A 117968-nucleotide genomic window follows, 5' to 3' on the forward strand; every position below is an offset into this window, starting at 1 on the left:
TATCCAAGTATTTCCACTGTTCTATTCTTTCTACTATCACTTGTCCATATCCCGTTCTATCTAATGCCTAATAGAAAAATTTCCAACCATTTTCCAATTCAAAATCTTCTTTGGCTACAATCTCGTACAACATTTTGCAAGTTTCCAAACGTCATATCCAAAGCATATCATAAAATTCCATTCATAGTTAAAATGCCTTGTATAAAGCAGCCCATTAATAAAATTATTTTTGGTCGCCATACACAATCTGGAGAACAAGTAACGAAATCCGATGTATTTTTTAAGCAAAAGGCCAATAAACTTCACACGCATCCTTCTCAGAATGCATTAACTTATACGCAATCCCAAAACGCACTTCAGAGGATGGCAATCTTTTGCGAAATTTATCTAAAAATTTACGGCATTGGAATCGTGTACATATGTATGTATGTATCTATATCGAAAATCCTTCAAACACTAAGTAAGTAATAAACGATCAAAAGATTATCGTTATCAATATGTGTCAAATGAAAAAAGAAATAACAAGAATTGACTAAATACATATTTACATAGTTAGTTGGGCTAAAGTCTCTTGTGTTACGATTAATTTTAATTTCACGCAGACTCAATCATACCAACTTACAATTTAAATAAACACATTTTCATATATGGAAATATAAATTTCAATTACGTCCAAACTACAAGAATGACATCTTCAACATGTTTATGATCAACTAATATGCTTTATGTAGATAATATCTGTCTACATATTTGTATATATGTATAAATAATATGGGTGTTTATGATGTTTTAGATTTATATTTATGTACATATAATCATTATGATTTATATCTCACATATACATAAATATATAATCATATATGATTTATGTATATATACATATATACATAAATCATATATGTACATATATGATTTATGTATATATAGTTGTATATAGCATACGAGTTACAAACACATCTAAATATAAAAGTTAAAATAAAACCTAAAATTTCAAAAAAAACGTAGTCCTTTCTAGCTTAAAATATGTATATGTATTTAATATCAGGTTTGTTCAAATATATTGTATTTTTATTAAGCCGAAAGGTTAAGGATCGCTGTCACGCAAAATTCGCATCGCCATTACCTCCAATATCCCATGAATATTACATGAACCTCTCGTTGTGCCTTGGGTCATTATCATTAAATTTGACACAGATGGTAGAATTAAAAAAAAAATGAACACTCGCATTTCCGCCCTTATGCAATGCAGTTTAAGTCATAAAACAAGTATCGTATTAAAATATCAAAACCATGACGATAATTTATTAAATAAACTTAGTGATATATTTACTTTTTTTGTCTTTTTAACGCTAAATTTACCTACTAAAGCTTAACCAATGTAACCAGTGCGATGCGGTGCAAACGATCGACAAGCGCCAGACAGACTGAACCACAGATTAACGACACGTGTACCTTATGCGTGCGCACTGCTCGCACTTACACTAAGCGAAATCTACCTGTGCAATCTATCATTCGTGAAGTTGAGAATTGCGTTTAAAGCAGCCATCCAGTTAATCTGTGGTTCAGTCTGTCTGGCGCTTGTCGATCGTTTGCACCAAACCCAACCAGTGATGTCCCGAGACTATGTGCCATCTTCTTAAGAGATATGGTTGAAATGAATATTTTTTTCATAATTATGATATCATAGAGGGTTTGATATTGATAGGGGTTAGGCTTTTTTTTAGAGAATGTCTGGTGTAGAATATGAGCTCAATAGGTCACTGTTCGAAGAAGAGTATCTTTAAAAGCTTACAAAAGTCATATAGTTTTTCATATCTTCGTCTAAATTGTGGTATCAAAATATACCGACCAACACGAAGATATAGAAAAATCGCGCGATTTTAAAAACAGATATATCTCCGTATCTCGAGCCAATCAAATATTTTTATTACCAGATTCGTGTTCACTGGGCATAGATCTATAAGAAAAGTCATATCTCTTCTCTGAACCATTTTTCGTGTCGAACAGTGTAATTATACTTATATATGTACATATTGCTCATACATATCTTGAAAATGACTCTGACTAGATTGTCTTGCAAGTAGATTGGATCATAGTTTTAAATATCGAAACCTAGAGGGCGCCACATGCACTATTGAATGAGGAAACAAATTTGTCGCGAAATATCGATTCAACTTTCAAACGCCTACGTCTCGTCATTACCCAAGCGATTAAATTTTGCAACTGATACGAATTGGTGACCCGCTATTTATTAAAAGAAAACGAAAATGTCAAACGGATTCTGCAAAACAGCGCTTGCCCAATGTTCTGTTTATGTACATATGTACAATATATGATATGAGTTTATATGTAGTACCCGGCGTCGCCCGATTATACATATTCACATTTATAAATAACTTGTTTTTAAGGCCAAAGAGTGTGTAACCGAATGATTTTGGATTGAGAAGATTGGGCGACCCAGAAAGGATTGGAAGATCTATAAAAGGCTGGGTCTCCGGTTGGAGCAAATTCCAATCGCAGTTGAAAATGTGTTCTCGTAACTGATTTGACTTTGGGACTCCAAGTCGATTTTGAAAACATGGCAAAGTTTCAAAGCGATCGGAAGAATGCTTAGAAAAGGCTTGTTAAAAAATTGGAAAAGAAGAAAAATAACACAGATTTGTTTAAGAATTATTAATAGTTTTATAGTTCCTGACCCTGATTTGTGATGATTTTAATCTCCAAACTTACTTCAAAAGTACAGCGTACTCTCGATTATACGGATGCGGATTGTACAGCTTGCGGGTTATCCGTGTTTGAAATAAATTCTTTTTTTTTTTTTTTTTGAACGAGACTACATAATAATGAGTAGATTTTGAGCATTGGTTGATCAGTGGGATTTATTCATTAGATGTGTATTTTTATTTGTTTATTTAATTATTTTTTGCATTCAATTATAATCTCTTACAAACTCGCAAAACAATTTGATTTCTGGTCTTATAACTTGTAACATTAGGCAAATTTTTACCGCCTAATGTTTACAAGTTTAAGTCAACGAATAGACCAAGGTGTCATATCATCATTGAAACGGCTTTACTGTGCTGATCTTCTAAAAACTTTTGCTGAGGAAAATGATGATTAGATCAAATGCTAATCATGGGCCTCGAAACTAAAACTTTTTGCTCAAAGCCGACATACATACATACATGGAATCATAAAAACCTCGAATTTTATAAAATTCGGAAACCGTTATTTTCAGATAGCATTATTGCACCCAAATTGCTAAAATCACAATAATAGTTAAAATGGTTTTCGTCTACAACTCGTGTGGATCACAATAATTGTCACTGCAGTTAACAATTGTGATCCACACAAGTCTCACTTTCACGCAAAAAATTTATTGTTCTCATTTTCCAAAAAATACACATCTCTTGGTGAATGTGGGGTAGTCTCAATCAAGTTCCTTTCGAATTGATATTTTTTATTCTAATTTTGTGTGTACATCCTTAATAGAAAAAATAGACTATGAGACTTTCACCTATTGTAAACTTGTGGTTTATTCAGGAAATTTATTAAAATTTTTACTCGCATTAGGAAATAATTTCAGCGTCTAAGTTTGGACTAAGAAATTAAGAATACTAATATTATATTATCTCATAATTAACTAAAGCTCGAAAGTATTCTTACACGGTCGAAATTCAAACGCCTATTCAATCGACAATATGATATAACGGAAGTTCACAATAATATTCACAATGTAGATTCTAGATACGCATAATCAGTTAACAATAACAAGTTATATAATCGAGTGTGTTTGGATAGTTCAAAGTGGTCCATAGCGGCATCTTTCAGATCTTGATAAAGACGTCTAGTTAATTAGAGAGATGAATAAATTTCAAATAAAAATCTATGGTTTTGCAAATTCATAAGTACATACATACATATGTATGCACATATGTAGTTTTTACGTTACCGTTTTGGTAATTTGATTATTTTTGAAAGCGGCTAGATCAGTATTTCAGCACTGAAGATTAGGTCCTATGTATGTAGGTCCTATCTTGACAGATATCGATACGCTTCGTGATTGACCTTCGTGCTCTGAAAAATTCCAAAAAGGAAATCAATAAAATGATCTTTGCAGAAATTCCCATGAGTGACTGATGATTTAAAGCCATATTGTTTTATCTTTTAAAGTTAGATTTGCAAATTAGCGGTCATTCCAAATGTGAACCTTTAGCAGGATGCTCAATATATGTATGTACATATATGTAATGCTACAGATTGATAGAATGTCCAATAAAAGATTCCTGGTTCAACTCATACTTTGTGCACATCCTTTGGATTGGCTAAATAAGAGTTATCTAAATGCCCAATAGCACAATTAATCCAAATGGTAAATGGATTATTTCATACATTGCGATCGCGCAAACGATAATCTTTGCCACAAAAATCGCGAATACTAAATATCTGGCACTCGAGCTTAAGTTAGGATGAGGGTTCAAGTGGGTAGCTCTTGATGGATGGAATTTTCAGGTGCCAAATATTCCGTGATCAAGATCGGTTTGTTCAGAATAATCACTGAACCGATCCAAATAGCACAGAATCACACCTCCGAAAGTAAAAATAAACTAAAAACCCATAGATGAAGGTATGTATGTAGAAAAACGTTCCACTGGGCTCAACTGTACAGCATAAGCAGACTTAGGGCGAAATTACACATAAATATGGGTTAAACCGTTATCGATCACTGTCAGGCAAGGATAAATACAAGGATACAATTTTACCGAAAACAATCCAGGGGGTCATTTTGGGGTGGAGCGTGCGGGGCGTTCCATGAACATGTGCAAGGCACGGCCCATTTTTTTCGCATGTTTAAAATTATCTAAAAAAAATCACGTGCCACGTGCATCACAAAAAATGGTTCACTATTGTCAACCTTTTTTGTTACTCTCTTGCTTTGGAGGATTGTGAACCATTTTTATGGGTAAATGCAACTTGGCCGCCGATCTCTGCTTATATGTTATAACCAGCAGCGTGGTCTAGTGGTTAATGTTGAATTATTTCGTACTTGATGTTACGAGTTCGATTCGCTGTCGAAGTCTCGCTGTTGGCCAGACCTTGGTTTGTCAAGGTCGATCGTTTCTTATCAGAATTTGCCAATTTTTCTGATTTTCATTGAAACGATTCCTGTAAAAATTGGCGTTTCCTTCCCAATTTTCTGTTGCGAACCTTTAGTTATTGTTATATCTTAGGTTTCGCCATATTGCTCACCATAGATGTCTCTGTGGTTGTTATCGAATCTAAAAATTCGTATTGTTACATGAAAGTTATTCATTGTTATTTATCGTATTAATACGATGTTTGTAATATCTGACCATAGATGTCAGATATTGTTTAGATTTACATGTATCTATGTAATAATTACGTGGACCAGGAAGGCGCATTTGAGGTTTACCTGTTAAGCCTTCCTGGTATATTTGTAAATAAATAAATAAATAACAATTTTGCAATACTCAAAACTAATCTCTTTTGAACTACGGCTCAATGTAGACAAAGATTTTTGATCCAATTATATATGCATTCCAAGTTTCTGAAATTATCTAAGACAAGCGTACGTTTACCTCAACTGGCACGTGGTTTTCTGTGGACAGATTGGAATCTTGCTTTCACCGGTCCTCTTGTGTTTAATTCACCTCAGACTTGCAATTTTAATAAACCCGATACTTTACAGATCATCTTCCTCTGGAAACTATCCAGTCTTTGCTTATCTGTTCCCAGACCTGAAACTCAAATTAATTAGTAAAAGCGGTCCAGTGACCCGTTTAACAGCCATTGCAGATCGACAACTTGACATTGATAAAGCACAAACGGTGCAACGTAGCCAATTGGTCTGCTCTAAATTTTGATTTGTTATCACTTGCATTGTGTTTGAACTCCCTTTGTTTCCAAAGAGTCTTCTAGAAATAATTTTTTCTGAATCGTTATCAAAATACAGAATATTAATATTTCAAATTGTACAAATGTAGAATATTCAAATTGGGAATAACCATGTGTCAAAACAAGGGGGACCAAAAGCACCCAATCTATTATACCCACTGACAGATCTACCGCTTACTACGTTCTTACCGGTTCAATGATTATTCCGCACAAAGTGATCTCGCACACGCTAGTAAAATCTCAATCACGGATCATCTGGAACCCTAAAATTCCATCTATCGAGAACCCACGCGAACTAACATACTAACGAGAACCCGAGTGCTAGATATTCCGTATTCGCGATTTTTGTGGCAACGATTGTCGTGTGCGCGATCGCAATGTGCGAAATATATCTTACATTTTGTTATCCTCAATTCAAATATTCACCACTATTATTATACTAATTATATTCTATATTTTGACTGCCTACCAAACTACATATATTTATTATTCAAAATAATACACCCTGCTAGTAGTTTGCGTCGTTCTATCATATTATATATCTAATATGTAATTTCCAAAGAGACTTTGTAAGTATTGTTGGTAAAGAATCGAAAACAAGTCAGTTTCTATGAAGTTTGATTGGTTGAATATTTTTTTCGATTCAAATAAATTTAATAGAAAAACAAATGAATATTTACTATTAGATTCGCCATGTTTAAGCTTTTTATATTGCAAATACTGAGCGAAGCCGGGTAAAACAACTAGTGTTCTATAATATATAGCATATTATCGCACAAAATATAATGTGTGTTTATGTATGACTAATTTGTCATGAAAGTATAATATACAAGTCATAAACATGAATAACAAAAAATGAATAACTTGTTAAAAAAATTATATACTTATATAATATAATACATATATTATAACATATCTAACTAACATAGCACAAAGTTACTATCATGAGCTTCCGTATGCTAGATTTTATGGGTTTCAATAATAAATAATTGAAATCGTCACACAACCATCACGATTGATTGTTGCATTTGTCGTTCGGAAAATTTCCACTTGGTGAGGAAAATTTTTAAATAATAACAAGTTTGGGCAAAAATACGGAAAAATTTCAAATCATCAATTGTGGTTTACCCATAAGTTTCGTACAGTGCACATAAATGATGCGTCACATAATGCCGTGTTCACACGTTCACTTTTCGTATTGTGAATACCTATTTGAATAATGTTGCGATTTAATTTTTTTAAATTTAATCGATCGATCGAGATTGGTTGAGGTAGTTTTTGCGCACTATAATTCAGTTTGGATCCGGAAGAAAGATTTTTAATAACACTGAGCAACAAAAAAAATTACCAGAGCGGAGACTAACCAATCTTTACTTAGTTTGACCCACTGAATTCGAATATGATAATGATTTTAGTTGGTTGGTGATCGTTTACGAGATATGAGCGTTAAAAAAAATGCGCGGTTTTTACACTTTTTTGGCTTTTGCGGTCTTTAACTCAAAATCTAGTATTGTTGTGCTCAAAGTTAGTATTGGAATCAATAGTCAGATGTTTTTTCTATTGATTGTGATTTTTTATTGTTTTAAAAAACTTATAACTAATTGTCTAGTGAATTTTAAAAGTCAAAAATATATATTTTTTTACGGATTTTTTCTCCGTGCTATTTTGCGTTTATTTGCCGATTTTTTTTATTTCACCACGTTTATAAGGATTGGTTTTCTATCCTAATTTTTTTTTTTTATCTAAACGTACTAACTCGAGCGGTTTTTGCGTAAGAAAGACTTTCGTTCTGTTCCCGTATGCGTATAACAGAAGCGTTTATGCAAGCGAGATGGCAAGTCCGTCGCTTACGCGCGTGTGGTGGGTCTGTCATTTGCCGTTTCGCTTGCATCAACCTGGAGTCACAAATATCCAAGTCTGACCATCAGCATGACAGATAGACTCAGAATAAATTATTTTCAATCGAGACCGACTCACCTCTCGGTGCTAGGGAAAAGACCAACCACCGAGCCATGCTGCTAGCTAATATACATACATATCTACAATCGGGTCTGTCACAAAACTGTAACGGAAAAGCCACATGTAACACAAACGATGTTTCAAAACTGATTAAACAAATCACAATCTTTCTCCTGAATCCAGCTGAAACATATTGCACAAAAACTACCCCAACGAGTCACTCGAGAATTCACCCCACAATGCGTGCATAATTCCAATCGGACTGTCACAGAACTGTAACTGTCATGAACACTCTGTCTCATCATCCGATCGCTCGGAATCTCTCTCTCTCTCACATTCCAGATACCAAAGAGCATCGAAAAGTTATTATCGTAGAGCACAGTTCGATCATGAGAGTTATCCGAACGCGGCGTGCGACTTACTCGACCGATCTGGCCTACAATTCCGTCGCGTGTGGACAGGTTCTGACATTGCACGACTCTCTCCTCGACTCTTGACTTGTTGATTGTTGTCAGTGTCAGTTGTTGTTTGTCCGCGGTTCGAACAGCATGTGTGGAAACTAATATTGCCAATCCACCTGACCACGACAAGTCGGTTGCACATCGGGCAAAATGAGCGCAATCGAAGACAGTCCCTCGCCAAAGGTACAGGTTATTTATTACTTGCTGCCCTAAATAGATACCCCACTATCTGTCGGTTTCAACGTGGTCTACATGCCCACAATATGGACGTGGATTTGTTGAATGAACTTAGCCTTCGTTTTTTAACATTGCTTGTGTACTTGGTGAATTTATTTTGTACTATACTAAAGCAAAATCATAAAGTTTGATAACTATTATTGACATTGTAGATTGTTGCCGCTGTTGCTCTTTTACGTTGTAAAAAAAGAATACGTGAAGTTGCTGAAAAATGTTTAGTATTTAATTAGTCATGTTTAAACGGTTTATATTACAAATACCGAGCGAAGCCGGGTAAAACCACTAGTCCTAATATATAATTTCGAAAGAGACCTAATATAATAATAATAAGAATCGAAAATAAATCAAAGTTACTATGACGATCGTTGAATATATTTTTTTTTTCTAATCAAATAAATTTTATAAAAAAACAAATGAATATTCACTATTAGATTAACCGTGTTTAAGCAGTTTATATTTTTTATTTTATTTATTGAAAAATCAACAGACAAGATGTACATAGATATGTATAAAAAAACAAATAGTAAATAAATAATATATGTAACATCCGAGTCCAATAATAGATTTTTACAAAAATGAAAAAGATAAATATAAGGAAAACAAATTAAAAAGTAAAGAATAAAGGCATGACAAAATATATTACAATTATATTATATTATATTATATTATAATATTACAAATACCGAGCAAAGCTGGGTAAAGCTACTAGTCTAATATATAATTTCGAAAGAGACTTAGTATGTATGTGTGTAAGTTTTGCTTTGTAGAATCCATGATGTTAAATTTAATAAAAAAATAAAATAAAACTATTTAAATAAATTTAATGAAATTTTTACTATTAGATTAGCCATGTTTAAGCGGTTTGCATATATATTAAAAATACCGAGCGAAGCCGGGTAAACCCACTAGTTGACTATATTTTCGTCGTGGTGTAACCTTTTATCAGATTTTGAGAAAGAAATCCTTCTTCTTACATTTTTTTACAATATGTACTCTTGAAGAGCATATTCGAATTCGAAAGTAGCCGGTTCGTCATGATTTCCAATTTTTTTTCAGTTTGCCATTTGTAATGTAATGTAGTGTTTATTTTTCTTTAAATAGCATAACTTGCTTTTTTGCACCACGAAATTTTTTTATAAAAAGCAGTAGTATATTTAGTACACGTAATATTTATTTATTTATTGAAAAATGAACAGACAACAGATGTAGAGATGTAACAAAATAACATCTCAGCCCAATTAGAGACTTTTACAAATTACATAAAATGGTACATAGAGATAAACAGATGAAAAAGAAAAGAATAATAAGGCGAGGTAAGAAGAGGTATGTAAAAGCTAAAGCATGACTAAATAAAACAGTGTGACAGAACAGAAACAAAGTGAAATTTATAAAATATAAATATAATAGAAATAGATTTATATGTATTACGTAGTTCCCATGGAAATAAATCAAAGAAAGAAATGATGATGATAATCTTGTACAGAAATGTCTCAATGATAAATTAGATTCTGGCAAATATGTGTATAAAAATAAATAACAGAACTAATAAAAATATTAAAAACAAAAAAAAATCATTTAAATTAGCCGAATTACCCTTCGGTCTTTGAGCAAGTGAAATTTGGAAATAAAACCGTCCAAGTTAAAAAAATATATTACATCAAAGTTGATGGTTTTAAATTGAAATTTTTATAGTGGATAAGTAAATATTCATCTTTAAATAGTAGATATTACAAATAAAAATTTATAATAGCAAGAAAAAACTAGCATTTTCCAGTTTCAACTGAATTTGAACTCTTTACTGAAAGATGTTGTATATGTGCATATTTTTCCATTGCCTATTTGTTAACTTTTAGGATGGATTGAAGTGAATTGAAAATACACCGATGATCGGGATTAATATTTTTTAATTATGTACATATACATACATATGTATGTACGACTTAAAACTACTACGCTCGTTAAATTTGGCAAACTCTTTCTGGTCTATTATGATGAGAACCTATTTATTTATTCACTCAGCTTTCATGCGACGAGTCAGTTGATTAAGCAAAAAATAAACATTTTTAAGGCGCTATTTTTTTCAATCATTAATGACTCTGGGATTTCCCTTTACCTGACGCAATCGTAATTACTCTGCCGGACTTCAAACGTTTTATACACACGTATAAATAGACACAATGACAATTACACTGTGGGTTAATATTACTTAATAATACATTTTTTTTAATTTATGGATTTATAGGCTGAATCAAAAGCTAAATACATACATATACATCGCCGTTTATGCAATTTTTTTTAATCCATCTCATCTTATTAAAGGTTTTGCAGTCTTTAATTCAAAATCTGGAATTTATGTGCCAAAAGTAAGTATTGAAATCGATAGTCGGATGTTTTTTTTATAAATTGTGATTTTTATTTATTTAAAATACGTATAATTAATAAATTATCTAGCGAATTTTAAAAATCACAATCACAATCAATAGAACAAATATCTGACCAATACTCATTTTTGTTTGTGAAGTAAAAAGTGTTTCAAACGCTCATATCTCTTAAACGAAATAAAGCCAGCAAAAATCATTATCATATTTGCACTTTGTGGGTCAAACGTAGTAGAGTTCCGCTCAGGTAATTTATTTTTTTGCTCAGTGTTATTGTTACGTCTAAATCACTGCTAATCATTGATTAAAGTTTCCACACTCAAAATCTGATGAAATATCAATCATTAATTTTATTAATCACTTGAATAAGAATTTTATATAAAAGCACTCCCATTTGTACGAACAGTTGATTCATAGTTAGAATCTGTAAAGAGTAGTCGAATAAAAGAAATATTATAAAATATATTTTTTTTAACCCCACCTCTGACCGATCACATAATTCGTGTAGTAAGATAATTATTACAACCTCGCTATTTAATAGTGGATTACTTAGACAAAAAGCATGACCTTACATTTTATAATATAAGAATACGCATATGCAAACCTAATTAAGACACATCGTGCTTTGCTTACTTGATTTAAAACATTACACAATTCGTATATTATATATACAAGTATGTACTTCTGTGATTCACTGTACAATAATATAAATTGGCCTTTGTTTTCCACAACCTAAAATTTTGGAATTCCTTGAATATATAATATAACCATTGAGTCCTTTAGAGGAGTATAAACGATTCAAGTATTACAGAAAGGAATATATAAAAGAATAATATAATAGTACATATATACTCCGTTCGACCAATGCTCGCTGACTGAATCAGATTTTCTAAATTTTTCTTCTGCTTTAGTATTATTAGGTTATAATATTAACAAAAATGTTTTTTTTTGTATACATGTATGTAATATCCTTATGAAATGATGCCAATGAATGAAATTATACAAGATTTAGGCTTTTTATTGATTTATTATGTTCGGCGAGCGTTATCCCCCACACACACACACAGAATAGCGTCTTTATATATGTATATAATAAGAATAATATTCTCTTGTCAATTCTGCTTAATATTATCCTGCAGTATAATCGTCAGTCAAATGGTTTGTTATCAAATCTTTGGTTGGCGGAAAGATCCACCAAATTGCACTGAATGGTGGCGCAATTTCGAGAAGTCCTAATTTTTTAAATGCGCTCAAAAAGAACTTACGCAATAGAATTTCACAAAAAAAGGTTAGCAGCCTCGGATAAAATACAAATATCTCTTGACGCTTTTTTGTGGAATTCTATTGCGTTAGTTCTCCTTGAGCATCTTTGAAAGTTTGGATGTCTCGAGAGTGCATTTTTCCGGTCACCCAAATCTTTGATCTTTAAACTTTTAACTTACATACATACATATGTACATACCAACCTAAACTATGTACTTATTTCGAATAGCGAATAAGTGCCTTAAATCCACACATAGATCTTGTATTAGTAAAGCATACATACATATGTATGTATATATGTACTCTTGTTTAAAATGAAATGTATTAAAAAAAATGCGCATTTATACTTTTTTCGTATTCTTGACCACGGTTGAAGATTTGTAACTTTGCAAAATATTTTGCAATAATTCTGAATCGAGGTGCAATATTTTCGCCCACCGAGGATTTTTTTGCGCAATTTCTACGCCTGTTGAAAATGCATAATGCCATGTGTGTGGCAACATTTCTTTTTAAATACGCGCGTGGACAGAATTTGAATATTCGTTCAGTTCAAATTTCGCTCAACTGTGCCAAAGTTTGCATTTTATATTTACATACATATGTACACACATACATACATGCATATATATGTATGTATACTATTACCTACTGTACAAAAGAGCGTATATCATAAACTGCATACTGCTTTAACGATTGCTTTAATTTAAGTAATAAACTCGTTTGAATGCCATTAAGTACAAATTTTAGTTATTATAATGCATGTACATATGTATGCATATATAGCATACATATTATGAACCTGTAATAATTCAATACATATAGCCAAAAACTCCGTTTATCTGCGGCTTTCAAGTCAAACGCGACCCTTTGCGTGAAAATATGTGGCTTTTAAACATAACAAATGATATTTGACTAAAGAGAAAACATTATGTTCTGTTGGAAAATCAACCAAAAAGCTTGAATTGTAAAAAATTCCCAAACCAAATTCGCTTGATGACACTTTAGCTGGGTATTTTTTTTTATCATATAATATCGCTATTCTGTGTGTCTGTCTGTTTGAGATAACGCTCGCCGTACTATAATAGTCATTTCGATTCCACATACATACATACATACATATGTATATCACTGCTAAAACGTATACGAAGATATAATAACAAAAGAAAAAACTTATACATATATACTAATCGATGCCAATATTTCCGTTTGGCTGAGAATTTACCGCCATCTATTGAAATATTTTTTAAATAATTAATTAATTTTTCTATGGGTGTTTTATATTGTTTATATGTAGGTAGGTAAGTAGTCTTTTCATATTAAACAATTAAATATAAATATTAAATAAAATATATTTAAAATGTATTAGAAAAATATTCGACCGAATGCGTATCAAACACAGATGTGGCGTGGGAGGTAGGTTTCAAATTATTTTTGTGTCACAGTTTTTTTCATTCATTTACCATTTTCTTATACATTTACAATATACGTAAAAAGGAATAGCGACGAAAAAATGAATTAAAACTTAATTGTTTAATTATATCGGGTACATATTCGACCGACATACAGGACCGACACATTTCTTTTAATTTTTTTTTATGTAAAAACTTAATATGCCAACACCCATGCGATGATATTTCATCGGGCACAACCATTGATGTATAATACACATAGATGGGCCCTGACGTGTGATTTTGGTCGGAGATCTTGTCTTCACTGAGGGGTGCGGGGGGTTTAACTAGCGGGGAAGTTGGGTTTTTTCCCTACGGTACCTACCTACCTACTAAAAGAAACTGTGCATGCGCCATGTATTTTGCATGCACCAAAAGGGAGACCAGTATAACACGTGAGGGCGGATCTAGTGTATTATACATCAATGGGCACAACACTAGTAAATTATAAAGACCCACGCCATAATCACATGATATTACATATAAATATACAAATTTGAATTCAATTTATTTAATTGATATTTTCTACACAAGTCGTATATAACAAGTTGTGTTTATTGTAAGAATTTTTAATATCATGTAATTATTTGTAATTCTTGTATTTTTGTTCTTAATCTGTGTAGTGCACTTGTCGCTTTGGAGTGCACTACACAGATGTTCCGTGATTGAGATTTTAGTGACTTGCGCGAGATCGCTTTTTGCGGAATAATCCGTTTACCGCATGAAGATATTTAAATTGGGTTTGGTGCAAGCGCTCGACAATCACCAGACAGACTGAACGACAGATAAACTGGATGGCAGCTTTAAACGCAATTCTCGTCTTCTCGAATGATAGATTGCACTTATTTAACTCGCCAGAAAGATCCAACTCAATTTTAATAATTACCATTTTAATAATTGCATCTGTGCACATCGAAAGGTTACTCGTCATCTGATGTGCAATCAATCATTCGAGAAGACGAGAATTGCGTTTAAAGCTGCCATCCAGTTTATCTGTCGTTCAGTCTGTCTGGTGATTGTCGAGTGCTGGCACCGCACCGTTTTAAATTATGTTGCGTTGACAAATATTAAACAAGATAGACTTTAATATTGACAGTTTAGGTCAAAATCATTAAAAGTACGTAGTACTCGAAAGACAATTGTGTGTCGAGACGACGTAAATGATTATTATTATTATTATGCAACTTGCATTCACGTGCGAGTGTCATAATCGATAATTGCAACCGGAAAACATTTGAAAAAAAAACACAGTTACCTCTTTCAAGGACAGGTGTCGCAAACAGGTTGTAGAGATGAAAAGTTGACTCATATTCATAGATTAAATTTACACACTCTTCAATTTGATAGTCGAGTCACCGTGCGATATCTACATACATATAATATGTATGACCCACATTATGGGACTGGAGATCCATACATACATATACTACTCAAATGAAAAAAAAAATGACGTACTGACTGCAGTTTGAGAGCCTTTACTCAGATCGGTGTAGCAATAAAATAAAATAAATGGAAACGATAGAAAAACAATTAAAAAGCATCAAATCGGTCAAGTCGATACACTCTCAAGGTGAGTTTGTCGATTTAATTTTTTTGTTCGATTTGCTGAAATTTTATTTTTAGTTTATTTTTGGCCATCTTCAGTGTTTGAATTTTGTCATATCAAGGTCGTAAAGTTCGAGTAGTTTTATGGTGCGTACGCACCAAGCCAACGAACGGCCCACAGGCCAACTTTAAAAACCAGTAGCGTACAAAATATCGAAATAAAAATTAAATTTAAAAATTGAAATTAAATATCAAATTTAAAACTATTATTATTATATTAAAATTAAATTTAAGTATCAAAATAAAATTATAATCATTATATTAAAATTAAAATTAAATATTGAAAGTTAAAACAGAACATGCACAATTTAAATAAATTTTCGAGATTGACCTAAAATTAGATCACCAACAATCACATACAGGTAATCCTCGACTTTTGTTTGTCGAAGATGTTTTGACTTACGAAGATACGCACTAAGATCGAAAAAAAATCAAAGAATTATTATTTTTATTTCCCCGTAATGCGCAGTTACTGAGAATATATCATGTATTAGTATGGGTGATCCAACGATTTTTGCTAACCCGGGGTGTTGTCGGTCACATTAAACGGATTTTTTTATTCTTCAATTGTTTCTCTCGTCGAAATAAATCAAGTAATTAAATCATTTCAGAGGTAAAATTTATCGGATAATGTGTGATTATTAATTTTATTTCGACGAAAGAAAAAAAAACCCTTTGACAAATCACCGACATCCAACACCGCGTTTTTTTATGAATTGTTTTTTTTATCGATCATCCAAGTGGAAATACAGTAACATCTCGTTACGACTTTAACAATATTTTTTTTCGCTCGTACGCAGAGAAATTATAATATTTCTCTGGTTTTAAATGCGGTATCGTCGTAATTCAAAACATTGTTGTAATTCAAAACATCAACGATGATCTAATTTTAGCTCAATCTCGCTCTTTAGCTTGATTTTGATATTTAATTTCAATTTTAAAATTTAATTTTTATTTCGATATTTTGTACGCTACTGCTGGTTAAAAAGTTGGCCCAAAATCGTCGTTGGTTTAGTCCGTAAGCACCATTACGTAACGGAATTAGCCCACGTGCGTAACTTTTTGACTTCCCAACATTATGATCCTTTTTACAAGGCTCTTTTATGCCTCACTTCGCAAACGATTGAGCTAAAGTTCACAGAGAAATGTTCGTCGTTTTGAAACTTTGCCATTTTGCGCGGTTAGGTCAACGATAGAAATTTCAATCGATTTTTATAGTTTGATGATGAAAAACTTATATCCTTAAATTATAATTTATCTGATCCACTTCTTTTTTCAAATTTTATTAAATTTATTATCTAATATATAATTTCGAAAGAGACTTTGTATGTATGTACATATGTATGTTTGTTTGTTTGTTTGGTTCAATAAAAAACAAATGAATATATTCAAATAAATTTAAATAAAAGAAAACTATTCAAATAAGTTTAATAAAATGTTTACTATTAGATTGGCCATGTTTAAGCGGTTTATATTACACATACCGAGCGGGTAAAACCACTAGTACAATATAAATGCAAATTCAAAAAATTGTTGCCAAGCATTAATACATTTTATGTTGAACGAAAAATAATCATAAATGTAATCGCGTAAAGAAAAAATATTCTGACGAAGGGTATGTTCATTGTACAAAACAGGTTCAATATTTTTATATTATACATATGTACATCACCAACTGATATATGTACTATCTAATATTATTATAATCACTGTTCATGTGCCTACTGACCCGAACGTACTGACCGTTTATTATAGTTACTGACCATTTATTATAACTGGCCAAAAGCATTTATGACAACGTACCAATGAGATGCAGACTATTAAATAGTGCCGAATAATTTTAACTTGGGCGACGCCGAGTATAACCGCTACTGAATTATCATAATAATTTAAATCTGAAAATGCAAAGTCGCCATGCTGCGTTGTTGGTAATGTTGATTTTTTTTTTTGTTTATTGACAAAACTGTACATCAATTCTGCACTCGTTGAAAAGCGGTCATCGTGTCACAGAAGTGACGAGTGTACTGATTTCATTTAATTGAGTTTGTATTTCACCGGTGCAGATTTTATTTTACGTAGTTATATACATACATACATACATATATGTAGATCAAATATAATAAGTCACGAAAACTTCATTATTCGTTTTTTTAGGCATCCATAATTCCGTAAAGCCACTAAATTATATAATATGTATCTAAATTCAGTAACGACTAATCATTAAGAGGGCTGTACACCCAAAACCTTAATTTTGTTGCCGTTCCTTTCTTCGATATACATATATATTAAGTGAATGCGACAATATATATCAATATATATATTGAGTGAATGCGACAGATGCGCTTCAACCAGATAAAACGTATTTTAAATTGACAAAATCGAGGTTTCGTATTCTCCTATTTTCTCCTCCGAAACTGGACCAATTTTAAAAAAAAAATCTTTATCGGTATGAGAAAATTTTTTTTTTAAATCGACCTTTAAATAAGCACGCTGGATTCTTTTCGTGGGTGTAAAAAAGAGGCGATTTTATTGATGTTTGGCGGCTCCTAGCTCCTATAAAAAATAACTAATCAAAAAAATAAAACGATAAATGCAACCCAATGGTAGATATCTGGTAGTATATATAGTATATAATGGTAGTACCATAATTGAGGAAGGGAAAAGTCTAATACGTTTGTATGGACAAGGCGCTGGTGTCCAGCCCTCTTAATATAACTGGAAGTAGTACTTTACTCTAAAGAAACGAGGCTGTCTTTGTTTTTCTCAGAAATCTTTTGGTTTATTGAAGCCATGATAGCCAGCAGCATGGCTCGGTGGTTGGTCTTTTCCCTAGCACCGAGAGGTGAGTTGACCTCGATTGAAAAGAATTTATTCTGAGTATATCTGTAATGCTGCTGGTCAGACTTGGATATTTGTGACTCTAGGTCGATCGTTTCCTATCAGAGTTTGCCAATTTTTCTGATTTAATTGTTGCAACGGTTCCTAGTTAAATCGGCTAAATAACAAACATGTCACCACTATTAGAGTATGATTAAAGTACAAAAAAAATTATGTACAAGTTAAAATTCATAGATGTCCCGATAATTTCGAGTTTTCAGTGTCTCGTAATTCAGCGACTTATGTAATAAAAATGCTACATTGTTTGTAATTGGCCAGGAAGGCGCATGGGGGTTTACCTGTCAGGCCTTCCTGGTATATAATAAAAAATAATAAAATAATGATGTGAGTACAGAATTATTTTATTTTTAAATGTACAAAATTATCCAAAAAAAATTAAAATCAAAGTTAAATAATATCCAAAGCATTGGACGACAAACTTTTTTTTACAACCAAAAAAATACAACGAGCACGAATATAATGTTGAATATAATTTCTCCGTGAGGATAGTCCTATTTTATATCATTTTTTGTTTAACATCTTAAAAAAGTAAAAACTCAATTATTGTTTCGAACGTATATTGATGGGGAAGTTGTGGACAATCAAGTTTTTTTGCGGTTGTATTGAAATGTTTGTACTTTCTTTTTATTATTTTCGAAAGCGACAACAGGACTCTCGAATCGAATTTAGTGCATCCATATTTGGCGCATGCTCGATACCATTAAACTTAACTGAAAGTACAATTTAAAATGAGTTTAGAATTATATTATGTACACATGTATGTACATATGTATATGTATATTCGTGAAATTGCTCATTGTAAGTTGAAAGTTGAAATGAGCATCACCATAGTTAATTAACACATGTATGTGAAATGTCATTCATTTAAATGTAGTTTAGTTCCAAAAAAAATCACAGGAGACGTCACTATCTATTTTGTTTATTTCATGAATTAAACAAAGCAATCCCTGCATATTTCATGAAGTCGGCAAATATATAAAAAAAATCACAAGTAAATAATGGTTCATAAACTAAGCACAGTTGATGTAAAATAGTGGATCGAGTAAAGAAATTCTAAACGACTAAAGATTTTCTGATAATATCGCCTTTGAAAAATCGAAAATTTATTCATGGCTTTAATAAAGGACTTAATAAAAGGTTACATTATAAAAGGCTATATTATAATACAACTTTTATTAGATTTTATATTGATAAAATCATTCCACTATTCTTTTTATTCACATCGACCACTACATATGCATATATAGCTAAAAAACAACACTTTTACTCTTTATTATTATTTTTATAGCTAAAATTATATACTCAATATCAGAAAATTAACTTAATATTTTCACTATCCTGATGTTGAAAGGAATTAATGTACATTTCAATTTTATGGGCGAAATAATCATTGGCTTACTTTCTAACTGTTAATAATCTTAAATGTGTTAATTTACTGATTACTTTCTCTGGTTCTGTAATATAAAACATAAACATTGTATATACATACCTATGTAGAAGCTAAATACGTATTAATTTTATAAAGTGTCATCACAATCGAGCGATTACGATGTAAAATAAATTTACGACGTAAAAGTATTTTTATTACACTAATTGTACATTCAGATAAAATGATAATAGAAAATTGTCACATGCAGATACATACATATGTACATATAATAAAGATAACGCATAAATAGGGAGATGATGATTTAAGAGTGTACTCAAACTAATTGCCATATTATTCCAAAATTTTACAATGTATTTATTATCCGATTGTTTCAATCTCCGGATTAAAATTCAACAATTAATGCAATTAAAAATCTACAATGGAAAATATTCAGACACTACAATAAAATCATGCCGATAACGTATAGCCTCATAAATTATTAATATGGTAATATGTACATATGTACATCGAGTTAAATTGGAATAACAATTTATGTGAAAATAAAAGATTTTAATGACTTTTGATTCATTTCAAGATAAATAACAGGATATGGCTGTAAAGCTCTTATCTCTGATTACATTCATCACAACGGATTATACGAATGACTATAGTTATAAATTAAAAATATGATGAATACTTTTACAAACTTAATAAATTTGAATTGTTACATAACTAAATTTGAATTGTTTTGTTCGAATTCCTCATCAAATTCCATGTCTTTCGCAACCTATTCTGTTTCCAGATTCTAAATCTGCTGCTTTCGACGTACAATTTAAGCGTATTGTTTATTTAATGTCTACGTTATATTAACCGCAGTGTAGATCACTTAAGCCATATATATTGCCAATAAGAGGTCAAGGTTTCAAATTCCGACAGGAATCGAGTAATTATTCGAATTTTATACGCTGCTGGCAACATCTGGTTGGTTACTATATCCAGATCGATTGTGTCCTGTTAGAATTTGCCATTTTATGTTACTTAATTTTTTTCGAATGAATTTTAATAAATTGGAAAAACGGAAATTTTAATGAATTCAATAAAGTATTTACTGACCAAACTAATTAATTTTATGACCGAATTTTGTATTTAATTACATACTTTAATTTTTGACCATTTCATTTAAAAATTATTCACCCATTGTAATTAAGAGGGCTGGACACCAGCACCTTGTCCATACAAACGTATTACACTTCTCCCTTCCTCAATTATGGCACTAGAGAAATTATTTTTTGATATGCTATGGATATCCACCATTGGCATGTTTCTGTGGTTTTATTTTTTTTATTAGTTATTTTTTATAGGAGTTAGGAGCCGTTAAACATCTATAAAATCGCCTCTTTTTTACACCCACGAAAAGAGTCCAGCGTGCTTATTTAAGGGTTGATTCTTAGAAAAATACGAGCACACAAACATAGAAAATATCTTTCTCATACCGATGATGAAATTTTTTTTAAATTGGTTCAGTTTCGGCGGAGAAAAATGGAGAATACGATACCTCGATTTTGTCGATTCAAAATAGGTATTATCTGGTCAAGGCGCAACTGTCACATTCACTCAATATATATATATATATATATATATATATATATATATATATATATATATATATATATATATATATATATATATATATATATATATATATATATATATATATATATATATATATATATATATATATATATATATATATATATATATATATATATATATATATATATATATATATATATATATATATATATATATATATATATATATATATATATATATATATATATATATATATATATATATATATTGATATATGTATATATTTTCGCATTCACTCAATATATATATTGAAGAAAGCAACGGCAACAAAATTAAGGTTTCGGGTGTACAGCCCTCTTAATAGCTGACGAAAATTTTTACTGTCATGGTAATCTTTGAATTTAAGCTAAACGTGTCAAAATATAGTTCATTTCATACAGTGGCGTAACTAGGAAAATTAAGCCTGCATACAAATGTTAGAAAAAGGCCCCCTTTAGTATTTTTGTAATTAAAATTAAAATTTTAATTAACTTACATAATTTAAATGTTCTTTTTCCTCGCCTTCAAAGGCGCAAAGTATGCAATTACATATTTCGAAGACATATTATGTTAACATCGTTTATATAGATAATTGCAGACAATTATTATTACTGTACCATTACGGAAAAATATTGAATGTCGTGAGAAGAAGAACAGATGGGTGAAAATTCGACACGCAATGTGTTGCGTATCAAATTTAGAGCATAAAATTTGAAATAGTGTTTTCAATAGAAATTAATAAATCATTTGAATAATTTTAAGAAGGCTTTCAATGTTTTTATTTGAACACCTTTTGGGTTCCTAAATCTAAAAGGCCCGCATGCACCGCATGCTCGTGCGTAGTTACGCGCTTAATTCCATATTTAAATATTTTTATTGTTATGAAATTGCATTAAAATCTTTAACAACAAATTAAGGTTTATTTATAATCAAAATTTAAATATAAGTTTCGATGATAATTTCAACCCCATCGACCGATCGAGATTTACGAATACGAATCCGAAAAAGGACACAAGAGCAAAACATGATTCACGAATCACTTATTGGGACATCTCGGCTTGGGTTCACCGAACCATCGAGCTAACAATAAAAACAAAACCCTTCGGAATTCGCTCTGACCGTTGAAATTTACTTAGGACACCCGTATCTCGATAATATATTGCATTGCTAAATGAAAAAGAAAACCAAAACCAGCTTTTAAACTTTGTTTATATCTCTTTCCTACTTCAGGTCATTATTATTATTATTCAAGTGCATTTATTTCAACTGGAATTCGCAAAAGACGACGCATTAAGAGGGCTGTACACCTGAAACCTTAATTTTGCTGCCGTTCCATTCTTCGATATATGTATATATTGAGTGAATGCGACAGTTGCGCTTCGACCAGATAAAACGTATTTTAAATCGACAAAATCGAGGTTTCGTATTCTCCTATTTTCTCTTCCGAAACTTGACCAATTTTTAAAAAAATTTCATCATCAGTATGAAAAAGATATTTTCTGTGCAACTATGCGCGTATTTTTTTTTAAATCGACCGTTAAATAAGCACGCTGGACTCTTTTAGTGGGTGTAAAAAAGAGGCGATTTTATTGATGTTTGGCGGCTCCTAGCTCCTATAAAAAATAACTAATCAAAAAAATAAAACGATAGATGCATCCCAATGGTGGATATCCATAGCACATTTAAAAAAATATTTCTCTAGTGCCATAATTGAGGAAGGGAGAAGTGTAATACGTTTGTATGGACAAGGCGCTGATGTCCAGCCCTCTTAACACATTCAATTTATACTTTCAGAAATACTCCTATCCTCGTTCGATTGGATTCATTATCAGCAATGAGTTTTGCGAGAGGTTTTCTTTCTATGGCATGAAAAGTAAGCTATGTCTGCACATACACAAGTATTTGTACGAAATTGTTTACCATTTTTGAATGATTTTCAGCGATCCTGTCCATCTACCTGGCTGCAAAATTGGCATACTCAGACGACGACGCTGTAGTAGTCTACCATGTATTCACAATGTTGGTATACTTCTTCCCTATCTTTGGCGCCATGATCGCCGACAGCTGGCTGGGTCGCTTCAAGTAATAACATTTCACCCAAGTTCTAATCAAAATATTCCTTTAAGTCGCAAGTACAATATGTATTTACTATATTTGTTTTATTTTTCAGTACCATCGTCTACCTGTCAATTGTATATTCGCTGGGGAACATTTTAATATCGGTGACTTCAATACCTTCACTGGGTATACCGCCAAGGTAACGATTAGAATATGCGAATATTTCACATTCAAAAATGCTTATTTACTGTTCATATATGCGAATTTGCGTATGCCATTGTGCGTTGTTGTATTCTATTCTATTGCCAGCGATCATACATACATACATATAATGCGTGCACTTTAGATTAAAAATCCTAACCGTTTTCAGAGAATTACTATGCACTATCAAGCTATAAAGAGCTACTTATATTTAAAAAGATGAGCTATATATAAATAATTTATAAAATCATAAGGTTTATTAATGAATGATTCTTAAGAGGGCTCGACACCAGCGCCTTGTCCATACAAACGTATTACACTTCTCCCTTCCTCAATTATGGCACTAGAGAAATTATTTTTTAATATGCTATGGATATTCACCATTGGGATGCATTTATCGTTTTATTTTTTTGATTAGTTATTTTTTATAAGAGCTAGGAGCCGCCAAACATCTATAAAATCGCCTCTTTTTTAAACCCACGAAAAGACTCCAGCGTGCTTATTTAACGGTCGATTTAAAAAAAAATACGCACATAGTTGCACAGAAAATATCTTTCTCATACCGATGATGAATTTTTTTTTTAAATTGGTCCAGTTTCGGAGGAGAAAATTGGAGAATACGAAACCTTGATTTTGTCAATTTAAAATACGTTTTATCTGGTCGAAGCGCATTCACTCAATATATATATACATATATATTTATATATATATATATATATATATATATATATATATATATATATATATATATATATATATATATATATATCGATATATATTGTCGCATTCACTCAATATATATATCGAAGAAAGGAACGGCAACAAAATTAAGGTTTCGGGTGTACAGCTCTTTTGATATTGGATCATAAAAATCTAATTTAATACTAAATAACCTTTTATTATTTATACTGAACGATGGATACTGTCCGTTTAATATAAATACTGATCATTAATATTTAAATATTGGCAGAAATAGACTAAAATACTTACCAGTAAATTGCAAGCCCTACCTATATAAGTACATCATCATCATCTACAGCTATTCACAAACCACTGCTGGATGAAGGCCTCTCCAACACGCTTCTACTCGTCCGTTTTGCGCAACTCTCATCCATCTCACCCCACACATATTCTTAATTTCGTCTACCCATCTTCTCTGCGATCTTCTTTTTACCCTTTTGCATTCTCTCGGGTACCATGCAAGCACTTATTTTGTTCATTCTTCTAGCCACGTTGGCATTTCAATCTCTTTAAATCTCTATCCACCATGTCCACTACCCTTGTCATACTTCTCACCCACGTGTTCATATAGTAAAATTATCATGCAATGAAATTTGTACTTACATAAATCTTACTGTTTATATTATTAACTAGATGTGTGTAAATAAAATTATATATATGTATTATTTGACATTCAAGTATTAAAAATACATGTTTATTGAAAACCTGAAATGAAATCATCATCATTACGGTCAATAATGTCACAATGATGTAAACAATGTCACAGATAATTCATTATGACTACTGGTACAAGTGAATAGAATGTGTTTAAAGATGAAAATCCTTCTGGAAAACAGAAATGAGCATCTCATATCGCTTTATTTCGACCTCTGCTTATAAAGATATACAATTTATCTCTTTTTAGATGTAGTCTAATTCAAATTTCAGCGATTGCTCTCGTTACTGATTTCATTTCATAGTTGCACTTATGCGCTGTTAAATATACAATAGCATTGCATTTGATTCTTTCGAAAATTGTGATTTTGTATTCACGTTTAGGGCATTCACAATAATTGGACTGTTGCTGGTTGCTGTCGGCACTGGCGGTATAAAACCATGCGTGTCTGCATTCGGTGGAGATCAGTTCAAAATGCCTGAACAGGGGAAACAATTGGCCACCTTCTTTTCACTCTTTTACTTCGCCATCAACGCCGGCAGTTTCATATCGACCTTTGTAACTCCCATTCTGAGGCAGGATGTACACTGTTTTGGAGACGAAGACTGCTATCCACTAGCTTTCGGAGTGCCTGGAATATTGATGATAACTTCTATAGGTATAAATGCTGTATACTTAGTTTTACATTTATATAGTGGGTTGGAAAAAATTAGACGACTATTATCTTGAAAATAAGCACTTTAAATGAAAAGTAGATATTAACTAGCTAAATAAAAACACAACTTCATCTATTCATATAACGTTCATAAACAAAGTAACAAACTATGTAAATATAAATAATAGTCAATTTTTGTAGATAATATCACTCAATTAAGATCTGCCTGATATTAAATAAACATTTTGTATTGTCAGACATACATAATACATCATTTTCTCAGAACTTTTTTGGAATCTCTGGAAGGATATTAATTTTTTCCACTCAACTATTTACATACAAGTAATATGATTTTTTTTCAGTTATATTTATATGTGGTAAATATATGTACGTAATCAAAAAGCCGACCGGAAATGTGCTAGTGCAAGTGTTCAAATGCATCGGAGTGAGTCTTCCATTTTCTTTTCCGTTTCTATTTATTAAATTAAACATTAATAATAGCAATGAATTACATTCGAAATTAACTTTTAGCATGCGCTATCAAGACGGCGAAAGGTGAAGAAGGAAATGAAGGTAGAACATTGGTTGGACTATGCTGATGATGAATTCGACTATATATTGATCAACGACATCAAAGCAGTTCTCAAAGTGCTGTTGCTGTTCATTCCATTGCCTGTATTTTGGGCACTTTTCGATCAACAGGTACATATAATCAACAAACCGGAGATGTATTATTGAATTAAGTAGTGCAAATACAAGTCACCAGTTCCATTTTGGGTTCTTTTTTTATAATCTCAACACGAGATGTATCCAAATTCCTTTATTTTTGATAGTTGATGTATCCAGTTGAACACATCAACTATCCTTGCAACTTTGATAATTTGAGCCTTACTATTTATTATCTTACGACTGCCTATTAAGGATACATATGTACATCCTTATTCCATACATTTTAATTTTTTAAATTTAAGAAATGAAAAAACGTAATCTTCTAAGAAGAAACTATAGGTTTGAGCTTTTCTTATAAGAAAATTATTATGATTTGTAATCACATCTACCCTGATAAGTAGAGATAGTAAAAAAGGTTCGGCAAACCTTTAACAATGCATTTACAACATTTGAACAATAAGTTTAAATGGTAATAAATGTTTTCAGTACATATATAAGAAACGTATTCAGAATACAGCGGTATAATTTTAATTCCGGAGATATAAATGACTAATGAAAAGCTTTCATAAATAATATGTAAATAATTAAAATATTTAGGGTTCCAGGTGGACTTTCCAAGCGACGCGTATGAATGGTGCCATCGGCAGTTTCATATTGAAACCTGATCAAATGCAAGTTGTAAATCCACTGCTAATATTGCTGTTCATTCCTCTATTCGAAGTGGTAAATATTCGTATCGTGTTATATAAAATGCAAATCCAGGACCGCATGCTAAATCCTATGATTCTTCGCAGGCCATTTATCCAGCGCTGAGATGGTGTCGTGTGATCCGCAAACCTCTGGACAAAATGATCCTCGGAGGGATGCTTGCAGCCATTGCCTTCATTATATCAGGCATCGTCGAATTGGAATTAGAGGTTACGTGTATGATTCGAACATTGCATTGATTTTTGATTTTTAAATGCTTTTTATTATTACGAAATTATGTTCACAATACATCTTATATCTATTTTAATAGATATAAGATGTATTGTGAACATAATCTACTGATCTACTGATCATTTTCTATTTTACAATTTAATTTAATTTGGTTAGTAATCATAGTATTATATTATTCTAATGTTAATCTATACAGCATAATAGGAAAAAGAGCTCAAAAACCTATTCACAATCCTTATAAATGTTCATAATACATAATATTAATTAAAGACTCTCTAAAGTCGATGACCTAAAGCAGATTGTGTTTAGGTAATCTGTGTTTATACCTGAAGGGTATAGACATTTTGTTGTAATCACCGAGACTCTTCACAAGTGTGTTAGTATGGTTATTAGTGATTCTGTTATAGAATCTACTGGTTAGTTTGTTAGTAATGGCTGTAACAAACGGAACATTATATATGGCATGCAGTTTTTTTAAGTTAGTATATATGGGTGTATTATAAATTATTTTTAGGGATTTATTTTGTATTACTTGGAGCTTGGAAAGATTAGTATTCGAGGCGTTATTCCATACAGGTGAAGCATAGGTTAATAATGGTAATATGAGCGCGCGATATAATTTTATTTTATTTTGAGTTGATAAAGAACTATGGCGATTAAATATTGGATATATTGAGGATATACCCCGCATCGCCTTGCATTTCGCTGCCTCAATGTGAGGTGCCCATCTCATTCTTTTATCGAACGTTACTCCTAAATATTTTATTACTGACTGCCATTTCAGACTTTCTCCAGTGGGGATTTCGAACATTGCATGAGAGTAGTTCTAACTATTAGAAAACAAAATGAAAATAAGAATTTCTCATATGTTTGAAATATATTTTTTAATTCACAGAAAACATATCCCGTATTACCAACGTCTGGAATAACTCATCTGAGAATGTACAATGGATATGACTGCAAAATGACCGTTACGGCAAATTTAGACAATGAAAACCAGAAATTTGAAATCGAAGCGTTGAGTGCATATGAAAACAAAAATATTCAAGTGAACGGCCAAAAGACCGTAAGTTATAGCATCACCGGCACTAACTGTTCAGATTTTACACCGATAGAAAATAACAATTTCAGACTAAAGGAACAAGAAGCGATTTCATATTTTGTATACAATGGCAGTATTGAATTCGAAGATAACAGCGATAAAAGTTCCAATGGTTTTCCTATTATAAGGTACAAAAATAATGTACATATGTACAACATTTCATGGTATTAACCTTTTGTAATATTTAGGGTACTGAAGAACTTTGACACTGGAGAGACATTGCGATTCGTTGATCCTTCTACTGAAATTGAGGAGTTAGTTATAAACAATAATAGTATTGAACGCTACGATATAAAGCCATCCATGTACAACGTATACATCGGCCAAAAACTAGTCATTGGAGAACAGAACTTGGAATTGGGAGGGGTATACACAATCATCCTAAACAAGGACAAGAATGGAGAATATGTAAGTATATAGTTAGACAACTATGAAACAATTGTATGTTATAATTTCAACATATGATGATAGATTTGGGTGTATCTTATCATCTTTTAAGTAGATTTTCAAGGCATTCTATTGTGGCCTAAAAACTTACCATGATATTAACCATATATGTATGTATGTATGTCTTTTCTAGTGAACAACATATTGTAACCATAGTTTATAGAAGTAAAAACAAGAGTAATATTCATTTTATGTATTTAATAATTCATGTCTTACAGTTGAAGTGTATATTTCAGTTGTAATATATTTTGAATAGTTGGAATATATTCCATCTAACCTGATACCGACTATCATTATAGTTGAAATGTGTTTTCAGTTGTAATAATTGCGAAAATTATATTATAGCACCTCAACACGTATCATATACGGTGACCGGCAAAATTCACTCGAGATATCCGAACTTTCAAGGATGCTTAACTAGAACTAACTATCTAACTTTTTGTGGAATTTTATTGCGTGAGTTCTTTTTGAGCGCCTTTGAAAATGAAGACTTCTCAAAACTGCGCTACTATTCAGTGCAATTTAGTGTATCTTTCCGGGAACCATCATATACATACGAACATTACTCTCGAAAATGGCAATATGTATATATTTAAAACGTATTTACTTTACAGAAACACAAAGCCATTTTAATAACACCACCAAATTCAGTGCACATGCTGTGGTTATTGCCGCAGTACATCATCATCACAATGGGCGAGGTGATGTTCTCCATTACTGGTCTCGAATTCTCTTTCACGCAAGCACCGTCGAGCATGAAGTCTGTCTTGACAGCCGCTTGGCTGCTCACAGTGGCTTTCGGCAATTTGATAGTAGTGATCGTGGCCGAAACTAAAGGTTTCAGCCGACAGGTAATCAATCATAAAACAACGATGTTGAATCAATGCAAAGCCGCAGTTCATTAATTCAAATAATATTTCAGTCGGACGAATTCTTCCTGTTCGCCGGTCTCATGGTAGCTGATATGGTGATATTTTTGTTGATGACGTTGAAATACAAATACGTCTCCGTAGAAAACGACAGCGTGAGCGACAACGACACGCTGAATTTGTCAGAAACACCTAACGAGAAAAAAGGCATTGATAATCAAGCAGTTATCAGCGACGAAAAACCCAATTAAGTATTTGGAATAGTATTATATAATAATTATTCGATACACTAATCTCGATTTACTGCAGATTAACAAAGACAAATCTATCTATGTAAATTCTGAATCATTTATAGCATTTTTAAAAACTTTTTTTGTCTTTGGATTCAGAGAAGTTCAGCATTTTTTTTATCCTAGTAAATCGATAATGTGATGTATAAATCGTTCCAGAAATATATTACCTATATTTGTATATATATTATTTATAATACGGGTGTATTTTGACGGCGTTTTCCAAACATTCTTACCAGGGCTTAGTTTTCATTCATGTCAAAATTCAATTTTGTGGTGCATCAACTTTTTTTACAAATCAGGTTTCTCAAAAAAAAAAAAACTTGTAAAGAATTGTCATAAAGTAAACAGTAATAATGATATAATAAAATAAAATAAAATATGTTATAACTTAGTACATTTTTTCGCCCGTTTGAAAAACGCTGTATTGGAATGTGACTGAATGTAAAAATTGTAGTTCATAAGAAATTGAAATTGCTTGTTTTATTAATACTAGATATTATTATATATTCACATAACAACTTATTATATGTAAACGCACAAAGTGCTCTATTATTTTTCATACAAGGTAAAATGTATCTTATAAATGCAAAGAAAAGTTATGAACTTTACAAATATAATTAAAGAGTCGTTTAGAAGAGTTTTAATTTATAACATCGCCGTATTGATTTTTCCTTTCTTGATCCGTTTGAAGTTTAGCTAGTCTCGCTGCTTCGTCCACTCTACAAAAACAAACATGGTCAAAAATTGAAAATATGCATCAAAAGACATTTGAATCAGTACGGTGGAGTCAAAGTCCTGATATTTTAAGCAGATTCGAACGAAAAATTTAAAAATCGAACTTTCAATTTTTAATTATTTATTTATGTCTGTATATGGTATTATTATATTTATATTATACAGGTATATACATTTTACATATATTACACAACATCTATGATTAAACATTGTACATATATGTATATACGCATTGTAAGTAATATTCAAGGTTAATTACAAACACTGATTAACAATCATAGAGACATGAACAAATTTGCAGAATTTTATAAACCAGCATATAATTAGAGATGCTCTAAACTCGAATTTTGCGAGAAATAGGACAGGATTGCCAATTTGTCGGCACCGATTCAATGAAATCAGTTAAATTGGCAAACTCTGATAGGAAACGATCGACCTTGGAGTCACATATCCAAGGTATGGCCAGCAGCACAGCCAGGGATTGAACCAGTGACAATTTAAAGCATTACACGCTAGCCATTGATCTATGCTGCTGGTTACTGGTATAATATAAGAAAGGAATATGTCAGGTTTTATAAGTCTATCGCGAGAGTGAATCATCATTGCCAAACGTTACAGTTCTGAGACACGGTATTAACACTTTCGTCTTTTTCTCGTGTTTATTTAATATATCAATGTAGAAAAAATGTTCAAAATTAAATTATTCGTTGTATTGTTTGGTGAAACCAGAGAAATGTTATAATAATTATTATAACAATTCCCTGGGTGAAACTATGTAACTACATATAGTGTGTACAAAAGGAAAACACACAGAAAAAAAATTAATATACTGAAATTTAGATACGTATTTGGAGTTTTAATATAGGAGTCGGATTCTCATTTATTTAAACGAAAGTTTGTTTTTACTCACTTGTAAGGTTGAGATCTACGCAGAGAATGCTCATCTCTGTTCTGTCTGCGCATATCATCGTAAGTTAAAGATGGCGTATTTGGAGTCAGGATATCGCTCATTGGTTTAAAACCTAAAACAATCAATTATCAATATTTAAAGAAGTCCATTACATCACTTTACAATTAGTGAGGTGTTCTTTTAATTATTTATTTTTAATTCAATTTTGAAAAAAAATTAAAATGATGTGTTTATATAAATTAATCAATAGTTGAAAAGCTATAGCCAATATTCCAGATTCATTACATCTGCTATATGTAAATATGTATTTAATATATATAAGACAACATTGATTACCTCCATCTGAAGGCGATTGAAAGGAATCTTCCAAAGACACTGATGGTCTATCCATATCCAAATGGAGCGATGAATTACTACTTTGGGTGTCTTTATTTTCGTTTTCTTGTGGGCTAAACATGATCGGTTTATCATAATCCGAACCTGAAAAACTACATACAACGAATTACGAATATGCAATACACATGTACATATGTATATATATATGTAGGTTTTTCATTCCAAATTGATCCTTTTTCATTTAAAATTGATCCTTTTTCATTTTAAAATTGATTTAATTTCAAATTAACATTGAAAAGGGGTCAATTTAAAATGAAAAAGGGTCAATTTGTAATGAAAAACCTGTAGTATAGTTAAAGATATCTAAAACGAAATTGTTCTGTCGAAAAATATCACCTGTTGGGAGCAAGATTCGCCCTTTTCCTTAACATATTCCCAATTTCGCTGTTCGGTAGCTCCATTAACCGTTCTGCACATATTTTCCGGTAAGAAAGTTTTCCCAATATGTATCCCAATATGATCGCGCCGGCCACTTTAGGCGTCGCTCCCAAGCGAACGCTGGGTTTTAAGAAACCTGAAAGATTACATTATTCAAAAAAACAAAATTGTAAACAATGATGAAACGCCTTACATATGTATATATATATATATATATATATATATATATATATATATATATATATATATATATATATATATATATATATATATATATATATATATATATATATATATATATATGTACATATGTAGTTTCTCCAAATGGAGCCAAACCACACAGTAATTGATTCATAGCTTTGTGAATACTTTTCGTACATTATAAGAACCAACTTATGTATATTATTCATGCATATTAGCTCCATTGGGCGAGAATACATCTATATGGTAAATAGACATAGTATAGAATTCGCAGCAATGGCATAACGACAACGCAATATAGACGCAAGCAAACAATATTAACAGACAAAGGTATATGTAGATTTCAAATGAGAAACCTGATTTGATGGCGGAATAGGTGCCGATACCCAATATGCCCGAGAAAGGCAATGATCGCTTGTAAAAACTCTCTTTGCCACATTCCTGTAGTACGCGCAAATCCTCCGGCGAAAATTTCAAATTCTATAACAGAACATTTATATGTTTTACAATTTAAGAAATAAAATAAATATTGTGAAACTACTCAAAGCTGAAATTTTTACATATCAAGAAAAACTCCTATAATTGTATTGCGCCAATCAAGACTTGGTGAGCCAAAAATATTTATTTCAAGCAGAAAATAAACTTGTTTGAAATCAAAACAATGATTATTTCAATCAATTCATTTTTATTATATAAAAGAATGCGGTCTCTGTGACGGGCCGGAATGTGAAATTACCGAAAACGCAAATATCGGAAGGCAAAAATCGAAAATCGAAAGATCTAAAGTCGATACATACTTGCGTACATACTCACTTAATTTGCGCGAGCAGGATACAACAGGAACAAGAGGAACAAGCTTTTCCTTCCGTATTCTGCGCGCGCACATTAATACGGGATGAAAAGCCTGTTCCTCTTGTTCCTGTTGTATCCTGCTCGGGCAAATTAAGTGAGTATGTACCGTTTACCATGCACCATTTTTTTTTGATCTTTCGATTTTCGATCTTTGCCTTCCGATATTTGCGTTTTCGGTAATTTCACATTCCGGCAAGTGAGGTAGACCCAAAAGAATGATATATGTAATATGTATATAAATTATTAGTGGCATTGACTTCATCAATTTAAGATTCCCGATAAAAATGGCACCTGATAAAGCATTCATTTTAAAAACTTAAAGTAAAATTAGTTGATTTCATTAAAAATACAATAAAAATAATAAAACTATTAAGTTTATAATTAGTAAAAAAAAAATCAGTACAAAGTGCACATTCGTTTTTGGGTCGCAATTTGAATGATGTCAAATGAATATAAAAATGTTGATTCTTTTAAAATTTAATCTTTTCTATAAATTTAATATAATACAATGAGAAATATTATATACAATACTATTATTTTTACTTATGTCGAAATCGTTAATTTTTCAATAAAAATTATTACATTTATTATTATAGATCTGTTGAATTTAGATATAGGAATTGAATTCACTAAAATACAATCGAACACGCTATACTTGGTCACACATTACTCGATACTGGTACAAGGGTCAATTTTCAAGTAAAAATCGTTTTGTCACGCATTGTTCGCACTATTCTGCCGTTTTTGAACAGATCGTAAATAGAGGGGATTGATGATTAACATGGTGAATATATGTCGCATTGAAGGCATTCAAAATCTTTGAGCTATTTAACAACGTCATATGTTTCCATGCCATCAAGTCATACTCCCGACAGGGCTGCATTCCAAAATGTCAATTTGCATTGGATTCATACTTAAAAATATTACCTTCGTATTATCTGAGCAATTCGAGTCAACTAAGAGCGTGTTTAGAAAGGCCACCGTTTACCACGATTAGACGAATTTATAGTAAACATGTACATATATCATCCTTTATTAGATCACATATAATTTGACAAAAAATAAATTTTCCTTACTCTTACAATTGACAATTACAAAGTATATTTGGACTAAATGGAGTAAAGCACTCGGAGTTTTTATTGTATTTATGTATATGATAGTAATGAGCTTGTAGCAGATATGATGAAAATACTCACAGCATCTTGCATCGAATTAGAACGAATGTTGCCCTCATTAATACTTCGTGACATTCTGAAAACGGTGATTAAAGTTCTATCGGCTTCTTTACCCGGCCACTTTTAAGGTTAGTCTTGTTGACAGCCACAATACTTACGTAAATGTTGAATTACATTGAACTTAACAGAATATAAATCAGGCATGTATGATATCAGTAAAAATTTTACTTCAATTTGAATCCAAGGGTATTTAAATGACTACATATAATATACATATATAAATTATATGTTTCATCGAATTATGTGTGTCGAATTCCATTTTTATTTAATAATGTAAATACATGTATATTTTATCAAAATGTACGGGGACCAAAGTCTAAATTTGCAAAATTAGGTTCTAACTCGGCTGCACAATGTGGTGATATCCTGGGGCTAACACAAACTTGGTTAGACAACACTGTGCATGATGTGGAATTACTGGACGGAAGATACTCAATCTTTCGTAAAGACATACATGCCTATGAGGGGTGGAAGAGTTTTGCTAGTAATAAAACGCAACAAATATATTACAATCTAAAGACTTGATCGTTTGGAGAGAAAAAAAATGAATGTGTGTGGCGTAAGTTGAAATTTAATTACAGCTGGTTGAAAATCGTGTTCTCGGGGCTTCCAAATTTATAGAAAATGTCTTCTTATATATATTTTTTAAATTTCCTATAAAAGACAGTATGTCAGTTTGCGTGCGTGAATATCAATGGATGAAATTTTCGGGTGTCAGATGTTCCGTGGGTAAAAAGACTACTAGTCATATGTAAATCAGTCACAGGACAACCGGTCGCACTAGATCGGTCACACGTGATGACCCGTCACACTAAAACTGGCCACACCCTAAAATTGGTCAAGAGAAAACTGATTGACCGATTTTATGGTGTGATCAGTTTTATCGTGACCAATTTTAGGGTGTGACCAGTTTTAGTGTGACGGGTGATCACGTGTGACCGATCTAGAGCGACCGGTTGTCTTGTGACCGGTTCACATTTGACTAGTAATCACCGAACCGTTCCGTGATCAAGATTTTAGTGGTGTGCGAGATCGCTTTGCGCAGAATAATCACCAAACCATAATTTATTATATTTGAAGACAATCGTGCAGAAGTCTCGCAGTCCACTGATTTTATGACTGTATATTTACATCGTTCCACAGAGTCAATTATACGATTTATAAACGCCCAAATGGTAATTGGATTATTCGTCACATTGAGGTGGTCACATAGACAATTTTTGCTATGAAAATCGCGAATACACAATATTTGGCACTTGAGTTCTTGTTAGTATGATATTTATCGTTAGTTTGAAGGAATTTTCGGCTGCCAGATTTTCCGTTATAGAGATTTTAGTGACTTTGTGACGAGTCGTTTGTGACCAGTAATCACCAAACCCGCCCAAATACTGGTTTATTCAACAAACTTTATTGCAAATGCAGTCCGTAACGGAATTTTTTTAACAATGGTAACACCAGGCTTATCTGTCAAAAGCTTTTTGTGGTCGCGTGACACGTTTTCGCTTTCACAAATTGCGACTCGTTTCTGTCGCATTTGATAAGCAAGGTTCTTATTTGTTTATGAAAACTCAACATGCAACCCAATAACTTCTCCACGGTGCACTGATGCCATTTCTATAATGGTAAATATAATTTTGCATGTCACTTTCTATTGTAGTATGGTTTGCATTCCATAAGCTTAATCTAACCTTAGCATAAGTGGAAAACGCCCCCTCATTAAAGTGAACGGGCAGATTCATTTCATATTACTAATTCGAAGTAGTCAGTTACCTGCCAGTATCTTCAAAGTGTGGCCTATTATATCTTAAACATATTTCTTATATTTTTTACTGAAAAATTACTTATTATATAAAATATAAATTTAAAAAAGTCTCGCACATATCAAAAAGTTTGTACTTCGTCGAATTTAGTATAGTTAGTAATTGGAATATGTTGAAAAATAATGTATTGAAACCAAATCATGAAATTTTAAATATTCTACAAGATACTGTCCGGTTTGAAGGAAAAGGTTTTATTCATGTACACAAGATACATGTAAAATTACACTTGTCTTATATACGAATAAAAAATTTGTATCATTAAAAAAAAATTCAGATGTAACCAATTCTATGTATTTGAGGAATATAAGAAGTATAAAAAACAAAATTCTATAATGAAACATATGCACGTACATCAGTGGCGTATATTGGGTGTGTGCTAGGTGTGCGGCGCACACCCGTGAAAACCAAAGACCACATAAAGTAGTATTTTAATACAAAATAATGTGTTGTTGTATAAACAGGCATTGATGTGTATGGTGTATTTACCGCGTGCGCTAAATGTATGGTGTATGGTGTGGTGTGCAGTCTGCAGCGTGTTGTGTGATGTGTGTATGTAGTTTGTGCGCCGCGACGAGAGAATACCTATGCCGTGCAGCAAATTGGTGGGTTTGGTTGGAGTGTGCAGGCGGATATTCGCTTGCATAGGTTTGTTCGCGATATTAAGACGTACGGTGTGCTACGACTTCAGAGCACCGCGCACCGCACCACTCGGCAATTGACCGAATGCGATGCGACACGTGGTCTCGTACTTTTTCGCACATTCGTATTTTTATGGTCATATCTCAGTCATACCTCTAATAACTAATAATGGCTAACAGTGTTCAAGACATTTTAACTATTCCGTTTTCAAATAGAAGTTTTGAGATAAAATTAAAAATAATTAAAGATGGGAAACCGTGTCCGTCTCTTCCAAATTTATCCAGTTTGCATAAAGAAAAAACAAAAGTTTACACTAGACATTTTTGCGTTTCAAATTATAAAAAATTCGAATGGATTACAGGCTGTGAAATTCGATCCAAACTTTTCTGCTGGCCATGTTTATTGTTCTCCAAAGATATTAATGTGTGGAACAAAGAAGGATTTGCTGATCTCAACCATTTGACAGCAGCACTGAAGAAACACGAAGGATCGCAGGCACACGTTCAATCATTTCTTTCCATACAAATGTTTGGCAAACAAAGAATCGACGTATTAATTGACAGTCAACGTAAAGTCGAAATAAGTCGACATAATGAACAAGTTAATAAAAATAGAGATGTTTTAAAACGAATTATTAACGCAATAATCTATCTAGGAAAACAAGAACTGTCCCTGCGAGGTCACGACGAGTCATGTAATTCCGTAAACAAAGGCAATTACATTGAATATCTAAATGCTCTTCGAGAATATGATTCTGTTTTAGATACTCATTTAAATACTGCTACTACCTTTCGTGGTACTTCTCCAAGTATACAAAATGACATAATCGAAGCAATCGCTCATGTTATTAAAGTTCATATAAAAAATGAAGTAGAGTCAGCAAGTTTTGTTGCTATTATTCTCGATGAAACTTCAGATATAATGACAAAATCACAGCTCTCAACAGTTTTACGTTTTGTATGTAAAGGCAATGTACATGAACGGTTTATTAGTTTTACAGACGTTAGTGCTGATAAAACATCTAATGGTCTATTCCGTCACGTGGTGAACATAGTTGAAGAATTTAAAATTCAAGACAAATTGGTTGGACAGACTTATGATGGAGCAAGTGTAATGAGTGGACACGTAAATGGTTTGCAATCCAAAGTCCTCAATGCTTATCCTTTTGCTCTTTTTACACACTGTTATGCTCATGTATTGAATTTAGTATTGCAGCAAGGTCTTTCTGATATTAAAGAAAGTAAATCATTTTTTCAAACTTTAAATGGATTGTCTACATACTTTTCAAAATCTTCCAAAAGAGTATTCACCCACAAGGTGGAATTTTACATCTCGTTTAAGTAGCACAGTACAACAATACAGAAGTCAATTTACAGATTTTTTTCGACATGTTATAGAAAATTGTGAATTATGGGACACAGATACTGTTATAAAAGCACGAGGGTTTTTAGGCTTTTTAGAGGATTTTCAAACAATTAAACTTCTTCAATTTTTTTCAAAACTGTTTGGAATAACTGATGTTTTGTATAACATTCTTCAATCTAAATCTTCGGACGTTTTATATTGTTGTAAAAAAATTAATGATGTTTTGCAGCAACTGAAATACGAAAGGGATAATAATTTTGAAATGTTATGGAATAATTATTTAAATGAAAAAAATGATGATCATGATCGTAGGCCACAAAGATTAAAAAATTATTCAGAAGTAGAAGATAAAACTTCATTTCGTCAATTATATTTCAAAATAGTTGATAGCATAATCGCACAAGTCGAATGTAGATATTCTTCACTTTCCAAATTAGAATATTTTCACCTTCTTTGTAATGATAAATATGACGAATATAAAGAAAATTTTCCAAATGTTTTAATTAATAAATTAAAAGATTTTTATGGATCACTGTTTGATTATATTCGATTGAAAAACGAACTCATTGTGCTATATTCCAGCTCTGAATTTTCAGAGAAACCTGTTCATGAATTAATACAATTCATGACAAAAAATAACCTCGAATCTGGTTTTAAAGAGGTGTTTAAGCTGGGAGAATTAATATTAACGATACCAAGCAGTACAGCTTCAGCAGAACGTTCTTTTTCGGCGCTGAAAAGAATAAAAACTTGCTATAGAGGTACGCAAGGTCAAGATAGATTATGTGGCCTTAGCTTAATTTCAATAGAAAAAAAGTTATTGGTGGAATTAAAACAGAAAGACACATTCTATGCAGACGTGATTGAAAAGTTTATGTCTCAGAAACGTCGCATTGAACTTATGTATAAATAACTAATAAATTAAACATTTTTGTAATGCAAAACGAGTATTTTTTTTTAATTGCTAATTTTATACCCTATGCCCTACGGCATACACAGCACACCCGGTATTAACACCCACCGTCCGCCACTGACGTACATACACATTCACATACCGGCTATGAGAGCATTTTCGATACAAGATGAGCGCAAATGTAGGGAAACTTACATAAGATAAAAGTTCTACTTCCAGCTGTCGAATTTTGTAAAAAAAAAAAATTACTTAACATCACTAAATATTATAAACATAAAATATCAAGAAGATAGAAATAATTTAAAAAGTCATAATAAAATAATGAAATATTGTTTTAAAAAAAATTACTATTTCCGGTTTACGAATTCTAACCAAAACCTTATCAACTCTATGTTAGTACATAAAGAATACAAATATAAATTTTCTGTTTGAAATGTACGTGCAGGGGTGTGGCAAACATTGTGTGGTCACAACATTTTGACCTTTTTTAAGATTAAAAATTCCCACTTCTGGTTTATTAAATTTAATGATTTTTTTTCGTTTTCATCACATTGATACAAGGATTATAATTTAATTTTACCGTGAAGAGAATACATATTTAAAGGGACGAAAAAAATAGCGGAAGAAAAATCGAATGAGTATATTTACTACCATTTCCAGTTGACGGGTGTTCAACAAATTTTATATATAACTTGGTATTAAGCTTAAAGTGTTAGATGTGAAATTCCAGTTCAATACATTAACAGGTTTCTGAATAAAATATAAAAAACCTTGATCCTCTAAAATAAAAGCACTACTTTCGGTTGAGGTAAAAATATTAGGGTATAAAATTTATAATTTCCATTATATGTAAAAAAAATTCTGATTCGGTTAGCTGTTTGGGAGATAATTGAATTCAAAAACTTAAAAAAAGGACACCTATAAGGGGAGGTACCATTTCCGGTCAACTTAAAAATTTTAAATTACCATTTCAGTAACCGATACTAAATTTCAGTTCGATAGGACTAACGGTGGTCAAAAAATCCCCAAAATACACTGACACACACACACACACACACACATTTTTTCTAGATCATAAAAACGTGATCAGTGATCGATTCTGAGTTCGAATCATTCAAAATCTCGCGTTTGAATTTTCGCATGATCACAAAACTTCATCTATTGTTTTACTACGTACATATTTATAATACATAGATAAAGTGAAAAAAATGTTTCGCTTGTATTTTAGTTTCTAATTTTATTTTAATTTTACGGTGAAATTTCCAACATGGACCGCAAAAAAAAGGTTGAATTTTGTAAATAAACCAAATTATCAGTTCTTATCTGAATATACTCGATATTTACGATTTGCAATATTTTAAAATGTATGTATTATCCAATCATACTTACATATGTTTACGTGTTACATATTGACATTAACAAATAAAAGCTTAAAATGATAAAAACGATGCTTTAATTCTAATGTATTTCCATTGGTAGTCAAATTTTACACGTATCAAAGGCACTTTTCATGAAAATTTTCAGGTAAACGAGAAAGTTTCGCCTTTCACAAGTTTTTGTCTGACTGAAGCTTTACCATATCATGTCACATACATTTTTATTATTTTAGGTACAATGTTGTAAAAATAGAACGGAATCCGTTAAAAAGGAATTATTTAAATATGTCAGCAGCAAATCAATTTGCAAAGGTAAATCGAAGCTTTGTATGTACATATGTAATTTTTTGTGAAAGACATATATCTGACTGTATAATCCGATTTTGTAGCTATTTTTTCGTTCGTAAACCAATTTTACTGTTTATACGTGTATTCTATATTTAGCTCACTTACATATTTATCTAGAAACTGAGATTAAGCTTAAAAAAAAACAACACTATGAACACTGGAAATTTATCAGAAATTGTGATAATTTTAACTTTATCAGAAATTGTGAATAAATAAAGATACGTATGAAATAAGGAGGGAGTGCATTTGGACGAATGAATGCCGTTTTAAAAAATGCCACTTTGCCTGAAGAAAACGATCTCGATCAATGTGTTCTGCCAGTGATGATGTATGGATGCGAAACTTGGACATTGAACGCCAAGATACTACACAAAGTCCAATGCACTCAAATAAGTATGGAACGCTGTATGCTTGGCATAACGAGGAAAGACAGGAAATGGAATACGTGAGTGAGAAGTATGATAAGGGTAGTGGATATAGTGGAGTGAAGAGATTGAAATGGCAATGGGCTGGCTTCGTTGCTAGAAGAATGGACAAAAGAAGTGCTAGAATGGTACCCGAGAGAATGCAAAAGGGTAAAATGAAGACCGCATTGAAGATGGGTAGACGAAATTAGAAAATCTGTGGGGTGAGATGAATGAGAGTTGCGCTAAACTGAGACGAGTGGAAGCGTGTTGGAGAGGCCGTCATCCAGGAGTGGATGGTGAATGGCTGATGAACTTGTAAATATGTATTTACATAATGTAAATATGACAAGCTTTTAAAAATCCAATAAAAAAAACCAAGTGTTCTTGAAGATGTTAATAGAACAATTTATTTGTGATTAAAAAATATCACATTGGAATATGTGTGATGGGTATTTTTTGGGTCTACGTGACAAGCCAGAATGTTAAATTACAGAAAACACAAATATCGGAAGGCAAAGATCGAAAATCGAAAGATAAAAAAAAGGGTGCATGGTAAACGGTACATACTCACTTAATTTGCGCGAGCAGGATACAACAGGAACAAGAGGAACAGGCTTTTCCTCCCGTATTAATGTGCCCGCGCAAAATACGGGAGGAAAAGCCTGTTCCTCTTGTTCCTGTTGTATCCTGCTCGCGCAAATTAAGTGAGTATGTACCGTTTACCATTCACCCTTTTTTTTGATCTTTCGATTTTCGATCTTTGCCTTCCAATATTTGCGTTTTCTGTAATTTAACATTCTGGCTCGTCACGGAGACCGGTATTTTTTATGGGCTAATATTTTCTGCCTCTGCTGTGTAGTTTTGCCTTAAAAGAAGTAGTGCTACAAAGAATAGACAGTCTGTTAAACATGGACTTTCAAAATTTCTCGGCAACCTAAGGCTCAAAACAAAATAAGTATGGGCTACAGATCCTTAGATAGGAGCCACCAGCTTATTATGTAGTAGATGATAATAAATAGGGGTGCGAAATTACTTTTTAGTACCCCAGTAGTACGAGTACCTTCTTAAGTAAGGACGGATAGGTGCAAGACTTGTAAGTACAAAAAAGAAAGATACCGAACTATGTAGCTCAAAAATATATCCTTTCCAAGCAGTTACTCCTACTACCCGAATACTTAAAAAGTCGAGTATTTTGGCATCCCCAGCTATAATTAGACAATGAAGCATAAATGATGTAGGAAAATTTCTATTGTCTATTGAATACTCATCGGTTCGCTGAAATTTATCAAGGCGTTTTATACTTTAATATGCGATATGACGTTTTAAAGGTACTTCAAAAATATTAAGTTATGAACTTTTAATCAATGACAGTTTTTCCCTTCTTATTGTGTTGCTGTTTTAAATGTTTAGTGTCATAAAACGATTGAATTTTAACGATGTGCAATTATAGCCCACAGGTCGAGTCACTCATCGGACAGATGGAGAACGTGTCGATTCTGATACTATACCATCACTGCAGCAGCATCCACCGAACCATGGAACATTCAATTCTACAACCTCGATAAGAAATGGTATACAGTTTTGTAATGCATAACAATGTATGTGATTAGATGATAATATGTGTGTTATGTACTGCAAATAGTTAATTTTTAAAGTATACGTGGTTTTATGTGTAATTGCTTATGACTGAGTACATATGTAGTTGCAATATGTTTTTATTTTGTTTTGTTTGTTCATTTAAATCAGTGTTTACATAGTGGTTGTGGAGTTCACGAATTGTTTTCTGTCATATTTTGGTTAAATCGTCAACTATCACACAAAACATTACCAACACATGTGGACTAAGTCTTCAAAATCAATGCGTAAAAGTTTTAAAGGTGGTTTTAACACCTTTTATATAAACAGCAGCGTTCTTATAAATAAGTCTTAAAGGATGTGGGTCCGACTGAATTTTTAAGATAAGTTTATCGATTCATATACATATTTATGAATGTGACTGCGGCAACGTGTCAAGCCATTTACATAGTACGCTTTGATAGCTGCCAGGAGAGTGACAAATGTGAATTGGCACATATTGTGAACAATCGAATCATTCAGAACGTTAAAATATGCTATGGATTTTAAACTAACATGATGTCGTCACAGACTTTACTCTGTTGAAATAATCTTGTTTTCAGATTTGAATTAAAAAGATATTAAAATGAATGTTAAAAAAATTTTAGAATTAAATGAAGATTAAAAACTTGTTTTATATCAGGGCTGTGGAGTCGGAGCATTTTAAGCAGAGTCGGAGTCGTAAAAAATTAACCGACTCATACTCTTTTTTATTATTTTCTTGAATTAATAGCATTGCGGTATGCGTCAACTTAGACTCCACTAATAAATTGAAATTTATTAATTTATTTATAAAAATCATTTAAATTCCACGTATTTTGATGTGTTATGGCCAAAACAGAATTTAATTTTGAATTGATTTTTTTTTTGTATATGAAATTCATACACATACACTATGAATGGACTTATTTTTAATTGATACCTATTTCATTACCAATAATTAAATTATTAGTGATTTTTTTAATTCCTTTAAAATTTTATATTTTGAAAATAGCTATTATTTTTATTATTAACAATTTTGTATGTTGTCAAGCAAAGTTGATTTTATTAAAATCGTTCAAGTTGGAGTCGGAATTTAGAGTTGAAACATAAAATAAAGTCGGAGTCGGTAAATTTTGAACTGACTCCACAGCCCTGTTTATAATATTAAATTAATTTGAATTTTTTTTATCTTCGCTTGCTCACGCAAATGGAGTATTGATTATCTATAAGTTTTATATATTGAAAAACATGAAATTGATTGTATTTTTATCTTCTAGTTACTTCTGTAAAATATTCAGGATCTGTAGTGGGTGAGTTAATTTTTTAAAAATTTTCTTATGAATTGAAATGAGCGAAAGATTCAACATAGTTACAAATATAAAAGCCTTTTGTTAATTTTTTTCTCTTGAAAATGACACAATACACATTTCTAAGACTTTCCTTTTTAAAGGTTTTTTTTTATAATATTTGATTAAGTTTGAGTTTTATCATTGTACCTGCTTTTGAGAAATCGGTTGTCAAATTTATGACTTATAAATAATAAACATATATTTTTTTACATTATAATGAATTGTCTCCCCTTTATTACAGTAAATCGTTTCAATGAAAAAACATAAGTAAATAAATCTAAAAATTCATGTTATTTTATATCATGCTTTTTTACAGGGGAAAATGACGATTGTAAACAAAATTCGAATAATAACAATTGATATTCCAGACTTTTTTACATCACCTGGTAAATTTACTATAAAAATATCGTTTACCAAACTTTTTGGTAATACGCATAATCGTCGGTCGATATGTATACAATTAAATATGCCATCTAGACATGATGTTATTTGATTTATAAATCTAAACAACGACAACCGATTTTGTTGGCAATCTTTCAATGTGTAGAATATTTTTCTGAACGACAGTTGGTAATGCTTATGTACGCTTGCGCGATGTCCATATGCATGCATGGGGTATGTGTGCAAGTGTAGGTGTATGCTTTCAATCGATATAAATGTATGCCTCCACAGCCAGATGACTCTAGTATTGCCACAATTCGTAGAATTACGTGTGTATTTTTTTATCGATCTCAAATACTGTAAAGATAAATTGATAAGAACGTTAAAAACAAAATAAAGCAGGTCATAATTGGGGGTCAATCAATAAGTGAAGGTTATTTGTTTTTTTTTTTTTGAATTTCAAAGAAAAACAATATATATATTCGAAAATGTTTATGTTATCTTCAAGCTTATGGATGATTTATACCCAACTTAAGCCCGCGTGGCTTTGGGCCGTTCTATTCCAGTCATGAAAAAAGAGGGTTTTTTGAAGATTACTTATTTTTTTATTTTATTAAAGTAGCAATACATTTCGAAATTTCTCAAAATTATTTAAATAATAATCGAATACTGTACTCCAGTCGCAATATTTGCTGAAATAGGAGTTGCTTAAAATTTGTCATTACTTTTCATTATTATTTAAAAATAATTGGCATGCAAATGAATTTCTCCCGTTTATCATATATTTGTCACCGCTTATCAATGTATCAGTTTTTTTACACACATTTTTTTTACGAAAAAAATTAAACCACAACAATACAGTGACATTTTTCTTCTCTGGTTGAAAATTAGCCGCAAATATTAGCCACAAATATTAGCCACAAATTATTATCAGCCGATCGTCCAGTGTCGCATTGAAAGTGTGCTTTTCGCAGTGGCCTTCTATACTATCGCGACGGCTTCTACTACGACAATTATTCTCCTACTTCATATCGTGACTTTGAAATAGTATGTAGCCATAATCTTTTGGGTTTTCTCGATTGTTCTTCTTCCTCGCATCTCAAAGGGGTCTACATCACGGGCCCGAAAGTGAAACGCCCGAAAACGCAAATATCGGAAGGCAAAGATCGAAAATCGAAATATCAAAAAAAAGGGTGCATGGTAAACGGTACTATGTATATATAATATACATATATGAGTGGCATGCGGTGAAATTATCTCTCTTTTTGTCATACAGCCTTGTTTAATGTGCGCGCGCAGAATACGGGAGGAAAAGCCTGTTCCTCCTGTTCCTGTTGTATCCTGCTCGCGCAAATTAAGTGAGTATGTACCGTTTACCATGCACCCTTTTTTATCTTTCGATTTTCGACCTTTGCGTTTTCGGGCCCGTGAGGGAGACCTATGTATATCAAAGATACTATAATAGCGTCTGATCGTCCATTTAGCTCCGAGGTATCGAACGAATGATTGACATAATCTGTCGTTCAAGTGCGGTTTACCTAATATTGTCGCACACTGTTGTGAAGTTTCGGATCGCTCGGTTGTTGTATAGTGCGGTCAGACTTTCAAATCTTTCGCGCATCACCAGTACTGCGCAAACACTGAACCGTGTGACGTACGTTTTCTGACATTGACAGATGTATGAACCACCACACACACACACACACACACACACACACACACACACACACACACACACACACACACACACACACACACACACACACACGCGCGTCGAACATCCGCTAGATAGAGAAGGGAAATGTCACTATTGACGCGTCATTTATTTTTTTCGTATTGCAATGTGTTTACATATCGCTTTGTATGAAGTGTGGCAACACTGAGCATCAGAGGCGCAGTGCGTGGCGGGCCTTGGTCCCGTCATGACGTTAGATTCTGTTGCAGGTGAGGGCGTCACCTTCTCCGGTATGCAAGGTAAGTCTTCCACTCTTCATCACACTCTTCACATTCAGCGTGTATACCAAAAGAAAAATTTCACTTGTATATATGTGTACATAAATATATATTATATATATATATATATATACAGCAGCAGTCACATAAAACGGAACGCTTAAGCGAAACATGTTTTTGCGTGAAATTTCGGTAATCTTATATAAAACCAAAACCGAAAGTCATTTAAATGATAGGTTGTACCATAGTGCATTCGTGTAATACCAAACGTGAAAAAAAAAAGTTGACAAAAATGAGTTGGGGAGAAATTTAATGGAGGGCAGATTTTACGACCGTGCGTTGACTTCACGGTTAAATGAAATTTGAAATGAAAATAACACTATACATATACATTTTTAATTTTATTACAGTCACATATTATTATTTACAACTTATAAAAAAGAAATTAATATTTTGTAGCGGCTCCTTTCGATTTTATAACTTCTTTTATTCGGTTTGGCATGGAATCTACTAAAGTTTTTAAATTTTCGATTGGGAAGTCTTCGTACCATATCTTTTCTATTATTTCTTTCAACGATTTAAGAGTAGTAACATTGTTCTTCCTTATCCTGTACTTGATACCCATCCATAAATTTTCGATTGGATTTAAATCGGGACCATTGCCAGGCCATGGTAGTGTCTTTACACCCATTTCTTGTAAATAGTCCCGAACCAAAAAAAAAGTAAAAAAAAAAAATCAGTTTTTTGATTGAAATTTTATAATTTATATTCAATGCTATCAAATAAAATGAATACTCACCAATTTAGCTCGATGACAAGGGGCAGAGTCATCTTGAAAAATTATATCATCGGTATATGAAAGGTGGTTTTCCATCGATGGGACAAAGCTTTCTTCTAAAATTTTTTTATATTTTTTTCCATCGATGGCACCTTGTAGAAACTCCAATTGTCCAATGCTATGGTACGAAAAGCATCCCCAGACCATTTGACTTGGAGGATGCTTAACATTTTTAAGGGTACAATTTTCATTATACCTTTCGCCAACTTTCCTTCGGACATACGGAAAACCATCAGGACTATAGAGGTTAAACTTTGATTTGTCGGAAAGTATCACTCGTTGCCAATCTGATGGACTCCAATTTTCATGTGCTTTCGCCCATTCCAATCGATTGTTTTTCATTCTCTTGGTTAGTAGTGGTTTTTTTGCAGCTTTCCGACCGTACAGTCCAGCTTCTCTGAGTCGCCTTCTTACTGTTGAGTCGCTGATTTCCATGGAAAATTGTGAAGATACATCTGTTCTTATTTCTACAGCAGTTTTGAATCGCTGCTGTAAAGATAATCTGGTTATTACACGGTCTTGCCTCTCCGATGTGCATCTTTTCAGTTCGGTCCCCTTCTTACGATCAAAACTTCCAGATTCTCTTTTTTTTTATCAGTATTCTCGAAACAGTCGATATAGAACATCCCATTTTCTTGGAAATTGACCGAAAGGAAAATCCTGAACTCGCCAATGTCACGATTTTTACACTCTTCTGCAATGATAACTGAGCTCGTTTTTTCATGTTGACGTGTTAAAATTCGAATTTGATGCTTTCTCCTCGAAAACCCACACTAAACTGAACTCAAATCTTAGAAAACAATCATATTTAGAATATTTGGTCGTTAAAAACCCTACACATAAAGGGATTATCCTTTAATGACCTCGAAGTCGTAAAATTCACAAGCGTTCCATTTTATGTGACTGCTGGTGTATATATATATATATATATATATATATATATATATATATATATATATATATATATATATATATATATATATATATATATATAAATATATATATATATATATATATATATATATATATATATATATATATATATATATATATATATATATATATATATATATATATATATATATATATATATATATATATATATATATTCACCTGTGTGTAGACAATGAATTGACGGATCATTTTCTCCTATGTGTGTATATATATATGTATACATATATGCGGGTGCATCACCTGTTAATTATTATTGTAATGTACAGTTTACACTTGTCGACAGATTTGAGTTTATGGTGCGATACGTTCTGCCATATTGATCGTATTGGATTTGAATTCGATTAGTTAGACCGAAATGTTTTGCCGGTTTTTGCATTAGTCGGTTTAAAAAGGTTCAGATGGTGAATTCAATTTCATATTTTAAAAATACTATAAATATATACACTACCGTCCATATGTTTACGACCAAACTGTTTTTGGAGCATATTTTACACAATTTAAAAAATATAAACTCAGTTATGTTAAAAAAATACGCATTTGTTAAAATAAAAAAGATATCACAACAATTAATAAACATAAAATTATGAAAAAATAAAAACGTCAAACTGAACTTTCGTCAAAAAACCCACCCTTACTTTTAATCACTGCTGCACATAGTCTCGGCATTCTATTTATTAAATTTTGAAGTGTGATGGGAGGTATGGACTTCCAACTTTCCTGTAGATGAATCCAAAACTTATTTATGGATGTTGAGCGATGTCCAATTCGTCCCACAAAAGATCTATTCGGTTTGAATCGGGGGATTGAGGAGGCCAGTTCATGATTTTAAATTATTCTTCTTGTAAGAAGTCCATGCATAGCTTTGATTTATGTTTTGGGTCATTATCTTGTTGGAATATAAAATCATGCCCACATAAGTTCCGGCCGCACGGCAAAATTTGTTTTAAAATTTTCAAATACCCTTCTTTTTTTAAAATTCCATCAATTTTGATTAAATTCCCAACTCCAGCTCTTGATAAACATCCCCATATCATTATGGATCCACCACCATGCTTGATTGTTGGCAGCACACAGTGTGGCATCATTTTTTCTTGGGGTGTGCGCCGGACGTAAACTCGTCTTTTCGAACCGAACAATTCAAACGTCGATTCATCGGACCAAATCACTTTTGACCAATCTTCAATTGACCAATTACGATGCTGAAGAGCCCAAGCTAGTCTTTTCGCTTTATTATTTCTTCTTAATAATGGTTTTCTTACTGCTATGTACCCTCCAAGCTTCGCTTCCATCAGCCGACGTTTAACCGTGGTGACCGATACTTTTTTGAAGGCTGTCTTTTCTATCTCCGAGGCGATTTCTGGTGTCGTTATCCTTCTATTTCGCTTGCTCAATAATATAATTTGTTGATCCAATGCTTGTGTTGTGATTCTGGGACGTCCTGATTTTGATAAATCCATATTGTTGTTGGAATTTTGGAATTTTTTTTTATCGTCTGTTGTACTGCAGTCTTCGAAATATTCAGATTTTCGGCGATATATCGTTGGGTTTTTTGCTGTTTGTAAAGAGCAATAATGGCTCCTCGAGTTTCCATGGTGAGATTTTTATTTTTTTCCCATATTCAAAAAATTTTGTCCTCTTTATGTATTATAAATTTTTCGCTAATACGACTTCAAAGTCTGACTGATCAGATTAAACTGAACCAAATTCATTTAGGGTTTATTATTTTGAACTGTTTCGATGTCATATCAGCAGGATAAAATAACAAAAAAAGTTCGTAACATAAACTGCGTATAGCAGAGTTGTCGAATTGCAATGTGTGTCGATTCGTCACGCGGTGTCTTTGAGCCCATTTTGAACCCTTCTATAAAAAAAACGACAAACCAATGGGATAATCCCTGCTTTTTTTGCTCAAATTAAATCCAAGGGTGTAGGGAAACAAATGATACCTATTTCTTTGAACTATTTTACGTTAAATTATTTTAATGGACATTAGAAATCGAGTTATAGGTTTGGTCTTAAACATATGGACGGTAGTGTATATGTATGTATAATGCTTCTATATGTTGTGTATGCCGTTATATATGTATATATATATATATATATATATATATATATATATATATATATATATATATATATATATATATATATATATATATATATATATATATATATATATATATATATATATATATATATATATATATATATATATATATATATATATATATATATATATATATATATATATATATATATATATATATATATATATATATATATATATATATATATATATATATATATATATATATATATATATATATATATATATATATATATATATATATATATATATATATATATATATATATATATATATATATATATATATATATATATATATATATATATATATATATATATATATATATATATATATATATATATATATATATATATATATATATATATATATATATATATATATATATATATATATATATATATATATATATATATATATATATATATATATATATATATATATATATATATATATATATATATATTTATATATATATATATTTATATATATATATATATATATATATAGATTATTTAATATTTAGTTTGTTTACGCCTCAGCAAACAATTCTATTTTTATTTATTTATTTATTTTATCAATTGTAAAACGGCATTAATGTTGTTTGTAAGTACTCATTGTATTACTGTACACAGTGGGTATTTCTATGTGCTTACGTATTTCATGTTTTATATCAGTCAAACGTTTATCTATTCCCACTTAAGGTAATTAAAAAATGAAATCCCCAAGTGATAATATTTTTTATGTAGCAAAAATTCGCATTTTAATAAAAAAAAAACTAAACAGATTGTATCACATATGGAGACTTTACCTCATGTGGTATATTTACATGTCACAGTTGAAGTGTATTTTCAGTTGTAACATATTTTAACTAGTATAATTATATTCCATCTAAATTGGAAAATGACTACCGTTATAGTTGAAGTGTATTTTCAGTTGTAACATATTTTAACTAGTATAATTATATTCCATCTAAATTGGTACTGACTACCGTTATAGTTGAAGTGTATCTTCAGTTGTAATATATTTTGAATAGTTGGAATATATTCTGTCTAACCTTACGTAAGTTGATTCATATGGCATATGGTCAAAATATATTACAACTGAAAATACACTTCAACTGTATGTTGGTACCAGGTAATATAGGCAGTTTAGTTAGGCTTTCGTGAAGACGTCACTCGATTAGGAAATTAAGTTGGAAACTCATATTTTTGTTTTGAACAAATTCTTAAAGTTATCGCAATACAAAACTCATTATCTTTACTCGTAATATCTAGAAAAAATTAACGCGTTATTGAATTCTAAAACTCAACTGTTATATTACAATTGACGTACATTGTTAAAAGTGTATTTGCGCTTGCAGAAATATAATTTACTCGTTGAACTGTATTCAAATATATATGACCTAAAACGCCAGTCGGAATATATTACAACTGAAAATACACTTCGGCTGTAACATATGTATATGTATGTATGTATTTAATACCCATATGGGAAAAAAAAACTACATGAAAATATGCGAAATCAATATTTTGTCGTGTGAAAGATTTATTGAAACCAACATATGTATGCAATTTATAATTATTGATTTTCGATTTGTTTGACATGACATTACACAATATTGTAATCGTTTATTTACACGTTTGTTTGTACATATGAGACGTTGCAGATACGAAGGACGAACTTGACATAGGGTCAATTTTTTTTTTACTATCCGGTTCTTCGAATTCCCTCTTCATATAAAACCATATAAAAGTGAAGCTTGAAACATAAGAAATATCAGTGTAATGCTAACACTTACTTTGTTGAGTTTGTTCTGCGTTTTTCTGCGTCAATTTGAAATGAATTAGGGTCAATTTGAAATGAAAAAGGTTCAATTTAGAATGAAAAACCTATATAATAGAATACGCTTATTTCCATTAGTAGTTTTTCTCTTTCTAGCATTGGATATATTTTCACTTCTTTACTAAGTATTTTTTTTGGAAAAGCTCCTGGATTTTTTGGCCATCTTCTATGAAAGCTTCCATAGAAGGCGGCCGCGGGCAAACAGTTAAATATATCTCGAAATATACTCTTATTTTGGTTGGGAACTGTAGTTCTGCAGTTCCTATGTATGAGCCGCCCCTGCCTATATGGCAAATAGTAAATATATGTAAGCGTCTTAGCATAATAAGACTGGTCAATAAATCGTGTCAGAAAATTTACATATTCAATGAATCGTAATTTACTTAAATTTAAATCATTTAACATATATCAAGACAATAGTTCTATGTATTGTTATATATATATATATTGTATTAGGTGATGGCGACGACATTCCTGGGATTGGTCAATACGATGATTTCCACACAATTGACTGGCAACGAGATATCGCCAGAGATCGTATGCGACACAGATACATAGTGAAGAAAAAGCAAGATTCGCTATGGGATTTAATAAAAGTAAGTTCATATTGGCATATTTGAGGTCTAATTTGATGAAACCGATACCTTCGTAATCAATAATGATAATTATGCAAACTCGCTTTTTGCTACATATATCAATAAGCCTGTCAAGTTTATATGGAGACAGTCTTTTTAAAATTCATTCAGTATAGCTGAGTGCGTTTATGTTTAGCACCAAGAAATTATCTTTAATATACTGCTGGTTAGACTTGAATGTTCGCGAGTCCAAGTCGATCGTTTCTTATCAGAGTTTGGCAATTTTATATGATCATTGTTGTAACGGTTCCTTAAAATTGGCAAAAAAATCATCCTACCTGCTGTCACAAATCTTCTGTATTAATGTATATACAAATTGTAATTATTTATCTACAAGTCTAAAAATCCATAGATGTTTCAATGGATTAATTAATTGTTAATTTCGTGTTCTTCAGCTTCTCGAAATACAGTGATTTATGTAATAAAAATGCTGCATTGTTTGTAATTAATTGTCCAGGAAGGCGTATTGGGGTCTTTCTGTCAAGCCTTCCTGGTAAAAATAAAATAAAATATAGTATAATATTTAGCTGTTTGTTTTTTGACCTAATAAATATTAAATTAATATATAAATAGTACAAATGCTTTTATGAATTATGTAAAGATGTTATGAAATCCTTAATAGTTAAAAATGTTAATTTCTATGTACTATTAGTTAACAAATGATATGCTTAATTATTCCATGGAAGTAGTTTTACTCGTGAAATCAACCAATACGAATTCTTATTTGATATTTGTAATATATGTATGTAAAAGCGAAACCACATCTGATAATAATGCACACATTCTCGATTTCAAATGTAAATTTAATGACTATTTTCAGGGAGCTCACGATGCATGGTCCGGTTGGGTGTGTGTTCTATTGGTCGGCTTGTTCACTGGAGGTTTGGCCGGAGTCATAGACATAGGAGCCAGTTGGATGACGGATCTGAAGTTTGGAATATGTCCTCAAGCGTTTTGGTTAAACAGAGAACAATGCTGTTGGTCATCTAATGAAACGACGTTTGACCATGGAAATTGCTCCCAGGTTAATACGATTCTTTTATTGACTTTTATCATACACGGCATAGCAATTAACAATGTTGAATTTATATTTAAGTGGCTGACATGGCCTGAAGTATTTGGCGAACCGCGAGAAGGCACAGGTCCGTTCATCATTTCATATTTATTCTACATAATATGGGCGTTGACTTTTGCTGCTCTATCGGCCTCGCTCGTCAGAATGTTTGCACCGTATGCGTGTGGCTCTGGTATACCCGAGATCAAAACTATTCTCAGTGGTTTCATCATCAGGGGATATCTAGGAAAGTGGACGTTGATTATCAAATCGGTTGGTCTCATTTTATCCGTATCATCTGGACTGTCGCTGGGGAAAGAAGGACCTATGGTGCATATAGCCAGTTGTCTCGGTGAGTGTTTATTATTTTAGCGCGGTGGCACAGATTGTTTAATAATATGTATCAAAAATTTTATTTGTATCTCTTTTGTGTTCAGGTAATATACTGTCATATCTGTTTCCGAAGTATGGCCGCAATGAAGCGAAAAAGAGAGAAATTCTTTCTGCAGCGGCTGCCGCTGGGGTATCGGTTGCTTTCGGTGCTCCCATTGGTGGTGTGCTTTTTAGCTTGGAAGAGGTTTGTATTATTTCTAAAGGCGACCACACAAATGCAAAATCAATCACCGGTTCCTCGTGTATTTGACAGGATTGATTATATGTAAATTAAACAAAACAAATCTACCGTTGACATTGTATGTATATGAGACAAGATTTCCATTTCTATTCAGGTATCATATTATTTTCTATTAAGAACATTGTGGTGATTGTTCTTTTGTACCCTCGTAGCCGCTTTCATACTCCATTCGATCAATTCATTTGACGACAAACACTCTTTGCGGCTTTTATATATTTGTAGCTCTATCGTAATTTTGAAGAGTTTCTAGGTTTTCCAGAAACGTGTTTGTGTTTCATATTTATTCTGAAGTTAAACCATATTCAATTCAAATCTAATGTTTTAAGCAAAAATATGTTATAAACGTAGGATCTCATTGTTAGGAGATGTAGGCGGGAGAGTAAAATGAGACCGTTTGGCGGTTTACAACATTGTTTATTTGCAGCTATTATCGCGAAGAAAATGATTACGCTTTTAAATCCAATTGCAGTTCCAGATTCTTCTTTTCGCTGAACCGAAGAGAGTTTGATGAATTTTTAGCTAGTTATCAACATGTCTGCGACAGGTCCTATACCTTGCAGTACCAGATCCGTCATTTTAAAATTGTTTACAAGTCAGTTGGACGTCCAAGTTACTCATCCAAGATACTTGGTCGAAGCTTCTCGCATTGTGTCAATCCAATATTAGTTTCCGTACAAACTTCCTTTTTCGTATATTGTTATTAGTACATATGAAAAATAATAACAATAACACATAATAACCTATGCGACCTGACAGGTTACGCCACACGTAACAGCTGTCAGTTTTATGTATATGTAGGTAATATTAATTTATTTTATTTTTCAGGTTTCGTATTATTTTCCATTGAAAACGTTGTGGCGATCATTCTTTTGTGCACTCATAGCCGCTTTCATACTGCGTTCGATCAATCCATTCGGCAACGAACACTCGGTGCTCTTTTTCGTCGAGTATAATAAACCTTGGATATTCTTCGAGCTAGTGCCATTTGTCGGATTGGGAATTATCGGGGTACGTTCAATTTGAACCGAATCACAATGAATATATGTATATTTTTTAATATTCCATACACATTATACTCATAATGAACTTTGCGTTTTAGGGTTGTATTGCTGCGATCTTCATTAAAGCGAACATTTACTGGTGCCGGTATCGTAAATATTCGAAACTGGGACAGTACCCCGTGACTGAAGTTCTCGTCGTCACTCTCGTATCAGCGTTGATCTCTTTCCCGAATCCGTACACCAGGATGAACACGTCTCAGTTGATATATTTGCTGTTTAATCAATGCGGCATTTCCAATTCAGATCCTCTGTGGTAATTATAAATGATTATTTTGGATGTTCTTTTGACTTTATTGTATGTGTGTGATGTTATAAAAATATTTTTCACGTTTCAGTGATTATAATCGTAATTTTACTGATGTGAATTCTGCTATTGAGATAGCCGCCGCTGGAAAAGGTGTTCATCATGCCATAGGGCATTTACTATTAGCATTGGTTCTGAAGCTTATTATGACTGTATTTACGTTCGGCATGAAAGTACCGTGTGGTCTTTTTATCCCCAGTTTGTGTTTGGGTGCAATTGCTGGACGAATCGTTGGCATTGGTATATAAACGATTTTCTATATATTTATAATAGTTTATAAAATGGAGCAATCTCCCCTCTCATTTTACTCAACGTTCTGTATCTCAAAAGATATGTCTTTTTTAATATAGTTTTTATAAATGCTCTGAATGTACATAACTTTATATTTTAGAATTTTTTTGGCAAAATTAAGAACTTATCTTTGAGATATAAGAATGTTTTAAAAATCATATTAACTCACTATGGGCCGTAAACACATATGCTGTGTTTTTAATAAAACTTCAACACAGCATATGTATTTTTAAATCTTTGAACTTCAAGTATTATTTAAAAGATTTAGTTTCAAACTTCCATTCATAGATATCATACATATCTTAATCCAAAATATTGATAAAAAAAAAAAAAAATGGTTCAAACTTGACGTTTTTTTCCAAGGAATCGATCGATAATATTCAGAAGAGATATTAAATCCCTAGATATTGAAATTTACTGGTTTTTTCTTGTGTAGCATACAAATTTCTCAAATTGAATATTTCATTCAAATGAATGACACAATGATCTATAAGATATATATCGTTTATTATGTGAAAATATATTGAAATTTATATAAATTTTATACTAAATTGAATACAGCCATCATAACAGTTTGAGAAAAACTGATCTGATAATTCTTCATACAGTCGAACACGATTATAAAGAAGCTGCATTCCATTTTTAAATTTAATTGATAGAAAGGTGTAGGAGTTATGTTCAACTTACGAAACTTATTATTTTTACATACGCAGACTCTTATATCGAGAGTTTTCGGAATATTCGGGCGATTCATAACGAGATAAGTTGTGTATATAAGAGATCATTAGTTCCAAGCATTTGCTTTGAAAAGTTTACTCCATGCTGTGTTTCCAAACAATGTATTTAATTATTGTATAATTGCAGGAATGGAGCAATTGGCTTATAACTATCCCAAAATTTGGCTGTTCAGTGGCGAATGTTCCACGGGCGACAATTGCATCACGCCCGGTTTATACGCGATGATCGGTGCTGCGGCAGTTTTGGGAGGAGTCACCAGAATGACAGGTATGTGGTGTGCTCAGATCGACGCACATTCACCGTGGACCAATCTATGCTAATCTATGGTATGCTTTCAGTGTCTCTGGTCGTCATAATGTTCGAGCTGACTGGCGGCGTCCGCTACATAGTGCCGCTGATGGCAGCCGCCATGGCTTCCAAATGGGTCGGAGACGCGCTGGGACGGCAAGGCATATACGATGCGCACATTGCATTGAATGGATATCCGTTTTTGGATAGCAAAGATGAGTTCCAGCACACGTCGCTAGCGGCGGACGTCATGCAGCCAAAGTATTGCCTCACTTTGTATTTTCTCTATTACTTATAGACACGTTCGATTCATTCGTTTGAAACACAATGAAATATCAATACATACTTGAGTATATGAGCGCATTTCGTACCGGATGTGGTTGTGTCAATTGGAACTAGTCTACGTGTGTAATCTTTCTGCTTGACAACAATTCATTGATATGTGGATTTTAAAAAAATACTCACGTAGGTCTAGTTACATTAGGCAAACGTATGTCCGATTCATTCAAGTTCTGGAAATCATTGCGCTGATGTGTGAAGTTTGATCTATAATATGTATATATCCAATCTAATACACTTTCGTTAGTTTTGGACCTTTCTTTTTTATACTTAACCGACTGACAAAATATTCAATCGCTTAGGCTATTCAAAACTTTGTCATTCTAGGTAAGTATAGAAAAAGACATTGAAAATTTGTTCTAACGAAAATGACCAACTGTGGTCTATGTGCTATAAATTGTAAATCAAACTTTGTAATAATGTGTAAAATGTCAAGGGTTTTTGTATCGTAATCTGAATGATTAGTGTTCTATATTGATTGGTAGTGTTTAAAAAAATCATTATGGTTTTGCGTGCTTATACATTTTATTTTTAACTTTAAAATTGAAGTTGTCATTGATTGCTATATAAGGTAAAATATTACATTTTAAAAACTGATACAAAACCTGTCACGTTTTACATAAACACATTCAGAAAGAATAGTTTATTTATTTTTTTGAAAAATTGAAAACCTTTGAAAAATTGGCATAAATATGTAGCTGCGATTTTGTTTTCTAATTTAATAATAAATTTATTTTGAAGCGTTTTGCGAAAATTTTGAGGCATTGCGTTGCGATTTTTATCTTTGACTACAGTTAATATGAATCAACGCTTGATTGAATTTGTTATTTTGTCCTCAGACGTAATGAAATTTTGAGTGTCATCACCCAAGACTCGCTGACGGTCGACGATGTGAAAGTTTTACTGAAAGAGACTGAACACAATGGATATCCGGTGGTTGTGTCGCGGGAGTCGCAGTATCTGGTTGGATTCGTTCTGCGAAGAGATCTTAATCTTGCTCTGGGTATGTCGTATTATATTATATTAGATCTTACATTGCTCTGGGTATGTTGTGGTAACCAGCAGTGTGGACTATTGGTTAGCATATAGATCGATTCCCATCTGTAGCTGCTGGCCAGATCTTGGTTTGTGACTCCAGGTCGATCTTTTCCTATCAGAGTTTGTCAATTTTTCTGATTTTCATTGAAACGGTTTCTGTAAAATTGGCATCTCCTTTCCAATCTCTCTTGCAAATCTCGAGTTATTCAGCGTCTTGAGATTCGCCGATTTGTATTATGAAATGCTGCAAAAATTTCTCCACAGATGTCACTGTGGATGATGTTTGTATGAATACGCATTGTCTAAATGCTTGTATTGATCGTATTGTACCTGTATTAGTACAGTAGTTGCTTTGGAGCGATCTGTAAAGGCGAGTGTACATGTTCAATTGAAATAAATTATCACGTTTTATTTACGTCGACAATTGTTTCTCTGGGTCAAATCGTTTATTGATTTGACTTTATTGTAATTTTTCACACGTGTACATATTTTCGATCACAATACGGCACCCTATCAATTTTTTAGTTGACCCCTCCTGATAAAGCTATTTAAATGGTAAGTCACGTTGGAATAATGATATTTCTTTACCGGTTGTCATGTCAATTAATCAACATTCAGTATTTGTATTATAAAAATGTTAGTGAATATTGTGAAAATGTGCTGTTTTATTTTTCTTTATCCACTTTGTTTTTATAGCAAATGCGTGCAGAATGGTCGAAGGTATATCTGGACAGTCGTTGGTGATATTCAACGGCAGTGCTTCTCCAGTCGGAGGGTTTGCGGCATCCATTCCGCCGAAAGTGAATCTTCATAAAATCCTCGACATGGCTCCGATCACTGTAACCGACCAGACTCCGATGGAGACGGTAGTCGATATGTTCAGAAAACTCGGACTGAGACAGACATTGGTGACACGCAACGGGTATATATCTTAAATCATCTCTATCGTAGCGCTTCAGCGAGATGACTTGTTAACGTGTGGTCTTTTATCCTTTCAGCCGGCTATTGGGCGTCATAACGAAGAAGGACGTATTGAGACACGTAAAGCAAATGGACAATGAGGATCCTAGTTCTGTATTGTTCAATTGAATGAATGCATACGAATATATTTAACGATGACGCGCTCCGTTTTAAAGTTCAATACTCTTGTTTCTGTTTATTATTGAAAATCAACATGCATAAACTAATATAATGTAGATATGTTTTTTGTATATTTTGACTACATTCTAAAGTTCTTTATTTATTTATCTATTCATTACATTTGTGTACATATCGTAATTTAAAAAAAAAAAAAAAAGTATTCAACTCTGAAATGGAACATGTGACATTGTTTTATGTGAAACGTATTGTGTACATGTGATCATCAAAAATATATCTGTAATAGGATTACAATAATTTTATTAATGGACGCAAGCGAGATCATTGCGGCGCGGCGTTGATAGTTTTTCCTGCAACTCCAGGTCTGCTCGAAAATATATGTATGTCGAATCGGACTCGGATTAGGAAGTTTGAATTCAATTTTGTTCATGTTTTCTAAGCTGGTCGAAGTGTCAACATCATTTTATCGCGACGGCCTCGCTACAAGCGATTACACTTATAAAAAAATTGATAAATTTCATGAAATTATTCCAATTTGGCAGCTAGAAAAGTTATCTCTTTTATATATATATATATATATATATATATATATATATATATATATATATATATATATATATATATATATATATATATCTAGTGTATATTTGAAAGATTATGTCATATTAATAAGTATAAATGTGTAACGCTGTTAATATATTATCCATATTCTATTTCGATTGTTTTTGATGAGTCCTTGTAGATGCATAAATCTCAACTTAATATTTATATTTGATATACATATATTATTATTACTGTAGTTAAATTATATGCATGTTTTTGTGTATTTTTATTAATATTTTATAAAATAGAATGTATACATGTTTAAATGATAATAATCAATATATTTCGTGAGGGGAGGAAACTAATGTTAAACTAGAGGTCACATAAACTATAATATGGATAAGAAGACCATGGAATCATTAATTTTATATTTATACAGTACGTATGAAATATTTATTGTAACAATTGCAGTTTTAAATCATTTTTTTTCATATTGCAGTAGTTTATTTATTGATTTTATCACATGCAATGAAATCAAAATATAAATGCTGCCGAGATTTTATTAAATTAAGTTTTTCTGTATATACATATGAGAAATTTATAATTTTAGTTATGTTAATTCACTTGAATTGTAGGCGTGTTCGGCCTTTTTTTGTGGTTTTGATATTTTTTACTATTTATAATAATATGCGATGCATTTTTATTATTGTCAATGAACTAAAAATGTTTTTATACTACTTGTGATATCAAGTTCTCACTATATACTAATAATTTTGACTCAAATCTTAGAAAATTTATAATGGTTGTTTGTTTTTTTTTTTAATTCTCAGTATTATGGTTTTTATGTGTATAGTAATCTAGCGAGAGCGAGCGAACTTAACCAATTAACTGAAATAATCACCAAAATTAACTGAAATAATCACCAAAATTGATGGAAATAATCACCAAAATTAACTGAAATAATCACCAAAATTAACTGAAATAATCACCAAAATTAACTGTAAATTTTATCACTTAAAATGTTGTTCGTAGTTGTTAGTTCTGTTTTACAGATAAATTGGATTTTTTACTGTAATGTGTATAAATTGTTTATATGCTCATATATATATACTCTATTTATATTATACATGCATAGTGACGTCTTATTTGTATACATATTTAGCGAATTTGATTATTTATATTATTATTATATTGGAGCCCATCGGCTATGCCGCCTCTCCCAAGTATTCGTAAATAAATGTATGTACATATATTCAAACGAGGGAAAAATTATACACACCAAACGTCGATGCATTTTTGCTTATTTGAATCAATCTCACGACGCAACTACTTTATACATAATATTATTTATTAGGAACATGCATAATAGTCTAAGCCAAAAGCTGGATAACGTTTCCAATCATTTCAACGATATATTAAAACAAATATTTATAATTAAGGCCAAATTTTTCCCTCAATGTGATACATGTTTGTATAAAATGCAGCTGATGAAATAATACATGTGAACAAATATTTTTTATTTACTTTTATTTCCCTATGACAAAACTTCATACAATAATAACAAAAATAAATTAAAACGCAAAGATTTCAATGCGAAAGGACTGTATATAACTACTTTACCATAAATAATAGAAATAAAATAACAACAATATTCATATTAACAGAAGGAATGAATATATAGCGGAACTCGGTTATTACAAACAAAATTCCAACGAAATTATAGCAGCAGCGATTAAATCAAGAACGAATACATTTCCGTAAATATAATAACAAAAACTATCGAAGCAAAATAAATAAACCATTAGAATTTCATTACTCGGTTAAAACAGAACTATTGGTCTCATATATGTAGGTGGTTATTACACCTGGATACTTTGGTTCAAACTGCGTTTAACCGCTATGAATAGGATCATTCGTCTCGGTAACTTAACATTATAATATACTCAGTCTTTTGAAAATATGACAATATGATATTAATCTGCTGTAGTAATTCTTTACTTTTAAAACTAGGCAAATTCATATACAACAAAAAACTAGCGAATCGCAAGTGACCTTGTCAATGAGTAAATTTATAATATTGATGAATAATTTTGGAAATACCTAATTCCTTTAATTTACAACTATTAGCGAGCCAAACAATTCCTCTAATTACGACACAGTCAAAAACAGGCATTCAAAAGATCAAATTCTAAGCTAAAAATTATGATACGTTGCGATATGAATCAATAACTTTCATGTACATAGTTATTGAAAAGGGTTTAATGTGTAAAATGTAAATTAAAAATGAGGAATTGTAAACTATGTTCCAATTTTAATCGCTTTCCTGCTTTTTGTTTAAAGCTAAATACATTCATGTAAAAAAGCTCAAGTAGATGAAATACAGAGTACACGGCATCATTGCCAATCCTAATATACCTCCTCGTATATACCTAAAAACAAAAAAAAAAAGATTATTTGAAATACTTAAACAACATGTAATATACATACAAATGTACTAGTATGTCCCATTGGTTCATATATAAATTTAATACCTTATATTTTCTCAGATAATGAACAGATGGTAAATTTACATTTATTTTTTGCCAATTTAATAACATATATATTTCTTACCAATGAAATTTAGAGGACCTCAACGATCTGATAATATTTTCAGTCTGTTTTCTCGTGTCTTCTAATGTGCCATCATTGTTAATGACAAACTGTGACGAGATAACTTTCTCTTCAAGCGGCATTTGACTTGCGATCCTCTTCCTCGCAACATCTTCAGGAAACGAATTACGTTGGCATAAACGTTCCAATTGTTGAACGTCGTCACTACAAGAGAGCAACAATTTTAAATCTCATTCCTTAAACGAACCAAGCGTGCAATTTATACAGGAAAAAATTCACATGTCATTGTATCATTAACTGCACAAGGACCATAGATCGTTCGCACAATGTCAAACGCGTTGCAAATCATATAAAGAATATAAATTCATGCTATAATCATTGTATAAACAACGCTCAAGCCATTAATGCCAATCAAGCCAATGCTTTAAACCTTTGCACTTTCAAGTAATTGTAAAAACAACTATAATGAGTAAGCAATTTGTATGTAAAATTAAAACCACTGTGTATGAATATGTTGATCAAAGTTATAACAGGTTACTTCACCGCGATGAGTGTGCTGTGCTATACATATTAAAAATTATTTAAACAGGTATACACCCATTTATTAAACACGACGTTTATGGTCAAATGATTACTAACCATTTAAATGCTGATTAACGCCGATCAGCGTTTTGCCAAAAATTGCATAGGCCTCAAAAACGCGGATAGGAATTGTATTTTGAGCATGTAAAAAGTAAACAAGAATATTACCCTCTAAGCCTTTCCACGTAGCATTGAAAAAAAAAATGCATTGAACATGGTTCGTGTAATCTGTGTCGTTCATTTGTCAACGTTTATAAAGACTGATTTACACTGGAATTTCTGAATTTATAACCATAGCAGAATTTCCCGATGGAAATCCTTAGCTGCTGAGTATTTTAGATTGTGAGCATTACATTTTAACCGTTTGCCCGCGGCCGTGTTCTATGGAAGCTTTGCGCGACAAGACTCTAGTGCGGCTGTCTTCCATAGAATTTCTGAACTTTGTACGGGATTTTGAGCCTTATATGCGCCTATTTCAACTGTTTTAAGGTTCAAAATTGGTTGACTATATTACTGAGAGTTGAATGCCATCTATTCAATTTGCTTAAAATTCATATATACCAGTCAAAATTAGTTTTTTGTGGAACCATACTGAAACTTCGTTTATGTGACGTCATGTCTATTGAACAATGGCGACGATACGTCTCAATTGTATGAAGAATGATTATTTGACAATTAAGCCAAAACTACGAGATATATTATGTATTTTATTGTTTAACATAATACTTTATGTGTTAATTAACATATCTGGTTACTTGAGTAAATATTAAAATCTGTATTTAAGGTCGAAAACTCGATTGCCAAATTCGCGTAAAAGGTGCCGCGTACAGGGCTTGTTCGCTATATTTATTGCTGCAGGCAAAGGGTTAACAACAATGAAGAATATGGAACTAGTTTTGGAAAAATGCATTCATTAATAGACCTATTTTAAATTGTTGCAAGATATAATAGTCTAAACACACCTTTACAAAACTCGAAATTCTCGGCGGTAGTTATCTAGGGTAGTGATCTAGGGTTTGTTTTGATTAACCACAATCTTTATACCTGCTTTCTGTGGGATTTCAAAATAACTCTAGTTGGAAATATTGGCCAAATTTTCAGCGTTGTGGGCTTTCACCAGAAGAGACATTAGCACTCAAAGGGTTAACAGCCACAGAGACATCTATGGTCAAATTTTTGCACCATTTTCTAATCGGCGAAAATCGAGATACTGAATAACTCGAATTTGTGTGAAAGGGATAGGACAGGGTAGCCATTTTGCTGGAACTGTTTCAATGAAATCAGATAAATTGGCAAACTCTAATGGGAAACGATCGACCTTGGAGTCGCATATCCAAGGTGTGGCTAGCAACATATATAATAGAACCCTTGACCATACAATTGAAAGCATTGATCTATTCTGCTGGTTATGTACACATAATAGAATCAGTGAATCAAAAATAGTCCCTAATAGCACAGGCTGCAAATCGCTGCAAACGATAGCAAACCAAGCGCCTGCATGCTCATTTCATACTTTTGTCTCGGCTTTTGCTATTTTAAACTTGCCAGAAAGATCCAACTCAATTTTAAGAATTGCCAATCATCAATGTGTATCAAAATGTCATCTGCGCAACCCCATCAATATCTCGTCTTTCGTACATGCTGAAATTCAAACAGTTAAAATGCAATCGAAAGAGCATGCAGGCTTTGCAATCATTTGCAGCAAACCCGAAATTAGACACGGTGTTTAAATAAGATACAATATCATCCCTGAAAACAATTCTATAAAAAGATAAACATATGTAGTTATGCAAGCAAAAAGGATCTAAAATGTCAAGAACTAAAACACATCAATACTCTTTTACTCGCTATTGTTAAATATAAATTTTCTTCAACATACATATGTATAATGTATAGAGTGAAAATACCTCTTACAATATCGAGCGCAGAGGGTTATTGCATGTTTGAAATTCGCTAAATATCGGTATGATAATGATATATTTTTACCACACGACGGTTATAATCTTGTGAATGAGCGACATCATTCTTCCGCTCTCGAACAGCAATGGCAGCTCCATCACGATGAACGCGTGACCTTCAAGGCACCTCATGATCGCATTTTTTATCAACGCCTTCTGTATCTGAGGATGCGTGATGGCGTTCAGTTTCTTCCGTTTCTCGATGTCGTCGAAGACCAACATTCCCAGAATCATGCGGTTGATTCTTCCGTTTTCCAACAACACCTGAGGTCCAAACTCGCTGACAATCTTTCTCCACGCCGCTTGACCCGGTTCCACAACTGCAACAGTACAATATATCGATTAAAAAATTCACAATCTCGTTGTAAATATCCACTATGACAAGAATATACTATAAATTAATGCAAAGTGTTATTATACTGTAGCATATACTAAAAAGAGCCGCCGGTTAAGTGCAATCGGATTAAGCCGAGGTGCATCCCTGACACTGTGTGACCGTTATTATTGGTTTCAAGGATTATATCTAGACTCCAAGTGCATGTAGGCTAAACAATGGCCGCTATTTGGTCCCTTCTCAGAAGTGACCGATACCGTGGTACCGAATGTCGTGGGAATACATATCAGAGTATGTGACCATAACAATAGGTAAACAAATCAGACGTTGAAGATGTCCTGAGAGACCTGCCCCTTATAAGGCGGTACTTAGGCGATATCAAGACATTCTGGACGGAGCACTGCCAGTGCGCGTATCTCCTTAATCATCAATAAATGCTGTGATACGACTTTGGCCTTTTACTTGGATCCTCCACCCACCTCTACGTAACAATACATATAGTCAGATAATGCCTGGTATATCTGCTAATATTCGAATAAAAATGTAATTGATGATTTTATAGACTAATATTAAACAATTTAATAATAAAAAAATGAGTATATGAGAGGTCACATACTCGGTAGATGTACATATATTGATTATTTCAGACATAAGTAAACTTTTTGATTTGTCGCAATATTGCTTAGGGGTGGGTTCAGGATCCAAATAATAGGAAAAAAATGCTTCATTGCATTTGCTGCTTCAACAGTCGTTCGCATGCATTAAAGGTCAGGTCCACAGTCGACGAAGCTAATCCTGCGTGTCTATTGTATGGACTCACGCAATCTGAACAGATCTAGATTTGTCTCAACTTATCCAAAGCTTGGAAAAACGACTTGTGACTGGGCGTGCAGAGGGTTATTGGGAAGGAGAAGATCCCCTATTCGATGAACCAGATAAGTTTAAGTCGCCACTGGCTCTTCTATGACTGAAGTCATTGGGTGAGTGTAATGTCGAGAAAGATGGCTGATGGATTTGGCATAGTTTTCCTCTCCACAGAGGATAATAAGAAGAGTCCAAACGTTACACAAAAAACGCCAACTTTATCCGGAAGATATGATATGATTTTTTTCGGCATATGGTACGCTTGAGAAACGATAATATTTCAAATTATTCCAAACGAAAAAAAAATCACTGGGTGAAAAATTTATTTTTTATTGATTCTGTACTGCGAAACATTTGTTTGGGGGTTATTATTTTTTTTCTAATCCCCATATACATATATGCAATTTCTATAGATTTTATACTATAATAGATATATAGTAATAAGCATTGGATTAAGTAGTCGTGTATCAAGCCGTTACGAATGAAATATTTGGGGCGTTTCTGGCACAATGTGTTACAACTGGTATGCTCACTTTCTCTAGCGATTTCGTCGGCATCCATCACTGGTATGTTGTTTTCTTTGAAGTAACTGAGAACGGTGCTTTTTCCCGTCGCCAAACCCCCCGTTAAACCTACAATATACATTATCTGTTAGATTAACAGTTGAAATAAAGCGAAGAAAATCAAACGATCGCCAAGCTTAGCGATCGCTCGCAAACTGTCAATTTGACAGATAAAGAATTTGGTCGAAATGAGTAAAGTAGTGTCTATCGCTTGAGACGCGAAATGAATTCCATTTGAAATACAAATCAAATTGAAAACATTGTTAAATCTACTCCTACTTTCATTCGTATTATTCATTTTAAATCAATATTTCTTAATTTGCAAAATGTGAGAAAGATATCGTATTTTATTTAAAAGTATTTGGCTGTTTCATAGTATTGCGTAAAATTTAAATCAAAATCTTTGTAGTGTAGGAATGCGATCCCAATAAAGATTATATAAAACATATTATGGAGGATGAACGAATGAGACGACTGGCATGTTAATGCACGTGTTTATTATATGACAGCTAAAGGCAGAGTGAGTAGTGGCTCTCCGAACCCAGCCGAGTTGGTTCCCACTCGCAGGAAGGCAACCAAACTCGACCATGTCGTATAAGCGAGCCGCCACATCACTCCCCCCCAGCATCAGCGATACCAAAATTACAAAGAAACAAATTTTACAAAAGAAAAAAAATATTGTTACACAAAGAGAAAAAAAATTATTGAGTGGGGAGAAAAAAATTGTTGACGTGGGTCATCCGCTGTGTAGGTGTACCGCCCTGAATGGTCGGTACATTCGAGGGCGGTGACGTCGCGAGCAGGACGGTGGCTGGTCCGATGGTCGCGCGATGCGATGCTGCGGCGGCGCCGCTCTTCCGAGGCTGATGTCGGTTGGTGGGGCGGCGGGGGCGGCAGGGGCATCGATGTGGTTGATGATACTCCGAGCTGGACTGTGAGTCGTTGTGGCTCGTGGAGGTGTTGTAGCGCTACCGCCCGTCTCGGCGTGACGACGCTCGTGGGGACGGACGGGGCCTTGATGATGATGATGATGATGGTGCTGAGGTGGTGTGTGATGAATCTTGTGGTGCTGGATGACCGTTCTATGTGTACCGGATCGCGCATGACTCCACATCCAGCTGTCAAGATCGTCGTCTCATTCGCTTCCCCATTTTTTTAAGCACCTGTCATCGACGTTGTGGCTGGACTCCAGTCGGTAGGTAGGTAGGTAGGTAGGTAGGTAGCCGTGTCTGCTCGTTTATTGTCACCTGCGGGCCGCGGCGTGCTGTGTCGATGGCGATGGGGGCGCGGCGGGTAGCTTTCCCGCCTGGCTCGGCGAGGCAGGGATGAGCGGCATGTTGAAATTGATCGAGGCTGCGTGGCTCGATGTCGGGGGTCACCAGTTATGGAGGGTGAACGAATGAGACGACTGGCATGTTAATGCAGTCGTCTCATTCGTTAGACAGCTAAAGGCAGAGTGAGTAGTGGCTCTTCGAACCCAGCCGAGTTGGTTCCCACTCGCAGGAAGGCAACCAAACTCGACCATGTCGTATAAGCGAGCCGCCACATCATGTATATATCCTTCATTACAATCAATCGCCTTTTTTTCTATTTCATTAATTGATAAAAACACAGCATGTCATAGAAATATGTATATATGTATTTTAAAACACACTTTATTTAGGTGAGTGCTATTTTATATTTTTTTTAGTCTAGTATCTAACACAGTCGTTCTTAACCTTGTTGGAGGTACTGACCCCCACCATTTTCATATGCACATTCACCGAACCCTTCTTAATTGGCACCCGAATCATATGAGTCGGGTGTGTCTTAACTTCCCCTGAACCCCTGAGACTGACTCACCGAACCCCTGGGGTTCGATCGAACCCAGGTTAAGAAACAACTGATCAAACATAATAATATGGCAATTGGATTATTACGCACATTGCAATCGCCCAAAAGACAATTTTTGCCATGAAAATCGCGAATACGGAGTATTTGGCAATCGAATTCTCGTTAGTATGATAGTTATCGTTAGTATGATGAACTTTTCGACTACCAGATATTCCGTTATAGAGATTTTAGTGACTTTTAGACGAGCGCTTTGTGGGCAATAATCACCGAACCAATACATATGTTTTATCAGGGATGCTCCTCTCTGGGCTCAGAAGGGGTGAGCATTACCTATGTACATATATTTATTTTATATAATTTATTTTTTTTGGAATTTGAGTGGTCATAAGTAGTTCGTCACCCCTTGTCTACTACCCAAACTCTTGATGCTTTTTATCCATTTTAATATTATCAATCAACCCATTTCTGTAGTTATATATAGGGTTTTTATCACACGATGATATATTTTTTCATTAATTGCTTCTTGCATATTTGAAATATTTCAAAATAGTATGACATGAACATTTTTAAAAAGTAGTCGTCACACGGTGAAAAATATTTTCTGTAAAACTTCTCGTTATGGGCGAATTAAAAACTTTAATTTAAACTTGGAAAATTAAACTTTTTGAATTACAAATTACAAATGGCAAATTAAACTTTTTGAATTACAAATTACAAATGGCAAATTAAACTTTTTGAATTACAAATTACAAATGGCAAATTAAACTTTTTGAATTACAAATTACAAATGGCAAATTAAACTTTTTGAATTAAAATTAAATTCAACGTTTGTTAAAAGTATTTTATTGTTCATAAATTATGTTCACAATATCTTGAGTGTATTTTAATTGATACTAATCCATCGATCAATATTTATTTTACTCATTATTTTTCTTGTTTGTATTTACAGTATTATCATATTTTGATTTTAATGTTTAAGGCATAATATGGAAAAAGCTCAGAAGCCGATTTACAATGTTTTGGCAAATGAAATGAAATATAGTCATGATATTTTAAAAGTGTACAATTCTACGTCTTATTTTTATTATAGGTGATCCTCCTACGGGCAATCATCCCACTTCTTTCTGGGTCACCTCTTTTTTAACAGCGTCCATTTGACCTGAGCATTTTACTGCTGTTTACTCTTTCATGATAAATCAACTATTCCGAATTGTGATTCACTCTAATCCTGTACGATTCATCGGCACAGTATCCAAATTTAGATTATTATGAGTATTCGCTACAGGTCATTGATTCATTTTTCGATGACAATGTTTGGACAACACACCAAATGAATTGACACGGCTGTTCTACATTAATTCCTTTACTATAAACAAAAAATCTATATATTAAAAAATACATATGTCAAAAAGTTTGAACAATAGGGAGCAATTGGGTATACGAATTACACAGGAAGATCTCGAATGAAACATTAATTGACGGTAAATTTTTCGTAGTGTTTCTTGCTACGAAATTTGTCATAGATAGAAATACTACGATACACTCACTATTAATAGACAAATATAAAGACAAATATAAATAATAAGATCTTATTCGGAATTCAATTGTTTTGTTGATTGCATTTTTTTCAAAAGTTATATATAGAATTTTGATCCACCTTGTATGTATGAATGTATTTGTAATAAATGGTAAACGGATTATTGCGCAAATTGCGATCGCGCGCTCGACAATCGTTGCCATAAAAATCGCGAATACGGAATATCTGGCACTCGAGTTTTCGTTGGTACAATATTTCGCGTGGGTAGCTTTCAATTGATAGAGATTTGGGTGCCAGATGTTCCGCGATCGAGATTTTAGTGACATGCGTGAGATTGTTTTTTGCGGACTATTAACCGAACCATTTTTGGCGACCAGAAGTGGTACCTCTACTTTTTAGTTTCCTTTTGATTTTTTCAAATAAATTTTGCACATATGTACATATGTATATTTTATACGGTTAGGTGATTATTCCGCAAAAACCGATCTTATTTATTCGCATTATTATTCGATTATTTATTTAATTTTGGAAAATTTACAGTTTAATTAATTACAAACTTGAAATAAAATATAATTATTACAAGATAAACCATTTTAAAACTTTCGCATATATGTAGATAAGAGAAAAAAAATTAAATATTAAAAAATAATAACAGAAAAAAAACCGCAGTGCCAATGATTGTAGTAAAAAATAGTATTTATTATTAAATAATAATAACAATAACCTAGATTACAATTATAATAAAAAACTAATAATAATTATAACAATATTTAAACAGCAGAATAGACCAGTGGTTATCATATATGTATATAATGCTTTGAAAAAAGTGGTCACGGGCTAATATACCACAGGTTTCTGTTCGCCAGACCTTGGATTTGTGACTCCAGGTCGATCGTTTTCAATCAGAGTTTGCCAACTTATCTGATTTTCATTGAAACAAATTGGCAACCTTACCGATTTTCTCGCAAATCTCGAGTTTTCAGCAATCTCGAATTTCGCTGAATCGTATAAATTGCTGCAAATTTACAAAGTTGACCATATATGTCTCTGTGGACGCTAATTAATATGTATTTACTTTGTATAATAATACTTGTACAATGTTTCCTGGCCAGGAAGGCGCATTGGGCTCACCTTTTAAGGTCTGACCGCACTATACGACAACCGAACGATCCGACACTTCACAACAGTGTGCGATAATATTAGATAAACCGCACTTGAACGACAGCGATGCCACACTCTGCAGTAAATTATGTCAATCATTCGTTCGGTACCTTGGAGCAAGATTGACGAAACGGACGCTATTATAGTATCGCTGATATGCGAGGAAGAAGAACAGTCGAGAAAACCCAAAAGATGCGACTGTCGCCCAGTGCGATATGTCTCATACAATTACATCCAAACAATATTTGGTCGCGTACTGTTGTGAAGTGAAGGATCGTTCGGTTGTCGTATAGTGCGGTCAGACCTTAAGGACGTTTTCATTAGTGCATGCAGAGAAATGCTATAATAATAGAAGTGGCTTTAGGCGTTATATTGTTGTCAAGTGACGATTGTCCACAGACATTCTTAAATAATTTTAGCATCAGTCGTATTTGATGCTTGGTGGTCGACGTATGTCCGATAAAAACTTCTCTGAGCGAGGGCAATATGGGCAAGTGCGTCATGCGACTGTCGCGCAGTGCGATATGGTAAACGGACTACTAGTCATATGTGAACCAGTCACAGGACAACCGGTCGCTCTAGATCGGTCACACGTCATCACCCGTCACACTAAAACTGGCCACACCCTAAAACTGGTCACGAGAAAACTGGTCAAACCCGAAAATTGGTCACGAAAAACCGATCTAGAGCGGCCGGTTGTCCTGTGACCTGTTCACATTTGACTAGTAATCACCGAACCGTGCGATATGTCTCATACAATTTCATACAAACAATATTTGGTCGCGTACTGTTGTGAAGTGAAGGATCGTTCGGTTGTCGCATAGTGCGGTCAGAGCTTTAGGCCTTCCTGGTATAAATTAAAAATATAAATAAATAAATGAATTAAAATTTAGTAAATTGATAATAGATCAAGTAAAATAGTTAGAAAAAATAATAAAAATTCACAATTCCAATTATCAATAATAAATAAATAAAATTCCAAAATAAATTTATAATAATCACTCTAGTTTGGTTTGCATTAAAATTAAATAAATAAATCAAAATCACGAGTAGGTAGTAGTAATAGTATTTTAATGTGGTAGGATTAACGGTGTTCGAGACATTTTAAAAATACATAAATTTTTTTTTAAAAACCATTTAAACCTGATATGGATCGGTACAGAGTATACAAATCAGTCAAAATGTCTCACAAAATATCTTGTCTATCGATAGGTACATTGTAAAAATCGTGATGCATTTGATGATAAAAAAGTACACTAGATTTGAATCGTCACACAAGGGCTTGAACCATTGTTCAACAATCCCTAAATGTGGATAGATTGGATCGGTCGTTTAGTGTCGTGTCCATAAGTGGATGCGATGGAAACCAACACCAGAGTAGCGACCGCTAAGTTTAGCAGCCACAGCCACCTCACCTCACACCCACCTGTTGCTCTCCATGTTATTGTGCATATACAATAACTACTGTACATCATAATAATATATCTCGATCAGAATCGTCACACACACGGAGAGTGTGGAAATCTTCAGATTCAGTAAATTCATCAAACGTCTACTGTTACATAGAGAGCATATATAATATTCGAGTTTGCGTTGCTGAAAATCAATTCGAATTGAATTCGTATTTCGATGTCGATGCGATAGTACGAACTGTTGGCACTATGCGGGTTAATGTTTTTTGTGTGTGACAATGGAAAATCGTCTAACTGAGCGTGGACGAAGAATGCCGAGCACGCTGAGCTTTCATTCTTTGACGTGTGCCTGAGGCCGCATCAGTGTTTGGAAACTTCAGAGAATCTGTCGCTAGGATGGACGTGTTGTCAATTGACTCTAAACACTCTTAACTAAAAATGGAAACTTTTACTTGTACATACATACATACGTAGTAACAATAGATGAAGTTTTGTGATCATGCTAAAATTCGAACTCGAGATTTTGACTGATTCGAACTCAGAATCTATCACTGATCACGTTTTCATGATCTACAAAAAATGTCTATGTGTCAGTGGATTTTTTGAACACCGTTCGTCCTATCGAACTGAAACTTAGTAGCGGTTACTAAAATTCTTATTGATACGATTTAAATTTTTTAGTTTACCAGAAATGGTACTTCCCCTTATAGGTGTCGTCTTTTTTTAAGTTTTTGAATTCAATTATCTCCCAAACCGCTAACCGAATCAGACTGAAATTTATATACATATAACAGAAATTATAAATTTTATACCTTAAGAGGGCTTTACACCCGAAACCTTAATTTTGTTGCCGTTCCTTTCTTCGATATATATATATTGAGTGAATGCGACAATATATATCAATATATATATATATATATATATATATATATATATATATATATATATATATATATATATATATATCAATATATATATCAATATATATATATATATATATATATATATATATATATATATATATATATATATATTGATATATATATATATATATATATATATATATATATATATATATATATATATATATATATATATATATATATATATATATATATATATATATATATATATATATATATATATATATATATATATATATATATATTGAGTGAATGCGACAGTTTTGCTTCGACCAGATAATACGTATTTTAAATAAAGACAAAATCGAGGTTTCGTATTCTCCTATTTCCTCCTCCAAAACTGGACCAATTTTTTAAAAAAATTCTTCATCGGTATGAGAAAGATATTTTCTGTGCAAGTTTTTTTTTTAAATCGACCGTTAAACAAGCACGCTGGACTCTTTTCGTGGGTGTAAAAAAGAGGCAATTTTATAGATGTTTGGCGGCTCCTAGCTTCTATAAAAAATAACTAATCAAAAAAATAAAACGATAGATGCATCTCAATGGTGGATATCCATAGCATATTAAAACAAAATTCTCTAGTACCATAATTGAAGAAGGGAGAAGTCTAATACGTTTGTATGGACAAGGCGCTGGTGTCCAGCGCTCTTAATATAACTGGAAGTAGTACTTTACTCTAAAGAAACGAGGTTTTCTTTGTTTTTTCTCAGAAATCTTTTGGTTTATTGAAATGAAATTTCATATTTATAAGTTTAAGCTTAATACCAAGTTTCGTATAAAATTTGGTAAGCATCCGTCAACCGGAAGTGGCAGTTTACTCTTGTTCAATTAAGCAATACTTATATTTGTATTCAATATTTAATCAATATTTATATTTGTATTCTTTATGTACTAACTTAGAGCTGATAAGGTTTTGGTCAGAATTCGTAAATTGGAAGTAGTTTTTTTTTTAAAACAATATTTCATTATTTGATTTTGACCGTTCAAATTATTTTTATTTTCTTGATATTTAATTTGTATAATAAGTATAGTGATTTGAAGTTATAAAAAAATTTCGAACAAAATCCGACAACCGAAAGTAGAACTTATCCAAGTTTCCTTAAATTTGCGTTCAATTTGTATCGAAAATGTTTTCATAACCGGTATGTGTGAACGTGTATGTATGATGAACTATCGAAATTTGTTTTGTGACCTTCTTATATTCCACAAATACATAGATAAAGTCATGGGCTGGTCACATCCGAATTTTTTTTATTTCGGATTTAGAGTTTGAATCAGGACTGGAGTTGGAGCATTTCCATCCGAGTCGTAAAAAACTGCTAAAAATTTTCTCATAATAATGTAAACAATTACCCTTAACATCCTCTTTACGATCAATATTTAATATTTGCACGAACGTGCCGTAGATATACACATTGAAAAAATTCCAAGACAATTATGGAGAACGAAACGTCTCCCTGATCACGATTCTCAGAAATGACTACTGAGATTTTATCATTATTTCTTATTTTATTTTTGCTACGCCGTATTTTTTGACGACATTCTGTAATCACTAGGGCAAAATTGTAAATAAATAATTAAATGTAAAACACTCCGTAAGGATTTTAAAGAGAAATTAATCTTTCTATTGAAAAATATATGCATACCTATGTATATTTACATTGTTAAAGTTTTGGGCTTTTGAAAGTTATAGCAGTTTATATATGTATGTATTTTTAAAAATATCTATTCGTATTTATATAAAAGACTAACTTGGAAAAATAAAAATAAATACAATAAAACCAAATAAAACAATATTAACATACGGGCGTTGGGTTTGGATGTTTCGCAAATATAAGTTATGAAAATTCCATTATAAGTTTTATGAAAAGTTTTAGGAAAATTCCATTATAAAAAGCAGGGCAGGGCTGTGGAGTTGGATCGAAGTTTACCGACTCCAACGATTTTCAAAATATAAAAAATTAAAGGAATTAAAGAATCACTAAAAATTGACATGTAACCCAATTTATTGACTTTTTGGTAATGAAATAGGTATAAATAAAAAGTCAGTACATTAATCTTGCATGTGTATGAATTTCATATACAAGTAAATTAATGCAAAAATGAGAACAAATAAATGTATGAGATGGAGGAAACAATCGGTTTTGGCCACAAAACATCAAAATACGATTCAATGATTTAACGATTTTATTTAATTTAAAATCACATTGAAACATACCGTAATACTATTAATAAATGAAAATAATATAAAAGAGTCGGAGTCGGTTGATTTCAAGGAAAAAAGACAAGGAATCATTGCTGTGTTATCTGTAAGGATCGGCGGTTGAGTTGCTGGACGGCTAAAAACATGGTTCACTATTGTAAATTTCTATTGTCAACCACTTTTTTTGCTCTCCTGCTTTCTCGGACAATGGAGAGGTCTATTGTTATTTTATGGCAGCAACTCGACCGCCGATCTTCAGTTATCTGGTTTCAAGAAAATGCCTTGTAAAGTTGTACACTTAATAATATTATAACAAGATGTAAAGTATGTTTTTAGTTTATTTTTTTGATTTTTAAATGCTTTTTATTATTACTAAATTATGTTCACAATACATCTTATATATATTTCAATAGCTACTGATCTACTGATCATTTTCTATTTTACAACTTTAATTTAATTTTGTTAGTAATCATAGTATTATATTATTCTAATGTTAATGTACAGCATAATTTTATGAAAAAGAGATCAAAAACCTATTAACAATATATTTTTATATAATTTGACGACAATGTACATATGTTGAAGAGTATTTTTACAATACATTTTAGACCTCCTCTATGTTCTATATTTGAATATATGAATTTCATCCATTTTGAACTATTCGTTATTTGAAAATTGAGAAATTATTCTAATAATATTCATGACTATTTATGTACATACATATATACATATATATCCCTACTTATTTTAATTATTCCAAGTTTATATTATATTTCACATTTTTTTCTAATGCTTAAGCTATTTGAATATTCAAATGTTTTAAATTTTACTATTCGACATTCGAATAATCGATTAAGTTGAATAATCGGAAATTCCGATGACAACACAATATTATCTACAAAAAGTAATCTATAAAATCTTTGAAACGTCAACAAAAGTTAATAGAAGTGTTAATAATATATACTTCTTTACCATATCGATGAATCAATATTCAGTACTTGCATTATAGTACATAATACGCTATAAATAATTCATAGGAAGCGTACGTTTTGTAATGTGTCGTACTAAGTGTATGGGAAAAAATAACCTGCGGTGATAATTGTTCAACTCCTCACTTGGTTGTTATGTCAGTAATCATGAATATAACCAAAATTTCGAAGACGAAAAATCAACAGGGAAAATGTATGGTTCTAGCAAAGCTATTGTGCATTTCACTGACAGTTCGAGCTTTGGTGATGTCTCTTGTCAGTTCATCTCACCTTTCCAAGTGTGATTTATCTTGAAACACAAACGTACTAAGGAAAGTAACCCACACTAGAAGAACTGAAGACATCAATACAAAATTAAATCGAACAAATAGAAACACTGGGAAGAGTAGAGGCAAATTTCCGACAAAGTCTCCAAACCTGTGTTCGTAAAAACGGGCATTATTTGAATGATTTAAGACCAAACTATTATTCAATAGTTGTTGCATGCCTAATAGCATTTCATTAGATGATAAACCAGTAGGATGTGAAACTTGGACATCGAACGCCAAGTTGCTACACAAAGTCCAATGCACTCAAATAAGTATGGAACGTTGTTTGCTTGTCATAACGAGGAAAGACAGGAAATGGAATACGTGGGTGAGAAGCATGACAAGGGTTGTGGATATAGTGGATAGAGTGAAGAGATTGAAATAGCAATGTGTGGGCCACGTGGCTAGAAAGGTGGACAAAAGAGTTGCTAGAATGTTAACCGAGAGGCTAGAAAAATGGACGAAAGGTGGACAAAAGAGGTGCTAGAATGGTAAAAGCATGACCGCAAGGAAGATGGGTATACGAAATAAGGAAAATATGAGGAGTGAGATGGATAAGAGCAAAACAGAGACGAGTGGAAGCGTGTTGAAGAGGCTTTCATCCAGCAGTGGATGGAGAATGGTTTCAAAATGTCATACTTTTCCTTTATTTTTATGATAATAAATACTTTTTATTAATGGAGTACCATTTAATATTAATGGAGTACCATTTAATTTATAGCCGTCCGTTTTTTATGGACCACTTGTGGTACATGTCATGTTTTTACAACAGTCGAGGGATGAAAAAAAATGAATCTTTTCCAAACTGTATGGCTTAAGAAATGTTTTGATACGATAATTAACTCTCACCGATCCTTGTCAAGTATCAAGAAAGACCTGGAAGTGTGTTGCCGTTCAGAAAAGGGCCAAATTGTGCTATTTCCTTATGAGCGTGCGGAAGTGGGACAGCGACCGTTTGCCGTGTGGCGCGCATTTTGAAACCGGTGCCAAGTCCACATTTAGATCTTTCTGACTGAGAAATTCGCTGGGAATATTGTATGATGCACACGCGCTTTACCGTGCGATAGCGCGGTGACAAATCGCAGGGGTCTTTACACCGACGATTTCTGGCACATTCCTATTCGATTCACAATTGCATGCGATGTGATTCACAATTGTCGAATACACAATGGCGTATTTTGGCGGGTATTTTCGTAGGCGGTGTTGGTTTCACCGGCGCATCTTCGACTGCGTTCCGCGAAACCTTGGTATTCTGCAAATAACTCGCTTTGTCAAAAAAAAAAAAAAAAATTATACATAGTGTGAAACAATCAACTACATTAGCTATGAAAGTGTGACGCACAAAGTGCGGTAAAAGTTCGTTTACAAACTATTTTTGAGCGTGGAAGATAGAACTGTTTATTTTTAAGTTGTATATGTTGAAAAATAGTCTTTGAGTTTAATATGAAAATTGACGAGTTGTTTTGGAGAGGAATTGTTATTAGGTATAAGAAAGTTGTAATATATTTATTTAGAATACATGGGGAAGGCGGCAAAGCAGATAGGTCCACGGAGTTTGACTTAATATATATATGAAAATAAAACAAAAATACTCATGACAATAATAATATAAAAGAAAAAAAGAAAATGACATACATACATAAGAGAAAATACAAAAAAATAAAAATAATTTGAACGGTAACATAATAGCTAAGAGAAAACAAAATATAGCAAAGATATTGGAAAAGAAGAATCACAAAAATCCTTTAAATTTAAGAAATACATCTAGCTTGTTTTTAAAAATATTGAGTTTTTCAGAATTTAATACAACGTTAGGAAGACTATTCCAAACTGAAACCACTCCGTTTGAAAAGATGGAATCTCTGATCAATTTAATCGATATTTTTTAAATCCCAACGACGTAGAAAATTCTGAAAACCTTTATGTTTTTAAAAACAAACTAGACGTATTTCTTAAACTTAAAGGGTTTCTTTAATTCTTCTTTTCCAATATCTTCATTTTTTTCTATATTTTCGTTTTCTTTTAGTTGTCATTTTAATTTTCTATATTTTTTATTTTTTTTATGTTCTTTTATTACGTTATTTCTTTTTATTATTGTTGTCAATAATAAAATAAAGGGTGTATCGGTTTTGCCGCCTTCCGCAAGTACATATGTTAAATAAATAAATAAATAAATTGCCACTTATTTGTTGCAAATTAAAAACATGATCCAGCTTCCGTCAGACGTCTTCTTATGATTGGAAAAAAAATTCATTACGGTTTAACTTCTCCAGCTAGCTCAGAATTCTGTTTTCGGGATTTTGAACGGTATGGTTGTTAAAATGAAATCATGACCAAAGATCGGCGTTGGAAGGATGCTTTTCAAATAACTAAAAAGCATGGTTTTCTAAGAAATTGACAATAGTGAACCATTTTTTGTGCGAAAAGCATCTATAGATCGCTTAAGACTGATGACACAATGCTCTCTTTACTCTTTCCGTTTTTGATCGATTTTTTTATAGAACCAATCGTACTGAATCCTTTTAACCCTTTGAGTGCTGACGTCTTTTCTGTTGAATGCCCGTCACGCTGAAAATTTCGCCAACATTTCCAACTAGAATTATTTTGAAATCCAATAGAAAGCAGGTATAAAAATTGTAGGTAATCCAAACAAATCCTAGATCACTAGAACAAACCCTAGAGGATTTCGAGTCTTGTAAAGGTGTATTTAGACCCTGTATTATATCTTGCAACAATATTAAATAAGCTAAAGAAGTTTATTATGAATGTATTTTTCCAAAACTAGTTACATATTCTTCATTGTTGTGAAAATGTAATGCTCACAATCTAAATGCCAAGCCACAATCTAAAATACTCAGTGGCTAGAGATTTCCATCGGGAAATTCTGCTATGTTTATAAATTCATAAATTCCGGTGTAAACCAGTCTTTATAAATGTTGACAAATGCATGACACGGATTACACGACTCATATTCGATACATTTTTTTTCAATGCTACCTGGAAAGGCTTAGCGGGTAATATTCTTGTTTACTTTGTAGATGCTGAAAATACAACGCCTATAGGCATTTTTCAGGCCTATGGACTTGTTGGCAAAACACCGATCAGCTTTGGTCAGCATTCACAGGGTTAATAATTTAATCATAAATATTGTGTTTAATAAATGGGTGTATACCTGTTTAAATAAAACGTCAGCATTCAAAGGGTTACTGTCGTTTGGAACGCGCATCGAGATAATTTAAGTTGCTTGGACATTTTTATGTATCACGACCCTTGAATCATCATAAAATCATCTGAGCTCTGTTTCTTACACTTGATTCCCATTTTTTGGCTTTTATCAATAAAATAAGAAGCACTAAATAATAAAAAAAAAAAAACGGAAACGATAAAAGCGACGCGACAAAACCACTATTTTTTAAAAATAATAAGCAACCCTAGGTAGAGAAAATAGGGTTCAACAATGGAAGAATTTGAAGTATGATAAGTGGCTTCAAATACCCGAGTATTTTCGAACAAAGACATTTTTGCATTGGCCCAATACATTTATCCACGACTGTACCATACATATGTTGCTAAACATTGCAACAATTTTAATTTATTTTATTTTTACCATGTGCCATACCAAGTTGCATCAAATCGACACTGGCCAAAATTTTACTTATTTATAAATTTGAAATTACATATTGTATTCAACCAGACAGGGAAGATATCTGCACATATAGAGGGCAAGTAACCAATTTGTGAGGAACCGTTTAAATTGGCAAACTATTATAGGAAACGATCGACTTGGAGTCACATATTAGCCAGCAGCATAGCTCGGTCGTTAAGCTTCTGCTTATCTTCGTGAGGCGCCGGGTTCAATCCCATGAGCTGACCTCGACTGAAAAGAATTTTTCTGGGTATATCTGTAGTGCTGCTGGTCAGACCTGGATATTTGTCACTCCAGGTAGATCGTTTCCTATCGAGTCCGCCAATTTTCTCTGATTTCATTGTTGCAATGCTTCCCGGAAAAATTGGCTAAATATCCTTCCTACCTACTATGTCACCACTATTTGAGATTGATTAATGTACAATAAAATTTATGTAAAATTCATAGATGTCTCGTTAATTTGCTAGTTTTTCAGTGTCTCGTAATTCAGCGACTTTTATAATAAAAAAAAATCTGCAATGTTTGTAATTGGCCAGGAAGGCGCATTGGGGTTACCTGTAAGGCCTTCCTGGTATATATGTAATAAATAAATCATATTCAAATCTGACCAGCAGCACCTAGAGAAATGCTATTATAACATTTCTCTGGCAGCACCATACAAATATGTACTTCAAATCATACAAAGTAGGATTATTTTTAATCCAGGTCTAATAAGGGTTCGATTTCGGAACCTTTCAGTAGCTAGTAGCACCTGCTATCTGTTGACTAAATAGTATACATATGTATATTATACTGTTATAAATAAAAAAATGCTTTTCCTAGAAGCAATTAAAAAGTGGGAGTTACTGTTTATAAAAAAAAAAACAAAGAAAAAAACCCTGGCAACAACTAGCAATTAACCAAGAATATATGCATATGGATATCACGACATGCTTGAACAATTACTGATTCACTTTTAAAATGATTTCTTCTCATGACTGTTTATTTTTCACTTAGGATATATTGAAGGAGAATCCTGGAAATAATTTCTATAGGTTTTTTATTACATGGAAGGGATTTAAGGTATGAAGTAATACAGTGTTCGGTGTACATAGGATCCCCCGATGCGTGGCATGGTGTGTGATGTCCAGGTGAGCGCAGTTCGTGTCCAAAAATAGCCGTGTGGTGAATTCCTACGGGATGTGCTTGTTTTTCGCACAAATTCTATATATATTTCCGGGAAGAAGGTGAAGTGTCTCGTTCGCGTGAATCAGCCCGCTTGGAATAGTCGTCGGTGGATGCTGCTTTTGCACCTTGCCCAAATATTATACCAATAAACTGCTGCATATCAGTTCCTTATATACATATGTATGTATGTCATAGTTGAAGTGTATCTTCCAGTTATAAGATACATATTTTTGCTTGTTGAATTATATTCCATCTAACCTGGTACCAACTGCCGTTATAGTTGATGCGTATTTTCAGTTGTAATATATGTACATATGTATATTGACTAGTTTCGTCTAACCTACGTAAGTTGATTAATATGGTGAATTATGCACATTAGAAGACATTACCAGCCAGCAGCATGGCTCGGTCGTTAAGCTTCTGCTTAGCGTTGAGAGGCGCCGGGTTTGATCCCATGAGCTGATCTCGATTGAAAAGAATTTTTGCAGTGCACCTGGATATTTGTGACTCCAGGTTGATCAGAGTTTGCCAATTTTCTCTGATTTCATTGTTGAAACGGTTCGCGGTAAAATTGGATAAATATCCTTCCTACCTAATATGTCACCACTATTTGAGATTGATTAATGTACAATAAAATGTATGATGTCTCGTTAATTTGCGAGTTTTTCAGTGTCTCGTAATTCAGCGACTTGTATAATAAATAAAAAAATGCTGCAATGTTTGTAATTGGCCAGGAAGGCGAATTGGGGTTACCTGTAATGCCTTCCTAGTATATATGCAAAAAAATAAAAATAAGTAAATTACATACTGAAAATACATCTCGAATATACATATGTAAGTTGGTCTTCGTGAAATCGTTACTCAACTAGTAAATTGAGTTGGAAAGTCACAAAAATTCGCATTTTGATGAAAAAAAAAACTAACCAGATTGAGTCACAGATGAAGAGTGGTACCTTTACCTCATGTGGTATATGTATGTATACATATGTATGTTACAGTTGAAGTGTACCTTCCTGTTGTAATATATTTTGCCTATATTCCATCTAACCTGGTACCAACTGCCGTTATAGTTGATGCGTATTTTCTGTTGTATTATACATACATATATTGACTAGTTGGAATATATCCCGTCTACTCCATGTAAATGGCATATGGTCAAAATATATTAAAACTGAAAATACAGTTCAATTATACATAAGTTGGTACCAGGTAAGATAGACAGGTTGGTTAAGAGGGCTGTACACCCGAAACCTTAATTTTGTTGCCGTTCCTTTCTTCGATATATATATTTAGTGAATGTATATATTGAATGAATGCGACACTATATATCAATTTATATTGAGTGAATGCGACAGTAGCGCTTCGACCAGATACAACGTATTTTAAATTGACAAAATTGAGGTTTCGTATTGTCCTATTTTCTCATCCGAAACTGAACCAATTTAAAAAAAAAATTCATCATCGGTATGAGAAAGATATTTTCTGTGCAACTATGCGCGTATTTTTTTAAAAATCGACCGTTAAATAAGCACGCTGGACTCTTTTCGTGGGTGTAAAAAAGAGGTGATTTTATTGATGTTTGGCGGCTCCTAGCTCCTATAAAAAATAACTAATCAAAAAAATAAAACAATAGATGCAACCCAATGGTGGATATCCATAGCATATTAGAAAATAATTTCTCTAGTGCCATAATTGAGGAAAGGAGAAGTGTAATACGTTTGTATGGACAAGGCGCTGCTGTCCAGCCCTCTTAAGCTTTCGTGAAAACGTCACTCGACTAGTAAATCGAGTTGGAAAGTCACATTTTTGTTTTGAACACGTTCTTAGAGTTATCGTAATATAGTATTCATTACCTTTATTCGTAATATCTACATAGTTAGTATTAATGCGTTATTGAATTCTGAAGTATTCGTAAAAACATCAGGGCTGTCAAAATTCGACTGTTATATTACAACTTGCGCACATTGTTGAAAGCGCTTGTAGAGATATAATTTACTAGTTGAATTGTATTCGAAAATGAATGACTTAAAACGCCAGTTGGAATATACATATATTACAACTTAAAATACTATTCGACTGTAACATATCATTTAATTGAATTCAAAACTAATTTGAAAATAATTTAAAAGTGTGTTGAATATTCGATCGTTTGTCTCCTTCTCTATGCACGTACATATGCTTACTTTGCAATATTTAAAAAATTAGCAGAAACGGGAATTAGAGCAGCGTTGCAATGTGGTTTCCATAGGATTTCCCTTTTGAAGCGTTTTGACATCTTAAAGACTTTGACAGCTCAAAAGTTTCATGCGAAACCTATCGAGTCTATTTAAAGATAGCTTTTTTTTTTTTTGATTTTGACTGCTAGTTTATGAACAAACTAGTATGTTTAAGAACGAACCGGAGTGTACACTTGGGCTGTAACATACATATGTATATGTACATTTTGAATACTACATATAGTCATTCAAAATTTAATTTATCCTATATTAAACTGTATATTTTTAATTCAATTTATGATCGATATATAATATGTTCGACTTGAAATGACAAAAACATAAAACACACTTTCAATTTAATGTATTTATTTATTTATTTATATAATTTTTGATATAATCAACAGAATCCTAACTAAGCCGACAAATTCAAACATACTTATTATCATATGATTAATTTGATGAATAGATTACATTGAAAATCCATTTTATTGATTAAATGTTAATCTATTGAATATTTTATCGAAAGCATTATCTTCGCGTGTATTTAATAATTGTTTAACTAAATTGAAAACATTCTTACATAAAATATAAGCAGTATTATTTTATTGCCATACTAAGTAGAAATAAAATAAAGAAGCGGAAATATTTCCAGCAATTTTCAATGATACTACGCTTCATATATATCTATACTTGATGGAAAATATGATTTTTTTGCTACATTTTAAACTATTTTGTATCCATCTACTGAATATTTATGTAAAATAGAATCACTTTTAAAATAATGTATATTGAAAAAGTTCGGAAAATTAATGTAGGCTAAAGAAAAACGGTGTTTTCCACCAACTAATGTCTTTCGAAATGAAACGCCTCATATACATATAGAATATTAATATAATAATATACATTTTAAATTGGAAAATTAGACATTTGTCGTCGAGCGACCAAGGACCACATCGGCCAGTACAATAATACATATTATATTATAAATAAAAATCGTCTAATATTACGGTCGCGTGGCGGTATGCGAAAACGAATTTTCGAATATGTGACCCATTTATATTGTTGTTCGGTGTTCTCTGAGTCACTGACAATTTACAGACACCGTGTCTGTAAATCGTGACTTCAGCGAGATTTAAATACGATGCATGCTATAAACGTTCTGTGTACATGCATATTTATATTGCACTTGCGCATATATACATCGAATGTATTTACACATGTGTATATGTATGTATCTGATGTGTGCGAATTGATAGAAACCGTCGGCCGCATTATACGGGTGTGGTTGGCAATTTTCAGAAATAATTTCAGATCTCATGATAAAACGATGCTGGGGCTGCTGACATGCCACAATTAAGACAAAATATAATTTTAAATGAGATGTTGTTGCGAGAAAATTGTCTCTGAAGTGTGTTCGTACTGCTAAATGATGTTGGAATGTTGGAACCAAGGATAAAATTGACGATGATTTAAAGCTGTGATCGCTTATCTTTGGTTGTATCCACGATGAAAATAACGATTCATAAATCAACACTCAATAGAAGATTGTCTTATTTTGAGACATCTTCGGTATGCATCTTCATTGGATATTATATTAGATTCTACTATGAGTATGTACATATATCATTTGTCCGAAATGTAAAATATCTGGCAAAATTATTCAATTTTGTTTAGGTCGAAATTTGTATACTATTTTGTACTCATTTGTAAAGGTTATATTAAATAAATAATGGGATTGTGCATACATATGATTAAAATAAAATTTACAATCATCGGGATTTGATCATGTTGGGATGATTCGTAGATATAAATAGCACAGAACAATGATGAGGAAATTCTCGTTTTCCTTGAAATTTTTTGTTTAAATATATTTGCTCGATTTTGCATGTTATATCTTTAGAATCGCTAGCTTGTTCAAGAATTTCATTGCCATATTTCAAAATATAATGGTGTACGTGTTGCTGGTTTGCAATAAATATTGCTTACATTTGCAACGTTTAAGACTTTATTAGGATATTTATTTAATATTTTTCATATAGGATTTTATCCACTGGTTTCTTTCTTCTTTTAAGATACCATAATGAAATAGAAGATAAATCGAGTGATTGAAATTAGACTAAAAATACTATTAAAAATGACAAAAAAGCATAATGTTCGAAAAGGCTTAATTTACAAAAAATATTTTTAATATTCTTACTTAAATTAATCAAATTACGCTGACCAACAAAAATTATTACCGGAGAAAAAACTAATCAATCTTTACTAAGTTTGACAATGATCTTTGTTGGCTTGCTCTCGTTTAAGAGATATGAGCGTTTAAAAAATTGAGCAAGTTCTACAGATTTTTGACTTTTGAAGCTTTTAATTCAAAATCTAGTATTACTGTGCAAAAATAAGTATTGAAACAAACAGTCAGATGTTTTGTCTATTAATTGTAATGATCTTTTGATTTGAAATACGTTCAAAGAATTATATAGAGAATTTTAAAAGTCAAAAATATACTTTTACTTATCTGTATATATGTACAATGACTTTTAAAATTCGCTAGATAATTAATTAAACGATTTTATAAACAATAAAAACACAATCAATAGAATAAAATCTATCACTATTGATTCCAATACTCAGTTTTGGCGCAGTCAAATTTTTTTTTAAATTAAAGATTGCAAAAGCCAAAAATTTGTAAAAATTAAACTTTTTTTAAACACTCTTATCTCTTAAACGAGAGCAAGCCATCAAAAAATTGTTGTCATATTCGAATTCAGTGGATCAAATTTAATAAATACTGATAAGTCTCCGCTACGGCATTTATAGTTTTGTTATCCAAAACTATAAAGGTATGTTAAATTAAAATGTTCAACATTTGAACAAATATATTGATTTATTACTGAGAAAATAACAATATTAATTTACAATCAATAACAAAATTTCGGAAAAATAGCATTTTCCCCTGGAAAAATCCAGGTTTTTCACGCGCATGGCGCACTGCAATCATTGGCGCCCATTTGGCAAGCTTGGAATGTTATTTAACCGATTTTAACTGATTTGGCTACCTGTTGAGATGCTTCATCAAATTTTTGGCATCTATCCATATATAATACTACCAGCAATTTGCGCACAATTAATTTCTGACCCAAAAGCGATAAAATATTTATGCGATAATATTTATTGGACCATTATAGATTTCGGAAGTATGATCAGGATGGCGAAAAAATTATAAAAACACATATAAAATCAACATTCAACATATATTATATTGTATGTACATCATCATCAATATAATACGACTGTCGAATTTTCTAAAGGTACTCCACAAATGATACAACTTGAACTCATGTAGAAGTTGAATGCATGGATGACTACAAATAGCAGCACTCAACTGTATACATATGTACCTATACATACATTTAAGACAATGTTTACGAGTGTACCTACAAGTAAAGAGTGACTCAACTGCATCTTCTCGCATATTAAAAGCTACGAAGCATTAAAATGACTTTAGGGCATTCGTAACAAAAAGGAACAGTGTTCAGAATGAGGCGAGATGAGACGACATTAGATGGCATATCGCCATCATTTTTAAATCCTAGGACATATTAGCTGTCACATTTATTACTTTTCTTCTGTGTATATGTATGCATGTTTGTACATATATATATATATTTTTTTTTTATGCAAAATTATTCAGGTCAAACAAGCGTGTGGCCGTTTATGCCATTGTCGTGGGGTATCGGCTACCGTTGTGAACTCAAAATGTACTTTAAATCTACTTCACATATTAATTAGTGTTTTTAAAAATATATTGAATTACAAATTAATTACGAAGTTATATTCCCAAGTTGCATACGTAGATATATATTTATTTAAAACTAACTAGCTGAACCCGGCATGCTTTGCAATGCCAGAATAAGGCATGCAATTCCCGTTCCCGTTATAAATGATAGTCGTCGGTAAAATCGTAATTACGAATATTATTATTAAGATATTTTTTCACATGCAAACAACAAATCCTGAAAGTTCCATAGTGATCGGTTGAGTGGTTTAGGAGCCTACACGAGACATACAGTCAAACAAACAGACATTCAATTTTATATTAACTAATGTTGTACCCGATGAAATATCATTGCATGGATTATGGCATATTAAGTTATTAAATAAACAAAAATTAAAAGAAACGTTTCAGTTCTGTGATCGATCCGCACTCGGTCGAATTTTTTTCAAATAACTTTCAAATATATTTATATTTAATTGTTTAATGTGAAAAAAAAAATGATAAAAACTACTTACCTATCTACATACATAAACAATATAAAATACCAATAGAAAAGTTAATTAATTAATTTATTTATTTAATAAATTTTCAATAGATGGCGCTAAATGCGCAGAGACTTAGCGCATATTATATTTTGACCTAGTATTATATACTGAGATATATTGCATATTATACTGAGACTTATTCGTTATTTATATTGGTACATTTTGTTAGCAGTGGTTGAGCTGTGACGTAGATATGTATGTTTGTTGAGTCAAAACGACTATTATAGTACGGCGAGCGTTATCTCAGATACATACACAGACAGATAGAATAGCGATATTATATATTTAAAATACAATTGTAAATAGGTTTTTGATCTCTTTTTCCTATTATGCTGTACATTAACATTAAAATAATATAATACTGTAGCGAATACTAAAAGGAGCCGCCGTTATAATTGGTTTCAAGGATTATCTCCAGGCTTCAGTACAAGTCGGCTAACAATGAGATAAACTCGAATGCACTTAGCGGGGGTAGCGATACCTCGGTCGCATTCCGGTAGAGTTCTCAGAACCCACAGCGATAGCGTGGGACTGACTTCCATGGCACATCTAGTACGTGACCATAACAATAGGTAAACAAACCAAACGTCGAAGATGCCCTGAGAGACCTTTCCTTTATAAGGAGGTACTTATGCGATATCAAGACATTCTGGACAGAGCACTGGCAGTGCGTGTATCTCCTTAATCATCAATAAATGCTGTGAAATGACTTTGGCCTTTTACTTGGATCTTCCACCCACCCCTACACAACAATACTAAATAATATAATATTGTAAAATAGAAAATGATAAAAGATCAGTAGGTATTAAGATAGATATAAGATGTATTATAAACATAATTCAGTAATAATAAAAAAAAGCATTTAAAAATTAAAAATAATTTGCTAAGTTTGATAACCGATGAACAAATCGGACTATGGAAATGTGTCAATTAGCAATAATTAAAAATAAACAAGTCATTAAAATGGTGAACAGAGAAAAAAATAGCATGAAAAAAAAAACAATGGAAAAAGTCAACAAAGAGGAAAAAAAAAGGAATAAGAGCTGTAATAATGAAAAAGGAACCTCGATATTGAAAAATATTTGAAATTAATGGCTTTAAGAAATTCATCGTGTGTGTTTTTAAAAAGGTTTAGGTTATTATAAGATTCGGAATTTTTTTTAAGACTTTAACCACTATATTTGCAAAAGAAACGATTGGCATTTTTGAATTTGCACCGACTCAATATATTGGATATCAAATTTAGTAGTATTCCAAAAGCAAATTTCGATTGAGGGCGAGTCCTCAAATTTCAATTGAGGGCGAATATAGAATAATTTAATTGGTGTAAATTACAAAGCCAAATATAACTGACAAAGCGATGTGAAGTTTAAAATAATCTTTATTTTACAGCAGCAAGAGAAGCCTGCAGCCATATTCAGTTGTGCCCAGGTCCAATTCGGAACAGATGTACACCCATAATGATGATGGGGGTTTGATGTGAATCATTTCTCTGAGAAATTCCAAATTGTATACATCTAAAATCTTCGTCATTGCTCAACGTGATAAATCAAAGGTCGGCGGACAAGTTGCTTTTGCCCACAAAAAAATGGTTCAGGTCCGCCGATCTCTGGTGATAATATTTAGCTAAAACTTTTTATAAAAATCACAATATGAGCTGTTGGGTTTCAGGATTCAATGCTTGACACGGGTAGATGTTGAGCTTTAGATGTATTTTATTTCCGTATACTAATTTCGGGGTTTGAAATTATAGAGCTATGTATATATTCGTTAATAACTACATTTATTAGATTTGTTGATAGTTGGGGTGTGTCGAGGCGAACTTAAATGTGGCGCGAAAACTGCGTGTTTACTGAAGTTCAAGTGCTTTTCCATTGTTTATATCAACAGCACGTACGTATTAATATGAAATGAGGTTCATGGTGAACGATTATGTATAATTAAGGTATATTGAACACAGTGAATTTTGGAATTTGAGAAAAATACTAAGAAAAAATAATTTTTGTAATGCCACCAGCTGATCATAGTTTGTGAAAATCTGATTGATTAGATGAAAATTGATCAAATTGATCACATGATTTTTTTTTAGTCTACTTCATCGCATCTTTGCCATTCTAGTAGTTCTACTCGGATTCGCTCGGCATTTGTGATATAAACGGCTTAAATATGGCTAATTTAATAGTAAAAATTCATTTATATAAAATTTAAAAATATAAATATATTTAACGGCAGCCAATCAGAAACGAAATACACACACATACAACGAACGGTTTTAGTTTCATATATAAGATGGTAAAATCTTATGAAAATTTCGCTATATATAAACTGAACAGGTTCGACTCAAAGTGTGTCTATAGTTAAAAGTTTGAGTATACAATGCAGTTTTCCTAGCTCAAATAAAATGCCAAGATTTTTACTGTATCTATGTATGTAGTAACAATAGATGAAGTTGTGTAATCGTGCGAAAATTCTTAAGCTTAATACCAAGTTATGTATGCAATTTGGTAAGTATCCATCAACCGGAAGTGGCAGTTTACTCTTGTTCGATTTGTCTTCCACTATTTTATTCGACCCCTTAAAGATTTTTTCGTGTGTTCTTCATGTAAAATTTCAAGTATAATTCTTGTATTGATTTGATGAAAATAAAAATAAAATTACTAAATTTAATAAAACGGAAGTGGGATTCTTCCTCTTAAGAAAGTAAAAAATGTTGTGACCACGATTGTTTTCACACCTCTGAAAGTATCAAGCTAAAAATTTATATTTGTATTCTTTTTATACTAATTTAGAGCTAAGTAAAAAAATCACTAAATTTAATGAACCGGAAGTGGGATTTTTTCCTCTTAGAAAGGTCAAAAATGTTGTTTCCACTACTCTGTCCACACCCCTGAACGTATCAAAATGAATATTTATATTTGTTTTATTTATGTACTAACTTAGAGCTGCTAAGGTTTTGGTCAAAATTCGTAGTAGTACAAAAGCAGTATTTTTTTTAAACAATATTTAATTATTTTATTTTGACCTTTTAAATTATTTTTATTTTCTTGATATTTAATGTGTATAATAATTAGGGTGATTTTAAGTAATAAAAAAATTTCGAACAAAATCCGACAACCGGAAGTAGAACTTTTGTCTCGTGTAAGATTCAATTTGTAACGAAAATTCTTGCTTTCATAACCGGTATGTGTGAACGTGTATGTATGTTTAACTATCGAATTTTATTTTGTGACATCTGAATTTTTTAGTATAAGTATGTTGCTTAAGAGTATATCTTTTTATTTTAACCATCTTGTGATAGAAGTGTCTGGTACAATCTTTGGTGATATTGACGCTGAAAAGGAGAGAAAGGGACATGTGAGATGCCTTTGAAATGATGGAGGCAGATGTTGCGCATTCCAAGGACCGCAAGATGCACGAACGCCTCCACCCTCGAAGATCTGGAAATTTCAGAGAGACTCTCCAGATCATCTAGAAAAAGTTCTTTCCTACTTTAGCCATATTACCTGAAAGAATATGGAGAGTCTTCGAAAGCTTCGAAAATATGGTAGTCATCGAAACACTAGAGGGAAGGCAAAGGCGAGGAGGGTCTCCCACAAGATGGTCAGATCACAACAAAGAATCATCCGTAAACTCTGCATTTAACTTGGTATAAGACTTGGAGGTGAATCGTCCACCGAATCCCAAATGGAAAGATGTGACCACGACGATCAGCATTGTGAACGAAAATATGTATCGGTACTTAAATAGTATATGTCTGCGTGAAACTTAAACTATATATTAAGAATTGAATAGTTAATAGAATTAATATAATTAATCTGATGTAGTTTATAGAATTAACTGGACAAAAAAGGTAGAAAAAATATCCATATCCATACCTTTCACCAACAATATCAACTGGCATCACACTGATTGTTTATAATGAAAACGCAAATGAGCAGTTTTTTAAACAGTGCTCAATTTTAATCAAGTGCACAAATGCGAGCACTTGTTTACTAATGTGATCGCCTAAAGTGACCGTTTTACATGTTTTCAGGAGTAATTGGATTATCAGTCTCATTGAGATCGCCTTTCACATTAATGAAAAATATTATCAATATCAATATTTAAAAAAAGGCGCATCCCAAGGATTCTGCCAAGAACGATACTCAAAAAACTAGTACTGTAAAACCAATACAATTGCCCATTTTAGATTAGCACATCTTATGCACATGCTTAGCAAGGCATAGGACGCTCGTGACTAATAGCGTAGCAAGGGTGGATGGCGCATGGGCCAAGTTTTTTTTTGCCTCCCCCTTTTCTTTTTTTCATTTTATCAACTTATGAAATTTTCTAAGATACATATACATATTATGATGGAGTCTACCTCACGGGTCCGAATGTGAAAAAAACGCCCGAAAACGCAAATTCTGCGCCCGCACATTAAGAGGGCTGGACAGCAGTGGTGTAGCGAAGGGGGGGGGTCCAGGGGGTCTGGACCCCCCCCTTGGCGGAGTGCAGTCGGCGGCAAAATATCCCACTCCTGTCGCAATTGATCGTTTGTACCATTTTTGGATAGTTTTTTATCCCAAATCCATGACAGATTTTTAGGACGTAAACATATACTTGAAAATTTCCAATGTTTGCTTTCCTGATGGAAAAAGCTCTCAACCATCAAGTGTTTTAAAAAATAAGATAAAGACTTCGGGGGAAATTTACAACCAAGATATATTTTGTGGGCCTTGCATTCTAATTGGAGAGTTGGAAATGTGGTGGCAATATATAAGTACTAGTGAAAATCGACCAAAAAACACACTAGCTGCAATTGCAATTTGCAATCCTTCAATATTCCCCAATATTTACATTAAATTACATTAAAAATTCTAGCAACACTTCCGGTGACAACTGCCACAAGTGAACGGAGCTTTTCCATACTACGATGACTACAAACATATTTAAGAAATGCGATGTCGGAAAATCGACTAAATGGACTTGCTTTATTATATATTCATATGGATATAAATGTTAGTGCAGAAAAAATATTAGATATGGTTACAATAAAGACGCGAAGATTGGTCTGTGAATTTCGTACTTTTTTAAAGTATTCATTATTTTTATTTTATTTGAATTTTGTTCATACCATATGTTTATTACGTATTTACTCTCTTTTTATATATTGTGATTTTATATTAATTAAATATAAATTATTTTGCCTTTTTTCCTGTCAAAACCCCCCCCCCTTGACAAAATCCTGGCTACGCCACTGCTGGACAGCACCGCCTTGTCCATACAAACGTACTATACTTCTCCCTTCCTCAATTATGGCACTAGAGAAATTATTTTTTAATATGCTATGAATATCCACCATTGGGGTGCATCTATCGTTTTATTTTTTTGATTAATTATTTTTTATAGGAGCTAGGAGCCGCCAAACATCTATAAAATCGCCTCTTTTTTACACCCACGAAACGAGTCCAGCGTGCTTATTTAACGGTCGATTTAAAAAAAAATACGCCGATAGATTCACAGAAAGTATCTTTCTCATACCGATGATGATTTTTTTTTAAAAATTGGTCCAGTTTTGGAGGAGAAAATAGGAGAATACGAAACCTCGATTTTGTCAATTTAAATTACGTTTTATCTGGTCGAAGCGCAACTGTCGCATTCACTCAATATATATATTGATATATATTGTCGCATTCACTCAATATATATTTATTTATTTATTTGGAAAATTTACAGTTTATTAAGTTACATTGATTGATAGTAAAAAAACATAATTATGTTGAGTAAACCATTAATAATTTTCACATATAGGTAAAAAAAAGAAAAGCTCAAACATTTAAAATAAGAAACAAAAATGATAATAGAGTAAGATAGTTAGAGAAAACAAAAAGAAAAAAATAGAAATAACAGTATAATAAAAATATCACAATAATAAGAATAATAATATGATAAAAATTATGAAATAATGAAAATAATATAATATATAATAAAAAACAAAAAGACAAAATAAATACATCAAAATAAAAATTCATAATCACAATCGTAAATTTTCAATAAAATTAATCATCGAAAAACAAATTTGCAATAATCACTCTAGCTTGTATAGCATTAATATTAAATAAGTCAAACATAGAAATTGTTAAAATTAGTGTGTTGACGGTGGAGCTTGCACGCCAGATGAATGAGCTTTTTCCATATTTATAAAAAGTATTAGGTATGTAAAGGAGCTCATTACATCTAGTCATTCTATTTGGCACACGCAATGATAGTCTGCTCAATAATTGAGGACAGTCGATCGAGCCGTTAAGGATGTTCAAAATTGTTGAGATGTCAGCTATCTCCCTTCTTTTGACAAGTGGAAGTAGATGCTGATACCTACAAGCATCTTCATAGGAAGTATAGGATAATCCAAAACGGCTACTGATGTACCTCAAGAATCTCTTCTGAATGCGCTCCAATCTGTCTCTTGCACCAGAGTACTCTGGGTTCAAACTCAACAATACTTCTTACATATGCACAATATAGTATTTTGTATGATTTAATAGAAGTAAAGCATTTGGAGGACCGGATGACGAACCCGAGGGCCTTCGACGTTCGAGCTACAACATTGTCAATATTTTATTTATTTTATTTTTTTATTTTATTTTATTTTATTTTATTTTATTTCATACCAGGAAGGCATTACAGGTAAACCCCAATGCGCCTTCCTGGCCAAATTACAAACAATACAGCATTTTTTATTATATACATAAGTCGCTAAATTACGAGACACTGACAAACTCGACAATTAACGAGACATCTATGAATTGTACATACATTTTTATTGTAATATTTACATTAATCATACTCAAATAGTGGTGACATAGTGGGTAGGAAGGATTTTTAGCCAATTTTTAATCGGGAATCGTTTCAACAATGAAATCAGAGAAAATTGGCAAACTCTGATAGGAAACGATCAACCAGGAGTCACAAATCCTGGTCTGACCAGCAGCATTACAGATATACTCAGAAAAATTCTTTTCAATCGAGGTCAGCTCAAGGGATCGAACTCGGCGCCTCTCAGTGTTAAGCAGAAGCTTAACGACCGAGCCACGCTGCTGGCTAAATATAATATAAATATGTTTACTAAAGGATAGATCAGAGTTTAAAAAGACTCCCAAATCCCTAATTTCCGATACCCTTGTGAGTCTATGGTATATATAGTTGATTGAATGAGGACAGTCAACTGGACATATATCGAAGAAAGGAACGGTTAATAAATTAAGTTTTCGGGTGTACAGCCCTCTTAATACGGTAGGAAAAGCCTGTTCCTCTTGTTCCTGTTGTATCCTGCTCGCGCAAATTAAGTGAGTATGTACCGTTTACCATGCACCATTTTTTTTTGATCTTTCGATTTAAGATTTTTCGATTTTCGATCTTTGCCTTCAGATATTTGCGTTTTCGGTTATTTCACATTCCGGCTCGTCATGGAGACCGCACCGAATTGTATAATGCTTCATTGTTTTCGTTCGATATGTATCCCCTGAGCATCGAGCCTTTGCTAGAACAGTCGATGCAGTTGATCGTCTGCGCCAGAGCGGCGGGCGGGATATGCGCGTGGGGGGAAGTAGGGGCCCAGCATCCGGAACCCCTCGCGCCCCCGCGGTTGCGCCGGGGGCGCAGCCCCTCGCGGGCACTCCGCCCCACCCCGGGGTGCAATGCGGAATCGCCATTCGGGAAATGCACACGAAAAGTGTGTATGGCGGTGGGTGTCTATAAAAGGCGGCAGTAACCGGAGCCGTGGCGCTCCAGGAATAGCCTGGCTTGGCGGGGGCGGCCGGAGGTGGGGCAGCCGCCTTGGTGGGCAGCCACGGCCCTCGACACCGGCACGCAGTCGAGCCGAGCCCGGCACCGGAGCGTCCCAGCAGCCGTCACCATGTCGTCCTCAGCAGTGGCCAAGACGTCCAAGTACACGTACCGGTCCAGCGGCGGCGGCACAGCTGACGTCAGCATCGAATACAGCGCCGACCTGAGCGCGCTCTCCAGGCTAGAGGTCAATCCTCCACCACCAATCCTCAACTCTACTCAACTCAACTCAATCAACCCCAAAGTGCCCTTCGGCCCTCGCTAACAGCGACCCCGTCTAATCCCGATACCTCGAATGGGATCGAACACGGACAAAAAAAAAAAAACAAAAAAAAAACAGGGTCAATCAATCAATCAATAGTGATCGTGCCTCTAGGACACTCCATTGAAAAGTCTCGTCAATTTCAAACAGTGAATCAATCGTACAGTAGTCGGCCATGCCAAAGTCGTTGCATTGGATTTTAAAGTTAATAATGCAAAATTTATAAGATATAGTGTGAAAACGATAAAGTTATAGGCGTTCAAACAATTAAAATCTGACAAGACGAGTGGGTGGCGGAAAGTCAAACGTATAAGGCTATCAAAGCTACCAAACGTCACGGTCTTCGAAAATTTCGCAAACATTATTATTACGATTATATTTGTCACCATCGAAATATCTATGTAAATCGATTGAAATATCTGTCGTTGACCAAACCGCGCAAAATGGCAAAGTTTCAAAACGATCGGAAGAATGTAGGAATTTTAGCTGGATCGTTTGCGAAGTGAAACATATAAATAAAAAGATTGATATTATTCAGTAGTGTTTATATCTCGCGAAGGGGTATTTTATTCGAATTTAATTGGGCAGGTGTATTAGTGAAATTTTACAAATGTATTAGTGAGAATCGTGAGATAAAATACGGTATTTTTTATGTTTTGAATTGTGATCTTGTATCAATGAGTATATCAATGCGATTACGTCACGCATTTGTCGATTTGTTTGTGTTTAAAAAAATTTTAAATGAGACGCGAGTGAAAAAAATCCTTATTGTATATTATATATGTGTGGAAATTGTGTAAATCATACAATCAATATGATGTTTTTATTTTTCCAGGATAAAATTCGTCTGCTCCATGACGATTTGGAATCCGAAAGAGAGTTGCGCCAGAGGGTGAGATATAATTTATTTGTGTTTTGCTTTCATTAACCGCTTTGAATGTGTTGGAATTGAATCGGGGGAAAAGTTATAAGTTATTGTGAACTTTTTGTATTGAAGTTTTGGTCGCACAGTCAGTTACGAAACGAGTGAAAAAAAGAGTCGCCTGAACTATTTCGGTATGGCGGCTGAAAACTGATCAGTATCTGCCTCCTGGTCAACATTAAACTATTTTACAAATAGTCAAGGCCGTTCTGAATGTATCAGAGTGTGTGTGTGTGTGTGTGCAAACTTATGCCAATATATGTTTTTCAATGTAGAAATACCTAGTTTACATTTGAATTTTATTTCGGGATTGTTTGCTTGGAATTCCAAACAATGACGCAATGAAAAATTTAAAGTGATGGGCACTTGAAATATTTTTGTTTGTATTATAATTCAAAAAAAGTTCGAATTTATTTCATAATAATTATTAAAAGTAACAAAATGTCTGCCAATACAAGATATCTTCTTTTAATTCAACCGTTATTTTTTTGCATTGTTCTTGAAATACTATGCAAATTATATATGTATGTATGTATGTATGGCATCTTAAAGCCGTCCCATAAAAAAATTTTATGTGCTGGAAAAAAATGCAGTAAAATTGAATCAATCGCTCTCTGGTTATAAAGCTTCATGTCATTTGACAGACAAACATTGCATTTGACATATAAATAAAGTTTTCCCTATCATTTTGTCGCATCTAAAATAGATTTGAGGTAGACTTCCATAAAGTAGATTTCAATTGAATTATATATAATATTTACCGATTTTATATTTTATATAAATATGTATGATAATCTTTCATACTAATAATACAATAGGTCAAAATCATAAGCCTTTTTAATATCAACCAACTGGAAAGCTTCCATTGTGTGTATTTTCCAATTTGACTTTTTTAAAATTTTTTAGGATTTTTTTTAAGATTTTTTTTTTAAATAAAAATTTATATAAATTTATTTAAAAATTTATGTAATTAAAAATTCCAAGATTCTAAATATTAAAATGAAAATTACAATTAAATTACTTCAATTTTAGCTAATCGCTGTATGTTGGTAAAATATCAAAGCGGTCTAAAGAGTGAAAGTGGTTCAAAATCAGATCACAATTTTTTGACGGGCAGGAATTTCAAGGAACTAAAAGAGTGAAGCTAATAAAAAGTAAAATGAGACGAAACACTTTCAAAATTAATTAATAATTGTCTGTTTTTCATTAATTTATTTATCTCATTTTAAATCCAATTAACTCATTAGTCATGAAGGTATTTTATATGAATATAAGAAATTTTCAACTTTTTGGTAAAAATAATTATGATACTTACTTTCATTATTCAACAACTAGTGGTTTTACCCGGCTTCGCTCGGTATTTGTAATATAAACCGCTTTAACATGGCTAATATTAAAGTCAATTTTTTATTAAATGTATTTGAATAGTTTTATTTTATTTAAATTTATTTGAATATTCTTTTGTTTTTCTAATTAAATTTAACGTCACGGATTTTACGAACTAAAACTTAAATACTTACATACAAAGTCTCTTTTGAAATTATATATTTAAAAAAATGATGTTAATGTTTATTATTTGACCTCTGCAATACGTTATTCATCATTTGTATACATATATAGAGAAAATCTTATATATAAGTATATATAATATATAAAAATAATCAAAAAGTTTATAAATATATCGCGAAGGAGCTTTTTTTAGATCTGAAAGCGAATTAGCGCCGGTTTTGTTTACATCATTGTTGCGATGCCAAAATTGAAACTAGAAAAATGTGCTATCTCCAACTGGAGCATGAGCCGTTCAATGCTCACAATTTCAAATTTCGTAAGGTTTGTTTACAAAATTAATTGTAACTAAAACAGGTCATCGTCGATTCCCGCCTGTCAAATCCAATCGAACACACGTCTCGCCGCGTCAATTAGCGAAATCCAGGTCCCAGGTGCGAATGGGGCTCCTCTTCCTAGGAGTGCGTGTGTGTGCCAAAAATAGGCCCGCATACCTAAGTTTCAGTGGTTTGAATGTGGGCCAAGTTGCTCGGCCGAAAATGAAAAATAAGTTGGGAAATTTCTAACAAATAGCGTGGGCCGCGGGCATTTTTGGGTTTTTGGCGTGTGTGCGCGCGTGGCATCTCAAATAACAAACCATCTAAATTTGTCACGACGCGTCGCATGGCCGACGGTGTTGGATAACTACCACTCGCATCGTTTTGATTTGAACGACTCGTTTGTTAATTGGCACATTTAATTGGGAATCTATCATTTTGGGTGAGGTCGCGCTGTGTTGCGTCGCGTCGCGCCAGCGTGCACGCAGCCTCAGGGCATGAAGCTAATTAAAAATCTATTGAATCCTATACAAATTTCATCATATTGATATGCTTTTATTATTTGTGATAAATTTTCTATGGGTTTTCTTTATCATACATACATAGAACCTTCATATAATCTAATATATAATTTCGAAAGAGACTTTGTATGTAACTATTGTTGGTTATTAGAATTCTTGACGTTCAATTTAATAAAAAAAACAAATGAATATTCAAATAAAATAAAACTATTCAAATAAATTTAATAAAATGTTTACTATTAGATTGGCCATGTTTAATCGGCTTATATTACAAATACCGAGCGAAGCCGGGTAAAACCACTAGACTAATCTGATATATAATTTCGAAAGAGACTTTGTATGTATGTATGTATGTTTTGGTTCGTAGAATCCGTGATGTTAAATTTAATAAAAAAACAAATGAATATTCAAATAAATTTAATAAAATTTTTACTATTAGATTGGCCATGTTTAGTCGGTTTATATTACAAATACCGAGCGAAGCCGGGTAAAACCACTAGTCTAATCTGATATATAATTTTGAAAGATACTTTGTATGTATGTATGTTTGTTTTGATTCGTAGAATCCGTGATGTTAAATTTAATAAAAAAACAAATGAATATTCAAATAAATTTAATAAAATGTTTACTATTAGATTGGCCATGTTTAGTCGGTTTATATTACAAATACCGAGCGAAGCCGGGTAAAACCACTAGTCTAATCTGATATATAATTTCGAAAGAGACTTTGTATGTATATACATATGTATGTATGCTTTTGTTCGTAGAATCCGTGATGTTAAATTTAATAAAAAAACAAATGAATATTAAAATAAATTTAATAAAATGTTTACTATTAGATTGGCCATGTTTAAGCGGTTTATATTACAAATACCGAGCGAAGGCGGGTAAAACCACTAGTTATATTTAAAAGAAAAATGGGAAACTTTAGAGCTTAATATTACATATATTTTTAAAATAGTACAACTGATATACGAGTCGTTATACTTTTCCACTTTTCTTCATTTCGAGAAACATCTCGCAAAACAATAAATATTACGTTTTGCGTTTAAAAATACTTAAAATACTGTAATAAATAAGTTTATTCTGCTTTCCCAAGATTCTGGATATATCGAATTAGAAGAAGCGATAACAATTTGTGAATTAAGTCAAACAGAAATAGTGTGTATTGGAACTGAAAATTGGACTCCCGCCACTTTTAAATATAACGATTCATATACTGATGATTGTTAAATGTTTGAGAAATACCAGTATTTGGTATAAATATAATTGTAGAGAATAATGTAAATGAGTTGAATTGTATTTTTAATGCAAACTTAGAATGTGTGTCTTTGTGCGTGAATGAGCTTTTGTTTAAAATAAAATGTAATTTAAATATAATATAACTGAAATATCGTTTTTTGGTTTCTATTCTTCAATTGAATGTAATGAATGTGATTTTATGTTTTTCAGATCGAAAGGGAAAAAGCCGACCTTAGCGTTCAAGTGATCCAGCTTTCTGAACGTCTCGAAGAAGCTGAAGGTGGAGCCGAAAGCCAGGTATAATTCGTTCATATATACATATGTATAGTTTCATTTACATGTACAAAATTAGGGAAATCTTCTGGAATATTAAATTAACAATTTCTATCATTGCACTTTTTAAACAAAAGGTGAAATGTAAATTAATCTACATACATACGTTCTATTTTTGATATAAAAATATCTATCATAAAATTTATAATTTCATCAGATTTTCTGATTGCAATGAATCAACGAACTTTTTTAAAAACAGGTCTGTAAAATAAAAAACAGGTCTAAAAACGAATAATTGCATTTTAGTTGTTTGGTGAAGAGCCATATTTTTATTCTACGTGCATTTTTTATGAATGATTTTATTAAATATTATTTAAAAATAATATTTAGTAAACGGATTCAAATAAATAAATTAAACAGAAGAAAAATTCGCTTTTTACCAAATACTCAAAATGGATGACTACCTATTTTTTTTATAATACAAATAGACATTTCAAATAATTAGTTAAAAAAATAATAAAACCTTTCAAGTGCATTTAAAAAAATAAAGCGCAGTTAAATTATTATTTTTATAGACATTGTAAGATTGAAGTTGAGATGATTATTTATTCATGATAAAACTAAGGTACATCAAATTCTATTGATTACAAATAATCTTTCTAATTTTTAAGGAAATTTTTTATGTATTACAAACAAAAATTGAATATTTTTGTAGTTCAACTGGTTTTTATAAATATATTTCATATTATTTAAATAAGTGTACGTACAATATAAATACGACATTTCGAAATAAAATAACGGTCACCTCTAAATATAATACCTACGTAATGAAAACCGCGTATTTTCACAAATATATTCAATATGATAAATAATAATATTATATAAAATTTTATACTAAATTTATTAAACCGTTATAATGAGAAATCTTTTTTTAATCTCGAAAAAAAGCTTTTTTTTTATAAATATAATTTTATCAAATCACTAATTTATTTATAAATACACTTTATTTTATTGCTATGTGCGAAAATGTTTTATTTATTTATTATGTTTGCTGGCGTTGTATATATGTATTTTATAGCGACAAACATTTTTTGCTTGTGTACAAAATTTGCGTTACTGATGAATTATCAATATATGAATGTATAATATAAAAAAGCACACGAAATATTAAATTAAACTAACAGTTTAATAATGGTAATAGAAATTTAACTAAAACGACATATTATATGACACATACATATGTATGTAGTTGTGTGACTATAAACGTATAACAAATAAAAATCACGAAAACTGATGAAAAAGGAAATGTTACATTCATATTTAGAATATATTTCAATGACATTGAAATTTGACCATTTATAGGAATCATCATCTGCGTTTTTGTTTGATATTATAATAACTTCATTGAACCTAAATCAAATAATTAATAAAAAATCATATTATAAATGGCACATTTAAAATTTGTAGAAATTCATGTGTGCATTTATATATGGACTTTGTATGTACTTTTTATTTATCATGTAACAATGGAATTGATATGTTAAATAAAAAAAATAAAGCATTGGAAATGCAAAATTTATATACATAAATATATCCAAAGGTGAAATATGGAGTACAAAGTAGTAAAAATAAATATATATATATTATATTATTTTAAATTAAAAGATGCTTTGTATAATAATTAAAGAAAATTAACTGATCTTAACCAATTTATATAAAGAATAAACATAGTTTCGTATGTAATAAATATAAAAGAAAATAAAAATTCGATCTACGCCGAACAAATATAGCTCGATATTTTCAAAAGTGACTTTTCAACAATATATATTGTAGATTCACGCCGGAAACTGAAATTTTTAGCGATATATCCTTGTGAACTGACTTTTGCATTTGTCTTTCAGTTCGAGATTAACAGAAAACGTGACACTGAATTGGGAAAGCTGCGCAAGCTCCTCGAAGATGTTCACCTCGAGTCTGAGGAGACCGCCCACCTCCTCAAGAAGAAGCACCAGGAGATCGTTGTCGATTTCCAGGAACAGATCGATGTCATGACCAAGGCTAAAGCTAGGTGTGTACACACTCAATATACATGAAGTCCGCAGAAACCAAAAACAAAATGGCAACTCCAAAATACAAAAACGCTTTTCGTTTCTGCGGACGACATCCATTAAGGTGATGGCATAGTCAAATTTAAATTTCAACAAAACTATAAAAACCAATTTATGTTATAAATTTACATAATTTGATTATGCCTTAGCCTACATATAAGAGTATATGTATGTATGTATGTAGTAAGTATTCCTGAAATCCTTTTATATGTTAAAAATATATGCAAATCGTTGGAATTTAATTAATTTAAGTGAAATTCTTTTATAAATATAACCAGATTTATAATAACTGAGATCAATAAATCGAAAATGATACAAATAAATAAAATAATAATACAATACAATGGAAAAAAGACATCTTGATTGCTGACTTCATTTATAAAATTGCATTATCATCGGCGAGTTGCAGCGTATACTTTGAACATGTTTTTTATTTCCAATATATATATATTTACTAAATACTATGCGATTTTGCAAAGCAATATATTTTTTACTGTTTATTGATATTTTTTCTGTACTTTTTATTTTGCTATTTGTCATAATTTAACAATTTACACATATATTGAACAATGCATAATCATTATTGTATTTTCAGTACAATTGCACTATATTTATGTTGCATTTATTCTAATGAAAAGCAAAGTGTGTTTATAAAACCAACGAATATATGAAGGCATTTAAATTAAATGTATATTTGATTTGTTTGCAGGTGTTTAAAATACATTTAAAATAATTTTCAAAAGTTTGGTAGCCGATTGTGACACGGCATTGGCATGATAATACACACCGTGTATTTTTGATTCACGGTCAAATTGTTTTTCACTTTTGTATGTTGTTGCACTCATTGCTATTGCTCGATTGCATTATGCACGTGGCGATTGTACGTATGACATGTTTTTCTTTAACATGTATTTATGTTTTTTTTGGCGAGCGTCCATCCTACACCGTAATGCTTTTCAAAAATAGCCATACGTTTTCACATCATTCATCTGTTGTATTTTTGTGTACTGCGTATACAATGTGTCTATAAAATAAATATAAAAATGGAACATTGCCTAATGAGCTGTTCATATAATATTATGTAAGATTGAATTTAAAAAACGTATTTTTTTTAAATGTACATATGTACACATATTCATAATCAAAACAAAAAGTGAAATGAAATATGAGCAATTGGATGGCAACTTCATACTATTCTAAAATTATTGAAGTCAACGCATATAAAGCATTAATTTTAAATCTAGTATTGAATTTACTAATACCGCACAAAGTTGTATTAAAATATGTCATATTTCCAACGTGTATGTTTTAAACTTTCATAAAAACGTAAAGGAGGTATGTAAAAAAACAATCCATTTAATAAAAAATCAATTAAAAATGTACATATAATACATATAGATTTTATGATAAAAAACCGTTTAAATAATTACTAAATCAAAGTACTAAAATAAAAAATGAAATTGATTTTTTGAATAAAAATAGATTTTTTCTCATACTACATAAATGTTTTAAAATAAAAATAATAAAATATAATCGATATTATACCTACAAGTATTAAAAATCTATAATTTTTAGTTGTGTTTTTGATATTTGTAATTACAGTAATTTAATTATTTGATAGTTTTTGAAAAATTAGGAGAATTATATACATACATATAATATACAACCCAATCCAATTTATGTTTTGTGGAAAAAATAAAACATTTACGTTGAATTACAGATCAGACAAAGAAAAGTCCAAATTCCAAGCTGAAGTATACGAATTGCTCGCTCAAGTCGAAAACGTAACCAAGGAGCGTTTGATTATCGTAAAGCATTCAGAAAAATTGGAAGTCAGCATCAACGAATTGCACATCAAAATCGAGGAATTGAACCGCACCATCATTGACATCACATCACACAAGACTCGTTTGTCACAAGAAAATATCGAGCTCATCAAGGAAGTCCAAGACTTGAAGGTGGGTGCATATGTTCAACATGTATATTCTAAACACACAAACACACACAAACGTGTCAATCATAAATTTATAATAAATACGTGTTAATTTCACAGGTAAATATCGAAAGCATCATCTACTCCAGGTCTCAAATTTCCAGCCAACTCGAAGACGCCCGCAGACGCCTTGAAGATGACGAACGTCGTCGCCAGATTCTCGAAGCTACCCTTCACCAGGTGAATATGTTGATATAACAGTGAAAATGTTCAAGAATGTTGAACTTTTTGAACGTTTTGTTTAATTTTGACTGTTTATTTGCACAGGTCGAGATCGACTTGGAGTCTGTGCGAGTACAATTTGAAGAGGAGTCCGAGGCTCGGCTCGACCTCGAAAGGCAACTGGTTAAATCCAACGGTGAATGTCAACAATGGCGCTCTAAATACGAGACCGAGGCTGCTGCCCGTGCTGAGGAGATCGAAGAGATCCGCAGGAAGTATTCTGCGCGCATCCAGGAACAGGAGGAACAGATCGAAACACTCATCGTCAAGATCAACAACGTTGAGAAGCAGAAGTCTCGCCTCCAGAGCGAGGTGCTTAAACTTTGAACATACATTTTAATTAAGGTTTTTTGAATCGGAACTAACTGGGGTGTTGCCCAACAGGTTGAAGTACTCATCATCGACTTGGAGAAGGCCAACAGCACTGCTCGCGACTTGCAGAAGCGCACTGAACAACTTGAGCGCATCAACATTGAGATCAAGACCCGTCTGGAGGAAACCGTACAATTGTACGAACAATCCCAGAGGGATATTCGTCTCAAGCAGACCGAAATCCAACGCATCTCACATGAGCTCGACAAGACTAGGGAACAAAAGGATACCCTCGCCAGAGAAAACAAGAAACTCACTGGTAATTATACGTTATTATATTGTTACAAAATACTTTTTGATCCCACTTTTACTTCTATTAAATTCAACTTGTTAAGTCTTGTGAGATTGAAAATATGAGAACTAGCATGTTGGATCGATGCGCTCAATTCTACTCGTTTTCTTAACTTTTCGTATGCTTGAACAGGAGTTTGTATGTATATCTATATATATATGTATGTATATATAAAAATGAATGTCTGTGTGTGTGTGTGTGTGTGTCTCGAATAGGCTTCCTAAGCCACTGAAGCGATTACGATGGAACTTTCAGGATTTGTTGTATGCATGTCCGGGAAGATTACTGTGAAAAAAAAACGGGAACGGAAACGGGAAAAACGGGAATGAGTGTCGTTCGCTATAATTTCAAATGTTTTCGCGTCGCAACCAGGGTGTTCGCTGCCTGCGTTGTTCCGAAAAATGGGAACGGGAATTGCATGCGTTATTGTGGCATTGCAACGCATGCAGGGCTCAGCTAGTTGTATATAAAAATGTTTTAAAATACTTTATATATGTTTCACTTCGCTAATAATCCAGTTGAAATTCCTACATTCTTCCGATTGGTTTTAAACTTTGCCATTTTTTTGTATACATGTATGCAGGGCTTTTTTTGAAAAAAAAATGTGTCGGATCTCACTTATTGTAGTTTTTTATTAGAAAAGGTTATATTCAAATTATATATTATATAGAATATTCGTTTGAAACATAAATAATGTCAAAAAAAAAGGTGCCGGAACCACCGCGTTACATGGGAAAACGCGTTACATTTTTTCAAGGTTGAAAGAACCAGTTGTTGCCAGCAGTATATAAGTAGATCGGTGGCTGCGTTAATGCTAACCACAGTGAAGCTCAAGCCCTGGGTTGACCTCGATTGCAGAGAATTCATTCGGAGTATTTCTGCAGTGCTGCTGGTCATATTTGGATATTTGTGACAAGTCGATCGATTCCCATCAGAGTTTTTCCAGTTTATTTGATTTCATTTGTTGAAACGGTTCCTTATTTAATTGTCAAAACCATCCTATTTGTCACCACTATTTGAATATGATTTCAAATTTATACTCTATACATTTATATACATACATATGTACAAGTTTAATAATATAGGTGTCGGTCATGGATAAAACCCGTAATATATTTAATGATGAACAGTTTCACTAGGATAGGTCAATGCGCAAATGGTTATAACGAATCCTGCCCTCAAATTATGTATGCTCTTATAAATTTGAAGGACTATGTTAGTGCTCTTAGCTCCACCTCACAAAATTCAGTGCAAAGTTGTATTGATTAAAATCTTTAAATGATCATTAACCAGCAGTATGGACTAGTGGTTAGCATATAAGGCTTTCGAACTGAGTGGTAACGGGTTCGAATCCCACTGGTTGCTGTTGGCCAGACGTTGGTTTGTAAATCCAGGTCAATCGTTTCCTATTAGAGTTTGCCAATTTTTCTATGTAATTTTGATTGAAATGGTTCCTGCAAAATTAGCATTCCTGTACATTTCTCTCGCAAAAATTTGAGTTATTCAGCATCTAGATTTTTCGCTGGTTTATATAAATGCTGCAAATTTCCCCATAGATGTTTGTAGATTTTGATCGTATTTGCCTTGTATAATTCTTACAATGCTTCTACTCAATTTTTGACAATAGAAATGTAAAAATACATAATAATTATGTTTTTATGAACGATGTTTCTTGATCTGTATAGTACACTCGTCACTTTAGAACGATCAGTAAGAAGAGTGTGCATGATTGATTGAATGAAATAAAAATAAAATAAATAAAGCCTCTCAAAACAATCGCCTTCTCAATGAGTAATAGTGAACATCACCTGGTCATTGGGCAATAGAAATTTGTAGGAGAAATATAAAGGCAACTGGTTCCTCAAACACTTTTGTGTCGTATTTATTAAAACATATCAAAAAGTTGCCGAAGGGAAAAATGCACCACGCAATAGGTAGGACATGCAAGTAAAAGAGGAGCTGATGATGCCATTAAAATCATTATTTCTTTGATTTGTAGACGATTTGCATGATGCCCGCAACCAGTTGACCGACTTGACTCGTCGCATGCACGAGTTGGAATTGGAACTCCGTCGCTTGGAGAACGAACGCGAGGAGTTGACCGCTGCTTACAAGGAAGCTGAAGCCGTAAGTAGTTTTTATTTTAATGCTGAATGATTTTAATGATCTTGAGATCTGAGCATATTTTGACTGATGTCAATTGACTTTCTGTAGGGTCGCAAAGCAGAGGAACAACGCGCCCAACGTCTCGCCGCAGAGTTAGGTCAGTTCAGACACGAAGCTGAAAGGCGTATCCAAGAGAAGGATGAAGAAATTGAATCCATCCGGTCAGTAAATTACATTGCATCCTAATTTTATCCCGTCCGAGACGACTATTGTCGGCAACGTCCTATCAAATACCACACACGTCTATTTTCGACTCTTCAAATCTACTTTCGTCCGTCGAACTGTCGTTCTAAATTTCGAACAATTCGAGCAACATCCGCCAAATAGAATCACATTCGAGACACGATGATTTATTGCATACAAATTATGCTGTTCTGGTGTAGTAACCACTGCAGTGGCGCTGTAACTGCTATACGTCATAAAATTTTACGCAATTTCGTCATCCTATCTGTAACCAGAGTCTGATTTACCATATATTATAGTCACGCCATTTGCGTTACTGGCACTTTACGCATGACGTTTATAGCGGTCATCCGTGGGGAAAGTCTTAAGATTTTTTGAAATCGAATGTATTTATTTAACTCCTATCATTGAATTTAGAATCATTCGGTCATTGACCAGTAGCTGCTGAGTTGCATGCTTTTATATATGTATGTATGTGTGTATTTTTACATTGGATATTCACAATGATCCTCACAATAAAAACTATTTGACCATCAAACAAACGTGCAGTATGTATTAGAAAAGTGCAGTAGAAGAGTACACAAGCTTCTGAAAATAAGTTGTTTTCGTTCTAAATAAAAAAAACCGTATTTATTGAGTATACATACATATATTCACTAAGAGTATATTTATAAAATCACAATTTAGAAATAGAACAAAAATGTCGAAAGTAGATTTGAAGAGTCGAAAATAGATGTGTAAAATGTTTTAATCAATAATGGAAGATGATTGCTTTTTTGTTTATTTGTCCACTATGTATGTAAATCTACAGTTTTCAGTACAGTTTGAACCACCAAATTCGGTATATGTACTATTTCATGGTACTCTACCTTTGATTGTAGACTGCATAATTTCCTGAAAAAGTTTATTTTTTTATTATTATTTTCCAACTTTTACACATCTGAGCAACGCCGAGTAATTCGGAAATCATAATATATTAAAAAATTCTTTCAAAATTACTCGTTGAATTTCAAAGGCCGACCCAATAGTTTGCTATGAAGTATGGCAAACACAAATTCATCACATTTATATGACGGTATGCAGCCGAAATATGGAATATCAATATTTTGATTTGTTCAAATGCTAAAAAACAGGGAATAAAAACGTATGTAGTAAGAGGTATGTAGATAATTCAATGGGTAGATAGGGTGTCCCTCTTGTATAGTTCGAAATATTGATATACTGGATTTTGATACGCACTATTCAATCGTGGTCGGCATCCATTTCAGATATATATTTATATGAAGTATGCGACTTCCGATGACAATGTTGCAGCGTATACATAGATATGCAGGCGGTGATGTATGAGAGCAAGTGCCCAGTGGCTATATCCAGCCATCGAGCGCGCTGCAAATAGCAAACGACTCGGTTGGCTATTTACCCATCAACGTCATCACATCGACATATCAAGGTTATCCAAAATCATATTTATGCCAATGTGCGGCACTTGTCCTGCTTAGTGCCACCTTTGACATTGCGCAGAGATGGCAGGCGTGAGAGTGGTGAAAAAATGGGAGAAACCGCCGACGGCCGTCTACGAGGATAATTATGGCTACGGCATCAACTACTACCAGCCCATGATCGATTACATAAATGCCAAGGAGAGTGGTCTATCTCCGGATGCGCCACACCTCCCTTGGAACAACGAGAGGGCCCTGGCGCCATATCGACCCGGGAAGTTGGTACAGTGCTACAGCAACGAGGACGCGAAGAGACTGGCCCAGGAAACTGCCCAGCGAGCCAGACACGACCTGACCCATTTCAAAATAGCCAAACGCTCCGACTTCTCAGTGTGCAAGGTGGCATCGGCAGCCAACGTAGAAAAGCACGTTCGTATCGATTCAGCTGCAGACAGCGCACACAAGAAGATCAACTCGCGGAAGTTGCAAGCCGCCAAGCAAGAGGCCAAAGAGAAAATGGACGACCTGAAACAGGAGATCGAGAAGATGGAGCAAGCCACGATCGATGCAGCATTCGATTCTGCCGCCAAGTTTCTGCGTGGAAAATCCGCCAAAGCCATCGAAGCCACCCTCCTATCCGAGAGCATGAAGAACATATCCTCCACAACTTCGATGGACATCAAATCCTTCCAAAGGAATCAAGTGATCAACACCCACGACAGCAGGGCTCACGCCAAGCTCATGAACGTTAGGGCGCAACAGCAAATAGATGCTGAGTTTTTGAAACCGCTCAGCGATTTGAAAGGAGAACTCAAGTCTTTCGATAACAAGAGTTCTCATTACTTTATGGATAAGAGGTGATTTCGCAGGTGCAATTGGTTAAAAAACATAAAAATTGGAGACGGTGTGAAGCACAATCGAAGTGTGACGTTTTAAAACAATTTCTTTTTAATTTGTTGTTGCAGCAAGCAGACCAGCATTGAAATCGAACAGCTGAACGCTCGCGTAGTTGAAGCCGAGACCAAGTTGAAGACTGAAGTCATCCGCATCAAGAAGAAGTTCCAGATCCACATCACAGAGCTCGAGCTCTCTTTGGATGTCGCCAACAAGACCAACATCGACATGCAGAAGACCATCAAGAAGCAATCTCTACAGGTGCTGACAAAAAAACCGTAAATTTTAACCAATCAACATTTGTGCAATAATTTAAATTAAATTTCCCTTTTGCATATCAGTTGACAGAAATCCAGGCTCACTACGATGAGGTCCAGAGACAACTTCAAGTGACACTCGATCAATACGGAATTGCCCAACGTCGTCTCCAATCCCTCACCGGTGAAATTGAAGAGATCCGTGGCAACTACGAATCGGTAAAGCGATACTTAATGCGTATTTATGGACGTGTGATGCTATTTTGGTAGACCGGCAGTTTGATCATTTGCTTTTTTGTTATTGTAGTCATTGCGTGCCAAGAGGGTTGTCGAGCAACAGTATGAGGAGTCACAGACACGCATCAACGAATTGACCGTCATCAACGTCAACTTGGCCAGCACCAAATGCAAGATCGAACAAGAATTGTCCGTCATCGCCGCCGACTACGATGAAGTCACCAAGGAGTTGCGAGTCAGCGACGAAAGATACCAACGCGTACAGGTAGGACCAACGACCTGATTTGATCTGACCACCAAACTATTGATGTCATCTGAATATTGAATTTAATTATTTATTCGATTTCAGGTTGAGCTTAAACACACAGTTGAACACTTGCACGAAGAGCAGGAGAGGATCGTCAAGATTGAGGCCATCAGGAAGTCTCTGGAGATTGAAGTCAAGGTAAATTCAAACTTTATATGGTTTTTTTTTATTAACAAAAAATAACCTTTTCTATTTATTCAGAGATTAATCTGTCGTAGCAAATTTGAAACTTGATTGAGCAAAAAAACTTAATTTAAAGTGCTATATATTTTACAATTATGCAATCATTTTTAAAACAGAGAAGACATTTTCAAATTCATAATTACACCATTGATTTAATAGCGGTATAAAAATATGTGATGATTGTTTCATTTTAGAACTTATCCGTCCGCCTCGAGGAAGTCGAAGCCAATGCTATCGTCGGTGGAAAGCGCATCATCAGCAAATTGGAAGCTCGCATGCGTGATCTTGAGTTGGAATTGGACGAGGAGAAGAGGAGGCACGCCGAAACCATCAAGATCTTGAGGAAGAAGGAGCGCACCGTCAAGGAAGTGATCATCCAGTGCGAGGAAGACCAGAAGAACATCTCCCTCCTCCAAGACTCCCTCGACAAGACCACCCAGAAAGTTTCCATTTACAAACGACAACTTCAGGAACAGGTAACTAACGTAAAGTAATCAAAAAAAGGGCAGAAATTTTCTGAAAAAGTGTTATTCATTAAAATAATCACCTTTATGTCCATCTTTCGTCAATTCTTCTGACTACATGACTTGCCCATTGTCATCTCAATCTCTTCACTCGCTCCACAATGTCAGCTAATCTCATTATAGCGAGCATATTAACGTTCCATACCTTTACAATTGTGTAAAAACAATATGTATTGAAGGCAAAATACAATACTCACAGAAGTATCGGAGTAAATAATATAACGAGTGATACAAAGGCTTCATTGCAAGTTTTTCTTCAATAAAACGCATTTAATGAATGCATATTAGACATCTTTATTATATCTGGATGTTTGTTCTATGTCAATTATACACATTTTATAATATCATTAACATGACATTTAATTGAACTAATTCAAATGGTCAATGATATTTATTGATAATTTTTCTGATCTAAATTTAATAATATAGATGGAAATCAGGTCTGGTTTCAACAAGACGATTCCTCATCTCACTATTAAATATTATTTCTTTTGTGTTATTTTAAAAATAAAATGTAAACTGATAATCAACAAATGCATCTGAATGGACAACATTTAAGCTGTCATATATGCCGTTGAAAATTTTGAATTATATTCCACATGTAATTGCCATAAAGCTGACAGTAAAGATTTGTGATGTTTACTTGTAAAATATGTATTTTATTTAAGAAAAAATTCCAATCTGCTATTTTGGATCAAAGTATTTTTGTTTTAAATTAAAAGTCTACCCCGATATTAATTATATTGGGTGTCTTTTTTTCATAGTTCAATATAATGACTGAAATTTTAATTGATTTTCAGGAGGGTATGTCTCAACAGAGCGTCACACGTGTGCGTCGTTTCCAACGCGAGCTGGAGGCTGCTGAAGACCGCGCTGATACCGCTGAAAGCAACCTGACTCTGATCCGTGCCAAGCACCGCACCTTCGTCACCACCTCCACAGTGCCTGGATCACAGGTGTACATGGTCCAAGAGACCAGAACCATCAGCGAATAAGCTGATCGTTTCTTCACACAAAACAAATATACATGAATACACACACACACACACACCCAAACACAAAAATACACAAACACATAATGACACATAACAAAAAAAATCATCGATCAAACATCGCACCATCACGGGACATTATTTATAATTCGCATTATGCGTGACTGTAAATTAAATTTAATAAAAAAAATTTACATACACAAATAAAACACATTGAGAGATATTTCTATTTGTACTGTTATTTTTATTTGTTATTATATTATTTTTTTTATGATGTATCGCTTATCTGGTAGAGGCGCACACTGGCTTTTTCCTACATTTTTTTGTTGTTTTCTTGTTTTGTTAATTGAACGTAGTCCCGAGCACTGGACTGAAACTGTCGATCTAAACCCGGATCCTCGGACTGTCTGCCGTAGTCGGTGAACTATGTGAAGTCTTGGGATCGAACAATGGTTTACTGATTTGAAGCGTAGCACGTATATTTACATGTAAATGTGTGTATATAAGCACGTGTGGTTTTCGTTGAATGCGTTCCATCATCACAAAGGTTAATTTTGTCGACGGCCATCAGCCGATAACGCGACATAGCATTTCCATCACCAAACAAACATTAGGTAACGTATAATAAGTGAAATCGCAGTCTTGAATATCTTACAATTTGTGCCTATTATCTATGATAATTATTTATTTAATAAATGTTTTTAAATGAAAAACTAACTTAATGCTCTTTTTATTTTGAAACATTTCCCAACCTCCGTTCTTTTGTATATTTTTATGAAATTGTAAATCATAATTTGATTATCCTACTATATGATACAGGTTTTCCACCTCAAGTTAAATATTTTCCATATCAAATTAAATATTTTCTATTTCAAATTAAATATTTTTTCATTTTAAATTAATATAGTTTTTAAGAGGGCTGGACACCAGCGCCTTGTCCATACAAACGTATTACACTTCTCCCTTCCTCAATTATGGCACTAGAGAAATTATTTTTTAATATGCTATGGATACCCACCATTGGGATGCATCTATGGTTTTATTTTTTTGATTAGTTATATTTTATAGGAGCTAAGAGCCGCCAAACATCTATAAAATCGTCTCTTTTTTACACCCACTAAAAGAGTCCAGCGTGCTTATTTAACGGTCAATTTAAAAAAAAATACGCGCATAGTTGCACAGAAAATATCTTTCTCATACCGATGATGAATTTTTTTTAAAAATTGGTCCAGTTTTGGAGGAGAAAATAGGAAAATACGAAACCTCGATTTTGTCGATTTAAAATACGTATTATCTGGTCGAAGCGAAATTGTCGCATTCGCTCAATATATATGTATATATATATATATATATATATATATATATATATATATATATATATATATATATATATATATATATATATATATATATATATATATATATATATATATATATATATATATATATATATATATATATATATATATATCGAAGAAAGGAACGGCAACAAAATTAAGGTTTCGGGTGTACAGCCCTCCTAAATAACATTTTATTATTTTAATGTTTACATGTAATCATTACTATGAAAGTTAATGACTGGAAATCAGATAAAACAGGAATGAGAGAACATTAAATGATTAAATAACGCTTTTAAAATATAATAATTTATAAACCTTCTTTAGCAGCTGCTGTAGGCAATTTCCTGTACATATTCATATAGTATTTGTTGCAATTGGTCGAAGTAACAGTGGAGACAGACTCTTGTATGATCTCCACCAAATGTAATCCGATCCATTGCCGGTTTTAAGGGGGTCTGCGTAGGGCAGCGCCCGAGGGCACCGAGTACGTTAGGGAGCCACTCGATGCACCGAAGGCCCTTTAAAATTTAAAATTAGAGCGCCAAAGACCCTAAAAAATTTTTGATTAGAGTGCCAAAGACGAAACTTAAATTGGTTAAAACTTATCTCCCGTCTACAATGTCACAAAATAGACTTTCCAGTTTTGAAACGATCTACTGAAAATCTTGATTTTTCAGCTTTAAATAAAGATTTTGCTGAAAGGAATGCTCGGAAAGTTCACTTCTGAAATATTATTTATTTTTAAATCCACCTGGGGTTGGGAAACCTTGTTAACCACTGGTCCCAAGCCTGGAAAAAGGAGGATGGTAAACCATTTTTTTTTTTAAATTTTAGGGGCGCTTTGAAAAAATTGCTCGAGGGCACCATAGGGTGTAAGGTCGGCACTGATCCGATCGATGGGTCTGCAAGCAAATTCCTGGCAGAACATTTTATCTTAGAAAATATTTCTTCAATGGGATTCGTCATCGGTGAGTATGGAGGTAAGAAAATTAAAAAAATGATTTGTACGTTCAACCAGATCACGCACTTCTGGGATATGGTGGATGCTGGCGTTGTCTAATACTCACCATACTTTTTCAAGATTATTTTCTTCTAATTTCTGCAACAATCTTTCAAGAAAATCGCAAAAAATATTGGAATTAGCTGTAGTGTGCTCAATAATTTCATGCCACACAATTCCATCAATATTTATTGCCGCAATCAATAAATATTTAATTTTAAATGTAAAATATTTAATTTGAGGTGGAAAATATTATATTTATGTGAAAATGAATAAAACCATTTGGTTATTGAAAATTTATTAATAAATTGTACAGATTGGTGACTCAAATCAAAATATATCCATAGATTCGTCCTTAATTTGTGTATAAATATGATTTTATTGATATTCCAATAAGTATAAATGGATAGCCTTATTTCTTTTCTTTTTTTATATTTATTCTACAATATTTTACTAAAAGACTTGCTGGAATATCAAAAAGTCATTTTTATCCAGCAAACTGTGGACTGTCGTACTAATACACACATTAAAATTTGAAAACGTGGATCAAAATATCAAAAGAAACGTTGAATACGTTCACAAAGGAATATTAAACAGAAGTGAATGTTATTAGAATGGGAAAAGTAATCCAGAAAAACGTTTAAAAATTCAATAAAAAATGTGCTTGAATATTTTTATGCAATAAATTGTTTGTACATACAAATTTCCACTAATTTCAACATTTATTGTATGTTGTACTAAATGTACTTACAATTACAAATTAATTTCATTATAACAAATGGAAAAATCTTTCTTTTTTATTTAAACTTTATATACGAAGTTTCAATAAATTATTATTTATTTTTTGAAAGAAAGTTATTAAAATAAAATATATTTTCATGATATTGACTTACAGACACATTTAAACTACACAGTGAAAATTGAAACAATTTAGTTTCAATTAAAAATTCCATTTATATAAACTATTTTTAATAATAATATACATACATATTATGCAGGTATATTATAATATATATATATATATATATATATATACGTACATATGCATGTATGTAGGTACATATTTATAGGTTTTACATTCATAATGGTTTTTCATGGAAGGGTATCAATCAGTATTTAAATTTTAAAAGCGTATTTATCATTCCGAAATGACGCACATACATCGGACAAGGTTTTGTTTAACTTTAATTACATATCTAATTGATTTCATTTTCATAATTTGGCACAGCTATCTTGACAGACTTAATCATAATATAATTGAGACAAATTATTGAAACTATAATATCTATGCAACATTTAAACATATCATTAGCACATAGCTTATTCAATAACAAAACTTTGCAACAAATAAAATAAAATGTTAAGGTACACACTAAGACACTTTATACTACAAAACATAAATGTCACTATGTTATAATTGTAAAAATGCATTCATTGTGTAGTCAAATTTAAATACATTGATAATGAATACTACGGAACTGTTTGGTAACATGTCAATCTATAATAAATACATACTTCTCATTAAACAATATATTATACATAAGTGCATA

At 32.6% G+C, this 117968-nt stretch overlaps 5 protein-coding genes across 6 annotated transcripts; 3 read left to right on the plus strand and 2 right to left on the minus strand.

The window, feature by feature from the left end:
* Positions 1–8391: 8391 nt before the first annotated feature.
* Positions 8392–30275, plus strand: LOC143922661 (peptide transporter family 1). Its single transcript, XM_077445996.1, has 13 exons — positions 8392–8519; positions 22961–23039; positions 23107–23248; positions 23337–23423; positions 25205–25479; positions 25839–25921; positions 26008–26178; positions 26743–26868; positions 26940–27062; positions 27980–28314; positions 28375–28594; positions 29248–29484; positions 29556–30275. Exons 1-13 carry the CDS (start codon positions 8487–8489, stop codon positions 29751–29753), a joined length of 2109 nt encoding a protein of 702 aa, XP_077302122.1. The 5' UTR covers positions 8392–8486; the 3' UTR covers positions 29754–30275.
* asrij (OCIA domain-containing protein asrij) lies at positions 30122–34629 on the minus strand. Its single transcript, XM_077445998.1, has 6 exons — positions 34464–34629; positions 32772–32895; positions 32173–32350; positions 31777–31928; positions 31441–31552; positions 30122–30514 (listed from the first exon to the last, which is right to left on the minus strand). The coding sequence occupies exons 1-6, from the start codon at positions 34515–34517 to the stop codon at positions 30436–30438; spliced, it is 699 nt and encodes a 232-aa protein (XP_077302124.1). The 5' UTR covers positions 34518–34629; the 3' UTR covers positions 30122–30435.
* A 1314-nt stretch (positions 34630–35943) lies between these two features.
* ClC-c (chloride channel protein 3) lies at positions 35944–60165 on the plus strand. Of its 2 annotated transcripts, XM_077445994.1 has the most exons (16): positions 35953–36124; positions 42821–42941; positions 44244–44276; positions 46641–46670; positions 52850–52989; positions 53849–54052; positions 54125–54434; positions 54520–54659; positions 55542–55724; positions 55816–56030; positions 56113–56321; positions 57237–57377; positions 57449–57659; positions 58577–58740; positions 59472–59697; positions 59774–60165. In XM_077445994.1, the coding sequence occupies exons 1-16, from the start codon at positions 36122–36124 to the stop codon at positions 59862–59864; spliced, it is 2421 nt and encodes an 806-aa protein (XP_077302120.1). In that variant the 5' UTR covers positions 35953–36121; the 3' UTR covers positions 59865–60165. The 2 variants fall into 2 exon arrangements, with proteins under 2 accessions (XP_077302121.1, XP_077302120.1); XM_077445995.1 differs by lacking the exons at positions 44244–44276; positions 46641–46670 and having other exon boundaries at positions 35944–36124.
* Positions 60166–61745: 1580 nt separating this feature from the next.
* Positions 61746–67517, minus strand: Dpck (Dephospho-CoA kinase). The gene is made up of 4 exons (XM_077445999.1): positions 67298–67517; positions 65595–65886; positions 63027–63230; positions 61746–62845 (listed from the first exon to the last, which is right to left on the minus strand). Exons 1-4 carry the CDS (start codon positions 67407–67409, stop codon positions 62767–62769), a joined length of 687 nt encoding a protein of 228 aa, XP_077302125.1. The 5' UTR covers positions 67410–67517; the 3' UTR covers positions 61746–62766.
* A 29051-nt stretch (positions 67518–96568) lies between these two features.
* On the plus strand, positions 96569–114795 carry Prm (Paramyosin). The gene is made up of 16 exons (XM_077445705.1): positions 96569–97053; positions 97964–98020; positions 101847–101933; positions 103811–103977; positions 105738–105975; positions 106071–106190; positions 106278–106544; positions 106617–106863; positions 108896–109023; positions 109111–109223; positions 111650–111839; positions 111920–112054; positions 112143–112337; positions 112422–112517; positions 112757–113038; positions 113887–114795. The coding sequence occupies exons 1-16, from the start codon at positions 96937–96939 to the stop codon at positions 114079–114081; spliced, it is 2634 nt and encodes an 877-aa protein (XP_077301831.1). The 5' UTR covers positions 96569–96936; the 3' UTR covers positions 114082–114795.
* The last annotated feature ends 3173 nt before the right edge of the window (positions 114796–117968 follow it).

The sequence above is a fragment of the Arctopsyche grandis genome, chromosome 2, assembly GCF_051622035.1.
Source record: "Arctopsyche grandis isolate Sample6627 chromosome 2, ASM5162203v2, whole genome shotgun sequence".
In the NCBI taxonomy this organism is placed as follows: Eukaryota; Metazoa; Arthropoda; class Insecta; order Trichoptera; family Hydropsychidae; genus Arctopsyche; species Arctopsyche grandis.

What these genes read in the sequence shown, in the direction of transcription:
- Dpck (XM_077445999.1), bottom strand. Translation starts at nt 67,409, where the DNA reads ATGTATATTGTAGGTTTAACGGGGGGTTTGGCGACGGGAAAAAGCACC. An exon ending in AAGATTATAACCGTCGTGTG is followed by an intron (nt 63,231 to 65,594) that starts GTAAAAATATAT and finishes GCTCTCTTGTAG; the next exon opens with TGACGACGTTCAACAATTGG. An exon ending in AGGTCCTCTAAATTTCATTG is followed by an intron (nt 62,846 to 63,026) that starts GTAAGAAATATA and finishes TTTTGTTTTTAG; the next exon opens with GTATATACGAGGAGGTATAT.
- asrij (XM_077445998.1), bottom strand. Translation starts at nt 34,517, where the DNA reads ATGTCACGAAGTATTAATGAGGGCAACATTCGTTCTAATTCGATGCAA. An exon ending in CTAATTCGATGCAAGATGCT is followed by an intron (nt 32,896 to 34,463) that starts GTGAGTATTTTC and finishes GTTCTGTTATAG; the next exon opens with AATTTGAAATTTTCGCCGGA. An exon ending in GCGAATCTTGCTCCCAACAG is followed by an intron (nt 31,929 to 32,172) that starts GTGATATTTTTC and finishes CGTTGTATGTAG; the next exon opens with TTTTTCAGGTTCGGATTATG.
- Prm (XM_077445705.1), top strand. Translation starts at nt 96,937, where the DNA reads ATGTCGTCCTCAGCAGTGGCCAAGACGTCCAAGTACACGTACCGGTCC. An exon ending in AGGAAGTCCAAGACTTGAAG is followed by an intron (nt 105,976 to 106,070) that starts GTGGGTGCATAT and finishes TTAATTTCACAG; the next exon opens with GTAAATATCGAAAGCATCAT. An exon ending in AGTCTCGCCTCCAGAGCGAG is followed by an intron (nt 106,545 to 106,616) that starts GTGCTTAAACTT and finishes GTTGCCCAACAG; the next exon opens with GTTGAAGTACTCATCATCGA.
- ClC-c (XM_077445994.1), top strand. An exon ending in TCCAATTCAGATCCTCTGTG is followed by an intron (nt 56,031 to 56,112) that starts GTAATTATAAAT and finishes TTCACGTTTCAG; the next exon opens with TGATTATAATCGTAATTTTA. An exon ending in GCGGACGTCATGCAGCCAAA is followed by an intron (nt 57,660 to 58,576) that starts GTATTGCCTCAC and finishes TTTTGTCCTCAG; the next exon opens with ACGTAATGAAATTTTGAGTG.
- LOC143922661 (XM_077445996.1), top strand. Translation starts at nt 8,487, where the DNA reads ATGAGCGCAATCGAAGACAGTCCCTCGCCAAAG. An exon ending in AAGACAGTCCCTCGCCAAAG is followed by an intron (nt 8,520 to 22,960) that starts GTACAGGTTATT and finishes TTATACTTTCAG; the next exon opens with AAATACTCCTATCCTCGTTC. An exon ending in ATTGATGATAACTTCTATAG is followed by an intron (nt 25,480 to 25,838) that starts GTATAAATGCTG and finishes ATTTTTTTTCAG; the next exon opens with TTATATTTATATGTGGTAAA.